Source organism: Hesperophylax consimilis, chromosome 6, assembly GCF_061612785.1.
Source record: "Hesperophylax consimilis isolate HC1 chromosome 6, BYU_Hcon_1.0, whole genome shotgun sequence".
Lineage (NCBI taxonomy): Eukaryota > Metazoa > Arthropoda > Insecta > Trichoptera > Limnephilidae > Hesperophylax > Hesperophylax consimilis.
In genome coordinates, this window is record NC_142841.1 from 20,328,121 (window position 1) to 20,472,299 (window position 144,179).

Below are 144,179 nucleotides of genomic sequence, written 5' to 3' on the forward strand. Positions count from 1 at the left end.
ACTTTATTATATGTATTTCAAAGTGGTATTCAAACAAAGTTATTTTATCTTAATTATTATAAATAATAAATACTAAAACTACTGACTTAAAACTAGTGACTGACATCTAAGACTTACATCTAGTGACTTACGACTAAGGAAGCAATCTTCCGAACAGGCCTTCCATTGATATGCTTGGTGTAACTATAAGTGACCAGCTCAGGTATGGGGGCTCCATCGAAGCCAGAGTAAAGCTGGCCTCTCAGAAGCTGGGCGTACTGTACAGGGCCCGCAGATACTTTAATAGTACACAACTGCTAACACTGCACAAATCGCAAGTGCGCCCTACTGTCGAATTTGGCAGCCATCTCTGGTCCGGAGCCCCTAAATACCTGAAAAAAACCCTTGACTCTGTGCATAAACGGGCGGTCCGTTTGATAGATTCCCCAATCTTAACAAACGGACTGCAATCTTTAGAGCACAGGCGTCAGGTAGGTATGCTGTCCTTGTTCTATCGGTATTACAATGGAAGATGCTCTGAGGAACTAGCGTCATTGATCCCTTCGGCACCGGTGCGTAGTCGGGATACACGTCAAACGCGTGCCCAACATTTGTACACGGTTGACATTTGTCACATGAGAACGGGTCGCTTCTACGATTCGTTCTTAAGTTCAACAGCTCGGCTGTGGAAAGAACTGCCGGCCTCTGTGTTTCCTCCCTCCTACAACATGGGACTCTTCAAGACCCATGTTCACTCCTTCCTCTCCACAAAAAGACCCTCCACACAGCATCCCCAAAGATGACATAGGCCCTGAGGGAAATTATTTTCCTCAGGGCCTCCTGTGTGGAGTTAATATAAAAAAAGGTCTATAACTACTGTCTTAATGATATACATATTACATTCAAAAAGAAGAAACTTATAGGTATCATACTTACATTTAAAAATACATCGATAAATACTCTTTCTAATTTTACTAGCGCCTGAAGAAGAAGGAAGTTCTGTAATTAATTTTAGAAAACGGTTGCAATGTCTAAGAATATTAAAGAATGATTAAGAAAGGGACGCTTAGATGGTTTGTGAATTTAGAGCGAATAAATTGAGAAAGGAGTATAAGGATGATGTATGGCGAGAATGTGAATGGTACAAGAAGTCAGGGTTGCCCGAGGAAGACATGGCACTATCTGGTGAATCAAATACTTGAGTCGGACCATGTCAAGAGTCAGAATAATAGAATGGTAGGTATGAGAGTTTTAAAAATTGAAACCAGTATGTTTGAAGCAGAGAAAAACCCTCTTGAGCTTCCACATTGAAGAATGTGGAGATAAATTTGTACATCTGGTTCTGCATTTAGAATTTTTAGGTACTTAATTGAAACTTTTTTCTGTGCTTATAATTTGTGTTAATTTGTGTTATTTGTTGTTACAGAACAATAAAATGTCCACTATTTTTTTTTGGTAAACTAATGTTTAAGACAAGATTTTTTATGCATAGCACAAAGGGTAACAATTATTTTTTTAAGCAATAATTATTAGAAAAATAGAAAAATCTCCTGATAAAAGATACATGACGCCAACGGGACTTGAACCCGTGTCCTTTCGATTTCCGGTCGACAACTCTGACCACTGAGCTATGGCGGCTTATCTCTTATTCGCGAAATAGTTCAATATATACTAGTATTTCATTCAACAATTACTGCTTATTACATTTCTTCACCCGAAAACAACCAACTTTATTTTATATGAGAAAGGCATTGTAAGTGCTAACTCTCTCACCAGATGGCGTCGAGACAAATTGTTTGTTTATTATTATTTTGTTATTTGGTTGTTTTCAGGTGAAGAAATGTAATAAGCAGTAATTGTTGAATGAAAGACTAGTATATATTGAATTATTTCGCGGATAAGAGATAAGCCGCCATAGCAGTGGTCAGAGCTGTCGACCGGAAATCGAAAGGACTCGGGTTCAAGTCCCGTTGGCGTCGTGTATCTTTTATCAGGAGATTTTTCAATGTGGATGAGTGTTTCAGGCTAATAATTATTGCTTATAAAAAAAAAAAATGTCCACTTACATATTTAGCAACATTATGTCAGGACATCTACGAAGTGAATCTAGCATAATAAATCTATTTACATAAAGAAGAGTGTCTTTAGCGGCATGGATTTGATTTTTATACAAATCTACTGATTTATTCCAAGATTAATTAATTTTTCCCACTTGACCTTCAAAACAAGAGAAAGGTCTTGTCTACATGAGATTTCAAAAATCACCCTTCCACTTTAATAATAATAATAATATTTGGATGACTTGTATAGCGCCAAAATCACCTCAAGGGCGCTGTACAAATTTATAATACATTTCTACAGTGAACTATGTTATTACTAACTATTTATGGAGATAATATACAGTACAATACTTACCTGGTAGGTCACTTGAGATTAACACTTAATTAACATTAACTAATTGTTTATTAGCGAAATTTAGATACAGGATTTCTGAAATAATCGGAAAATTGGATATAACTGGATTTTCTCTCAGGAATGGTATATTTAATTTAAGGGTATGACAGCTTTAAAGGGTAAGTTTCGGACCCTTTAAGGCAGAGTTCAGCTATTACCTTTAAATTAAAATTTCAATTATTAATTTTATTTTTTATTTTAAATATTTTTCCGTTACGGAATAATCAGTTATAGCCGTTATATATTATAACGTTTCGAAAACACGTGCGGTAGGTAGTGTATTTTGCGATATTTATATTTTGTGACTCGCTTTGCTCTGGGCCTAATTCCGTATACTTCAGATGAAAATCAGAGTAGAACGATTACCGATAAAAACCGGCTATTATTCCCGATTGATATTTTTGGCAATCTATTTATAAGAAAACTGGGCCACCTGATCCACTGATCACACGCCGGAGTCAGTGTAACAAAGAAAATCTTACTGGGTTGGCTATAATATAAATTTCTATGTTTGAGTTGAAGTGCGATCTAATTGTGAAGCGGGGAAGTGAGTGAGATGGGAAAGAAAAAGGTTGTGAAGTAACCTTAGAGTCAGAGAAAAAAATGAGAATAATACTCGTAGATTACATTCCTAGAAAATACAATGATATTATTTGCACCATCTTGCATCTTTTATCAATTTGATGTAATTAATATGTTGCGGTAAACAGAGGTTCCGAAAAAGATTCTAATAATTTCTCTTTCTCCCTTAACCCCCCCCCCCCAGGATCGTGACCCCCTCTTAGGGTCAAACGCCACCATGTAAATGCTATAGCTATAGCTACGCCCTTGCTACTAGGTAACTTTGAAATCAGTTTCTTCGAGTTACAAGCAACACCGTACTTTTATTTCCTTGCCCATGTACGCTATGAACATAAAATATGTCATTGAAGAAGAAGATAATACTAACAAATCTAAACAAAACATGAAACAGAATGAGACACAAAAAATTAAAAAAGGATAACGTCACAATTAGGAATCGAACCCAGAATCTCTGAAATATGTATTTGTGTCATTCTTGCAGGTACTGTACGGACACATGTATGCCACAAACACACAATATGTGTAGTGGAAGGACGAATCCTCAAGGTTTATCCATTTTTCATATGAGGTTAGGTTTCCATTGCTCAGTTGGACATTTCCACAAAATCGATTAATATCATTAACTATCTGTTATTCTTTCACGGAAAAATAATTCATAATGAGTTGATGAGTAATATTTAAAATGGTGGACATTCATGTGATGACACAAGTCGAAGCCCAGACGTCCGAGATAAGGAGTTACTATTAAAAAGATAAGAAACCGATTTTTACCAACGTCATATTCTAAATTGATTGGAAAATATTCGAGTCGCAGTATAAAAAAAGAGGTTAGTTACATTAAAAACCGCGGCTCGTTAAAATTAAAATTAAAGAAATAAACTAAATTTAATCGCATTTGGCTCAAAATTCTACGCATTAATTAATTGAGGAAATTGAAATTTATTGTAATAGATATATTTGAAATATGAGCGAGTCTTATATTATGGTACAATTATTTTTAATTAAACGTAGGCAATTATTCTAAATGTCTTTCCTGGTGATCATGATATAACTGATCAAATTCATATAGGACCATTTTTGATAAAATTACTGAAAAACTTAGATGACGGATTAAAAATTCTTAGTATTCAAAAGCATTTAACACCGTTTAAAAAAAAATAAAGTTACAGATTTCGCATAACTTACTACACCAAAAAAGAAAAATATCGGCATAATTATTCCACTTCTAAAATGTCAGTTACTAAAAATTTACAGTTTACTAGTTAAACTAGAAAAAAAATAGTAAAAATAAGTAAATAGAGTAGTGACAAAGTAGATATCAGGTATGGAGTACCGCACGGAAGTGTCTTGGGTCCCAAACAATTTCTCATCTACATAAATAGTTTAACTGAGATAAATCTTGGAAAAAAAGAGTACACAGTAATCAGTTATGCAGATAACGCGGAGATTTTGTTCAAGGCACAATAATGGGATTTGGTCTTGAAAAATACAGAAAGACGTATGGGCGAAATATATAAATGGCAATAGCAATAATAATTATTTTCTTTTTTAAATAATAAAATAACCAACATGTAACATTTCTAAAACAAAATAGACAACTTTCAGCAAAACAAAAGCTGATCAACCAGATAATCGTTCAGAACTACTTCTTTATCCCTGTACCATACTTATTCAAATAATACATGCTGCGATTCTGCCAAAATTAATATGCAGATATTATTAAATATCTCAGCGTAACTGTTGACCATAAACTAAAATAGTACTCAATATTAATTTCCTCACAAGAATATATAGAAACAATCACTTCAAAAATCATCTTCAAAATAATGAGAAACATAAAAATAAATTGCGAGACGTTAATAAACTATTCATTAGAAAATCATCTATAAAACTGTATAAAAACATCACCTCACCATATATCTACCTTACTCGCAAATAGGGTTGCCATCTCTAAAATTTGGCAACCAGGACAAGAGGCGTGAAAACCCCGGATTTTAAAGCCCATAACCCGGACATATCAACAGGTTTTTTTAAACACAGTCAGTGCAATAAAAACAGTTTAAAATGTCATAAATCACCTTTTTATTTATTTTCATACCTTAAAATTGAATTTTGTCATGATCTTTTATCATGATTTTAAATGTACCTAACAAAACAAAATCTTATTACAGTTTGTTACACATTGTTTTCATAATCAGTTAAACAAAAATTATTAATATACTCTGTCATGAAAACTAAACCTTATTAAAATATTAAACTGAATTAAATATTAAACTGAATTAAACAAAATTGAATTAAATTTTTAAACAAAAATCTTAAAAATACTGAGACCATTTTAGTATTCAGTCTTACAATTTTTGAGGTAACTCTTTTAACTGAATAATAATTATCTTCTCTAAATTTGTATCAGCAGCCATTTACACAACAAAATACCTCTTAACATAATATGAACTAAATTCAGTCTTCTTAAATCTTAAGCAACAAAACTGACCCTTTTTAAAGTTTAGACTTACTGGAATGTAAGTTAAGTACATTATTATTTTTTTAAACATAAAATATCCAAAACGATTCTCATTTATATCACCTTAAGTTTTAATCAACAGCCATATTACCTTAACACGGGCATTAGCCTAGTATGGTTGTAAAAAAAACATAACAATTGTAATTTCAAGAAATCTATGAAATAATAAAAATAAAAATTCTACGTTTATTTACGTAAAAAAAAACAATCATGACTTTAACTACAAAAATGAATAGAAATTATAGCACTTATTATATAGTACATTATTTGATTATTAAAGATTTTTCCTCAGCCTCTTGCTTTTTTACTTTTCAGTTTTTTTTATATTTATCACTCTTTCCGATAGCTTTTAGAATATCTTCCCTTTTTAAAAGGAATTTGTAAAAATCAATGCAGCTGTATTCTTGGAAATTGAATTTAATTTTAATTACTGACGAGATTTTTTCTACGTTTAGTAAATTTCTTTCTTTTGTCCATTGTTGTGAAATTAATGAGAATATTCTCTCCACGTTGGCATTATGAGCCGGAATGCAAAAAAATACTGTGCAATTTTCAGCAATTCCGAATATAAATTCGCATTTGGTGTTTTAAAAAATTGTACCCAAAGTTGATTTGAATTTAAAAGCTTATCTTGTTCAGTTAGGTTTTGACTAAAAGCCTTTAAATTCAACCACTCGTCAAATAATTTTGCGTCGTCAATATCTATGTTTATGTCTTTTAAATAAAGAACAGTGTCTTCAATAAGGGTCCATTCTGTGTTGTTATTAATTTTTGGCAAAAACATCCAGTCAAATTTCTCAAATTGTTTTAACGGTTGCATCCATTCTTCAATGTACGTTTTGATTTCCTTGTAGAAGTCATGCGAGCATTTTATAAACTCTTGTTTCGTGTTTTCATCTTTATATATAATACTCTGAACATTCAACGGCACGAAACTTTCCTTAATTCGGTCATCTAAGCTTTTTGTTATGGATGCAGGTATGCTTCTGGTTTCAAGGACTGAATTGTCACTTTTCTCTAATTTCTGTATTTTTGAGTGAACGGTGTGCATAATTGAATGTATGAGAAATAAGTATGCCTCCGAGAGAGGATTTTTAAAAAACAGGTGGCCTTTCTATGCTTTCAAAATAATCTTTTAATGGACGATAAAGCTTCAGGAATCGCTCGACAGCTGGAAACAGGCTTAGCCAACGCGTCTTGGAATGATACAGAAGCTGTTTATATTCATCCTCAGCTTTTTCACAGAATTCTTTAAGAGCTTCGGTTCGTACTGTATAAGTGGCATAAAAATTATAAATTTTTAAGATGATGGATTCCACGTCTACTGGCAGTAAATCACATCCGTGGTGCACTGCGTTGGGCAGAGCATCCCACACCAACCATGTTTGGGTTTAGATTTTCTTTCAGCTTGTGGAAAACATTGTTGGTTCCATTTCGTTCTATTCCACCGTAGTTTGTACTGCAATTATCTCCAGCAAAAGCAATACATTTAGTCAAGAGGTCATGCTGGCCGGCCCAAGACTTTAAATTTTTAAGCCCGGACTACAAATGAAACCCCGCCCGGACGCTCCCCGGACGCCTTCTAAACTAGGACAAATCCGGGGAAACCCGGACGGATGGCAACCCTACTCGCAAAACACAAGAGCATAAATAAACAAACTATATAGGGTATAGGGTACTTTCAAGTACCCTATATCAAACCAACTTTCGCAAAAGACATCAATCTTCATCAATCAGAAGGCAACGCACATATTCAATATCTATAATACACAAACAAAAACTTACATCAACCCAAACAATTTGAATTGGTCGTTGAAAAGATCTGTAACTTGGTTGTCTGAAAAAAAAAAGAATAAATATTCCAAATATTTTAAATAACTTTCACTACATAATATGGACACACTTCAAGCAATTTATATCTTTTATATTTATATATATGTGTATTTTTATATTTCTTAGATAATAATTATGTTTACTTTGCATACAATTGTATTAAATAATAAAACATAATATATAAGCGTGTATTAATATTTAATATAATATATAAAATGTCCGTTAATTACCTGCCTCAGAACAGGCTTTGTCTAGTGATGCGGGTAAAGAACCCTGTGTTAAAAAATCACAAAAATTAAATGTCCCGATTGCTGGCACTGAAACAGAAATATTATGTCTTTTAGGAATATATAATATCTTATCGTGTTGTTAAGTGACATCATAAGCTTCCATATCACGAAATTGAGAGAAAAATATATCCACATGTACGTTATGTAACATACAAATTAGTTGTTTTTATATGATAAATGAAATTGAAGACATAAAAACAAAATATTATACATTATCTTCGTAGATAGCCAAATACTATTCTACTTCTGGTGGTTCCTCTCCTTTCCAAGATCTGGGTAATTTTCGTCCCGTAGACTGCAGCCTGGAGCAACATTGCAGCGGTCACATGGCATTAGTCTAATAAACCTTACAGTACCCTCCCACTTTATCAACTATAAAAATAGATTATCAAAGCGTCTTAAGTATTAATTTTTAGAGTTTATTTAAGGTTGTTCTCCGGCGTGCTTTTACTTAAGCGAACAGGTATAAGTTAGCCCAGCTGCTCTGCTCCTTCTTAAGACTCTCAGCTTTATGTACATAAACAGCCAGAACGAGCCAAAGTGATGCCAGACTTGAAGAAAATGAACTGTTTGGACTAGAGAAAGGGATCCTGTATGGTGCTGGTTTCTCTGATTACCTGATAGATTTGTCAGTAAAAAAACTTTTAACGCTTTTTTTCTTGCTCGTTGCGTTTTCTTGCTTCGTTGATTTTTTCTCCAGAACTACCGCCATTTCGTTATTTTTACATAAAAAAGTCATAACTCTAGTTCGAACCGTCGCGTCTCCACAATCACACTGAACTCAAACCTTTTTGATTTTTGGTACATGGTTTTTGATTTGTTAGTTTTTATTGTTTTTGTTAGTTTTTTGTTGGTTTTTGTTTTTGTTATATATAAATAAATATATAACAAAAACAAAAACATAACACATTTAAATGTACTCATAAATAACACAACGAAGCTGAAATAGCTTTTTTTCGTGGCTATATGGATTGTGCTACCAGGGATAGATATATTATGTAAAAATATAAAAAAATCATACATTTAAAGATATTTTATGAAGCCCAAAAAGATTCACATCAATAACTTTGTGGGAACCATACAAAATAATCCCAAAAATACCTAATTTTTCAGCTGTCTAAGGTGGGATGATCTCTTAAGTCAGTCACAGATACGGCCACGATGGACACGAGAGCTATGTGGCTTGATACAACGATGCGGCAACAGATTGCTAACTGACCTACGCCACGACTACACACATTTTCGTCTGGGCAGTCTTAGAGAGCACATGTGTTTTTTCTAAAATTTCAATATTTCTGCTTGATAGTTCATCAGATAATGTGGAAGATACTATCAGTATAACATAAGACCACTATTCAAAATTGATACATTGCTTGATATAGCTTAAGCCGCGTTTGTCTGAATAGTCAGGTACTTCTCAACATTAGGTACCCTTCTTCAAAATTAGCGGATGAGCGGGGGAAGAAACGTGGGTATCGTGGACTCGCAACGTCCCTACAGCTTCGCTCGGGCGGCGAATCCATTACAACACACGCGTGTGCCTCTGACATCACATACCCGTAGCGTGTGCGTGGCCCGCTATGTGTTGATATGTATGGCGGTTCATAGTGAAAAAGCTAAAGCCACGTGTGGAACGTAGCCATGCACGGCTATCTGTGGCCGGCTTTACATCTCTCTACCACGTCTTCCAGCAAAGATGATTAATTGAAAACTCGTATTATTTGCCCCCTACGATGTGACCAGGATATTAAAGATGTCTCATTTTTGCGTGAAGTAGACAGGCACCAATATTACCGTGAACAGTAGACTTAATGAAATTAAAATATAAGCACAATGTTTCTAATTTTATCTTATTTCAAATTGATAACAAAATTTCTTCTGAAATCAATCGAAGATTTGTAAGAAGATCGGTATTTAAATACCTACCTACTTCATTACAAAAACCATATATTTTATGTAACAGTAATTTTATTCCTAATAAGTAATAATGCAATATGTATTTAATACAAAAATCAACGATTTTTTAAACCATTTTCAGGCAGGCAGGTATAATAATTTACAAAAATGCGAATAACAATGTCAAAATAAACGCGACGATTTCAAATTTGAAAAAAAGATTCTTCTTTGGACCATAATCAAAGTATGGCTGACTTGTAGAATAAAATGGATGCAGCAGATTTTTGAAAACGGAAACGGAACACACAAACAAATTAACACACGGATGAAATGCCAAACTATCAAATTAAATCAGTTCGCTCAGTTAACAATATAGCAACGATTGATCATTCGATAAAAAAACTCTCTAAAACAACCAACAAAGGTTGTCATATCACACCTAGAAAAACGAAGAAAACTGGGCAGCATAATTCTACTAATGGCTACACAAGATCATCATCATAAAGGCATTCCTAGATTCAAATAATACCCTTACTTTTTAAGATGAACTTCGTTTGTCGCTTGCAACGAGACTATTTAATTATTTTTATTAGATGTTTCGTTTCTGACATTTAGGTATACAACACTATGTACCATGTTTATCGAAATTTGTAGACTTGCTTTTTGGTCGAGCAAGCGTTAAAGCTTATTAAAAATATTCAACGCTTCTCTTATAATGATGCAATATTATTTCTAAGCAACGAATCCAAGAGCCGTTTAAAACCACTCTCATAATCATCACATGTTATTTTTCGTATTTCTGTGTATGTGTAGGTAAATTTGATAAAATTTATTTTCATATATACATAATTATAATATCTCTGACCCCGAAATATGTTCAGTGCTCTGTGATCCAAATTTGACCGAAAAAGGTAAAAAAGTTATCTTGTTTTTCATGTTCAAGATATACTGAATTAAAGTGGAGTGCCAAATATTAAGGCAATCTTCCCACCACGTGCCCGGAAGTTATCAATGGTCAATGATATAACAAACATTTTGATTAAAAAATTATCTCAAAACTTAATAAAATTTTTCAGAATGTTCAGTGAAAATCTTCTATTTGGTAAGTAGAAAACACATGTTTGTGTAATAATTTTTTCGTGTATGACATATTAAATATTGATTATGTGGATACCATTTTGAAAGGTTTTTCAAAAAGTAAAAATAACACCATAATGTCTTCAATGATTGTTAGGTTTACACAAAGATATTAGAAGAACGAGATATGCTATGTTGTCCGTCGGACCGTAGGCGGAGTACTACCTAATTAGGGTACTTTGAACGGTATCGGGACGTGTACGCACAGAAATCTGTTCTATGTATTAGTGCGGCTACCTTAGCGTAAGCGAAGGTGTGCAGTAGTATTGGTGAACAAAACCGGCGACACTCGGCAAAACAATTCCACACAGTACGAACTGCTCATAGCACATCTCGTTCTTCTAATATCTTTGGGTTTACACATAACTTTTTGAACGTTTCAATAGAAACTTATTGATGGAACACAAAAATAGTTTTAATCACAGACATAGGAATTAATAGACGAGAAGATAATGGCGAGGGGTAAAATCAACTGTTGAAGAACGAAGGGGGTGAAGCTGACTGTGATTCGTCAATAAATCAATCTGACAGTAAATAGGCATCTCGCATTATAATATCACCATTTACTTCTTAAAAGTAACACCTGTTTTTGAATGAATAGACATTTTTACATAGGAGCGCAAATTACTCGCCACGTTATGAACAAATTTGCGAAGTCCAAATTCGGCAAAAAAATTCGGTTCTATTTTCAGAGTCGAATATTTCGTTTAAGTATTTAGTTAAGACACTTTTATAAATGTTCATAATTTACTTCCCAGCAACCAACCAGCTTTGTGTTTCACGTCCAGACGTGTCTCGATGTGATAGTATAATTATGTTTCTACAACTGATCCATATTATACGATGTGAATATGCTTAAAATAAAGTAAAATAATGCTTATATATATATGGAATGTAATACGACAATTGGGTTTATTCTCTTTTTCACATCCATTTTTACAAGTTTTCATAGCACAAGTCAACATTTTGCCGTGTTATTTCGTAAAATGAACCGATGATGCCTCGACCATAGTTCGCACAAGAATGATGACGTCACGTTTTCAAATTTCACTTGAGGCCATACGCGAGCACAGCCGGCTCCAATGGAACCGGTATGGGGAGTGGGGATAATACGCTTTTAATCACTTAGGGCAGGTCTACTAATATTCATATGTCTATGGTTTTAATGCAGCACGGGATAATACTACTAAAAATCACATATGCGCGCACAGCGGCGCCCCACCGTGTTTTATTTTGTATCTACACACCAAACGCAAAGCTTTAACTGTGCAGTAAGGTTGTAGCTTAGTGACATTCGTCAATCTTCTATGGCATTATGTCTTTTTTCTATCATCCAAGATATTACCCAAGAATACTCAACTTTTTAAATGATTTCCAGACGTTTGATGATTTCAACATATTCATAGAATATAATAGAATTCGCTTCATACGTGTAAACCATAAAAATATCTTAGAATTGATTTATCCATGAAATCATCAAAAAAAATTCTTAATCTTTTCCTTACCTGTAAATTATCATAAAATTTTTATTGCGAATAAAATTCGTTCATAAAAAAGGTAGTAAATTATAAAATTTCAACCAGGCGTACCATGGAGAATCTGCTTGCTTAAATTATTATATTTATGTAATAAATAAATAGATCGGCATCAGCCAGTGACCTCTAATGTTTTAAAACTATTTTCTTAACAGTCCACAATATAAAAGTATACCTTTATCAATTATTATTAAACAAATTCATCTGGACAGTTGGAGAGAGGTGAGCGCCATTAGCCTCCCTCCCCTAATCTCTATGATGAATGTATTTATTTAGATATACTTCCGGGCAGATAGTGTTAAAGCCTAGATGTAATGCGTTGTCAGACTGACTATTACGTTTCATATTATCACCTGGGATGTCCAACTTACATTGGCCAAAATCAACAGCTCAGAATATCCAGTAAAACTTTTAAAAATTAGTAAAAGTCCCGTGGATTTATTTATTTTTAAATTATCTTTAATTTGTCGAGTTGACGCCAGATTTTATTATTCAGCTTTTGATAAACTGCTAATTTTATAGGTGCTTGTTATGCAGAGAAAAGTGATTAATTTTTTTTATGTTTTTCAACAAACCGAATTATTTCAAATCTTTTATCTGCTTTAACGGTGCAAAGGTAAGGATAATCAATCGCAAATATTTTTTGTAACGTAACGAAGCGTGGAAGAAAATAAGCAAGAGCAATTGTTAAAAAGCAATAGATTAAAGATAAATAATGTGTACAAGGAAATAAGTTGTTATTTGGTTTTGAAAGACAATGAAGAAAAACAGGAGATAATTGAAATGGAGAAAGTAATTAATTGTGTCAACGAATTTTCTCATAAATTTTGTCCTCGTATTGGAAAAATGGTGACGTAATTTTTGTAAAATTTTTACTTAATTTAACTTAACTTTACCAAAATCGTTACATGGCTTATGATCCAAAACCAAAGCCTACTGACAATTGTATATGTAGGAATACACACAAAAACCATTTAATCAATGAGTAATTTAATTAAATAATTGGTATTGTTTATTGAACCAAATAACCCCTACATTATATTCGCCCTTGGTGCAATCCCACACATCCACAGAGATTAAACACAAATACATACAAGAAATAACGTATTATAATCTAGAAAAATAGAATAATAAACAAGAAGAGAGTGAATCGTAAGAGAAAGTAATCTGTATAAACAAGATATAAATATTTAAAAACAAATAATTTGTTGAGTAATTCTACCTTTTGTACATCGGATTGAAGATTGTTTGGGCCTAATCCAATGTTTTTCGATAATTGATCCTGAAGTCAGACGGGATTCACTGACGAGAACATTTCTGGAGTTGTTGATCCTTTTCCTCATTCCTGCCATCCTCATTCTTAATAGAGTTGTTGATCCTTTTCCTCATTCGTGCCACCCTGATTCTTAACAGAGTTCTTGATCCTTTTCCTCATTCGTGCCACCCTGATTCTTAACAGAGTTGTTGATCCTTTTCCTCATTCGTGCCACCCTGATTCTCAACAGAGTTGTTGATCCTTTTCCTCATTCGTGCCACCCTGATTCTTAACAGAGTTGTTGATCCTTTTCCTCATTCGTGCCACCCTGATTCTTAATAGAGTTGTTGATCCTTTTCCTCATTCCTGCCACCCTGATTCTTAATAGACTTGTTGGTCTTGCCACCCTGTTTTTTTAATAGATGTGTTGATCCTTTTCCTCATTCGTGCCACACTGATTCTTAATAGAGCTGTAAATTCAGGCACTCACCCTTTCGTGAAAATAGAGGAGGTTCTGCATTTCCTGGGAAGTTCAAACATCATGCGGTACGCATTTTTGTATTGCATGCTAAGCTTTTCCATAGTTTATTTTTTAGCCCAGAGCTCGTATGTGTACAACGCGGTAATAAAAAGCTAAAAAGAGCGTCCTTTTCACTTGTGAGCTGCAGAGCCGAAATCTAATGTAGTTAAGTACATAATTTATATCGTCTCATATAAGATGTACTTCTAATGCAGATGACTTGCTTTGATAAAACCGATGATATGCGAAATATTAATTGCATGAAAAGATATTGCATAAATAAATTGTAATCGAAAATCATAACATTAAGCCACATGGTTAATCTAATAATGTTTAGAGTAAGTTTTTGATTATTGTCAGTTGAGTCGTGACACGTGATTGTCTTTAATTCTGCTATATTATTTATAAGTTTAAAACGTGTTAAATTTGTATATTCTACAATCAAGTATTCAAGTAGGCCATACCACCATGATCATCTAACATAATATATGCTTACATGCAAAAGTTACACTGTTATCGGTCAAGATTTTGCAATGCATAGCACAGTGCGGTGATAATAAACATAAAACAATAATAATTCAAAAACAACAACTATGATTATTGGAATAACACCACGGGTCTAATAATTGACGCAGGATCTCAGTGGTGCATTGCAGTCTTCATATTTAATTTTAGTATTAAATATGCGTGTGTATAGGAAATATTATTGATAAATTTCGAAATTAAAAAAAATCTTCGCAGACCTAAATTAAATTCATAAGCATTTTGGTTCAGCTCAAAAGTTAGATAAGCCCTCTTACATAAATTCTGTATATTTTTTAGTTTTTTAAAAATCATATTGGTGTTAACATTATAAAAAATGTCATCGGCAAGACGTTTCTTTATGAAGTTTGCATATTTTCTTAAGAGGAAGCTACAAGCCTAAAATGTATATATTCTTGGTATACCTTATATTGTAGGTAATAGGTATTAAAATCGCTCGACAAAGGGAGTCTAGAAACGTTCGATAAAGCATTTCAAGCAAAAAATGTTTTTTTTATTTATTTTGTAAATAATTTTATAAGAAAGCAAAAAAAGTTAATCAAGTGAAACTGTCACAGATAATCTTAGCTATAGATTAGCTGTACTAAAAAAAATGTTTCCATTACGCGTTCATACATTTCTATTGAAAAAATGTTTTGTTTTGTATTTTATATTTATATTTTTTATGGAGTAATTTATTTTCTTATTTGTATTCTACTCAAGCAAAGCGATAATATAACCTTCAATTTATCTAAATCACATTTTTTGGTATTCATAATGTTCACCAATTCGTTATAAAGATTAGATCAAAATAGTGATTTAGCATTAAGCTTCGCCTTAAAGTTTGTGGGAGTTCATTAAACATTTTAAAACCTTTATAATAAATATTGTTTTGTGTTGATTAATTCACCATGAATTGAAATGATGGACTAAAACACCATTAAATGGTGAAAGTCATAAAAGAAAGACGTTTCTTAAGAATGTTATCATTTGTTTAGATGTAAAGTAGATGACCTTGAAATCCGAAAACTCTGACTTCCATACAGTAGAGATATAATATTACAATCATGCGTGTGAATTATTTCTGTCAATGTGACAATATTGTTATATCACGATCAAAAGTGTTATGACTGTGGAATGTAAATAGTAACTCGGATCTAGCAGAAACTCGAGTACCTGTGCCATATCAAATTTGATTGTTATTTTGTGCCAGCAAGAAAGAAAGATAAAAAATATCTCAAGAAAAATTATTATCCATTAATTATAAATCTTATCTAATCTACGATAACGAACAATGTTAGGAGATAATGTTCCATCAATTGACAATTATTATTTACTTTGCCATTACGTGTTTAGTTGTGTTCTCCCGCATAAATAGCAGCTATTTAAATTGTGAAAATAATCGGCTAACAGTTCGCAGGTGATTCTAAATAATTTAATGTTGTGTTCACTCGTGTAAAACGCACGAAGTAAGGGAGTTTAGTGATATTCGGTGTCTTTTGATGTGATTTTAATGAAGTTCTAGTGATTTGTTTAAAATTTTCGTTCTCTTGCGTGGATACGTAGTGATTAAAAATTTAATCAAAGTGTAATTTAATGCATTCGAACGGTGTTGAAGTGAAACACAATAAAAAATCTAGTGCTTATGAAATCAAAAGAATGTATTGCATCTTACTGCATTAAATATTATTGGGTTATATGCATGTAAGTTCCTCCTGTGTCCAAAGTCTAAGGGGACATAGACATTGTTTTAATATGTGTTGATGCTGAGATTGCGGAAAGATTTTCTTTCATATTTCAGTGGGCGGGTTATTGATGCGGGAGGATCTATCCCACCACCCACTGGACTTCTTTGCAGTTCCATATTCTGAGACAGGAGGCTCCATAGGGGCTGTTCCTGCTCTTGCAAACAGTGTACACGAGATTGTATCTCTGCTTTATCTTGTTTTTTCGTGTCTATCTTTTGCTTCTTCGTCTAATGCAAACACATTTCGTAGTCTTTAGGTATTTATATTTTGCCAGAAATTTTACCCCAGTTTTAATTAGGTCAATACCTGTAAGTAGTTTTAAATAATATACCTTCTAAGAATTACAATACGATAAGAGATAACAACTATAGGTAATAACTATTATGATTATTAACAAAGAAAATTTCCAGAACAATTTTAAAATCAATTTACTTACAATATGATCAATCATGCCGTAATTAAACAAAGACAGGTGATATCACTTTCCCTGTCTTGTTTTCGTATTTGTGAGGTTGCAATTAACAAAACAAGATAATATGAAGATATTGGTATAAATATTCACAATTTTATAGTAAGTTGTGCAAAATAAATGGAAAGTTACATGGCCTAATTGGATTGCAAGTTGAAAGGCAAAATAAATGGCAAGTTATATAGCATAATTGTATGGCATGTGGTACGTCTAAATGAATGGAAAATTATGGAAAGTAATATGCGATATATTATATGGCAAGTAATGTGCGATAATTTAATGAATTTATGGCATAAATGTATGGCAAGTTGAATGATATGTGGAAATGGCAAGGTATGTGGCTAGATTGTAGAACAATTTTTACGGCAACATAAAATTCATTGGCATAATTGTATGGATAGTTATATTGCATAATAATTGTATGGCAAGATAGATGCATAATTGTATAGCAAGTTATATTGCATAATAATTGTATGACAACATAAATGGCAAGTTATATGCATATTAATTGTATGGCAAGTTTCATGGCAACGTGGAAATTTGCCTGGGATTATTGTTTGGCAAGTTAGGTTAGGTTAGGTACGTAAGGGTACGTATACATTTGCGAACCGAAACGCGAACCGTACCACGAATTACGGGAAAGGAACGAAGCAGCTGAAAGCGGCGTTTCGCGCTATTTGCGGTTGCTTCGTTTCTTTCCCATAAGTTGAGGTTAAGTTCGGCAGTTCGGCTCGCGGATGTATTGTATTACAGGAGTTCATTGCAAACACCAATGATGAAAAAAAAGACGATGACATTTCCTAGAAGTCTTTGCTTATCGAATCCGATAAAATATATGAGATTTAATCTTATCTATACATATTTCTTTTTATATTTATAAGCATTCAGTACTGTGGTTTCTGTCTTTTTACGTATGCACTCGTCATAGAATAAAAATAACAATATAATTAGAAAAAATTCCAAAGTCTCGATTCTAAAGAACAAAGATATTTACTTGGAACAGTGGAAAAATGGTGGAACAATATCTACGCGCAGTGATTTCTTGGGTTTTCCACATGCATTCAAATCATTTATACATAGTAAAGAAAACACTACACAAAGCACGCGTAGAACGCGTAAAGACATATTTACGTTTGTAAAGTTGCTGTCGGATAATAATTCTGATAATCCAATCCGACTCATGCTTCACCACATAATATGTGGTTTGTATTTAATTCAATCATTTAAGTATAGTTAATGCGTATCTTGCGGAAATTCTTAACTGAAGTGAAAACTTGTTTCATCGGCATTCACATCAGTTTCGCAGTACTGACAGTACGATTAAACGGAACAGGGAATAGCTAATCGCTGATGAGCACTGAAAGGGAAAACGTTAAAGACATAACTGTAAACAACACATGAGATACATAACATAATGACATAAACATAAACTTTTTATGAGAGCGATTTACAATTTAGAAACTACAGGGTTTTCCAATAAGAGGTGTTATTTTGATATTCAATCGTAAAAGATCAATGGTTTCGTTGCTTGTGTGGCACGTAGCGCCGTTCTGTGAAAAGTAAACGTTGTCAAGATCAATATCATCCAATTCCGGTCATAAAAAATCATTAATCATCTCTCGATAGCGCAATCCATTCACCGTAACTGTTGCTCCAGCCTCATTTTCAAAAAAGTAAGGTCCAATGATTCCGCCGGACCATAAACCGTACCAAACAGTCATACGTTGAGGATAAAAAGGTTTTTCAACAATAACTCTTGGGTTTTCCGAGCCCCATATGCGACAATTTTGCTTTTTGACGAAGCCACCGAGGTGGAAATGGGCCTCATCACTCAAGATGATTTGCATTTGATTCACTCAAGTGAATTTGAATGCGTTGTTGAAGCGTATATCGTTTCATTTTTATTAATGGCGTAGTTTTTACTTGTCAAATGATAAAAAATGACAGCTTCAAAAGTAACATCTACCGAAATAGCGGGCTATTCAAAATAACACCTTTTATTAGAAAACCCTGTACTAGTGGATCCCCCGCAATGCTTCGCTATTGCTAATGTCTTTCTCGAGCGCCTCCGACTTCTTCCACCATTCACTACTGTATATCACAATGTTACTGTTAAAAAACTACTTTACATCGACCACTTTAATTAGACTCCGTATCTCATTAGGGTGCAGAGATATTGCGTTAAGTATTCCTCGGGCGTCCCTGAATACTCCTGATAGCGATATCGGTCGACTACTTTTCGAGATTTGCGAGCACAAGCATACGATTTGAACCAAATTTCATATTTTAAGATAAGAAACCATTAAGAATTTAACTCAACCATTTGGAATGCATTTTATAATAAAAGAAGTTGTTTGTAATTTTGGATTGAAATCTGAAAAAAAAAATTGTTGAAAATTTTTTTTTCTTCTTAGATCTCGACAACTGTGCCACCTGTCGGGTCTAAAAATATCTTATATTTCAAGCTGGAACCAACCATGCACATTCACAAAATTTCATTGTAATCGGTTGGGTTGTTTCGGAGATTAGCTGTACGAACACAATGAAATTTGATTTTATATATTAAAACTAGCGACCCGCCCCGGATTCACACGGGTGCAATGCACTAATGTGGCATCCTAAGAGTCCAATCAACACATGTACTATCCTCAATTTTGACAGTTCTAAAATGTAGGTTTAGTAATAATTTTAAACATAATTTTACTTTAAGTGATGTGTAATATCAATTTTTGTCTTGAATCAGACTATACTGCAAGTAACTACAGAATGTCTTTATGTACAATGTTTACCGCTATTCTTTCATAAGACAGCACAAATAGATTTTGCTTAGAAGTTACACGCGAAAGGGCTACATTCGAATTTAATGTTTCAAAGACCCAATCCTGTCTGATTACGTCTAAAAGGGATCTAAATGATAATCTAGTCTCCTTCAACGGAAGCAATCTACCGAACAGGCCTTCCATTGATATGCTTGGTGTAACTATAAGTGACCAGCTCAGGTATGGGGGCTCCATCGAAGTCAGAGTAAAGCTGGCCTCTCAGAAGCAGGGCGTACTGTACAGGGCCCGCAGATACTTTAATAGTACACAACTGCTGACCCTGTACAAATCGCAAGTGCGCCCTACTGTCGAATTGGCAGCCATCTCTGGTCCGGAGCCCCTAAATTAGGGCTATATATTTACTGAAAAAATAAAAATTTAGTAAATATATTTACCTGAAAAAACCCTTGACTCTGTGCAAAAACGGGCGGTCCGTTTGATAGATTCCCCAATCTTAACAACCGGACTGCAATCTTTAGAGCACAGGCGTCAGGTTGGTATGCTGTCCTTGTTCTATCGGTATTACAATAGAAGATTCTCTGAGGAACTAGCGTCATTGATCCCTTCGGCACCGGTGCGTAGTCGGGATACACGCCAAACGCCCGCCCAACATCTGTACACGGTTGACATTTGTCACATGAGAACGGGTCGCTTCTACGATTCGTTCTTAAGTTCAACAGCTTGGCTGTAGAACGAACTGCCGGCCTCTGTGTTTCCTCCCTCCTACAACATGGGACTCTTCAAGACCCATGTTCACTCCTTCCTCTCCACAAAAAGACCCTCCACACAGCATCCCCAAAGATGACATAGGCCCTGAGGGAAATTATTTTCTTCAGGGCCTCTTGTGTGGAGTTAATATTAAATATATATATATATATATATATATATATATATCCCGCTACATTTGTTGCGTCCGACCCCTAAAAACTCCATAGCATTGCAGCGTCCACCGACTTACAGCGTCCGATATACGGACGCTGCAATGTTTTGACCTCAAAATTGGCCAGAACGATGCTTACCCCATGTAGAATCGTATGGCAAAAATTTTTGTGGAAGCAAAAAATGTCTCAGAATGTCTGGAAACGAATATTGAACGTTTGACATTTTGCCGACAGGTTCGCTCCACGATGTATATATCGAGCAGTGTATGTTTTTATTCATTTCTACGATCTTGCCGCGTCCACGAAGTAATATAATTTTCGATACATAACGACGATCATGCTGCGTCTACGCATTACATCGTTAGTATTGCGTCCTCAAGACCGATTACGAGTAGATATTATTTTATATACATAACGACGGTCGTGCTGCGTCCACGCATTACGTCGATAGTACTGCGTCCCCGTAGCCGCTCATGAGAATATACTATTTTTAACTCATAATGACAATCATGATGCTTCCATGCATCACGTCGATAGTATTGCGTCCCAGTGAACGATCACGAGTAGATATTATTTTGAATATACAACGACGGTCATGCTGCATCCACGCATTACTTTGATAGTATTGCGTCCCCCTGGCCGATCACGTTGAAATATTATTATGAATACATAACGACGGTCTTGCTGCGTCTACGCATTACGTCGATAGTACTGCGTCCTTGTGGCCATTCGGAGTACATTGTTAAATATTATTTGAGCGTTTGGTTGAGTAAATCATCAGATTTGGCAACATTTGGTTAATTTACAACGATGCCGCTTGATACTCAGAACTAAGAATCGTCTTGCGTGGTTTTTAATGCATAAAGATGATTTTGCTGCGTCCACGCATTACTTCGATAGTACTGCGTCCCCATGGCCATTCACGAGTACATTTTTATAAATTATTTGAGCGTTTGGTTGAGTAAATCATCAGATTTGGCAACGTTGGGTTAATTTACAACGATGCCGCTTGACACTAAGAACTAAGAAGCATCCTGCGTAGTTTTGAATGCATAACGACGATCGTGATGCGTTTACGCATTACGTTGGTAGTATTGCGTCCGTTGTTGTTTTTTTAAAAAGAAAAAGCGTTTTTTTTGGGAGCGAAACCCGGTCGGCACAAAGTATAAAAAATAAAAGTGGTGTTTACAAAGTTATTGTTTTATTTTAAATTAAATATTGTTGTCAATTAAACAAACAATTTATAAGTTCCCGAATATTATCTGAATATAAAATAAATCTTATAGAATAAAATAAAAACCTCAAGATATGAATTGAAATCTAGCAAGAATATCGTAACACTAATTGTGAGGATTATTATTAATATATTCATAGAATTATAACTATATATTTTATCACACCTTCATAAATGCAATGAAAACTTTAACTTAAATGAAATCAACAAAAAATCTAAATATAGAAGAATACGTATGTGAAACATACAGCGAATGCACTAAAATCTAGAACAATATAATAAATCTACTAACAATCTTGCACTTAAACATAAGGAGTATAATTTGAAACATGGACGAACTTCTGGTATACCTATGTATTTAACATTATGTCCACAGCCAGATTTTTTAATACTATCCGAGGCACACTCGCATGCAATACATAAAAATATACCAAGTATTCCAAACTACAAACAATAAGTCACAAATTATCACAAAAATAAAAGTAGTGGAATTGTAGTCTATGCTAAAGAAAAATTTACTGATATCAATGTTAACGAAATACCAATATGTAACGCAAACTGTTTGTCAATTAATGAATCTAAATAATTAGCCAATTAATATAATCGCATGTATCGAATACATAGCTCGTTATACCCTTATAGTCCAGTAGGTACCCAAGCGATTCCTTCAGAAACTTGATCAGGGTGCTTAGGCTGTGAACATCTTGGAATAATTATCGATAATAACATCAAATAGAAAAGTCAAATAAACTCCACAGTAGACAGAATGAGAAAACTCATCTTTATGTTTTTTAGACTTAGAAATACTGTATCATTAAAAATACTTAAAGGTATTTATTTTGCACTTGCACATTCTACACTACTAAAATATGAAATCGTGGTTTGCAGGGGGGGGGGGGGTGCGTATAAATCATACCTACGTCCACTTGTGACAATTCAAAAAATATTAATAAAAATCATATTTAAAAAAGCCATATAACTATCCAACAATAAATGTTTTCCAAGGTTTCCCGGTTCCCTTTCTCACAAAAATTTATGACAAAAATACTCGTACATTAAGAACTTCAATTACATAAAGATTTATTTGATAAAAATAATATTCCATAATTAATTTTAAGCTAAATAATTATTTATATTGGAGGACTAACCGTACCACTAGTTCGAACTACAACAGCAAAACATCATTATTTATTTAACGGTATAAAATTATTCAATAAATTACTCCTGGATATATCTGAGGAAAATTCTGACAGTTACAAAAAAAACAATTTAAAATTCTCTAAAACCACCTAATAAATTTTCTTATTTTTATTTTTTTTTATTTATTTTTATTTTTTTTTATTTAGTTACTTTTTAAAATAATTAGGTACATTTTTGTATGGCACATGAAATAAAATATATAAATAAAATTAAAACAGATCATTGAAGTCCTCCTCACTAGGAGATCCTGTGCTGAGGGGGACTATATATGTTAGAATACGTTTTCAGCAACTAAGATGATGTTTTAAATATATTAGTTAGTTCTTCTTCCGATATTTCCATAAGCCAAGATTTGATGTCCTTAATGTAGTTATTTTTCGTTTTCCTTTGTTTGATTTTGAGAGGGAGTTTATTATATAATTTAATTGCTAAAAATTCAGAGTTTCTTTGTCCAAAAGTAGAATTACATTTAGGAATATTTAGCATGTCTGTTTGCTTGGCTCTGGTTTTATGATCGTGAGAGGGGTTTGCCTCTGGTTTATTTTTTAAGTGATGAACTAGAATATTTTTAGCATAGATTTTTTGTAAACTTGGAACATCAAACAGATTAAAAATATCAGTAGTTGGCGTCCTTACGGGGAGCTTTAATATGGTCTTTATGATCCAATTTTGAGTTTTCTTTAGTAGTTTAATATGGTTTGATGATGCTGAGCCCCATCCTATTATTCCATATTCCAGTAGAGAGTGGCATAGCGCATAATATACTCTCTTTAGATCTGTAGTTGACAAGATATTTCGTAATTTTTTGAAGAAATAGATGAGTTTTGTTAGCTTTTTTGAGGTTCCTTCGATGTGTGCATCCCAATGAAGTTTGTCGTCAATTACGATCCCAACATATTTAATTGTTTTAGTTTGGACTATATGCGGGCAAGAACATTGCGGATATTTATTTAGACATTCATGTAATTTGAGTGTATGCTCATTCGTTGGTTGACCTCTGTTGGTTTTAGAGAAAGTTAGATATTTAGTTTTACTCACATTTAATGTAAGGGAGTTTGCTTTTAACCAGTTTTGGAGTACAGTCAGACCTTGCTCCGCTTTTTTATGTGTGCTTGTCCAATTTTGTTCATAGAATATAATGACAGTGTCATCTGCAAAGCTCATTATGTCTCCTTCAATGGGAAGACTCATAAGGTCATTAATATAAATGAGAAATAGTATTGGACCCAATACGCTTCCTTGAGGGACAACGTACTTGATTGATAGTGTTTTGCTACTTTTATTACCAATTTGTACATACTGCTCTCTTCCAGTTAAGTAACTTTTAATTAGATTTAGAGTTGTTTGTGTTATTCCATTTTTTTTTAATTTAAAAAATAGTATTTCATGGTCAATTGTATCAAAAGCTTTTTGAAGGTCAATAAAAACTGCCAAGCATTTTTTACCTTCATCCAGTTTTTTTATAATTGTATTTGTTACTTTAGCTATAGCATCACCAGTACCCAGGTTTTCCCTAAAACCGTATTGTGTCGTTGATAATATTTTATTTTCATCCAAAAATTTAACCATTTGTTTTTTTATTACTTTTTCCAATATTTTCGATAGTGTAGGTAATAGACTAATTGGTCGATAGTTAGATATATCATTTTTGGGACCGCTTTTGTATATTGGAATAATCGTAGCAACTTTAAGACGTGTGGGAAAAATACCTTTTCTTATTGAAAGATTTACAAGGTACGTCAGTGGGTAGATTAGCTCATTTAGTAGATATTTAATTGCTCTGTTTGATATCAGTTCATTTCCCGATGAGGTATTTGTGTTTAGGGAGGCTATGGTATTTCTTATATCTTCACTTGTTATCTTGACTATGTTAAGGGAGTTTTCTTGATTGACATTTTCATTCCATACTGTTTTTTCGGCAGTAAATGAAGATTGTTTGATTTTATTCGCTAAGTTCGAGCCTATATTGCAAAAATAGTTGTTTGCAAAGTTGAGAATTTTTTCTGGATGTTCTGCAAAAGATGTTGGTATCCTGTCAATGTTTAATTCTTTAATGTTTTTAACATTGTGCGAGGCTTTAGCGTTTGTAATTTCGTTTATAATCTGCCAGAATTTCCGGGAATCATAATTACATTCCTCGATTTTCTTTTTATAGAATGCTTCTTTAGCATAACGGATTACATTTTTACAAATGTTACGATATCTTTTGTAGAAGCGATGTAAATGGATATCATAGGGGTGGTTTCTTACTTTTCTGTGGAGTTCGTCTCTTTTCCTGATTGAGTTGATAATGTTCTGACTAATCCAGGGTTTAATATGAATATTTTTATGAGATATCTTTTTTTCTGTCGTTATGGTGTTTGATAGAATAATGTTCTGAGTAAAGTCAATAAAATAATTCCAAGCAGCATCAGTATCATCATTGCCAAGAAGGTTTGACCAGTCAGCAATTTGTAGCTCGATTTTAACGTTTTCCCAGTTTGTTTCAGACTTTGCTATGACAGATTTCTTTTTTTGATTTATAGATGTATTTTTATTATTAATAGATAGAAGTATTGTGTAGTGATCAGTCAGTGTAGAAGGGTAAATAATGGTTTGAGTTAATTTATCAGTTTTACTAAAAATATGATCAATGCATGATTTGCTTTCATTCCATACTCGTGTAGGTTCATCAACCAGGCTTTTAAAACCATGGTGAGCTAGTGTATGTATGTAATCATATTTTTTTGGATTTCCATTTTCCAGGATATCAATATTTATATCTCCGATAATAAAAACATTCTTAGTATTTTTGAGTAAGTTAAGCTCAAAATGTAAGGAGTTTAAGAATGGCTCCAGATTTTTTGTAGAAGGTGATCTATATATTGCGAGAACTGTTATATCCTTACCAATTGATATCCTTAGACAGTTTGCGTTATTAATATTGATCTCTTTGACTTCAACTTCAGTGTCTTCTTTAATGTATGCAATAACACCATCACTCTTTGTATTATTCATTAGTGTGGAGTAAGAGACATATTTATCAATTTGTAGAGGGTAGTGTTTATCAGTTAACCAACATTCAGTAAGTATAATTATGTCCCAGGTTAAATTTAAACTTTTAATTAATATTTGTAGCTCGTCAAAGTTTTTGTTTATGCTTCTAATATTTTGATGCAGTATGTTAAAATTTTTGTTCATTGTTGATAGGTTAGGTAAGTTTGCTCTTTTTGCATTAGGTTCCGTGGTTAATGTAGTGTCAGCCATTTTTAATTTTTGTTATATTTGTTATTTTGAGCCATTTTATTTATATGATGTTTTTCAAATCGTCTATATGTTTAACGTAAATTATTTTTTCGTTTGCATTTCTTCTTGCCATTATTTTTCCCTCTTTGTGCCAGACGTATGCATAGTTTTTTTCTTTTGAGATTTGTTTGGTTTTCCAAAGAAGTTCCTTATGGTAAGGGCTCAGTTCTTCAGCTATGTATATTGTTTCAGTTGAAATATCTTTGATCGCAGCATAATTGATGTTTTTTCTATTTGCAATAAGCTTGTCTCTGGTCAATTTATCTGAAAATTGCACTAGTATTTTAGGTGGTGCATTGATTCGCCTATCAGGTATCCTTTTTACCTCTATAATTTCGCTGTATTTTAGGTCCACTCCTGCCGCCACTGCCACTTTTTTAACCACTTCAATTTGCTGTTCCCCATTTTTTTGTGGAATGCCAGCTATTTCAATATAATTAGAGCGGGTTTTGTACTCCATATCTGAAATTTTTATTTCTAATTGTTTAATTATAGTATTTTTCTCCTGGTGCTCTTTTTTTAGGTTTATAAATTCATTTTCAATTTTTTTGTTTTGAAGGATTGTTAACTCTAGTTTTTTAATCAAATCATCGTATTGACTGCTCATAAACTCCATGCTTTTTTGGGTGTCCTGTTGTTGCTTTTCAATTTTTGAAATAATTTCTTTTTTTATAGCATCTAGTTTTTTTTCGAAAATCAGTGTAATTTTTTCTATGCTGAATTTTTCTTCAGGTTCAATGTTAGCACCCTGTTTGTTTATTGTTTTAAATTATTTATTTATTTATTTTATTTCAGGGAAATCAACAGTTTACAATGTGGTTCATTTATACACGTGTAATTTACCTAACTGAGAAACCAATTGCAGATTTCCGCAATATTCTATTCTATTATGTATGTAAAAATTTAAAAACTATACTTACAAGAACTAAAAAATATTAAATTTATCGAAGAAAGCAAACACTTAGTGGCTTGACATTATACAAAATGAAACAAATACTTTGTTTTAAACCACTTTATTTTTATTTATATTTCGTCGACCGGTTTGGATTGAACCCAAATATTGTATAAAATAAATATAAAGTGGTTTAAAACATAGTATTGTTTCATTTTGTAAAAAATATAACGTTATTCAAGAGGGAGATTATTATAACATGAGATTATTTTAACTGGAGATTATTATAACAGGAGATTATTAAAACAGAAGATTATTATAACGTACCACTACATAATATATGTCATTACATAATATAATAACATTTTATGCAGTTTGGTACACGTTTGATACATTTTTAATATAGTTTTTATATTTATTTTGGTTACATTGAAAATAGAATCAGAGAGAATGTTATTATACATATGTTGAACATATTCTTCTAAGACAAGCATTTTTATTTTACTAGATTACATGAGCGTGTGTGCCGTGTAGGTACTTTCAAATCAATTCTGCTTAATAATATCCACATATTATGTTTCTGCTTATCATTCCTTGGTATTATTTATAACTAACCTGTTTTTATTACTTTTATTGTATTTTCTTGTAAGGCTATTAATAGTTTTTGTAATAATATTTGCAATATAAATATGTAAAAATATATTATTGTCCTCTCCTAAGCACAAGCATCTTATTTATCAGAAAAGTGATTTAAATATTATTTAATATTATGTTGTAAATATTGTAACACTAAAGATGTTAAGAAATAAAAATAAAAATATATTTTTATTTTGAACTTAATGGTATTAATAAGTTCTCATTAATTAAAATATTGCAATATGAGGTTGAACTAATTAAGTTAAATATAAAAACAGATATTATTATATTGAATACGTAACGACAGAAGTTCTGCGTCGATGGTATTGTATCCTCGTGACCAATCACGAGTAGATATTATTTTGTATACATAACGACGGCCGTGCTGCGTCCACGCATTTCGTCGATAGTATTGCGTCCCCATGGCCGTTGGTGAATTTGTACATTTTTATGTATTGTTTGAGTCCTTGGTGAAGCAAAACCCCCGATTTGGCAACATTCAGTTCATTTACAACGTTGCCACTTAGCACTCAGAACTAAAAAGCGCCTTGCGCTGGTGGACATTTTTGTAAGATGGTTTACAGTGGACGGTAAATTGATATCCCGACCTAAAAATGTCCGACCGCCCTCTGCAATGGAGCGAACTGGCGCGTTATGAAATGATACATTTTTACTAAGGATATTGTTGTAAAAAAAATTGTCGCACGCCTGCGCCCAGTAGGTACGTTTGTATACAAGTTGCAACAAGATATTCATTCAAACTTCTCACTATCAATAGACAGTTTGTTGTCAGGTCTGGTGTGTTTCTGGATGTCAAAAAAATAAAACATTAATATATATACATATATTTTTTATATACCGCACAAGAGTCTCAACCGCTCCCGTCTGGAACAGCGAGACTGGCATCCCCAATCTGAGTACTAGGGTGAAGGTATTGGGGAGGGGAAGAAGATGAGGAAGAGAAATGTAGAAAAGTACCTGGCTCTTTATATCTGGTCACCAAACACGGCAAAAGCTTGGAAATAACGTTTCCATTCGGAATGGTGGTCACACACCAGGGTGATACTGAGAGTATATTTCACTCTGGAACGTGCTGCAAACACACTTTATATTATGTTTAATGTATTAATTGTGAAATAACACAAACAAATAAAAATTTATTTGCGCACGCCGGGTTTGACCGTCAGATTACTTAGAGAGTCTTATCTCTCAACCACAGATGCTGTAATTAATTAATTAATTCACTATGAACGTAAAAACTTCACTAGAAAAGTAAGAAATATTTTGTGTTGTTTATTTATTTGTTAATTTATTTATTACACCTAATAGACGTTTACATTCTAGTTTAATAGTTGAGTATCGCAGTTATTATAAATTCTTCAAAATTAAAACAATAGAGAAAACAAAATACAAGGAAAAAAAGTAAAATGTTACAACAAAAGCGTATAATAAAATAAGATACATTGGTAAAAATGATAAGAAGTCTCACATAAGTAGATATTCAAAATAAAGAAAAGATGCAAAAATTATAGATGTCTATTTGTCTCGATATATAAAAGAATTAAAATAAACAATATTTATATTGATTATTTTTAAGGTGAAATATATCTCCCATATCAGAATAAGTCATGTAATCCTAAGGGGTTTAATAATATAAGGGGCATAACAACGGCCTAAATTTACCTTTTGAAACTCTCAAAACAAATCCAAGAGTCTTAAGGGCCTTATATACGGAAGACGTAAAAATTAAATCGACCTTCAAAACGCCATGTAACAAACAAATAATATACACTCGGACGCAAGAATATATTATTCAGTATGGACGTTAAACCTTTATTAGAATAGTCAGAAATATACGGCAGACGTAACAATTAAATTAGAGTGAACGGACGTGAAACCTATATTAAAAGGAACTTTCAATATACAAAAAATATACACCCGGACGTGAGTATGTACGTGACGCTAGAAATGTATGAGAGTGTAATAAACATCAAAACCTGCATTATTATGAATATTAAAAAAATATGATATTAGCGATTATCGTGAGTAAAACATAGTGCAATATTCACAAAAACAATCTAAAAAAAAGAACTAGAAGTGCTGGACGCCCAAAGACGGATTTACGCACGGACGCAATAAATGTTGTGGGACCTATATATATATATATATATATATATATATATATATATATATAGGTCCCACAACATTTATTGCGTCCGTGCGTAAATCCGTCTTTGGGCGTCCAGCACTTCTAGTTCTTTTTTTTAGATTGTTTTTGTGAATATTGCACTATGTTTTACTCACGATAATCGCTAATATCACATTTTTTTAATATTCATAATAATGCAGGTTTTGATGTTTATTACACTCTCATACATTTCTAGCGTCACGTACATACTCACGTCCGGGTGTATATTTTTTGTATATTGAAGGTTCCTTTTAATATAGGTTTCACGTCCGTTCACTCTAATTTAATTGTTACGTCTGCCGTATATTGCTGACTATTCTAATAAAGGTCTCACGTCCATACTGAATAATATATTCTTGCGTCCGAGTGTATATTATTTGTTTGTTACATGGCGTTTTGAAGGTCGATTTAATTTTTACGTCTTCCGTATATACGGCCCTTAAGACTCTTGGATTTGTTTTGAGAGTTTCAAAAGGTAAATTTAGGCCGTTGTTATGCCCCTTATATTATTAAACCCCTTAGGATTACATGACTTATTCTGATATGGGAGATATATTTCACCTTAAAAATAATCAATATAAATATTGTTTATTTTAATTCTTTTATATATCGAGACAAATAGACATCTATAATTTTTGAAATCTTTTCTTTATTTTGAATATCTACTTATGTGAGACTTCTTATCATTTTTACCAATGTATCTTATTTTATTATACGCTTTTGTTGTAACATTTTACTTTTTTTCATTCTATTTTGTTTTAATTTTGAAGAATTTATAACTGCGATACTCAACTATTAAACTAGAATGTAAACGTCTATTAGGTGTAATAAATAAATTAACAAATAAATAAACAACACAAAATATTTCTTACTTTTCTAGTGAAGTTTTCACGTTCATAGTGAATTAATTAATTAATTACAGCATCTGTGGTTGAGAGATAAGACTCTCGACTCGCAATCCGAAGCCCGTAATCTGACGGTCAAACCCGGCGTGCGCAAATAAATTTTTATTTGTTTGTGTTATTTCACAATTAATACATTAAACATAGTATAAAGTGTGTTTGCAGCACGTTCCAGAGTGAAATATACTCTCAGTATCGCCCTGGTGTGTGACCACCATTCCGAATGGAAACGTTATTTCCAAGCTTTTGCCGTGTTTGGTGACCAGATATAAATAGCCAGGTACTTTTCTACATTTCTCTTCCTCATCTTCTTCCCCTCCCCAATACCTTCACCCTAGTACTCAGATTGGGGATGCCACAGTCTCGCTGTTCCAGACGGGAGCGGTTGAGACTCTTGTGCGGTATATAAAAAATATATGTATATATATTTATGTTTTATTTTTTTGACATCCAGAAACACACCAGACCTGACAACAAACTGTCTATTGATAGTGAGAAGTTTGAATGAATATCTTGTTGCACCTTGTATACAAACGTACCTACTGGGCGCAGGCGTGCGACAATTTTTTTTACAACGATATCCTTAGTAAAAATGTATCATTTCATAACGCGCCAGTTCGCTCCATTGCAGAGGGCGGTCAGACATTTTTAGGTCGGGATATCAATTTACCGTCCACTGTAAACCATCTTACAAAAATGTCCACCCGCGCAAGGCGCTTTTTAGTTCTGAGTGCTAAGTGGCAACGTTGTAAATGAACTGAATGTTGCCAAATCTGGGGTTTTGCTTCACCAAGGACTCAAACAATACATAAAAATGTACAAATTCGCCAACGGCCATGGGGACGCAATACTATCGACGAAATGCGTGGACGCAGCACGGCCGTCGTTATGTGTACAAAATAATATCTACTCGTGATTGGTCACGAGGATACAATACCATCGACGCAGAACTTCTGTCGTTACGTATTCAATATAATAATATCTGTTTTTATATTTAACTTAATTAGTTCAACCTCAAATTGCAATATTTTAATTAATGAGTTAAACTTATTAATACCATTAAGTTCAAAATAAATATTTTTTTTATTTTTATTTCTTAACATCTTTAGTGTTACAATATTTACAACATAATATTAAATAATATTTAAATCACTTTTCTGATAAGTAAGAAGCTTGTGCTTAGGAGAGGACAACAATATATTTTTACATATTTATATTGCAAATATTATTACAAAAACTATTAATAGCCTTACAAGAAAATACAATAAAAGTAATAAAAACAGGTTAGTTATAAATAATACCAAGGAATGATAAGCAGAAACATAATATGTGGAGTTTATTAAGCAGAATTGATTTGAAAGTACCTACACGGCACACACGCTCATGTAATCTAGTAAAATAAAAATGCTTGTCTTAGAAGAATATGTTCAACATATGTATAATAACATTCTCTCTGATTATATTTTCAATGTAACCAAAATAAATATAAAAACTATATTAAAAATGTATTAAACGTGTACCAAACTGCATAAAATGTTATTATATTATGTAATGACATATATTATGTAGTATTACGTTATAATAATCTTCTGTTTTAATAATCTCCTCCTGCTATAATAATCTCCAGTTAAAATAATCTCATGTTATAATAATCTCCCTCTTGAATAACGTTATATTTTTTACAAAATGAAACAATACTATGTTTTAAACCACTTTATATTTATTTTATACAATATTTGGGTTCAATCCAAACCGGTCGACGAAATATAAATAAAAATAAAGTGGTTTAAAACAAAGTATTTGTTTCATTTTGTATAATGTCAAGCCACTAAGTGTTTGCTTTCTTCGAAAAATTTAATATTTTTTAGTTCTTGTAAGTATAGTTTTTAAATTTTTACATACATAATAGAATAGAATATTGCGGAAATCTGCAATTGGTTTCTCAGTTAGGTAAATTACACGTGTATAAATGAACCACATTGTAAACTGTTGATTTCCCTGAAATAAAATAAATAAATAAATAATTTAAAACAATAAGAAAATTTATTAGGTGGTATTAGAGAATTTTAAATTGTTTTTTTTGTAACTGTCATAATTTTCCTCAGATATATCCAGGAGTAATTTATTGAATAATTTTATACCGTTAAATAAATAATGATGTTTTGCTGTTGTAGTTCGAACTAGTGGTACGGTTAGTCCTCCAATATAAATAATTATTTAGCTTAAAATTAATTATGGAATATTATTTTTATCAAATAAATCTTTATGTAATTGAAGTTTTTAATGTACGAGTATTTTGTCATAAATTTTTGTGAGAAGGGGAACCGGGAAACCTTGGAAAACATTTATTGTTGGATAGTTATGTGGCTTTTTTAAATATGATTTTTATTAATATTTTTTGAATTGTCACAAGTGGACGTAGGTATGATTTATACGCACCCCTCCCCCGCAAACAACGATTTCATATTTTAGTAGTGTAGAATGTGCAAGTGCAAAATAAATACCTTTAAGTATTTTTAATGATACAGTATTTCTAAGTCTAAAAAACATAAAGATGAGTTTTCTCATTCTGTCTACTGTGGAGTTTATTTGACTTTTCCATTTGATGTTATTATCGATAATTATTCCAAGATGTTCACAGCCTAAGCACCCTGATCAAGTTTCTGAAGGAATCGCTTGGGTACCTACTGGACTATAAGGGTATAACGAGCTTTGTATTCGATACATGCGATTATATTAATTGGCTAATTATTTAGATTCATTAATTGACAAACAGTTTGCGTTACATATTGGTATTTCGTTAACATTGATATCAGTAAATTTTTCTTTAGCATAGACTACAATTCCACTACTTTTATTTTTGTGATAATTTGTGACATATTGTTTGTAGTTTGGAATACTTGGTATATTTTTATGTATTGCATGCGAGTGTGCCTCGGATAGTATTAAAAAATCTGGTTGTGGACATAATGTTAACCAGAAGTTCGTCCATGTTTCAAATTATACTCCTTATGTTTAAGTGCAAGATTGTTAGTAGATTTATTATATTGTTCTAGATTTTAGTGCATTCGCTGTATGTTTCACATACGTTTTCTTCTATATTTTGATTTTTTGTTGATTTCATTTAAGTTAAAGTTTTCATTGCATTTATGAATATATTTTATGTGTGATAAAATATATAGTTATAATTCTATGAATATATTAATAATAATCCTCACAATTTGTGTTACGATATTCTTGCTAGATTTCAATTCATATCTTGAGGTTTTTATTTTATTCTATAAGATTTATTTTATATTCAGATAATATTCGGGAACCTATAAATTGTTTGTTTAATTGACAACAATATTTAATTTTAAATAAAACAATAACTTTGTAAACACCACTTTTATTTTTTATACTTTGTGCCGACCGGGTTTCGCTCCCAAAAAAAACGCTTTTTCTTTAAAAAAAAACAACAACGGACGCAATACTACCAACGTAATGCGTAAACGCATCACGATCGTCGTTATGCATTAAAAACTACGCAGGATGCTTCTTAGTTCTTAGTGTCAAGCGGCATCGTTGTAAATTAACCCAACGTTGCCAAATCTGATGATTTACTCAACCAAACGCTCAAATAATTTATAAAAATGTACTCGTGAATGGCCATGGGGACGCAGTACTATCGAAGTAATGCGTGGACGCAGCAAAATCGTCGTTATGCATTAAAAACCACGCAAGACAATTCTTAGTTCTGAGTATCAAGCGGCATCGTTGTAAATTAACCAAATGTTGCCAAATCTGATGATTTACTCAACCAAACGCTCAAATAATATTTAACAATGTACTCCGAATGGCCACGAGGACGCAGCACTATCGACGTAATGCGTAGACGCAGCAAGACCGTCGTTATGTATTCATAATAATATTTCAACGTGATCGGCCAGGGGGACGCAATACTATCAAAGTAATGCGTGGATGCAGCATGACCGTCGTTGTATATTCAAAATAATATCTACTCGTGATCGTTCACTGGGACGCAATACTATCGACGTGATGCATGGAAGCATCATGATTGTCATTATGAGTTAAAAATAGTATATTCTCATGAGCGGCTACGGGGACGCAGTACTATCGACGTAATGCGTGGACGCAGCACGACCGTCGTTATGTATATAAAATAATATCTACTCGTAATCGGTCTTGAGGACGCAATACTAACGATGTAATGCGTAGACGCAGCATGATCGTCGTTATGTATCGAAAATTATATTACTTCGTGGACGCGGCAAGATCGTAGAAATGAATAAAAACATACACTGCTCGATATATACATCGTGTAGCGAACCTGTCGGCAAAATGTCAAACGTTCAATATTCGTTTCCAGACATTCTGAGACATTTTTTGCTTCCACAAAAATTTTTGCCATACGATTCTACATGGGGTAAGCATCATTCTGGCCAATTTTGAGGTCAAAACATTGCAGCGTCCGTATATCGGACGCTGTAAGTCGGTGGACGCTGCAATGCTATGGAGTTTTTAGGGGTCGGACGCAACAAATGTAGCGGGATATATATATATATATATATACATATATATATAGTTGTCCATGTGAAAAACACTCAACGCTCAAATCTAAACCTGCAACATTGAGTGTTTGAGCCCTGTGACTGTGAGTTTTACCGGAAATTACCAAATATATGAGCCTCTTTTATGAGGTATAGGAGTTTTTGTACTTATAAATGGAATACTCTATTCACTATATAGTATCTGTCTTGTGGAGTTAAATTTATGTTTATATTTTCCTTGTTTTCTGTCCAGTTTACATGTTGCAGATATAAAGAGATCAGGTTTACCATAATGTCAGGCATAATTCATAGGGTCTTGGTCAATATCGATGCCCACCCGTGAACGATGAAGGTAGTATAACCAATTGTCCAATGTCGCTGCTGTGTTTATTCGACCGTAAAGCATCCTAAAGATGAACGTAATTTTCTGCTTTCAATTTATGCATAAGCTAATAATAATAATATGCATTAGCTAATCGCTATGATTCAATTTTTGCATACCGATCGACCAAATATTGGTTCTTTAACATCGTATATTTAAGTACGGGTTAAAATTATTATGTGTACGATAGAAATAGTAGTTCATGCATGAAACCATTTTACAAAGAGGTGCTCCACTAATCGGGTAAACTCGAGAAACATTAATGGCGTATCCGTCTTCTCTCCGACATAGCACTAAAGGATGCTGTAAGCTGTCATAAGATCTGTGCAACTCTGAGGTTTTTTGAAAATTGTCGTCACGGATGCGCAATACAATATCTCTTTTTATCAATTTGCTGTCCAGCTATCAATACTGCTACTTCACTTCTGGATGGGGCATTATGATGGTAGATGTGTTCTTCGAAAGGTACTTTATTTGTGGATTTTATTTATGGATTTCGACATTGAAGTCGGGTATGCCTGGTGGAATGTTCTCAATAGTAATAGTTTTGAAAGAATACATCTAGTTGCTATGGGAATGTAACGAATTTTGAAGAGATCTTACCAAACCATTATCAATTGTTTGTGCGACACTGTTTGTTACTTGTGTTTCTGGATCGGAGATAAAATAGATTTGCAGAAATTTATGATCATCGGGCTGATATGGAAACAAACTCCCTGCTAAATGATAAGCTTGCCCCCGAATTTTAAATGAAGATACTCTTCAAAGATATTATAATGAATATATTCTATTATCTTTGGTATTCTTAAAAGAGGACATTTGAAACGCGTTGTTATATCGGCGTAAATTGCGCATGCATTGTTTGGATTTAGAATGATCACCCGTCAGAAGAGAGTTTTGTGGTTCGGGTGGAGGAAGAATTTCCTCTAATTTTACTTTTACCTGTAAGCAACACATACCTTCAGATTCATCCTTCCATTTCAGAGCAGAGCAATGTCCACAGACAACAGACATTGAGACTATTGAAACTACACGATCATTCTTGTATTTATTTATTTTTCTTTCATTGGCAATTTTTCTTTATACAAATTGTGTTCAATTAAAGAATCGTGATTCTCTAGCTCTCCGGGATCTATGCATATCCCGATCTATACTAAGGCGAGTCTCACGTTCAACAGAAGATTTTCTATCTCTTCATGAAGTACTTTTTCTACTATATGACAGCCGGATATCCCTTTCATCTTCATTTTCTTCACTGAGACACAACAAACGCATTCTTTTTGCATTTCTACGACCTATATTCAAACTACTACGTTTTCAAGACATAATTTAACAATGAAACTGTGATCAGGAAAATAAACGACTCGTTAACAAAAGAACTTATTCACAAAATAACAACGCTAAAATAAGAATAACTTGTGTTTCATTTTTGAAACCCAAATAATATTCGCAGTAAACAACCCGACACGGAGAGCTCCGATATACTTGTTATCGCGACAAAGAACTCGCCGCGGCGCGGCGGCTTTTGTGCGTGCGCCAAATAGTTATGTTGCTAGTGATTTTTCAAATTGCGATATCTTCTAAGATATTGATTTAAATAATATTTTGTGAAGGGAATTTTAATAAACATTAAATGTGAAATATAACTAACACATTACATTGGATGAGAATAATATTTTATTCGTCGAAATAGCGTCGCAAATAACACATAATATATGTAAAAGATAAAAATGATTACTGTGTGGTATCCTTAGGAGAAAGACATAATACACGGTGTCCGGAAACTCGTAGTACAAGCGGGAAACTGGAGAATCTACACCACATGGGGAACCCAAATAAACATAAAGTTTTTTGATTTGAGCATTTTCACAAAAAAAAAAAAAAACAAAAAAAAAATTTTTTCGGCTATTTTAGGGTTAAAGTTTTTTCTGGTGTTTAGGGTTGAACAACAGATGTTTGAACCCTGCAGAGCAGAAATATTTTATGATTACACCGGATTAAATGAAGGGTGATTTCAAAATAATGCTTCAAATCCGAGTTTCTTCATTTGTTTTACTTTCAAATAGTTTTAATTAGTTGGGTACTTTGATCTTCAGTAATAATTTATAAGAATTTGATTTAAAAAAAATTTAAAAAAAAAAAAAAAAAAATCAACTTCTAACTCGATTTAGGTACTCGATAACGAAAGCTCAAATCAAAAAAAAAATATACTACAATATCGACTCCAAATGTGATGTAGATTCACCAGTTTCCCGCTTGTGCTACGAGTTTCCGGACACCCTGTATATACCAACGCGGAATTTTATGTAGGCTTTTTCAAGATATACAATTCTGTAGTACTATTTCGTAGTATTATTTTGTTGTATCTTCTAAAGTTTAGCGAGCGTTAGCAATGTAAGCGCCCGACAAAATATTTTTTTGATTTGATTACAAAACGTTGACTTTTCTATACTTTTTAAAAATATAATATGCATGTATTATATACATAAACATTGGAAAAAATTAGATAAACGATATTGAAAACCGCATTAAAATCTGTTGCGTAGTTTAGGAGAATTAAGCGCGCAAAAAGACAGACACGAAAAGCGACTTTATTTTATACTACGAGTATTTAGAGATGAGTAATTAGTGGGTGCTGTATGGAATTGTACGGCGAGAGATATGGGGATATACGCCATCCCCATATTTACTATGAGGTGATATATCTCGTTTGTGGCTAGCTTAAGAGGAACGACTGCACAGACTTTATTATGCAAAACATAATTTTTTATACCAATTTAACAATCTGCAAAATATTTTTTTAATCAAAAGGTATAGCAAATATCCAGTACGAATATGAGCTATTTTATTTATTTTCGTTTTAATTAACTAACTAACCATCACGCCGTTTCCCCGCAGGGGTAGGCAGAGAGGACGGACCGCCAAACAACTCGGTCTTGGCACACACTTCTTGCCTCATTCACATTCGTACATCGTCTCATACATACTCTTCTATTATTCTGACTCTTGACATGGCCCGACTCAAGTATCTGATTCACTTGATCGTGCCATGTCTTCCTCGGGCATCCCCGATATCAACAACCATTCGAATTTGCATCATATATCCTCCTTACACTCTTTTCTTCGCTCAATCGCTCTATATGCCCAAACCATCTAAGCGTAGCTTTCTTAATCTTACTCATTACGCTTACATCAGCCTTGCACTCTTTGCGGATCTCCACATTCCACACACGATCATACATGGTTTTACCACACATACGCCTTAGGGATCTCATTTCAACAGCATTCAATCTACTTTCATCCTTTCTCTGCCAATTCCATGCCTCGCTTCCATACATCAGGGTAGGTACCAGCACTCCATTGTGGACTGCTAACTTCGCTTCTTTGGTCATTTTTTTACTAGCGCCAACTGCGTTCAGTCCTCCAATAATGGAGTTACCTTCATTTACCCTTCTTTCAATATCTCTGTCAGTCTTCCCATCTCTCATAAACATACTTCCTAAATAAACAAACTCATCCACCTGCTCCAAGTATTCCTCATTCACAGCTATATTGCACACTGTTTTCGTACTCTCTCTTTCAAACACCATTACTTTAGACTTACTTACATTCATCATTAACTCATTCTTCATGCATACTTCTTACATCTTAGACACGAGAGACTGTAGATCATCCATATTATTTTTTGTATTTAAATCGTAATAATATAAATAATATCATTGAAGAAGATAATACTAATGATTCTCAGCGAAACATGAAATAGAACAAGACACAGAAAAATTAAAAAAAGGAAATATTCTCACGTGAAAATCGAACCTCTGACCTCTGTCTTACCAAGACAACACCTCGGCCGTTGGAAAGAGCAGGAATTGAGCAGGTATCAATAACAACCCTTACGTAGATGGCGATAAGGTTTAAATTCCACTAACACCATCCGCCTGTTTTGATTTATGCAAGAAAAAAACATGGCCAAAAAGTGCCTTTTATTTTATTTTGTCAGGCACAAATATATATTTTTTTCAATCATTTTTTTTAATAACTTAATTTACCACATTATACAATAAAATCATAACCGAAAATGGGTTCGTAAGTAGGAGATTTTGAACATTAAAGCAGTTTTCATAGGCCTTTACATTATTTTTTTCTGAGCTTATAAATAAAAAGACTTATCTAAAAAATACTCGATTAAGGCCAAGATGTATTCTACTCGCAGTATTTAATTAAAGCATCTGAAATATTTCTAGGCCACCAAATTTTCAAACCAAAAACACATGATTTTGAATTACTACGTATGGCATCGCCTTGACTAATTTTTCTCATATTTTGAATGCGATCTTTTTGAATGATTACAAAATTTAACGAATTTATTTGAAACCCAGATAGTTTCTAAGATAAATCTATCCGATTTTTAGTTTTATGGGACACCTATAAATGTTATGTTGGTTGAGGCGCTGTCCCGGTCCCTGTTTTTCGTTTTAGAAAAACAGTTACATTTTTAATTTTCTGTGTCTTGTTCTGTTTCATGTTTCGTTTAGATTTATCAGTATTATCTTCTTCTTAATGATATATTCCATTGATGAGTATAACCTTCAAAAGTTCTTAAAAAATTTATTCCAAAAAATTTTAATATATAAATTTAAAAAAACAACCGTTGCGATAATTGCCAAATTTAATATTTGCGAGATGAAATGTTCATTACGCAAGCTCAATTTGTTACATCATTATTATTTTTTTAAAATTAATAATAATATGTTTAATTTATACAGATAAGCGCCGCGTGCGTCACGAGAACAGATCATAATTCTAGAATGATTATCGAATTATTAAAACTATTGTTTGAACACGTAATAATAATATTTATATTGAATTGAAAAAACAACAAAAATAATAATTTTTTTAAACAAGTAGTTATTGAAAAAAAAAAATTAAAAATTGCATAGTCAAAATTTCGCTTTTGTTTAAGTCTTGGCTTTCGGGAAGTGACCTTTTGTATTGATCCCATCACCAAAGTTTATCACATTTCTTATTTTGTCTTAATGAAAACGATGATTTGCTTCTAATATCTCTCAATGATGAAACCTGCGGATATTTAAAAAAATATTTTTTGTAATGTGGTCGCTCTCAAAACAACAACACATTTTAACAGTTTTTATATTTCTCAACTCATTTAGGACTGCTATAATGGAAACTGAAAAAGTTTGTTTCTAAATCAAAAAAAATAATAATTAATATTAATGTTTTGTATAACGAAATAGAATTTAAGTTTTTGTGAAATTTTATCTTATCGATTGAACAATACTAAGATTGCTTCTGATATCATAAGATTTACCAATTAAAATGAATAATCATTAATTTCCATTACTAATAAGTACTAAGTACGTAAATAAATACATACATTTGTCGAAAGAAAGGTCATTATCGCATGCTAATTATTTTCTTAAACTTTCTCCATGCAGGTAGGTAGAAGGTACCATCACATTGAAAAGATCAGTGAAAATTAGTCATGTAATTAAACAAGGCTTGTTTGAATATTAAAGTGAATTTAAGAACTTAAAAACAGATGAAATTTATTTATTTATTTTGTAAGAAACAAACAGCTTTTACATAATATAGAGTGATAGATATAAATATATAAGTTAACTGAAGTCAAGCCACGGAAGTTTCTTATGCTAAAGTTCATTGGAAATTAAGTTTTAATATCTTAAAGTTAATTTGGTGTTAAGGGAAGGGGAGAGGAAGAGGAAAATAGGAAGAGGATAGGAGATGCTCCCGATACATTCCATACTCTCATATTAATAATAGATCGTACGCATTACTTCATATCGATATTTCTTTAGGTTATTACCAAAAATTTCATGCTGTAAAATTTTGTATTATATTGTGCACATATACGAGGAATTTTGGAATTTTTTCGAATGTTTGTTCTACACGAGGGTAGATAAAATCAATCAGATTGTCGGGTTGATCTAGACGGAATATGAAGATTTATTAAATTGGTAAGTTTAAGGAAATGCCGAATGGTTGAGTTAAAACAGGTATAAATCAGTCTTAATTATGTAAATGTCACACTAGTACGCACGGACAAGGAAATTATATTGTGTAATAATAATTATACTGGTTCTACGACGAATCGGAAATTTTGAATCAAGGACTTTTCTTCGTGGTTTTAATAAAGCTTTTACATTAATCAAAATAATTATAATAAGTACCTACCCACTCTTTGTTTACTTTTTATTATGTATTCCTTTAAAGCTGTTAAACAAATGCTGTATAATTTAAGCTAGCATTACTCGAAGGCTCTACCTACTCCCATTATATATCATGTTGGCTTGGCCTTTTTCATCATATCAAATATATAATATGCGTGGTGAAATAGGCCATGCCCACATATTATATCATATATTATGAGAGTTTAGCATACGTGTGAGACTAGCATTATTGTTTAATCTAACTATGCAATCAGATAATATATGATTGTGTCTAAGAAGCAAAACTCATGTTGTGGGATTATATTTAATGCACTTAGAACGAATGCATTCAGTGGCAAAAGTTTAAACTAGATTCAGTTTAATTTGCAAATTTAATTGTTGCAACAATACCCGAATTTGGCATTAGCTTGGTTGTGGTCAACCAAGCCAGCAGTTGAAGAGAAGTTAATGCAAATATATAATTATGTGCACCGGGAAACAATTGAAATGAAAACTTGATAAGGTAAGCTGGTAAACTAAGAAAATTCCCAGCACAGCTTAATTCTGAAACTCTTTTTCCATTATGCGTTTTAGAGCTTTACAATAAACAATTTCGTTGTAAATAAAACAGCTACACATATAAGGCAATTATTAAAAAAAATATTATTGATACTATTCTGATAAATTTATTTTTCTCTTAAATTATGAGTTATCTTTTTTCTGTACCAATAACCTTATCATTTCATTGCGAATAATATGAATTGTAAAATCCAGTAGGTAACTAAAGTAGGTTTAGAAAATAAAATTGGTCGATAAGTTTATCTTAAAAGTAATAAAAATGCCATTGAGTTTTGGCGAGTCATCTTAACTATAAAGCTGACACGATGTTTGTGCGTCAAATTTCAAAATCCCGAATATTGCACTTAATACTTAAATTCGTACAGCTTTTTTTACATTTTTTAAATTTGATTTACGCCCTCAAGAATTTTATATTATCTACGTGTTAATTACATTAAAGAAGTATGTAAAAAATAAATAAAAAAAAGTAAGAGAGGAACAAATGAATCAATATTATTGAACATTTAAAATTTTGTTTAACTCATTTAAAAAAAATCGAAAAAAGAACATGAGATTGGTAGGTAGTACAGCTAATAAGAATTTTCGCCAAAGTTTTTACATTGCGTTTTTGATTTGTCCCACGATTTGTATTTGTTTTTTTATAGTTATGTATTGTAGAATATTGGAAAGATTATATTATTTAATTCTTTCAGACATTAGCGATAAATTAAATACTATGGTAGTTAGTACCAAAAATTATAAAAACATGTACAAATTGTGGCGAAAATGCCCAAACCACAAAAACCAACAGTAAAAAAAGAAGTTAAAACGACACAGAAAGTAAAGATTTTTCTATAGGAATGGAACTTTACGTCTCATCACATTATTTCCATTAGGAGCTTTGAAATTCTCATTTATATTTAAAAACTAAAAGAATCCATGATCATTGTTTTTTCCATTTGCCCATATTAAATTATCATTAAGATAATAAATTTGAAATGTTATTGAATTCTGTTGAGAGACAATTAATTGTTCGATTATTTGATTAATCTGACAAAAAAATTAGTCCTTGCATCCAGTAATTGAGTCAATATTTTCGCAGATATATGAATAAGGGAATATGAAATAATATTACAAGTGCATGCCGGATCGAAACCGGGTAGTAAAACTACAAGATAAACACATAATTTCGAATGCCATTTACGTTGATGTGGGATTCTGAAACTAATACACCTTTTTATTGATAAAGGATTCTAAAATTAATACATTTTAAGTTTATAAGGGATTCTGAAACTAACACTCTTTATTTTTTTTTTTTCGGAATAACATTATTGAGTAAAACCTCAAATTAACTCAATAATTAACACTCTTTACGTTGATAAGGGATTCTGAAACTAATACTCTTTACGTTGATAAGGGATTCTGAAACTAATACACTTTACGTTGATAAAGGATTCTGAAACTAATACAATTTACGTTGATAAGGGATTCTGAAACTAATACTCTTTACGTTGATAAGGGATTCTGAAACTAATACTCTTTACGTTGATAAGGGATTCTGAAACTAACACACTTTACGTTGATAAGGGATTCTGAAACTAATACTTTTTAAGTTGATAAGGGATTCTGAAACTTATAACTTTACGTTGATAAGGGATTCTGAAACTAATACACTTTACGTTGATAGGGGATTCTGAAACTAATACACTCTTTTATTGCTGGAAAACCTGTGTAATTAAACTTGTTAATTTAGTTGAAAGGTTGTGGTTTATTTTAACCCATCCCATACAGAATGCTATTTATGTAGATTGATAAGGGTTTCTGAAATCACAAATCACGGGTGAATCCGGGTATCAAAACTAGTCATATAAGTAGTTTAAAGGTTGTGTTTTATTTTGACCTTTGAAATATATTTTACACGCTATTTACGTTGATAGTTCGGTCAATATTCCCACTGCAATCAGCGATTTCCCAAAGGGTCAAAGATCACCGACAAACATGTGTAGAAAATATAATTATTTTATAACAGTATTAATTAATATTATCTGCTTTTGCCTTTTTACTGAGAGATTCACGAGGTCATTTGACAGCCTTGTTCATGTTAGTGCAGCTACACAGCTTTCCGTAATTTCATGAATCTCCGTCACAACGCAAAAAATAGAAACCAGTAAAAAAAGACGTCATATTTTCGTAGAAAAATGAACAAAAAATATTTTTGTTGATATTTGAATATGCGCAGCAAAAAAATATAAAGAAAGGAATTTGAAAGCTTTGTGGGCTTTTATTTTATTAATCAATCTATAAATGATGACTTAAAATGACTTGTTATATTGTTTTCTTATTATTATACGATTGATTTTAGGAGATAATATTATAATAAACAATTGGATATATCAGTGAACTGTGAAAGTGTGTTAAAACTGTGAACAATTAAAGTTAAATGTGTAACGTGATAATGGACTCTAGTTGAAAGATGGAACGAGCTTTATATCTGTTGGTCATCGTACTTTTAGCTGGAAAGGTAAGAACCTTTTCAAATCCATTGAAAATATTATTTAACCATCATATAAATATAACCTTCACTGAAAAATGTACCACCACTAATTTACTTTCACTCTCATTCTTTCCAACATGAAATTTATTTATTGAAAAATATGTTTTTGTACCTACAACATTTAAATTAAACGTTTTAAAAAATGTACATGAAAAAATTGTATTAAAAACAAAAATTTCCTCGGCCAAGAATCGAACACTGGTCAACTCTGTTTGGACGGAAAATATGCTGAACATTACACCATCAACTATCGTAAGAACGCTATCTAAGTTTTGAAATGGGTATTTCAGCAATTTTGTTGAACTACAACACTCTTGATCTCAATAGCTTAAATTAGCAGAGATAATAATTTTCACTGACTTGCTACTTCTATATAAAATTCTAAATGATACATTCGATAGTCATGAGCAGGCATTAAAGCTTTCGGATTCCACTACGTAATACTAGAAATGTGGATTTATATCAGTACAAAAATTCTGGGACTAACTACCATTATTTGTACCTACTTCTCATCGTCCAGAATGGAAGGAAATAATTATGCTAAGTCAGTGGATATCTTCAATTTATCACTCAATAAATACAAAAGATTGCTGCTGGAGCAGTAAAGACACGTTTAAAAAGAAAGAAACTATATAATTTTTATTATTCCTTTGTAAACGCCCCACAAAGGGCGTTAATAATTAAATCGACAAATAAACGGGGGCACGAATTCACTATAATACGTAGGTACTGAAAATAAGAATTACATGTTTTAGGATTTTAAAATGTTACGTAATACATTAATTAACAACCAAAGTTTTAATTGCAATAGGAAACAAATCTTTCCATACTGGAATACCCCGAGTAATTGTCAAATTATATGTGTTTTTATATGTAAGATGTTAAGGGGATATACTTGACATTACCATAACCAGTATTCCTGACATTAAAAAATGATAATTAAGTTTAGGTCTCCGGTGATATTTTTGTTGATTTTCTTAGTTTTTTTTAAAACTTAAAACAGAAAAAAATCACAGACATTTAGGGTCTGATGAGGGGTTGGGACGAGTTTTTACTCGCCTGAGTGACCAGTAATGACACGTGGAAGATTTTTTGTTGTTATTTGGTTGTGATGAACAAAAATTTTAAAATAGAAACATAAAAAAAGTCACCGGAGACAAAATTTTTTACTAAAAATACTGTCCGAAATCACTTGTTAAAGAAATTCAAGTACATTCCTTCAGGTTAACTTTTCCTTTTGTTAAGTTATGCTTTACAATATTAACTAACTAACTAACTAACTAACCATCACGCTGTTTCCCCGCAGGGGTAGGCAGAGAGGACGGACCGCCAAACAACTCGGTCTTGGCACACACTCCTTGCCTCATTCACATTCATACATCGTCTCATACATACTCTTCTATTATTCTGACTCTTGACATGGCCCGACTCTAGTATCTGATTCACTTGATCGTGCCATGTCTTCCTCGGGCGTCCCCGACTTCTGCTACCATTCACATTTGCATCATATATCCTCCTTACACTCCTATCTTCGCTCATTCGCTCTACATGCCCAAACCATCTAAGCGTCCCTTTCTTAATCTTACTCATTACGCTTACATCAGCCTTGCACTCTTTGCGGATCTCCACATTCCTCACACGATCAAACATGGTTTTACTTTCATCCTTTCTTTGCCAGTTCCATGCCTCACTTCCATACATCAAGGTAGGTACCAGCACTCCGTTGTGGACTGCTAACTTCGCTTCTTTGGACAATTTTTTGTTAGCGCCAACTGCGTTCAGTCCTCCATTAACGGAATTACCTGCATTTACCCTTCTTTCAATATCTCTGTCAGCCTTCCCATCTCTCGTAAACATACTTCCTAAATACACAAACTCATCCACCTGCTCCAAGTATTCCTCATTCACAATTATATTGCACACTGTTTTCGTACTCTCTCTTTCAAACACCATTACTTTAGACTTACTTACATTCATCATTAACTCATTCTTCATGCATACTTCGTTCATCCTAGACACGAGAGACTGTAGATGTTCTATACTATTAGCAATCAGCACCGCATCATCAGCATACAACAGGCAACATACTTTCAAATTATTCAAATTCGCACCCAATCCCACCTCTTTCAATTCTTGCATACAATTATCCATGTATAGATTGAATATCCACGGTGACATTACGCAGCCTTGTTTAAAACCTTTTGTGATATCAAACCACCCCGTAAAACCACCGTTCACTCTAACACATGCAACGCTTCCCTCATACAGAGACGCAATTGCCTGAGTCAGATTTGTATTCACTCCATACTTGGATACGAATTATTTGTTGTAAATACTCGATTCTTTTAAGAGAGTCATACAAATACAATATTAAATTGAATCATCGGTACAATATTGTATTTGTATGCCTCTCTTGAAAGAATCGCGTGTTTATACGGATAAAACTATTTATTCAGATTCATATTGCGTACGAAGGGCGCAAATAAATAATTACTTTTAATATTGTAAAGAATAACTTGCAAAAAGTGTATTTTAATAAAATATTAAATTAACTCCATCTATGAACTCGTAGATTGTATGTATAAACTGTATGCATTAATTTCTCAAGTCAAGTAAATTTGTAAGTATAGTGAAATAAATAATATAAATTTGTATGCGATTTTTTTATGTTTCTTGGGCATAAACTTCGTAACAATGTTTCGATATTTTGGTTTTTTGGGGAGTTTTATTGTGTAATGTACACCACTACTTGTTACTTATTTTAAGTTAATTGAAAACGATTATGAATGGCATGGTCGAATCGTGTCGAAAACGGAAGCGAATAATAAAAAAGTAAAAAGTATGCATTATGAAATAAAACTTTAAAAAATTGAAATAAGAATAGTTGACAGCAAAGCAATATAAAAAAAATGTAAGGAATATTATAAAATTCAATGTAAAGAAACTTTACAAATCTAGAAATTTACAAGATATATGGAAAAAAAAGTATTTGCTGAATATAATTGACTTCGTTTAATAAAATCCTGGTACTCCTGGAATATTTTATCTATTATAAATGCTCTCTATATTATCAATGCTTTCATATAATGTTGTATGTTGGTGTTCTTATCACAAGACTACCCTAGAGCCTATAAATGTTGAACAAAAAATAATTTTAAAAATAATGGCTGTGAAAAGCTTTTTTGTGTTCTTCACGGTTATAGTGAAAGTAAAATGATGTCAGTAAGACAGTTGTACATAATACAGGATCTCTTTAAAATTTTCAACAACATTGATACTGCCATAAGATTGCAACAAGTGCGCAATACTAGATTGGTATCTTCTTTAATGTATCAGCCGGTGAATAATATAACTTCCTTTGTCAAAACAGTATTTCTTATAAGGCTTCGTTGCTTTATAATGTACTCAGTGAAAATATGAAAAAAAAGTTCGTTTAATTTATTTAAGAAAATGCTAAATATTCCATACTGGCTAAGAGTGGCTGATTTTGGATTACCCATATCATAGCTTCTGTTATAAATCACCTTAGAAACCGTATATTCGATGTAATCCACTATGTATGTATTATGTACGTTACTTATTTGATTGATTATAACGATAATTTCGACAAAGGAATTCCCTAGTGGGGAAAAAAAACTATTTAAGAAATGATGCAATCTACAACGAGTTATGCCAATAATACTTCACTCTTCAAAAAAAACATTTTTTTGCCACGAAGTTACTAGTTAAATATTTTTATTATCAAAGGAAAATTAATATTAAATTTGTGTATTAAATTGTATCCAATTCTCAACGAAAAACAATGTTATCATTAAGCTTATCAGTTTGAGAGGAAATATCGGACTTGGAGAAGAATGACAATGCCAATTAAAAATTAAAGCACGAATGTGATGTTATTTGATTCATTTGATAATTAATTAAGCATTTGCACCTAATTTGAAGCTAATATTGAAATCCGATTGATGTATGCAAAATTTCCGCAGACGCAAAATCTCGTGTTCCATCTTGGAGATCGAAACTATAATAGCATTTTTATACTAATTTCGGTTGTGGGTCTCTCTGAAATTATAACTCTAGTACACTAAACACGGATTTGTTTTTTTTTTGAAAGTCATGTTCCAAATTGGAACTCAAGTGTCAAAAAAGAATTCGAACTAGCGATAAAGTACCTACATACAATACAATGTTTTTTTTACCAGAAAAATATTTTAATTCTATATTTGAAATTTTTATTTCTTTAGTTTAAATTTATTAGGGTTAATCTTGATGAACAGGGTATGTTATTATGTAACCGTCATATCATGCTGCCTGGTTGCAAATAATAGATTACCGTTGGAATTTCCATATCATTGAATGGCGTCCAATAAAAAAAAACAAAGGTCATACACATATGAATTCAGCTGAAGAATCAAAGTTGACTACCAGCTTCAGGAGGTCTAGCACAGACGATCGATAAAGCCATATGTCAATACGATAATGACTAAATTCGTGATCTATGGTGAGTTAACGACATACCCTAACACGGTCAACGATTCCGACAAAGAAAGCCAGCCACATCTCCTTGGTTATCAGTTCAATTTGGGTGACTGTCGATATACGCAACTTTTTTAATAATATCGTTTTTATGCAAAATTACTGCTTTATTAATGAATAGAGGCATATTAACGAAGCCCTTCCGAATGAAAGACTTCATTTATGCGATCGATTAAATCCGTTGGAACTTGGAGAACTGCAATGCAGACACTTGCTTCATATATCTCGTATTATGGCTAAAGATCTCATTGACCAATTAACTAACTTTAATAAAGACCTCATTAACTAATGAACTCGCCTTTAATGCCAAAAAGTAAATACTGACTGCCAATACACATTTAGGTAAGTATTTCAATTCAAAATCCCATCGTGTTAATATTTTTACGTAAATATATGACTTTTGATGATTCGTAATGACAAAATAAGTCTAGTGTTACCAGTATATATCAATAACTTTACAATATCGGACCGATAGACGGAACTACCAACGAATTTATAGGGATTTAGCTAGCATTGTTGAACTATGGATACGCGGGAAATACTGGCAGCTGGGAAATGAATTGACGTCAGACGGCTACGAAAAAGTAAAAAAATACTAATACATTGACAATGTCGAATTTGAATAATAACTTTAATATGTACTGGCAGTCCACATGTACTTTTTGACACTAAAAAGGTTAATTACTTGATGGGGTCTGTAGTTATGGCCAACAACTTTTGTTCCCCCAAGTTGGAACGGAATCAATTGATTGCGTTTCGATTGTCCATGGATTGTGTATACAATTTATTTCAACTTAAGGGATTTGTTAGTTTACCTCCATTCATTAATTAGCCAGCCATTAACGACATTATCCAAAACGTCGTGCACATTGACAGCTTATCCAACACCTCGGAGGCCTCGCTAAAAGTAGCGGCTTTTAACTACCGACTGTCGGAATCATACTTTGACCGTGCTCTCGAACATCGCTAATTGACCATAGATGACGGATTTCGTCAATATCGTATTGGCATTAGGATTTACGCATTGGTATAAAAGCATCGGTAGTTACGCTTATCGATCCGACATTGTGAATTTATTGATTTCACTGTGCTAGACCCCCTGATGGGTGAGTGGAGGGACACCTATTTTCAAAGGAATTAGAAATACAGGGTTTTCCAATAAGAGGTGTTATTTTGATATTCAATCGTCAAAGATCAATGATTTCGTTGTTTATGGCACGTAGCGCCGTTTTGTTGAAATTAAACGTTGTCTAGATCAATACCATCCAATTCCGGCTATAAAAAAATCATTAATCATCTCTCGATAGCGCAATCCATTCACCGTAACTGTTGCTCCAGCCTCATTGTCGAAAAAGTAAGGTCTAATGACTCCACCGGACCATAAACCGCACCAAACAGTCACACGTTGAGGATAGAGAGGCTTTTCAACAATAACTCTTGGGTTTTCCGAGCAGCAGATGCGACAATTTTGCTTGTTGACGAAGCCACCGAGGTGGAAATGGGCCTCATCACTCAAGATGATTTGCATTTGATGCACTCAAGTGAATTTTAATAATTTCAATGCGTTGATGAAACGAGTGTAGTTCCGTTTTTATCAATGACGTAGTTTCTACTTGTCAAATATTAAAAAATGACAGCTTCAAAAGTAACATCTACCGAAATAGCGGGCTATTTTAAATAACACCTCTTATTGGAAAATCCTGTATAATATATAAAATATAATATTTAAAATTTATCGAGGCCCACACAGAATTTCCCCTTTCTGAGTTAAAATTTTAAGAAAAGCAAATTTCTAATACGACATTGTCCCTCGGAGACAGAAGAAAAGTCAAAAAATGTCACACATTATAATAAAAATAGCATATATTTATCCAAGATACGATCTAGATTGCTTTTTAGTTCGAGTTGAATCTTGCGATCATGCATAAAGATAGCAGTCAATACAAATGTGCGGTGAGAAAATGAAGTTAATGTCGGTAGTTCTTATTGGAAATATGATACAGTTAAATATTACCGAAGGAAATATGGACCCATCAACTCAGTTGGTAGAGCAGAGCCACGGCAAGGCAATTCTTTTTCTGATTTTCTGTTTGAAATTTTCGTTTAAGAATCGGTAATGTTATCTTCAATAATTGAATATTACATGCTTTGTTGACAAATTAGATAGAATATCAGAAATTTATCTTTCAAATGAACGCCGTTAATAAACTTGAAAAATAATGAAATCCGTAAAAAACTAAAACAAAATAAGTAGACATTTAAATAAAGAAAGATTAATTGATTAATAATAAAATAATTTTCTGATTGTAGGTGGGTACCTACCTAATTGTCAGAATTATTCTTCAAACAATCAGTTCCAATTTTGAAAACGGCACATTCAACGTAAACTGGAGTGCATTGAACGTGAATAATTTCTCACAGGAGTAACGCAGATCACAGCAAACCGAAATAATAATGTTTGATTGTACAGGGTGCAGCAAAACAGACAGTTAAGTTCAGAGTGCAGTTTTGAAGGGCTGGTATATCCCATATGGTGAGGGTAGGAACCTAGGAGCGGTCTCATTGTGTCGGGAGAGTCGTGCTGTTTTCAGTCGTTACTATGGTTTGGTCCGGCCAACACCGGGGCCTTGCCGTCCGCCGGATTCTGGAAGAAATCGTCGCTATATCCGTCGAGATATGCCAAAAGGGGCTGAAAACAACAGAAATCGCCTTCATCAATTTATCGCGCTGGGGGTTATCATCTTTCTGATGTCATCTTCGGGGCTTGATGCATCACACGGCACGATTTACCGAATAACATAAAATAAACCCCATTTCTGTAAGTTGCGCCGTTTTTTTAAACAGCCCTTCATAACTACAATGTCTGTTTTTGCAGTCTGTTTTGCGGCACCCTGTATTATCTGACCTAAAGATAGTAGATACGGTTATCTCGAAACTACTTGGCGTTTTTACTATAAATAAAGCGATTTACAAAAGGTCAGTGTTTCATTAATATTATATATTATTATTATTACATATGCAACGTGCAGTAGGTACTGCAATATAACATTGAACTAATGGAAAATCACGTGGTGAAGCACTGCATATATATATATATGTATAATATTTTTTTAAGGCAAGTGAATAATGAACATCTTTGATTATGTATAATCCATCGCATTCGAAATAGATTCGTTTATGAATTCTAATTTACAATGTCAGCGCTACAACATTCATAGATCTGTGCGCGGTGAATTTAAATGGTTTCGCGAGATTTTCACCAATTGATTGCGTGGCTCTTACACTCGAGATGAAATTGGGATCGTTGACGGAGCAGTAATATTTATTAAATTATGTTACAAATGTAACATAGTAGAGTGAGTGGATTATTGCAGTACCTCTGTACCGATATTACAAATAAGACAAATTTTAAAGTAAAATGCAATGCTGGAGATTCCGGTTAAGAGCCGCCTCATCTCTGACCCTCAGATTCCTACCGACCCCTCTTTTCTTATTTCTTCCCAGAACTCCCTCTCCTCCCTTTTTTGAAAAAGACCTTAAACATAACATCTTCAAAAATGATACAGACACAGAACGAAACTATTTTCCAAAGGACCTCACTTACGTGGAGTAAATGTAAAATAAAAAAAATGTAGATTAGGATTGAAAGAATTATTATTGTATTTACTCATGGATATTTTGCTGTGTTGTGTTAGAAAATGTAAATATTGACAAGCTCGTTTACTTTAATGCACCCGAGACCATCGCATTAATTAGTATATTACCGTAGCTTGGATCTTGATAAAAAACTGTTCAGGAGAAAGTCGTCGTTATCAGGTTTGGGGGTTGTGATTTAAGTGATGACCTCAGAATGTAGAATGATAAAATTCACTGTCATCTACAATTTATACTTCACGAGGAGAATTTATTAGAACCGCAAGGAAACCATTGTTATCTGGCTAGGTATTCTTGGGGTTATTAAATCATCCTCTTGATAAGTGTTGCCAATTTATTAAAAATCTCCTCAAATTATTGGTGATTCGGTTAAAAAAGGAATTGCTGGCCGGTTCCTCATAAGCTTTCAGGAAATTCCTTTTATATCGGAACACGTGTTCATGCACCCGCATTTGCACCTTGATAATATACTATATTAAATATTGGGATTTTTATGGACACGTGTTCTGACATCACGATAATACATTCGTTTCTTACTAAAAGTTTATTAGGTAGCCTTTCAATTCATTCGTTAAGGTCCCGCAATCCAGTTTTTAACCGGATTACGAATAGTTTGAAGAGATTCTAAGTAAATTAGCGATATTAAATATTTTGTTTTCTCAGTCCACTATTCAAAAGGAAAGTATTATTTTCGATTAACGATTTAACAATTTATTTATTTATGAAGCCCGATACGAGAACTATTTACCCGAATACTATACACAAATTTTGGCTATAGATATCGGATAAGTTAGCCGAGTTTCTAAGCATTGCGAATCTGCCAGTCAGCAAAGCGGTATAATATATCCTATATGTATTTAAAACTACTATCAAAGTTTCTTTGTTAAAGCCTCCTGTGCTTTATAGCTCAAATCATCATAATTTCTATCATGCGGGTCCTAGGTCCCCGTTTTTTTTTTAACATTACCATTAAGAATCAAAACTTCGCATTTCGGTATACTTAGTGACTAGATCTGAATATCCAGTTCTCATCCCTTTGGCGACAAGCAGTTAGAAGTATGAGTATTTTTGTTATTATAAGCCGACACTACTGCAAGTTTGTTTTTCAGATTCACACATTTGAAACAGACGATTGGGATCCAGCATGGGACGTTCCATTATGGGACGATTATGAATTGGATCTGGAGCTAAATGAGGACAATTACCCATGTGAGGTAATAACATTTATATTTGTGAAACAGAATATTTGAAATAAAATGTCATTGTCTACGTTTTACCCAGATGCAACTAAATTGCCAAAAATGTTACACATTATACCAGATTTTTTTAAAATCGAAAAACCATCGATTACCAAGACATCAAAAAATTATTGAAAAGCTAATAGAGGAATCACAGGAGAGCCGAGTTATTGCCAAATAATAATAACACATTATTTTGCAGAAATTTTGCAAAGCAACACTGAAGGAATAGTATTATAAAGTGTCAAAACCGGTATTATTTGTCTCTATTTACTTTTACCTATAACCTGACCTCTATAATGAAAATCTATACTCGCAATTTTAATACATTTTAGATAAGGTAAAGATAGTAGTGTAGTGTTTATTTTGGATGGATATGAAAAAAAAAACTGAGGGTCGGTTCCTACAGATTTAATATTACAAGTTTTATCAATTTCGATATTCTATGGATGAGCGATTTGATAAAATATCTATATATAGTCAATGCTCCAGTTAATAAGAAAATTTTAAATAAACCCGATAAAGACTATTCAATGGTTAACGTACCAAAGATTATCTTTATATGGACAGATGAGACCCTTGTATAGAAATTTTGTACTCGTATTACTTTGTAACAGTTAAATAATCAATATATGTTTTTACCAAAGTATTAGTGGGTACCTTCTTGTAAATTCCTACCTTGACTTCGAGCTTATGTGTATATCCCTGATTGTTCCCCTTTTTGTTTATTATTGATTGTTCTACTTAACCTACTTTTTATCTATTTTTGTACTGTTTTATATGTGAAACTTATAATTTTGATATCAATATACCAATGTAGTTTTGGTGATTTATATTATATGTAATGTTGTTCTAGTCTCTATATTATTTTATGTTACTGATACATGTTTTACTAATATTGATTTATATTCAGTTTATCAGTGTGCTGTTATACCATGCTTTACATTTTTTGTATAATTTTCGATAGCTCACTAAATATATTCTGTTTTTAAAATCCATGTAAAAGCGCAGAAGGGCGTAAAACCAAATAAAATAAAATGTTAAATTGTACTTATTAATTCCTACCTATATAATGTAAATTCCTCTCATCCTTCAATGAGTTTTGTACATCATCGGAATTGCATCGAAAAGCAAAAAAAAATTAAGTACAACATTACAAGAAGAAATAAAAAAAATAAATGTAAACAAAAGAATCACGGAAAGGCAGAGCCTGTTCAATAGGGTGGAGTGACATTGCAAAAATCAAATCTCGGTATTGTAATAGCTGCCAAAAGATGCTTCATGTCATTCATGTTCTCGTAAAAATACTTTAAAAAATCTAAACTTATGTCTTCATTCAACAACCTAGCGATTTCGTAACGTAAAAAACGTAAATTTAGCCTTTTTTTCCCAAAATCTGAGTACAGTTTCAAAAATATAAAATAATATCCATTACTTTCAATTGCATTTACCTAATTGAACATTACATGTTTTATAAAAAAAAACACTGCATAAATTGCTCTTAAACTAGTGAGTTTGTGAGCGCTGTGGAGGTGGGGGGGATAATTTCGCTCCTATTGTTTCGTCGCAGAAACTAGATGCGACTTGCATCTAGTTTCGTTTCGGCTACCGCTGACCGTAGACGTGTTAGAATCCTTGTCCGATTAAATTTTAACACATATAATTGTTGTGAAAATGAATGCAAATTACACGAGAAGCAAAATTTTATGTCCAATATTCGGGGCACCAACTGAAATGAACTCTCAAGTGTTACCTACTGTCTCAGAAGTGATTAAACATTATTTGTTCTTACGATATGAGCGTAATCTTAACTCTACAAAAAAACCGTCAGTATTCGAAATAAAAAGTGTTATATCTGCAATTGTTGAAGGAATTTGGAAGCGCGCTTCTATTCCCATTGTTTCACACAATCGAGTGATGAAACTGATCCAAGATCATTATAACGAATACTTAAAACTTAAAAATTGGCCAAAAAAAGTGTGCATTATTATGTTAAGTTAAATTCTTATAAAATCAAAATGAATAAACTTTTCGATATTGCTTCATGCAAATGTAACAATCTGAATATGTGTTCCTGCGAAAAGACGCGCAAGGTACCCACCAAAGAACAAGCATTCCTTGAAAACCAAAGATCCTCGAGAAAAATGATGCTGGGAGCAATAGACACCGACACAACAAAAAAATTACATCGGAAAATGAGGATGCAAGCTCGTTTATCTGAACTTGCTTCGAAGGTCAGCTCATCTACAGCATCAGCGACAAAACCACGTCAACCCTTTTTTGATGAAAACCAATCATTTTCTTCACATTCTTCGCAACCTCCAGAAAATTCCCGTATGATGTTAAAACTCCCCACTTTGGCCAGAATCTGCGATCAGTATGGTTTGTCAGACAGGTCGGCATCAGCTGTTGCAAGTGCTACATTACAAGATTTTGGCATAGTAACCGAAGACGACTCTAAAATGGTGATTGATAGGAGCAAACTCAGACGAGCTAGACAAACGTGTCGCACTTCTTTAATAAAAACATGGCAGATGTCGTCAGAGTCAACAAAAAATCGAGGTCTATATTTCGATGGAAGGAAGGATAAAACACTGTCTCAGGAAAAAAAGGGGATAGATATCATCGGAGAACGATTTCAGAAGAACATTATTCCATTTTATCTGAGCCGGGGTCTCAATATGTTGGACATGTTACACCATCATCAGGAACTGGCAAAAACATCGCAAAGAGCATGTTACACCATTTAAAAATGAACGGTTTTAATTTGAATGATTTATCAGCAATTGGATGTGATGGGACTGCTGTCAATACAGGCAAAAGAAATGGAACTATTAGATTAATGGAATTGGAATTAGGTCATCCGTTACAATGGTTTATCTGTCAGCTGCATGCAAACGAACTTCCCCTTCGCCACTTGTTTCAACACTTAGATGGTGCTACAACAGGACCTAAAGGGTTTTCAGGACCTATTGGAAAACTTCTTTCAAGCAGCTCTGAAAACACCGTTATAAATTATTCACCAATACACTTTGAGATGCACAAACTCAACGCAGAGGAATTGAAAAATTTGAGCACGGACCAAAAATACTTGTACGAAATATGTTTTGCAGTTACAACAGGTCACTGCCCACCAAATTTAGCAAACCGTCATCCAGGTAGTATTTGTCACTCACGCTGGTTGACGACAGCAAACTCAATACTTCGATTATATATAAGAACAACTAACCCTTCTACTAATATGTTGTTAAAGCATATGCTCCGACATGGTTTGAGATAAAGAGGCACCCGTCGTGTAAAGATGGGGCATTACATGACTATAATAAAACTCACCCGATATTTGAGCACCGATCTACGAGATATAATTAATCCAGTAATTCAAAGAAACGCCTATTTTTGCCACCCGGAAAATCTGCTACTATCCATGATAATGGATGACAACCTTATTGTAAGAGAATTGGGTTTGAGACAAATATTAAAGGCGCGAGATAGATGTCCGAGTCCATCTGTTGTTAGAGACTTTATTATTCCAACAATAAACTTTTCAGCAAGTAAATATTACGATATTATCAACTGGCAGGAATGCGAAGTTACACTGCCACCGATACTATCCGAAATCAGTAATGATGGCCTAGTCAAAATGATAAATAATTTCGGTGAAGAAAAGGACAGTATTGAATTTCCCAGATTTCCCTGCCACACTCAAGCAGTCAAGAGGTGCATCAAATTAGTTACCCAGGCATCGTTGTCTACAGTTGGGCCTGAAGCAAGAGATGGATTCATTCGGGCGACAATAAAATCTAGGCATATAATGCCCGAATTTCACACCAAATCTCATTTCAAAACACGATAAATATTATAAAACTTCGATAATGTTTAAAAAAATTCTCTTTGTTAAAGTATTTTATTTAATAAAAAAACATGTTTCTCAAAAACACGAAAAAAACAATAAAAATCAATAATCCTCTTCAAAAAACCAAAAATAGACCCCGCCTTGAAACTATGGTAATTTTATTTTTATTTTCAGATGTGTTATGCACCTTATAAGCTATAAAACCCCTAATAAAATTGTATTTTTGCTATGAATATCGCTTGTTTATAATGCTTGGCAGAGTTTTCAGCGACTTTTTTCATACAATTTTTTTCTAAATATAAATGTGCTGGTTGTTGAATAAAGGAATGTTTCGATCGAGTTGATTTTTTTAGACGAAAGAGGTGTTATATAGAGGCAACTTTTTTTTGCTATTACAGTACTGGCATCTTTAAAAAAAAAAGTCCCATACAACGTCACTCCACCCTACTGTTCATGGGTGTTATAATAATTTTTAACATATTTCCACGATTTAAAATTTTAAAATTATACATAATATACCTATATTAAGTATTACAGACTTTTTTTGCTTGGTAAAATGATATAAAAATGAGTTATAAACTATATAAAATATAAATAAAAAGAAAAGATATTAAATTTTTTCAAGGAGTAAATAGGGCTGTATAAATACTATGTTGTTTTTGTTTGAAAATTTGATCTCTTAGTATTATAGAAGATTTAATAGAATGTTGCGGGTAGAACACATCTTGGCCATTTGAAATAAGCTCTCATTTATAAGCTCTGAAAAAATAAATTATCAGGTCAATACAAATTTCATTAATTATGCAAAATCCCCTTCCCACGAACTCTTTTTCGGATATGGTTTTATTGCATAATGTGGCTAATTAAATTCTTTACTTAATGATCCAAAAACATTTTAAGGCGATGCACTACGTCGTGTGATATAATAAATTGAGCCGCTATCAATAAAAACCCTTATGTAGATGGCGATAAGGTTTAAATTCCCGCTTAACACCATCCGCCTGTTTTGATTTATGCAAGAAAAAAACATGGCCAAAAAGTGCCTTTAATTTTATTTTGTGGATGTTCAGGCATAAATATTTAATTTTTTTCGATCATTTTATAAATAACTTAATTTGCCACATTATACAATAAAATCATAACCGAAAATGGGTTCGTAAGTAGGAGTTTTTGAACTTTAAAGCAGTTTTCATAGGCCTTTCCATTATTTTTTTCTGGGCTTATAAAAACATTAATCTAAAAAATACTCGATTATTTCGGCCAAGATGTATTCTACTCATCTGAACCATTTCTAGGCGACCATATTTTCAAACTAAAAACACATGATTTTGCATTACTACGTAGTGCATCGCCTTAAGATGTATTATGGCAATGATTTTTTTGGATAAATCGAAACAGGCGGCTGGTTTTAAGCGAAAATTTCTATCGCTATCTACGTAAAGACTGCGTGATTTTAGACTTATAAGAAAAATATATCTGTTTCAGTGATTTTTGACCAAGATTAGAATTTTTTTTATAAGATGAATGTTTTGATAGTCTTTATACATACACATTTTTGTATTTTAATTTCTTTTGTAGATCGACGAAATGTTGGTTTTCAACCCAAAATGCAACTACCGGGGAGAGGTGTATCCGCAGGTCATCTATCAGTGGCATGTGAATACCGGGTGTTTCATCTACTTGCAGCCCAATCTGATGAACGTTTCCTTTCCTCGGCCCAATATTACCACGTGCATTTATGACAACAGAGGCCCGGTGCCCTGTTTCCTTATTGTAAGTAAATACCTTCCTTACATATCAAGGAGATTAAATATACAAATTTAAGTGTAATCCTCTCCGTAATATTTAATCGTTGAAAATAATACTAAAAACTTACTCTCAACGAAAATATCAAAACAAATCACACCATGGCCTTGACATGCAAGAAATATTATTTCTTTGAAATATGAAACAACGTCCAATAGACCGTTCCGTCCCAGACCAACACAGTAGCGTGCCATGACCGGACCAGCAACCAATCTACGGCAAGAATATTTTGCCGGTGGCGATACGCTCCGTGCATAGAACCCTGTCGATCCGTTGCAGTAGCATAATAGTGCGTGCAGTTTCTTTTCGTGCCTGATACGTTCATAGCTCGGTCATGGTATGCTCCGGTTATGCGGGCAAGCTATGACCGTGCTATGAACGTATATCAGGCACGAAAAGCTCATTACTCATGCTCACTGCAACGGATACCAATTGAACTTAATTGAGACCTAACTAAATTCTGTATTTGCTATCGATCTCGTATACTTCAGTTTAAAAATTACCCTTGATTATTTTTACATATTTTTTATACTCTGCCATCTTTCGAATGATTGTAAAATGCTTTCCAAAAATATGTGCAATCTAGATGTGGTATCGTATATTTACTAATAATACCTATCTGATTTTTATTTCTATGGTTAATCTTTTGACTGATCTACAAGTCGAGGATAATATTAAATTATTATAATACATTCGTCGTAATATTTTGTACGTACACTGTTGTATATAGTCGCAAAAATAAAAATAAAACAAAATTCTCAATAATTGGGATTGACTCATTATTGTCGTATTTTTATTAAGAGTTGTTAATATTATTTTCACTGATTAAATGATATTTTTATTAATCTCCTATACATTAATTATCGGAGTTAACAATCGATATAACTTACGTATGTCGATGGAGTTACCCTAGATTCCAAATCTTCGTCGAATGAACTACCTACGTCGAATTACAAGGATTATCGTATTTAACAAAAAAATCATTTACCCTTTCATTTTCGTTTTTAAAAGAAAAACAAACATTCTCGACCAACGAACAAACTGAAGATATTTGAATAACTCCCATCATTATAAGATATCAATGTTGCTTGTGCAATGATGTAGGACTAAACTTGAAGAGGAATTGAACTCACGACGCTGACGTGTGAACTCAGTCAACATTTGTCAACTTAACAACTAACCGGTCAAAATTAAAAACATAGTGTAATATTCAGAATTCAGAATGCTGTTCACATTTTTTACTCCAAGTAAGCTCAGAATTTACTGTTTAAAGTCTATCAGGTACCTACCTACGCATTCCTACAAAATGTATGTTACTTTGTAATATTTTATATATACTTTTGCTTTATAAATTTAGACCAATCGTACGACAGGTGAATCGAAATGTCACCAGTTGGATGTCAGGAATTCCGAAGCCATAAAACTGATCCGAAAAGCAGTTTTATCTGATGCCATAGTTCAGAGGTGGATCCGGTGCACGGAAGCTGCCAGAAGCTGTTGCATTGATGTTTTGGCTAATTCAACTGCAGGTAATCATTTTTTATAAAACAATGTGTGTTTATCACAGTAGAAAATAAGAATGGGGAAAAGGAGGCCCTTACCTTGTGAACGATGTTTGTTTCATTTGGAAGTGGGGAGGATAATTATTATTAGTTTATAAATGTGCGCCGTTGTTTCCACGAGCTGTTTTGTGATCACCACACGGCAATATTTAATGTTTTTAACTTGGAGATGATAATTTACACACTTGTTATAAGGAGCGAAAATAACAAGCACTTTCAACGACGAAAATTCGAACATAAAAAACAAACCACACAGTCTCCTTATTTTAAATCTTTATTCTAAGATAAAACCTTTAGGAATGGAACAGAACAAGGGAAAATGCATTTTGGGTAGGAACTACAATGTGGGTTAATGATAAACAAATAAGGTTTGAATTTTTTGTGGAACTATTTAAGGATGATAAAAATTAACAATCTAATCTAACCCAACCTAAACTAGCCTAAAACCTAACCTAACCTAGCCATTTATTCCATATTGTTATGTTTTGTGACTGTTCTGTTTTATCCGGTTATAATATATGTTAAACTTACCACTAATACTTTTCCAATATTTTATTTTGTTTGTGTTCATTTATACATAATATAATCCTTTTCCAATATTTTATTTCGTACATTGTGTTTATTTGTATATTATATAATCATTTTTCAATGTTTTATTTTGTATATTGTGGTCATTTGTACATAATATAATCCTTTTTCAATATTTGATTTTGCGTATTGCGTTCGTTTTTTATGTAAAAATACGAATAATTGACACATTGAAAATAATTACATTATGGCTTCCAAAATTCGTACTAAAACGTTTGGAATTTTCATAATTTTGATAGTTGTTTTAAAAAAATTTAACTTCATTTCATATATTCAGCATTATTATCTCAAAAACCGACCTTTCAGACTAACTAATTTCCAACTCAATAAATAGTTAATTGTTAAAAAAACATCCATTACAGAATATAAATGAATAATTTATAGCTAAGCTTCATTAGGTCTTGTGTCTATGAATGTTTTATTATATACCATAGAAATACATCAATGTTATTTACCAACGACAATAAAACAAAATTTTGTTACCATAATGAAAAAAATGGCCATTCTTTATAGGCTTTATCATTTTTTTAAATGTGAAACCGCAAGAGCCCTAATCGCCAGGAGCCAGTGAGACTGATGCATCCCCAATTAGGGTATGTTGTGAGTTTGAAGGTAGTAGGGGGGAGGAGATGAGGAAGAGAAAGGTGGGGAAGTCCTTGTCAATTCAAATCTGGTCACCAAACGCGGCCAAAGCCATTTCAAGCAACGCTTCAATTCTGAATGTTGGTCTTCACCAGGCCGATACTGAGAGTATCTTCCACTCTTATTTATTATTTTAAATGAGTTAATTGTAAAATAACATAATTAATCAAATAAAATTTACTTGCGCACGCCGGGATTTTAATCTGTGAGAGCCTTACTGGTTGAACTGGTTCGGGTTGGTTGGTATAAGTTGTAACCCGCCCATAATACCCATTAATTATTATGCACTGCGAAAAATTAATTATTTAAAAAAAAGTGTATTAATGAATAATTGTGACGTCCAGCGAAATAAAGAAACATGCTCTATAGCAGTGCTCCGCAACCTTTTCTCACCTACGACACACCAAATTTCTTCCTAGAATTCCGCGGCACACCAAAAGCTAAAATATATAGGTATTAAATTGATACACAAATTTTACAATAATTTTTTTGTTTTTTATTTGAAAAGTATACATACATACATATAACTATAACATATTTATTTTTACGCAATCTTAATAATTATTATAAAATAATAATAAATTAATGACCGATTAATTGTTAAATTAACCTGCGCTTGTTTCAATGAACACAAAAGTTTTATATTCGGCTCGATTTTTGACAGCGCAACCCGAAGTTCTTGGTCAAGACCTTTTTTATTTTTAATTAATACAAGCGTTGAAAAACTTTGCTCACATAAATATGGCGTTGAAAATGGAAGCAGTGTTAAGAATGCTTTGACGGAAATGCGATGATATTCTTTTTTAACGTAAATCTAGAAAACATCTAATGGATCTTTGGAGAAGTGAATTTTTAATGTCATGTAATTATTTAAATCTGTAAATTCCTCTCGAATTTGCAGAGGCAGTGCTTCCATAAAATTTATTACATTGGTTGCAAAAGGATTTCGAATCCAATCGTATTGTTCCGTATTAATGGAATAAAAATATTTATCAAATTTCGGCTGAAGCAGACTTAAATGTTGTTGGGCCAGATCCACAGTTAATTGTTTTTTTTTCAATTGTACTATGGTTGGTCCTTTGGTACATTTCCAAACATCCTTTTTGTAACTCTTTCTGCCAAAGTTCGTTATTAAGTTCTTTCAAATGCTCTAATATATCAGCCATGTATGCAAGTTTGGCTATCCAGTAATTATCATCGAGGTGCTGATATAGTTTAGGCATATTTTGATTTAAAAGAAACTCACACACCTCGTGAAGAAACTCAAGCAATCTAGCCAAAACTTTGCCTCGGGATTGCCAACGAATTTCAGTACAAAACAATAAGGATTCATATTCGGCTCCCATTTCTGCACAGAGTATTCCAAAGATTCGTGAGTTTAGGGCTCTTGATTTAATTATGTTTACGATTTTAATGCATTCATTCATCTTGTTCAAAAGTTCCACCGGTAAATTTTTGACCATCAATGCTTCTCGATGTATGCAGCAGTGTGTAAATTGTAACGTTGGATTTTTTTGTTTTACACAAGAGACAAAATCCTTTTTACTACCCGTCATTGCTGCAGCGCCATCCGTACAAACAGCAATGCAATTGCTCCATTTAATATTATAAATTTTGAAGAAATCATCGGTTACTTGAAAAAATTCTTCACCGGTAGTTCGCTCTGGAACCTCCTTACAAAATAAATAATGTTCTTTAATAAAGTCCTCGTCAACGAAACGTACAATAGCTATCAACTCTGCTTTATTTTTAATATCGGTTGTTTCGTTGATCTGAAGCGCAAATTTTTCAGCCAATAACAGTTTTCTAATCAGTGTTTCTAATATATCGTGAATACCTCTTTTAACAGTATCGGCAGACAATGAAAAATAGACAATATTATGAAAAATATTTTGTCATTGTGTATTAAATACATAATGAAATATTGTAAAATGTCAAATATATTGAATTTGACCGCGGCACACCTGTGTCCGGCTCACGGCACACCAGTGTGCCACGGCACACCGGTTGCGGAGCACTGCTCTATAGTGTCGGTAACGAAGCGAAACAAATGAAAATGGTAAAAAGAAGGATTACGTCCATAGATGGCAGTACACTGTATATTTATGCACAGAATTTAAATGTAGCGCAAGACATCAGTTAGTAGTTGATGTCAATACCATTTCCTTTAGCGAAAGCACAAGCGGACGTTTAGGTAACGTACAGAACCCGGAAAGGTTAACACCATGTGCTTCAAAGCTCTAGTGAGGTAAAACTAAAAAGAATTGCTTCCTAGAAATTCCGGTTTATCGTTCGAGTCTTGCTTGTGTGCTTTTCCTGCTTCATCAGATTTTCGCTTTATAATAATTTTATAATATACCTACACAATAATTTCGGTTGTTGATGACTGAGTAATTAATGTGCGTAATGCGTAAGATTATTCAAGTTCAATGAACTTTATTGAAAAGTCTTGGATACCAAAATTATTTTATGGACTAATTCCTTATACGTAATGCTTATTTATTTTATTCGAATAATGAATGAATAGAGTGAAAATAACATGTTACTGAGACAACGCGCGTGCTTTCAGTGAACTTGGTCCAGTGGACATACTTTGTTGTTGTTATAAACACTTTTCAGCTTCACAAATCCCACAATTAAAATATTTCGTGATATTTCACAGGTATACGCTCGTACATTTTTAATTATAGCTAGGAAGCATTTAACGTATGTGATGTCCCATAATAATGTTTTTGTGACTTATTTCAGAAGAAGAATCCTGCCCGGCTGTTTGGGACGCCTGGAGTTGTTTCGAATCGGAAAAAGCAGGAGAAGTCGCCAAAAAAGTTTGTCCAGAGTTCGCCTACTCAAATACTGGACCTGATTGCTACCGTAAGCGTGATGCTAACATTTACTTACTTTTAGTCATTGAACAGATATTACACATACTTATTTAGGTCACCTCAAGTGTCGCTACGTTTGGTGACTTAGAAGGGGTGCCCGAGTTCATTAGGTGAGGTGTGTTCAGGTCTTGGCGGCGGATGCGCCTGGAACGGAAGATACCTGTTTGGGGAGACTCTTTGATCCTTCTAGCTGGTCTCTCTTGACTAATCGTCTTGCACCCCAGGGGGAGGGATGGATCCATACGCCAGTTACTGGACACACTGAACCCTAGATTCATACCCAACCCTCATACATTTTTCTTCTTAGAACGTCCTCCCCTCAAAAAGACACCTACACAGCATCCCCAAAGATAAAACTCATTTGTGGAGTTAATGTAAAAAAAACCTTAAAATAGAAATGCCATCATACTGACTTTGTACCTCTAGACTAATTTCACGAAACACGAACAGAGTATCTAGCACGGTCGATCGATAAAGGATTTGTCAATAACGTCGATAACTTACCATCGTTCCCGAGCACGACTGAGAATCGCTAACGTACAAACAACAGTTCACGTCGAATAAATTAAGAACACTTAATCGTCATGAACTGTTGTTGATTCATTGGTGAACTGCAATTATGCTTGGAAACGATTTCAAGTTACCGATATTATCGAAAAAATCTTTATCGATTGACCGTGCTATATAGCCATTTCGCATTTTTGTGTTCTTCTTTATTTTATGTGTTTAGTCAAAACGTTTTATGAGTGCTAATCATCATCATTTAATTTCTAAAAGATACCTACAGGTCCAATGCACTGAAATATTTGGAATTATCATTTGGATTTCCAGTACACGTTTTAGATTGGCCGATTGTAACGAATTTCGCCTAGGGGGTCCAGAATTTAAACTTTAAATTGTCAACATTAATTACTTATATAAATATTATGGTCGAATTCCACTAACATGCCTGCAATCGATTAAAATATAGCTAGTTTATAGTCTCCCTAGATAATGTTGTTCACAAGTCGATAATAATGTAATTAATTAAAAGCCAAATGAAAAACACGCTTTGTGATAAGACCACTTTTATTGAGTTGATAAATGACAGCCAACCTCTTTTTAAAATTATAATTTTTGTATATTTTCGATACCAATTAAATATCTACTAAAATTAAAAAACAAACATAGTGATGATAACGATTAGAATAAAATAATTCGTGGTTTAATCATAGTTTATCAGTCTAAGCATCGATGTAGTGAAATATACCTTTATATTTAGTTATTTTGTCTCTTTTGAATAACTCAGTAAATATTAATTTGCAGGCATCGTAAATTAAATGAATATTTTTTGTACTTTAAAATTTTTTTAATATCTTTTTGATATGATTCCTGATGTCTTACAGGTAAAGCAAAAATATTTATTAGGTCCTGTTTTGTGCGTTAATCATGTTATTAAAAAACATTAAACATCAAAATGTAGATCTCAAATTAAAACTAGAAAAAAAAATTAGATCATGAAATTGCGAATTTCATTCATGCGGGCAGGGGTAAAGATATTTCTCAAGCTACTCTTTAGAGGCATACTCTTAATGAACCCACACTCTACACATTTAGTTCATGCGGGCAGGGTTAAAGATATTTCTCAAGCTCCTCTTTAGAGGCACACTCTTAATGAACCCACGCTCTACACATTTAGTTCTTGCGGGCAGGGGTAAAGATATTTCTCAAGCTACTCTTTAGAGGCACACTCTTAATGAACCCACGCTCTACACATTTAGTTCTTGCGGGCAGGGGTAAAGATATTTCTCAAGCTCCTCTTTAGAGGCACACTCTTAATGAACCCACGCTCTACACATTTAGTTCTTGCGGGCAGGGGTAAAGATATTTCTCAAGCTCCTCTTTAGAGGCACACTCTTAATGAACCCACGCTCTACACATTTAGTTCTTGCGGGCAGGGGTAAAGATATTTCTCAAGCTACTCTTTAGAGGCACACTCTTAATGAACCCACGCTCTACACATTTAGTTCTTGCGGGCAGGGTAAAGATATTTCTCAAGCTCCTCTTTAGAGGCACTCTCTTAATGAATCCACGCTCTACACATTTAGTTCTCGCGGGCAGGGGTAAAGATAATTCTCAAGCTCCTTTTTCGTTTCGTTTTTTGGTTTCCGCCTTCGTGTATTCGTTTTAGTGTCGCATTCGGTACTCTATACATCCGACTTGCTACGTTAAGACCAACTTGGTTTTGAGGCAAGGGTCGCAATTAGGGCTGCCACCTCCCCGGGTTCGACCCGGAGTCTACGGGTTTGCACGGTGCATGTCCGGGCTACGGGTTTAACATTGATATCTCCGGGTCAGACCGGGCGGTGGCAGAGAAACGACAGACGACCATCACGGCGTGACTGTCTGACTGAGTGAATGCATAGTGAATTTAACGGTGCCAAAATATTGAGAAACATAATGTTTTTGAGGCCTTCTGATCAGGAACAATTAAAAAAAGAAACCAACGAGGTTTACAGGAGAACTCTTGAATATATACAGAAATATTATGATTTTGAGGATTCTGTATTCAAAATCTTTTCCAAATTCGATCTAACAAGTGCAGCAAGTTACGAAGATACTGTGGAAGCTTTCAAATCACTTGGTTTGAAAAATGTCGCCGAAGATAAACTTTATGACGAGACCCAAAAATTAAACCAATTATTTCCTCAGTTCGTACAATCTAGTGATTCAACATTGCTTGTTGATTTACGATTGGATTTTTCGACTTTTCTTTAATGAGAAATTTGTGGACAGACGAGCGGAAACAGCTTGTTAGTAGGCACGGTGAAGATAATTTTGAAGATTAATTAAAATATAATTTTCCAAGAATTTTTGAAATTTTTGATGAAACCTGAGCAATAAAAGATGCTTTAACAATCCTTTCAGAATGAAAAATATAGTTTAAAGTGTCAAGCTGGTCCAAGTCAGCTTAGCACTAGCTAACTCATTTATATTTAAAAAAAACATTCCCAATGGTAATTTACCATTAAATTTTGCCTTAATTAAATAATTCATACTAAAAAAGTTTTATTTTAATAAAAAAAACTATATTTCTAAAATCTCCGGGTCTATTGTTTTTGAAAGGTGGCAGCCCTAGTCGCAATGCCAGGTGCATGCTGGTTTCATTCCACTTGTGATAGTACACGCGAAAATAGCTATTATGGCGATCCAAAAAATAATGCTCGCAAACAAAATAATGAATAATATTAATTTTGTATCCGGAGCACCTACGACACACTAATATATGAGACGTGACACGCCAATGGATGCCACCCATGTCACGAAGACGCTGAAAATAGAGAAGCAGGAGGAAACGGGGTATTGCTTGCTTTTTGACATGTCCTTGGCTTTTAAAAACGCTTTTTTACGCAGCCAGCAATTTGCGCGCCATTGTAAAAAGGACTAGTAACCGTAAGATGAATTTCCTGATAAATCACTGGCAGTGCAGGGGGACCGTCACGCATTTTCCATTTCCCGTCCATCCATCCTTTGCTATCGGTGATTATTAGTGATTATTGTTTTCATTGTTCTAAAGATTTTCAACCTATTTAATATAATGTAGGTATTTATAGTGTCCGGAAACATTTGGATAACAATACGATTTTGTGGTATAACTAACTAAATAACTAACCATCACGCCGTTTCCCCGCAGGGGGAGGCAGAGAGGACGGACCGCCAAACAACTCGGTCTTAGCACACACTCCTTGCCTCATTCACATTCATACATCGTCTCATACATACTCTTCTATTGTTCTGATTCTTGACATGGCCCGACTCAAGTATCTGATTCACTTGGTCGTGCCATGTCTTCCTCGGGCGTCCCCGACTTCTGCTACCATTCACATTTGCATCGTATATTCTCCTTACACTCCTTTCTTCACTCGTTCGCTCTACATGCCCAAACCATCTAAGCGTCCCTTTCTTGATCTTACTCATTACGCTTACATTAGCCTTGCACTCTTTGCGGATATCCACATTCCTCACACAATCAAACATGGTTTTACCACGCATACGCCTCAGGGATCTCATTTCAACAGCATTCAATCAAATTTCATCCTTTCTTTGCCAGTTCCATGCCTCACTTCCATACATCAGGGTAGGTACCAGCACTCCATTGTGGACTGCTAACTTCGCTACTTTGGACAATTTTTTGTTAGCGCCAACTGCGTTCAGTCCTCCATTAATGGAGTTACCTGCATTTACTCTTCTTTCAATATCTCTGTCAGCCTTCCCATCTCTCGTAAACATGCTTCCTAAATAAACAAACTCATCCACCTGCTCCAAGTATTCCTCATTCACAGCTATATTTTTTTAATCTCCTTGTTTTTCTAGTAAAGTCCGAAGATGGAAATTTTTTGGTCAAAAGTTTTCAATGCGTTACTATCAGCTGTTTACTGTCTTTTAATATGTACCGAAGCGCAGTATTTTTTGACATTTTAGTTTCCAAAAAAAGGAACTACCACTAGTCTCCGGATTACGTATAATGTTATGCTGATGATATGTTTCAGACTATAGCGAAAAGACATGTTACCAAAACGCCACGTGGAACCAAACGACCAACTACTCCACGTGCAGCATCATATCCCGGCTGCAGACGCGCGCCAAGGTGCACATTGCGTGTCTGGCCACCGCCATCGGGCTGGGCTTGCCTGCCGTGATCGTGCTTCTGTGTTATAAGAGGCTGCGGGCACGAAGACTGGCGCTGCACCGGAATCTACTCATCGCAATCCTGCTTAGGAACATGCTGGTCATCATCACCAAGATTGTGGTAAGTTCTTTCTTAGTTGTTTCCTCATTGTTGAGGGTCGAGACCCCCACTCCAATTTCCCTGGTGCACAAGGCTCTCCACTCCTCGGAGTGCCAAGGACTCCGATGCAGTAATATTGGTTCAGTCCTCGGTGATCGTCCTCTGCTTCTCCTAGCTTCCACTTTGCCAGTGACTAGTTATAGCAAGTACGGTGGTTCATAGTCCGGTATGAAGGACGTTCGACTAGCAGTCTGTCGGATCGGGTTCGATTCTTAGAGTTACCAACTTAATCCCTTTTCAACAAAAGTTGTCTGTACCATTACTTTTTATTGAATTCCGCACAAGACGGACAGGAGCAGAACAACCGTTCACAGTTGATGTTGGCATGAGAACGGGTGGTTTCTTCGACTTGTTTTTTGTCTAAGTCGGCTCGTATGTGGAACAAGCTACTGATATCTGATTTTCCTCCTTCATGTAGACTTTGCATCCAAAAAAGTATGTTTTATATTTTTTCTTATTAAATGAATCAAAACAAAATTTTCTTTGAATTCATAAGATTTTTAAGTAGGTACTTCAATACCTACCTCCTTAATTGTAATACATATAATATGAAATGTAATACATGTAACATTTTTTTCCTTTCAAATTAGGAACTATACAATTATAAGCCCAGCTTGATTGATTGCAAAATAAAGTGGATGCATCAGATTTTCGAAACCGGATTCAAAACGCACAAGCTAATTTATAGATAGACGAATTGCCAAACGGTCGAATTAAAACAGCACTTCGCTACGCTCACTCAAAATTACTAACTGCTATCCGATTAAAGACTTGCCCCTAACTAGTCCCTTACTGCCCAGTGATGTGGGAACAGACTATATCACCTGGGTATCTAGCACGGTCGATCGATAAAGGTTTTTATCGATAATGTCGATAACTTGTCATCGTTCCCTAGCTTGACTTCAGATCGCTAACAAACAAACAACGGTTCACATCGACTAAGTGCTCTTTAATTTATTTCAACGTCTACTGCTGTTTGTTTGTTAGTCATACTGGGGAACGATGACAAGTTATAGACATTCGATCTACCGTGCTAAATATGATGTAGATGGTTTTGGAACGGGTTGGTACATATCACATGATATAATCGTGCTAGCAATAGGTTCTTGTCATCTTTATTTTTTACACCAAATGAGCTCAGACCTTGTAACAACCTGAATTTTAAAATTTTGAGATACGCTTTACGTCCATGGTAAAATAAATTTTTGTGCAATTTTAAAATATTTATATTTGAAGTAAGATGAATTCTATGTTTTACTCAAAGATCAAAGTTATGAATCGCAAAAAAATTGAAAGAGAAGATATAATATGCTACCCTTACATAAATAAAATATTATTCCTTTGTATTTCTTTATTCAAAACGATTTTTAGCTAGCTTATAATTACCATACAGACATAAGGTTTTCATGGTAATTATGTGTGTAAAAAAAATCAATGTAGTTACGAATTCTACAAATTAAGTCATCGAATTATGTTTTTCCACTTCAGATTGTTCTGGACGAGCTCTCCCCGAGAGATCCAGACAAATATGTTCCAACGAACATGTCCCTCAACGAGCCGCCCTGTAAAGTATTGGCCAGTCTGGAGAAGTTGGCTTCCAGCGCTGCCTTCACCTGTATGCTGGTAGACGGTATCTTCCTACATCGTTCCATCGTTGCCGTTTTCAAGAGGGAACTGAATCATAAAATTGTTTACTCAGTTGCTATTGGTAATTTAATAATCATAAAATGAGTTAACGAAATGATTGGTACTTCTGCAAGGAATATGTGTCTAATAATCGAGTTTTAAACCCCTAGTTACAATATGTCTTAATTAAATTAACAATTCAGCCACTTCAATCCGAAACGCCATCATTTCTGCCAACAGTCGTGCATCTTGGATACTGAGCATGTACTGAGTTAGTTTAGAGTGGCTGAAGAACTAATGGAAGAATGCTTGCCTCTGATTGGTTCACACGCTGAAAAACTCTCTCCGTCTTAATCATAATAGATAATGCGGAAGGAGAAGAATAGGTTAATAGAAAAAGTTACACTTAAGAACGCGCATGCGCCCTGCGTATACCGGCCGTAATACCGCAGTTTTATTGGCTGACAGATTTTTAAACCCCCGACCCCCAGGATTAGGAACGTATTACTATGGTATTAAGACGGAGTTCGCGGACTTTGTTAACAATATGTTTGGACGCGCAGTGAAAATGTTAAAAAAGTAGTAATACCCTTTGGCAGCACTATCAGAAGAATATTTATATTGCAAATGCGGAAAGCATAATCAAATCAATGACACCGCAAATGTCATTTGAAGAAACTTGAAGTTATCAACTAAACGCGGAATGCAAAAATGACCGTGTTTTTGAGGATTGGAACAAAGTGGTGCCAGTCTAAAAAAATGTTGTATGAATATTATTACGAGTAAATACTTCAACTTGAGCAGTATACGGACCTCCTCACCGTATAGCTATAATACATAAAATCTTTATAAGTTAGATTGATAGTGCCTTCTGGCTAACCTGTATAATGATTTGGTGGTTTAAAACTCTAACTCGGAAACTTCAAAAAAGGAGTTAGTACACTACGGTGTCGAACGATCCAAATGTAAAATGATGTTAATTTTCAAAATGAAGATGGATAAAAAAAAAACATGGTAAAAATTTCTGTACTGCTCTTTCTTCTCAATGCCCACAAATTATTCAAATAACTATTTAAAAAACAACCATTTACGTCAGAGGAGGAGATGGTATAAGATGCATTAAAATTATTTTGTTTCGTATAAAAATTCTAAATTTACAATTATAATACTAATGACATTCGCAATGTTTGATTTTGTTAGTACGATGTGACGTTTGCCAGAATGTTCAGCAGTGCTCTTTTCAGTGTTTTTTGCAGTGAATGCCATAGGGTTTAGATACATTCCTTACAAGATTCCTTAGAGATGATGGAGTCAATGAAGAGTGAATAGATCCATTTTGCAAAGAAACACAAAAGCCGGTCAGTTGTTCCATAGCCCAGCAGTTAAGCACAAGAATTAGATAAATACGAGTAGCAAATCCATCAGGCGGGATCTTAAAAGACCACACTTGAACTACTAATTTGCCATTATTTGAGGAACCGAAGTCCCATAAGTCTTCCAGCCAAGACATAGAAGTAAAAGGAGAACAAATAAAATAATCTTCCTTGAGAGGACATCTCGCATAATCGACAACTCTTCCTAATACTGAATTATTACTTTTGCTAATAGCATTAAATCGTTGACTCTTCTTTCAGCTCTGACTGTAATTCCGGTGGTAATATGGATTTTCCTGATGAGTTACATGAACAACGACCATTGCTGGATAGTTTACTCAGTTTCTGGTATCCAGTGGACTCTGGATGGCCCCAGGATCGGCATGCTTGTGGTGAACACCATCCTTCTCATAGACATCCTGAGAATACTGCTGACAAAACTAAAGAGAAAGGAAAGCTCTAATCAGCTGTAAGTATCTATGGACATTTTGTTATCATTAATATCTTGGGTTCAGACACTCGTTTTAATTTCACAAACGTCAACCGTGTACAAATGTTCATATAATTATTTTAGAATTTTGAACAAAATGATTATTTAATTTTTTATCGAAATTGAATAATTTAATCCAGTCAATGATGTTTTAAGACACCTACCAGATAACAAATTCATTCAATCACAAGAAATTTAATTCCCCTAAAGACATAAAGACGTATCTTAAATTTTAATAATTATCATAAAATGATAATTCTACGGCATTTCAACATGAATCAAATAATTCGTGGGTCGGAGAGTGAAGACAGAATAACTTGTGGTTCTGTCAATCCTTCCTTACCTCACAATCGATGTAGAAAAACTAAAAAAAATATTTATTTTCGGTATAACTTTATTGAGTAAAACCTCAAATTATAATATTTAATTATAGAAGACAATATTCGCGATTTCTAAACGAAAATCTGAAACAGAAAAATCAGAAAAGGATACGGTCACATCTAGGACTCGAACCCAGGACCCTTGTCTTTCCGGGACACCGCTCTACCAACTGAGCTAATGGGACCCTATCCCCCTCGGTCACTTTTAACTGTATCATACTTCGAATAAGAACTACCAAGATAGTCTTCATTTTTTCACCGCACATTTTTATTGGCAACTATCTTTGTGTATGATCGCAAGATTCAACCCGAACTAAATGCAATCTAGACAGCGTCTTTTTAGATAAACCTATCTTATTTTTTTATTTTTAATGTGCGACATCTATTGACTTTTCTGCAAGTCTAGAATGAATATTTATTTTTCGGAATAACTTTATTGAGTAAAACCTCAAATTATAATATTTTATTATAGAAGAAAATATTAGCGATTTCTAAACGAAAATCTGAAACAGAAAAATCAGAAAAGGATACGGTCATATCTAGGACCCGAACCCAGGACCCTTGTCTTTCCGGGACACCGCTCTACCAACTGAGCTAATGGGACCCGTTTCGAGTCCTAGATGTGACCGTATCCTTTTCTGATTTTTCTGTTTCAGATTTTCGTTTAGAAATCGCTAATATTGTCTTCTATAATTAAATAAAAAAATATATTGTTTTACTAGAAATCCAGATTCTTATATACAGAAACCTTGTTCATTTCTCACCTTCCATGGTAAAATATAGGTATTTTGATGATAGATTTAAATATTTTCCGCTCTTTTCTTACTTAAATGTTTTCACACCATATATTCCGTATTAAGAAATTAAAACAACTATATAAATAAGTGTGTATTCTATGAGTACGAAATAAATGCAAGCTACGGGAGTTAGTTCACCACTATACTGTACCAATAAACTGTCAATCACCGCTACTCGTCATGTAGCATCATATATTATAAGTATGATTATATAAAATAAAAATGATTAAAAAACGCATCTCGATGGGCGTAAATTTAAATTTACGTTGGAACACAAATTTATCGTACATACTAAAATTTCTACCCAAAAAACGCATTTCTGACGATATTTAATTCTTATTTATTTTATATTTCATTAAATTAACACAGTAGGTAAGGCAATATTGTTTTTTAATAATTACAAATAACTTGCAAAAAGTTCAAAATTTTCCTCTAAAATCATGCAAATCACGGTCGAATTCGGGTCCAGACATGGTCCCCTCAAGATCACTTAAAAATGTGTTCATGTTCTAGCTTTTTCTATTACGATAATTTTCAATTTATCTTTATCGACCGGTTGCTTTTCCGAATTTTGTAAAAGAAGCTTTACAACAAACATTTAAAAAAAAGAGATACAAGTCAAATATAAAACCATAGACCCATGCGTTGTTTTACTCAATAAATTATGCACCAAATTAAACCACATATAACATCGTATCAACATGGTTTTATGCCAGGTAGATCTACAAAATCTAAGTTATTTCTTTACGAAAAAATTATTTCAATGCTCTTCAAAGGTTCACCAACTTAATCCGATGCCAAGTCTTTGATGCTGTTTCTCATCGCATCTTAATGGAAAAGTTAAAACGTTTGGGAATATTTGGTTACTTTTACGAACGGCTTAGAAGTTATTTTTCAAATAGGAAACTATTTGTATAAATTACTTCCACATCTTCTTATACTTTTTTTTTGCCTTAAGTTGGGTCCCTCAAGGTTCCCACATAGGAGCAATTCTATTTCTAATATGATGATCTAAATATATCAAATCGATCTAAAATTCTTCAGATAGTTTGCCTCTGCAATTGAATTTAATAAACTTTATAAATGGTGCCTCGTAAACAAATTAAACCTAAATATACACAAATGCCAAAAGATTAGTTTTCACTGATCAAAACCCTTCTTATACTTCGAATATCAATTAATAATTTCAATCTTAAAAGCGTCCATAAATTCAACAATCTTAGTGTTATCTTTGACTCAAAATTTTGCTTTTTGAATCATATCACAACTATTACCACTAAAAGATTAAAATTGCTTGGATTTATTCTTAAAATCGCAAAAGGCTTTAATAACCCTGAAACCATACAATTATTATCTGGTTAGATATCAGGTATGATATAATGCATGCATTTGGTCACCTGATTTTAAATCTCACAGCTTAAAAATTATGGAAATTCAATAAATTTTTAAGCTTTATTAATTTCAAAATTGGTATTCCCATAAATGAAATCAATTATGTGAATTTACGAAGTAAACTCAATTTATCGAAATTATCCGAAATGCGAAAAATATTTGATGCTGTTTCAAGATTGGACTGACCTGACGCTATAAATTTGTTGTTATTCCATTTACCTCCGAAGCATACTAGATGGGACATATTGTTTCACAGCAATAACTTTGTGATCAATTCTGTCATAGAAAAGAAAGGATTCAAGGCTTGGCAGTGACATGTCGCTGATATTTTAGTTTTAAATTTTGTTACATTTAGTTAATCAGCACTTTTAAGTAAATGTAAATAACGATTTATCAGATAAAGTATTCATATTATATTTTTATGGTTCTTCAGTTGGCGTGTTATTAACATTACAAGTGTCCTGTATTTCATGCTTTATTTTTAATTTTTATTTATTTATGTTGTAATGCTTGTGTTTTTAATTTACCGTTGGTTAAAATTATTTTTGTATTTAATTTATAATTGTATAAGCTAAACAGGGGTTAATAAATAAGTAGATTGAATTATTTATTGGCCTATATTTCACAATTTAAAAACGTTTAAGTTATTGTTGTTTTTAATTTAATTTATAATCTTACTTGTTTACTAATTTTTATCGGTGTTCCTGGGGTATATCTTTGGAAGATAGATATATACCATCACTTTTTTAGTAAATGGTGCAAGATTGTGTGATCTTACAAATGACATCTAACATAATATTCATGTTTTTTTCTCTGATAATCTTTTCAATGGTGACCGGTTAGTGACTGAGTAGAAAAAATGTCTCTTTTTAGGAGCACAACGAAGGCTACCCTGTTCCTTATGCCCCTATTCGGAGTCCAATTCCTGTTGACGGCCTGGAGACCAAAAACCACATCCTGCGACTGGGAGCAAGGATATTACTTCTTCACGTACGTCATGGACGGACTGCAAGGGGTCATGGTGGCTTTCCTGTACTGCTATCTGAACAAAGAGGTAGGAAACTAAGTTATTAGTGTTATTACTTGCCGTAGAAATGACAACCAATATCGAGTTTTATATATCGATGCACAGACAGTGTAATGATCGAGGGATTGGGTTACCTTTGTGTCCTTTATAGTACAATAATGATAATGTTTTCAATATTTATCTCTATATTGTGGCACTCTTCGTCAGATCTCTTATTTAGAAATGTATCGATTATTATTACTGGTGATATTTGCTTAAAGCGCCATCTGTTATCAAATGATTGAAAAATTATTAAAATGTCTTTGCAACTTTGCATTACACTCCAATATTTTTCGATGAAAAATATATTTCCATTATAATGCCGCTCAATATTGAATAATTACAGAGACATTAATATAATTTAATATTGTCAGTGCTGCTAGGACTGTGTGTTGTACCGTTGATTTTTATGTTAGACTCAATTTAGGTGTCTATTTTTTAGATAAATTTTATACTTAACATACTCTACTGTTTAACTTTTGAATATGTTTCTATTTAGAATATTTAAAGGAAGTCTTATAATTCGTATTTTGATTTTAGGTCCACATGCTAATAAAGGCAACATACAAAAAGACCGAGACGGTTGTGTCAACAAGATTTAGATCAGAAGCGAGGACTCGACGGCCAACTACCACGATTTTCGGAAAAAGGGAAACTTTTAGCACTATTGTCGATAACAAGCCAGAAGATGAAAATGAAAATGATGATCAAACACCACCAGTCCCAAGATTTTCAATAATGGATAGGAGAATCAGTGAAGCAGTAATTCAGAGAAGAGACTCTTTGCATCCAACTTCTTTGCCTATCGACGAGATAGACACTGCTAACTCTCTAACTATCTTAAACAATTCATATTCTCCGAGTGAGGACGGATTCGTCAGCCTAAATTTTGAATATGATGAAGCAACACCGCAAGAAACTTCCCAACACAGTGTTGGTCTGAATCTCGAGATTCCACCTTACTCTGCCACTAGGAGACTGACAAAAGAAATCCGAGAGGTCAGTTTTGAACCACAAAAAACAGGAGAGTACGATGTCTGGTCAGTTAATGCGGCCTACGAAGAAGATGTTCCAAAGATATCCATAATCGATGTTGATGCTGCCAAAATAACAGTTTTTCCGGAGATTCACGCCACTAAAAATCTAGTGGAACTACGTCCTAGCGACAACATTATGGATCAAGACTGTTCTGCAAGATCAACAGTATTTTTAAGTCCATTTATATACGACCAGAACGATAGTATTACTTCACAAACACATCTCGCAGGAAACGATTTAAATAATAACTACAATGCTGATTTAGATGTCCCAAAATCAGACGAAACTCCGATACAGAAGACAAAAGAATTCAACCCATTTGAGGGAATAGTTGTTCCTGGGGATTTCAACGAATCAAACGACTATGAAAAGGTCGACGGTGATCCACCAACCTTTTTGAACTTTGCTTTGTCAAATGATATCGTCGAAAATCTGGATCCTTTGGGAATTTATAAAGAAAGTTTAACAAAGAATTCTACTCCAAAATTGGCGGAGCATGGGAAATCTGATGATTGGGAAGATGTGTATATTGACCCAGAAAAACTGTGCCCAAATCGACCCAGTGATGAAAAAACAATATTTGTAGATAAATGAAAAAAATTTATGGTCTGTAATTTTTTTGGGGGTAAGAATAATTTAAGAGATAGCAGGTGTTCTGTGTGCATGATAGACATCCAATGTACATTGTCATTTGATTGTAAACTTGATTGTCACTCTGCAGACAACACTAATATCATCCAAAATTTGATTTATTCTTTATTTCAGGAAATCGACCATTTTTATTTTTGTTGATTGATTTTGCCTAAAACATTAAGAATTGCAGAGTCACAAATTCCAATTAAGTAAATAATCACTAGGATTATGCGTGACTTCCACAGAAGAAACATGTTTATCATATTAATAAATCTTGAGTTTCCAGTATAATTCTGAAAAAAAAATTTCTGTAAAATCTTTGATATTTTCTTAAATATTTATTTTAAGGGATTGTAATTTCAGAAGGTCGGGCCGTTGAAGTATTCAATATAGATTATATAAATAAACGTAACGAAATTATTTACATACGCATAATATGAAAATGAAAAACGTGAAGAAAAAACTCTATTGTGTCCCACAAAATCACAAAATGCTTTCAATGAAACAAAAAAATACTTTTTGTCAATAAATGGATTGTAGATTATTACGCGTATATTAAGATGTGATATTTTTTAAATTAGGTTTGTGGGGTAATTCCTTTATTCAATCTGCATATTGTAAATATCTTTTAACGCAGACCGTACGTATTTGATACAATATATTTAAACAGTATTGTGCAACTAGTTTAAGTATTTTTTAGTGGAGTAATATTAAACATAATTAGGCACGGAGGTATTATTTTAGTGTTAGGTTTTAGTAAATAATGATTTATCAATTAAGAGTACGTTGGTACATTATATTACAGTGTTTAAAAATAAGTTTGTTATATTTTGTATATACTTATTTTCATGTTATTTAAAGTTTTCAGATTCACTAATACATTACATAACACTTGTAAATAGTCAAGTGGTTAACGTTAGGTAGGTAATGCAGCTACAAGTAAGATAAATGTGCCGTTTTGTTTGCTGGTCGCTAGTGGCCGTTTTAACCTGTCGCGCGCTGCTGTAACCGATAGGCACGATGTCGGAAGAAATAACTTAAAAATATTTATCTGAATGTAAATAGATATTCTGGGGAAAGTACTAATGAAACCATACACTATTTTTGTAAAAATATAAATTTACAAAATATCTGGTAAATTTTACAAAAACCAAGTAAGTATTTGCAAAAATGGAATCAGTTGGCGCACGGCCAGAATTTGGCATCGTCTCACAACGAGTTAATGGTTCAGTAAAGATCCTTTTTTAAATCTGAAATCGTCGTGGTTATTTTTGAAGTAGGGAGGCATGCATTTAGGTACTTACTTACAAATCTTCTGATTTCAGAGGAAATTTTGGAGTTGATCTAAAACAAGAGAAAAATATATATTTTTTTAACTCGTTTTATAATACTAATAGTTCACAGAACTACTACTAAAAATACATCATTGGACATCAAAAAGATATCTACATATTTAACCCTAAATATGCTCAAAAATCCTTCGGGTACGTGCTGTTACATCCTACATATACAAGACAGTTAAAATAATTTTCATTATATTGGCCTGTAATACAAATAGTTATTGTTTGTCATTTATTTATCAATAAAAATAATTGTGTTAGAAATTTAAACCAACAGTTTTAGGATAGCTTCGGAAGAAGCACAACACCTGGTTGAGGAACTGGATGCGAAAACAATTTAAAAGCTCATAAGGTGTTTTTGCTCACGTTGCCTTTTTGATAACCGCAACCCCTTCTTTACTGCTATGTAAATATTTTTTCTATGGGTTTTAAACAAACCGAGTTACATGCTAAACTGTGAACACTAATTACAAGTGAATACTACGTACATATTTAAAAAAACTTTGAACGCGTTTTACTCAATACGACCATTTTGATCATAAGTTGTTATTTCATCCAGCTCCTTTATTGGAAAAAAAACAATAATTGTATATTGTACTATGTAACCGTTTTTGTTGTTGTTCAATAAAATTATTTTTTCACAGTTAAAAAATAAATTTTTAAAAATATTTTTCCGCGTTTCTTTTACAGAAAACCAAACAATAATAAAAATAGATTTATTGCAAAAATATAATAATATCCATGTAGACCATCACAATATAATTTGTAAACAATGTACACTGTTTAGTGAAACAACTTTGGGACTATTCCATATCCTAAGGTTCTATCTAATATTGGCATCTCTCTTTTTTCCTCTCTTTCCCTCGAAGTCGTAGTCGTAGTCGTAGTGGGTAACTACTACAAAAAAGAAGAACAAATAAGTACCCACTCGGCAGTGAGATGATAAATGTTACACATTCGTATTCTCGTCGTTGTTTTGTGCAAGTTATCAGCCATTGAATTGGGTAAATTACATCTCAAAATTCAATGTCGTCGTGTGGTAAAATTAAAAGTAGTCATGTTGTGGAAATAAAACAATAATTGTATTTATGAGAACATATGTTATTTTTGGGTATGCTGTGTGAAGGGTTCTTTTAAGGGAGAGAGAAAGGGAGGAGAGGAAGTTCTGGGAAGGAAAAGGAATGAGGGGTGCATAGGAATCTAGAGATCAGTGTGTGCAGAAGTCACGAGACCAGTTGGAGAGGTCAAAGGGTCTCCCCACATCAGCCTCTCCCGATCTGGCACGCCACGCAGCTGGTGGGCAGCCGCATCCTGAACACACCTCACCCGATAAACTCCGGCACCCCTGTTAGATCACCGAACGTAGCCAACCACTAACCACGGTGACTTACGGCTGAAATGTTGGTTATCCAATAAATGGCTCCCGGGGCAGCGGTACACAAATCCGCTTTCAAAAGTCGCTACCAACATATGTAGTGATCTTTACAGCAGTAAGGTAAAACTAACCGTTGGGCTAAATCAAGGCTGCCCAATATTTTTAACAGTTGGGCGAAATTGACGATTTAAAAATCACTGGCGGGTCACTGAATACTGACGGGTCCTATTTCCATAGGGGGGGGGGTTCATATGTGATTCCCCACAACAATTTTGGGGGGGGGGGGTGGCTACAAGATTCCATTTCGGATGCAAAAAATTTAAATAACTTGTCTCTGAAGTAGCGACCAGTCGCCTTTTAGATTTTTTCGTCGCTGATTCTCGTTCTGAGTAGCCTAAATAGCGATAAATCGCCTTCGTTGGCAACACTGGTGACCGCGCGCAAGCTGCATTGTTTGTTTTACCGCGGGCCCGCGACACTTTTTCAAATTGGCGGGTTTTTTGAAAATGGTTCACGCGGGCCACTTGTAATTCCTTCGCGGGCCACAATGTGGCCCGAGGGCCTGGGGTTTGTGCAGCTTTGGGCTAAATGATCTTCAGAATGGACTGCAATAATTGTTGTCGAAATTTGAAGATCATTTTGTTTTTTTTTTTAAAGCGGAGACGGTTTACACGTAGTTCGTCCTTTAAAAACAACCCTTTAGTAAAGTTCACTAGGGTTGTTATTGGGTATGTGGCTATGTCTTCTGGTTATGCTGTATGTATCCCCAGGTATCTGAGCCTAGTTCCCACCGGGGCAGAACATTAGCGCCGTAGGTGAATTGGAGAATTGGAGTCTCTTCATCCTCTTCACATTTCCTGCATCTATTGGTGTTTTCCACTCCCAATATCTGCATGTGTCTCCTGAGATGTCCCATTAGTAGTCTTACCAGTTCCCTCGGCGAGTTTCTGTCCATATCGAGTAGTTTCTTGGTTCTCGATCGGGTTAAATGATCTTCAAATCTCGATAACAATTATTGCTGTCCATTTTTTAAATACCTTTGTCCCTTAACCGCCACTTGGCCGTAAACATAAGGTGTTACTTTGGAACACCCAAATGATTATAAATTTTATATTTGTATCATGCTTTGATTAGTAATTGGGCGTTTATTTTATAAAAAAAAACAAGTTCAGCCCAAAAAATAACCGCATCTAATAACTACACATATTTAGGAGGTACTGCTGCGCGAACCTTTTCATACTAAACATATTTTTACCAAACTGAATGTTTGTTTTTTTTTTTAATCAAAAAGTATAGCAATTATTTTCATTTTTTTTAAATTATAAAACAAAGGATATCAAAGAAATTGATTTTCATGTTTTTGGAGGCAACTTTGGCAATTATTTGTGAGTTAAAGGTAATTATTAAAAAAAAATAAACCGTATCTCTTTCTCTTCCCTACTTCCTTCAGCCTCACAATTCACTGGTTCCAGACAGTCGGGAGCAGTTGAGACAATGTAACATTTTATATATGTTGGGATTGAGCGCAGCAGTTTGATTCAAAATAATATGTCAACATACGAAACGATTCTTTTGAACGAAAATCTACCTAATTACGGAAAAAAATATGTTATTTGTTTGAAATGTTTTTGTCAAAATATTTTTTGTGAAAGTGTTTTCAAGAAATTAGCACTCCGCTTGCAAGCTTCTTGCTGTAACTCGGCGGGTACAAATTCCTACTGCGTAAAATAATATATCGTGAAAACTATTTAAGAATGAACAGCATAAAAACATATTTTAGGTAGGTACACTCGTAAAAAACATACCAATTTTCTTTTTTTGCTCGTCTTTGCTTAGAAAGTTAAACAATTTAGTTAATGTGGGAATTTAGCGACGAGAATCGTCAACATTTGATTGAACCTAACTTTATCACCACAAAGTATACCAAATATCGTCAAATTCCTATCAATTTCACATATGTAATTGTTTTGTAGCTAATTCGGTACATTCGTTTTATTATCAAAAATTTAAAGCAATTTTTTATTTTCATCTCATTAAAATCTTTTTTATTTGCCACGTGTCATTTTGTATCATCACTCTCGCTTTCCACGTTATGTTATGTATAATGTACCACACATTGTACATAATATGCATCTACTTCAAATTTAATAATCATATGGGAGCAAATAGAAAAATTACATCTAGGGTATTGGTTTAATTTAGTAATTACAATACCATTTAATATTGTATCATGAAATATGAAAATATTGGAGTGATTTTTAGCAATCTATTAAACATACAATGGTATACCATCTCCATGGTAAAGCTGTAAGAACAATGGCTTTGGTAACAAGTTTTTTTCTCTTTGTCCCATATATCAAAGAAGACATTTCGGCCTGTGTTTTGCCAGCATGCAGAACTAACCTTAAGAAAATGTACCCAATCTCCCTTCATATTACAACACACGGTGTAATAATATCGACATTCTTTAAAAACTAACTAATTAAATATCACGTCGTTTTCCGCAGGGGTAGGCAGAGAAGACGGACCGCACAAACTCGGTCTTGACACACACTCCTTGCCTCATTCACATTCATACACCCCCTTCTATTATTCTGACTCTTGAAATGGCCCTACTCAAGTATCTGATTCACTTTTTTAAAGAAAAAAAAGCTGTTTGTTTCTTAAAATAAATAAACAAGTTAAAAAATGTTTTAGTTCATGGTACTTATTTTATAATGCATGTTTTGAACAAATCTCTTAGTTCAATAATTATAATTTTCTTCGAGATTTCAACCGTACCGAAAAACCGTTTTCCCGGTTACAGGAATTGTTCAGCATATCTAGGAGTAGCAGAACTGACGGTTTTAGATGTATTTTTCCATCATCAAAATCAAAGGATTAGCTACCTCATGCAAATTGAAAAAACCTCCGGGATCACCTGTAAGACGACGGGTTTCTGTAGGTTGTTGTAAGACCTTAGATGAAATAAATCAGCTAGAAACACAATAACCGGAACAATTTACATCCGTGTTTAGTTTCCAGTTCTAAACAGCTGGGAACTTCCTAATTGTTTATGCCGCTGCTTCTTCTCCTCCTTCACTAACTTTTCCTTCATAGAATTCCCCAAATTGGGTATGCTATATTTTATTTTAATGTTATTAAAAAATAACAGCTGTTATTATCAACTTTTCGTCGGCCGGGTCTCAATCGGAATCGATCAATCTGAGGCTCCGATCAGCCAAGTGGATTGTTTAGTAACGCCCGATTTGCCGGTTTCCAAAAATTTTTATCGTTCATAATCTTGAGTGGTTCCGCTTTCATAGACAATTAAATTAATATAAACGAGTTACTTGTACTTATTATTACTCTAATACTTGAACCGACATTTTATTTTAATTTTAAGGCGATGCACTACGTCGTGTAATATTTTAAATTGAACCGCTATCAATAACAACCCTTACGTAGATGGCGATAAGGTTTAAATTCCCGCTTAACACCATCCGCCTGTTTTGATTTATACAAGAAAAAAACATGGCCAAAAAGTGCCTTTTATTTTATTTTGTGGATGTTCAGGCATGAATATTAAATTTTTTTTCGATCATTTTATAGATGACGTTATTTTCCACATTATACAATAAAATCATAACCGAAAATGGGTTTGTAAGTGGGAGATTTTGAACTTTAAAGCAGTTTTCATAGGTCTTCCAAATTATTTTTTTCTGGGCTTATAAAAAGACTTATCTAAAAAAAACTCGATTATTTCAAAGGACAAGATGTATTCTACTCGCAGTATTTAATTAAAGTATCTAAAACATTTCTAAGCGATCAAATTTTCAATCCAAAAACACATGATTTTGCATTACTACGTATGGCATCGCCTTAACAAATGTATGTTATAATATTAAAAATAAAGCCTTAGCTGACTTTTACTGGAAACAATTTTTTTAATTATAATGTGAACACTGCGCAAGAGTTGGTGAGGTGAAAGAGGTGATAGGGGGAGAGAGGCCCAACTGTTCCCAACCGTCTGCAGCGGACTCAGCACTATTAATACAACGACGTGTATTGGAGGTGAGACACTTCAATATATTATTTCAGTATTTGAGTACCTCATACAAACTCATTCGTATATCGTGTCCTTCCCAACACTAGTGTGAACAGAATGATGTTTGACATTTCACTCTGTTAATAATTTAAAATAATAACACACAATTAATTTAATAACACACAATGATAATAATTAGGAAGTGTTTATATCTCTTATAAGAAAGTATTATGAAAGTACGTAGATAAGTAATATCCGTGTTTGATTAATACATTTACGGGATTCCAAAATTTTGGTGACGGTTTGCCTACATAGAATCTACTCTAGTGGACCCCCATTTACACATCATGCACCCCAGATTTTTTTTTTCATTGACGTGAACCACCTGCAGGTTCAAGTCGACCCGTGAGGGTTAATGTAGAAAACTTTGGGAATGACTGCTCTAGCTTGATCGGAGAGTTGCGTTGGAAAGAGCGTAGTTGTGCATTTCAGAAGTGTTGAGCTAACATTTCGGTTTGTTGCTCAGTAGGATTGGGCACAATGGCTGTTAATGTATAAACGGTCAGTCTTAAATGAGTTCCAACATATATTTCAAAATTAAAAACACAAATAAATAAAAAAGGCACACGTCCGTACTAGATATTTGGTGTACATTTTCTTTAAAAATATTTTTTCAGTTTCATTAGATATTTTAGTCTCAAAAGCATATTTAAGATTTGTATGAAAAGGCCGCGCAGCCCAATGGCAACCTATTAAGATCCTTGACAAATAATTAAAATAAATGTGTATCGTGTATTTATTACAAAATACATAAATATTCCACATTATATTAGCAGCACGTCCCAGTGCTGAAATGGCAGTAGTCATGTTTAGTGAGATATGAACAGCCCAATATTCTTCCCTTCCGCATTCCTTTCCCCGATTGGAGATTCCATGGTTAAGCTGACTCCGGGCACTACTGTTTGGGAGTCTTGTGCTAAAAAACTACATAAATTGTTTACATGAATACAACCAAGAAACAGCTTTATTTAATTACAGATTAAATACAAATATACACTGTAATAAATATAATAGACACTGGACTGTATAACATAACACATATGTTGGAACCCATTTAAATATCGAGGTGCCGAACTTGACGAACACTTAAAATTTGTTTTTCAGTAAGGTACAAAAGGACTGAACAAACATCTGAAAGTAATATTGTTATTTGCATTGCCCTCCATACATTTATTTATTTATTAGTTTCGTGTTTTCGTGTTCCATTTAAGATTTTATTTCTTTCATTTAAATTTAAAAAGTGGTGGATTAATTTGGCTTTAAATGTATTGAAGTTTAAATTAAATATGTCAGGGACATCACTTAGTTCATTGCCCAACCTATGTATTATTTCTAACACAGAATTCGTAGCGAAGTTATTGTTGTAGAATAAAATATTCCGTCTAGTACATTTTAGAGGTATATGTAAAGATAGAAAATTTATAGTGTCAGGGCAATATGTAGAGATGGAAGAAGATACCCACCAAAGGCAATAATTAATTGTAGTTTTAAACATTGAAGAAGAAGGGATTACTAATAAATCTACGCGAAAACTAATAAACAGTACAAGACAAAACATTGAAATGGTCGCAACTGGGAATCAACCCAGGATCTCTGTCCTGATAATTCAGAGAACCGGGTTCGATTCCCAGTTGCGACCGTTAGCTTTTTATTTTCTGTGTCTTGTTCTGTTTCATGTGTCGTATAAATGTATTAGTATTATCTTCTTCGATGATTAATATTACGTTGGTAGATATAACCTCCAAGAGTTATTCCAGTAAGATTGAATTAAATAATTGTTTAGTATAAATATTAGCTTCGTGTAAGATCATATTGATGAACTGCTTTTAATTAAGAAGTAAATCAATAGTGTAAAGTACCTCAGTGTTGAGAAGTGAGTTAGTTAAGAGCTTCATAGATGCACTCATAGAGGGCAGTGCAAAGAGCTTGCTTGGAAGTCCGTAAGATGGTAGCTAGTGGCCAGTAGTCGCCAGGGCCAGTGAGAATGCTCCCAGACAAACTTACTGTTCCCAGATATCATTTAGCCAGCTTCTAGTTAGGCGACTATTGAGTCACCATTGTAATACGCGAAGTATATAATAAATCCCTGATTTATAACAAGAACCTATTATTTATAATCTCCTTCCACTACGAGTTGGAGAACTGTTTGTGGGAACACAACACTTAGTTACTTTATTTGTAACGATTGTAACGTTGTCGAAAACATTTATTTTATTTGTAATGTTAAAAAGTACCCTTCATAGTGACGAATCTAGTCACCTTTGTGTTATTTTTAATAATATATATATTTTTAAATTTAATGAATTATTATGTATCGCAAATACCTTCCATATCGTTATCAGAATCACGTCAATTAGAAACATGCTCAATCATTTTGGAATCAATTATCAATAAATTAATTCCATTGCGATGGCGATCTTGCGTGCAGTGTAAAATAATGACAAGTTAATATTGACTACCTGTTATCTACTACCGTGTTTTGTTTACAAATAGTGATGGGTATTATGGAAGTTTGTTGATAATCAAAACCGGTTGATGATAAAAAAATTGTTGACAATAGAAGTGTGTTTATAATCGAAACGTGTTGGCAATCGAATGAAATGACTCAACGGTTTCAATTTATGTAACCTTAATAATTTTATTTCCGAAATATATTTCAAAATCAAATCGACAATGTAATAAGGTTTATTTGTGTCTTCAACCAGTGCCGCCTGTATATATAAAGCTCAGACCAAATAGAAAAGGAACCGGCGATCTTGTTAAAAAACGTTTTTCTTTTCTCAAGTTATCACTAATAACTAACAACACGAAAAAAGGTGTAATACATTATATAACGGACCAAAGTGAGAAGATCGATCTTTTGAAAAAATTCTATCCCTAATGGCGCGTATACCATTTACGCGTTCGATAAATTATTTTTTCGACGAACCTGGAACCGCGAACCACGATCGAACGTAGGTTTGAGGTTCACAATTTCGGCTTCCAGGTGCATACGGTGATTTTGCACAAAAACTGCGCTATATAAATCATCCAAATATTATTATTATTTAATTTATTATACTATATGTATTTATACTTAAGGTGTCCGCAAGCCCAATAAAAATAATTCTCGGAAAAATGATTGATATTTAAAATAAACAAGTATTTCAATTGACAAAATAATTCATGTTTTTAATTAAATTTATCAGTTATCATGCACATCACTATTTTCAGATATATTCCCTCACGTCTTTCAATGCCAATTGTTTCATAGTCGTGGTCAAGTTCAATGAAAATGAAAAGTAGTTTTATTTGCGCAGCACTGGATGAACTTTGGAAACACGGTCACTTCACGATAATAATAATACCATTTGCGTGACTATAAATTCCGTAGACTTTTTACATGCAATTTGTTAAAGGGCTAAAAACTTTGTCAAATTTAAAAAAATTCTCTGTTTTATTAAGTGACTACCAAAACTGGAATGAAAACATGATATCGTCAGTGACGACTAACACAGTGCTAATGAACATGCAATGCGTTTAATTTTCATCAGTGTGATATTAATCACAGCAGGTGAATAGTTATGTAAGTAATTACTATTACATTTAATGTAGATATCAATTAGAGGTGACTACTTAATTTAATGCAATTTAATAAAAGTATTCAATGTGAAACTGTTAATTGGATAATCAACACCTCTGCCATAGGTCACCCCAAGTTTCTCGCTTCGTTTGGTGACTTAGCAGTGGTGCCCGGATTCATGAGGTGAGGTTTGTGAAGATCTTGGTGGTGGATGCGTCTGCTAACTAACTGCGTGGCTGACGGGACCGGGAAGTGGCTGGTTGATGGAGACCCATTGACCTCTCCAGCCGGACTCTCCCGACCCATCACCTTGTACCGCAGTGGTAGGGATGAGTTCTTACGTCCATCACTCCTAGACATACTGACCGCGACCCCAAGATTCCTATCCAACCTTTACCTTACCAGATCTTAATCTCCTTCCTTTCCCATAAGACCCTTCACACAATGTCCGAGAAGACGTCATTAGGATCTGAAGGAAATTATTTTCTTCAAGGGCTCCCGACCTTTGGTCGATTTCTTTGAAGTAACAATATGCGATGAACTGACAAAAATCCTATGTTGAATACAAAATTAATATCAATATTTTAAGAGTAGCTTTGCATGCAGTCCTTGCAGAAATTTCATATTTTTTCATTACCCTCGACTTGATGTTTCCAAAAAGTCTTCAAGTTAAGTTTTTATTATTTATGAATAAAACAAAAAAAAAATAATTCTCTCATAAAAATAAGGAGTTGATATACATGAATAAAAGTGCATTCAAAAAAGTCAACTTTGTTATTTCTAAGACTCTGAAATAATTGATTAAAGGTAGACGAAACTTAAAAAATTATCTCACATTCAAGCCTGTGACAGACCACGCTATAAGCGCGTTATATTTGCTTGGCTTGTAGTGATTATTTTTTTTAATTAAATTAAATAAATTTTTTTCTTCTTTATTCCAGTTATCGGGGAGGGTGGTGCAATCCCACGAGCTCCATATTATACCTAGAATATATTAAGTAAATATAAAAATATTGTAAGATAATACATTCACAGTAAACGAAAACAAATAATGTGTCACCTACCTCAAAATTTTGTTAGTTAATGACAAGCCGACGAATTAAGCTGCCCGAAGATTTATAAACCTGTTATTCCATTCAGCAAGACACGTAGCAAATAAGGATGACAACCAAGACCTTGGTGTAGGTAGAAGGACATGTGTAGAGACCATCACCCTTTGGTGCCTATAAATAATACATGTAAAGAAACAGCAGGAGGTACAAGGTGTTTGGTCTTGAAATTAAAATATGCTTGCTTCCTACCGAAATATCATTTATCCAGTTTCTACCTTTCTGAAACCATCATCCTGCTGGAAAACTATTTGAAATTTAGAACAATTGCTAGAAAATTGTGCAAGTTCGAGTGCGGTTGTTTTAAAAACAGCAAAAGGATTCAGACTAAATTTGAAGAAAGTTGTTAGTTTTGTTTCTGTTTACAGTCTCATCTGTTAAGTAAAAATATGGAATTTGACTATCTTAAAGTACATAATATCGTTTTAAGCACTCATTCCTTTGTTGTGGTGATAATAACTTCGAAGTGTCTTGGTGGAACTAATCATATTGTGATTAGTTTTGTGTACTCCATCGCAGACACAGTGGCAAGTGATTAGTCATCGCGTGTTATTTCCATCCCTTGTTTTATATTACATAGGACTATCACCCAATTCCAGCAAATACCATTTTATTTTGTCTAAAGTTTTTACAGTCTATTTACAGGTTCATCTGAAAATGTAATTCGTAAGCAGTTTCGAATGCAACACAAAGTATAAAATATATTAATTTTTTAAAAAATATTTTCAACGATTTTCAAATGATAACTTTTGCCATTGGTAAAGCGCCTTTCGTGGTAGCAGGACGCGTCCTAACACGTCCTTTAACCGCTTTGTGTTTTTTTAGTATTTTCAAGGAAAATGAGGCACATCCCTTAAATTACTTTTTAAAATCAATCAATCTACATTTTAACTTAAAAAAATAAACTTAATAACCAGTTATTAGAACTTTTTAATATGTGATTTGAGTGCAGTGTTTTAGTGAATATTCGGAAATTTTGCTCAAAAATATTGGACATTCGAAACGAACGTCGATTGGTAAATGTACCCCAGATGTTTTCAAAGGAATTCTCGGAAACTTGCTAAGCCCAGGGTTTTATTGCGGGCAGAATTCACCACTTCAACAATCACCAGGAACGGGATTACACGGAGATGAATGATGGACTTGCCGAACGTCACAGCAATGCTGCCAGGGTCTCTTATCTATGTGAGGTGTCAGTGTGCTTTATTAGCAGCAGAAACATACCTGGATCCTGTTGGTGGACGCGGTGGACTCTCTCGCTGCAGCAGCTGGTCCAGTTTCTTCACCACCTAGGATTTTTGCTGCAGAGTCTCCATCTTCTATCTTCATCGAACGTCACAGTGGTGCTGCCAAGGTCTGGTATCTGTGAGAGGATAGTGTGTCAGCGCTTTATTAGCAGCAGACACATACCTGGACGGATGACGAACCTCGTGCTGGCACTGTTGGTGGACGCGGTGGACTCTTTCGCTGCAGCAGCTGGTCTAGTTTCTTCACCACCTAGGATACTTGCTGCAGAGTCTCCATCTTCTATCTTCGTGTCACCTATTCCTATACTTCATTTTATTTAACTTATTTTCACTATATGTTTGTAATATTTATTTTTTGTAATACCTGCATCAACTGTAAAGCGCCCCTGAGGTGATATCTCACAAAAGCGGCGCTATACAAATTATCCAATAAATAATAAATAATAATTATAATTGATATCCGATTATTCTATTATCATTATCTAAAAAAACGGAAGCCATCGAATGAAGCTTATTTATTTATTCCTTGAAGGCGTAATAAAACATATATTTTACTAAGCGACCTTGACAAATTTTTATGATAATGAATCAAGTTTTATCCTTAATTTACATGGGTAATATAATATTAATGTTACCTTTGAATTGGTTGCAAAGCTAAGATGTTTTGTTATTAGTAAAAAATATATGACTTCATAAAAAGCCGTATAGTATATTTACAAACAATAAAAAAAAAACAATTAATCCTACATGGTTTCTATGGATTAATATTGTACCACCATTCAATTTTAATAAATCGATATAAGTTTACTAGTAGTTCTGTGAACAGTGGCAGACCTTGCGCCAATGAAGCGTGTATCTAATTCTCTCTTATTAAATAAATCAAAAACGAAATCATCATCATCATCACTTTTGGCTCTACAACCCCTGGTGGGTCTTGGCCTCCTCAAGAGTCTTCCTCCACTCATCTCGGTCCCGCGCCAGCTCTCTCCAGTTTCGAAGCTCCAAGGCAGACAAATCTTTGAGGACGTTGTCGCTCCATCTTAACCTTGGCCTTCCCAGGCTCCTTCTCCCTATCGGTCTTGAGCTCAGCAGGGACTTTGGTTCTTGATGCTCGGTCATTCTCTCCACATGACCTAGCCACCGAAGTCTTCCCAGTTTTATGAACTTTGTGATGTTTAGCTCCTTAAACAGAGTAAATCAAAAACGAAATATCCTCTGAAAAAGAATTGTCGTTGGGATAGTGACATTTCTTTGGAAAATTGTATAAGTCCTTATTCTAAATAAAAAAATTACGTAAAATATTTATGTTTTCCAATTAAGTAGGCGCCTAAAGACAAATCTTATGAATTCAGACGAAATTTGGAAAAGAAAATTAGAAACCTTCTTTTTGGACGCAAGGTCTACTCTTCAGAGAACTAATAATACTAAATTGACTGTATGCTGATTATGGCGTAAGTATAATTAAAATAATTAAATTAATACTACGTCAAGGTGTTCTAGAACAGGTTTGATTGCAGTTCTATTAGTAAAATCAATAAATTACCTTTCATAGATAAAATAAAATTTTATTGTTCAAAAATATTACTGTTTCATTGTCATCTAATAATAGTTTGAATAAGAAAACTAAAGTCTCACTTAATGATTTACTAATGTTTTTTGTATGATTTTATAATCCGTGCTCGTGTACATTTATATGAAATTCAACATGACCAGCTTATGGATGATGTAACCTATTTAAATTAAGTCTTAATTAATTTTATTCAAGCATCCTAGATTTGGGTTGTGTTCAGTATTTGGCAAGCATCTACCGGTATTATTGTACTTTTGTTGATACTTGATGTGAAGTATTGAAGAAACGTTGTCAAAAACAAGGAAAAAACTATACAATTTATTGCAATATTGAATCTTTACCTTACCATAGTCATTTTTGTTTTGGTTCCGTTTAAAATTTGCATTTTTTATATTCATAATCTTATCTGTATATTATCTATATCTTCTCAGCCTTATCTTATCATACTTACATTTCTCTGTTTGTATTACTTCAATCTATTATAATATGATGATCGCTACCTATGACTAGAAAATCTACTGCATCCACATTATTTTCAAGCAAGTAGGTACTTTGAGAAGATGGCTATCTTTGACTGAATTTTTCAATATAATGGTACCTTCTTTCATCAAGATGGTTTTAAAAGAATTTTCATTGAGATAGTGACGTTTGTTTCGAAAAATTATTTATTTCTATATTTGAAACAAAAAAATTACTTGTATTATTATGTACGTTATAATTAAGTAGGAATGTATTAAAGCACCTTCTTACAAATCTTATTATGATTTCAGAAGAAATTTTGGATTTAATTTATTTTTTTGGTTCCATGATAACTCAACACAGTGACAATTCAGCAGACTTTTAAAAAGTGATATAAAGTCATTAGAAACGATGATTTTTTTTTAACCTAACCTAACCTACTTAACCCAGTTAATAAGGTTTTTGTTACATCCCTTTCCATGGCTGTATAAAACTTTTTAAAGATGTGATGAATTATCATTGTGATGATTTATCCGGTCACCACGTTTATGATAGAAAAACCGGATACTAGATTTATATGTATAAATTATTTTTATTTGGTGCCAGTTGCCAGTTACACTGTACAAGAATATAGATTCACAGGTTAAAACATATACCTAGTCCCACAATCGTCCTCTGCCGATTAACCAGATTGAAAACCATTGTGTTTTCAATACCAAGATACCAAGGCTGGAAATAGTGCCAAGCATACCATACAAGATATAGTCAACCGACGATGTCGGATGGTCGTCGTACGCAGTGCGTTGCACTACAGCTCTTCATTCATTCTCCTATATACTACCGCGAGCGACCGATTTACGCGACCGACGTACGTTTGTCACTATTTCCAGCCTTAGACTTTATTACTGAGGATTTTATTATTATAATTTATTCAATTTCCGAAAAAATTTGTATTGTCATTGATCATTCGAATGTAAGTATTTTTGTTATTATTTTATGTTATTTTCAAGAGCATCACGGTAAGTTTTTTCGCCAACTTATCACCCAAGGCTTCCGGCGATTAATCCAATAAGTATCGAACAAACCTCTGTCGTATAGTCTGTTCAAACTACTTGTGTCCAGAAGTTTGCCCCAGAGGTTGAACCGTCAAAGGCCGTATCATAATGACATGTAAAACTGTGTACTGGTACATAATTAGCTCATTCTTATGGAAATTAACCTTGTCATAAAACTAAGTATATAATAAAAACATTTCTACAGATCATGCAAAAAATAAAACAAACGGATTTGTTGTTGAAATATTTTTCTTTCAATTTTGAAATGGGTACAATTATAAATGATAGTTCGTAAAATTTTTTTTTTGCAAAACACGATTTTATATGATTTTAATAACATTACGATAAAAAATAATAATAGGCTTAACCAAAGCGACGGCCGACATAGTCCAGTGGTAACGCATTGGACTGCCATTCCGAAGGTCGCGGGTTCGAACCCGGCGTGCGCAAATAAATTTTATTTGATTAATTTGTGTTATTTCACAATTAATTAATTAAAATAATATAATAGTATGTTTGCGGCACGTTCCAGAGTGGAAGATACTACCAGTATCGCCCTGGTGTAAGACCACCATTCAGAATTGAAACGTTGCTCCAAATGGCTTTAGCCGTGTTTAGTGACTAGATCTGAATAGCCAGGTACTTCCCCACCTTCCTCTTTCCCTTCCCCACTTACCTTCAGCCTCACAACATCCCCCAATCGGGGATGCCATAGTCTTACTGGCTCCAGACGGGAGCAGTTGGGACTCTTGTGAGGTATTCACTATAAAAAAAAAAAAATAAAAAATAACCGTGCAACTAACTCGTCGAGGTAATTAGAGGATCAGACGTCACACGACCTTGTTTTAACACACATTCCTGGCATCATACATATTTATACGTACATTGTCTTATAATACACTTTTCAAATATGTATTCCAATTAACTCTTTGTAGGGTAAATATATATATTTTTTAAATATTCATATTTCCAATTGGGAACCTATGTCCCCCCCTACTGACTGTTTAAGGAAATTATCGCAGGTGTCACAGTTGTGCCAAAAAAACATTGGGCAAAATATTGTACAGAAAAAATTATGACTTTCATCCATTATTTTTCAACTTAATTCTTCGTAGATTTAAAAAAAAATAACGAAACTCAGGAGCACGCACTGAAGAGTTCGAATGTGATGATTCTTAACCTCCAATTGGCACAAACGTCCCAACTGACATGTTCTTGTACAAATAAACTTTACTCGCGTTGGTCCGTTATGTTTCATGTTCATAGTGTCTCTCATGAAATATAAACCCCACTTTAGGTGGGTACCCGTTTTTCAAGATTGTCCTATAGATGATTAGGTTAGGTTAGGTTATTTTGTGTAAGCCAAGGTCAAAACGAAAACTAAACTATTCAATGTTTTCTGGAGAGAACCACATTTAAAAAAAAATTAAATATTTATATTTTTATTTATAATATTTTAATTTTACAACATTTTGATATAATATCGTGAAAACCTTTTTCATTACCTTCACATTAATCAGGACTTCGAAATCAGAACTTGAAAATACCTCATAAAACTTTCGGATATTATTTAGTATGTCTGTAAAGTATTAAATAATATATGTAACGCGCACCCAATATGCGAATAAGCCATTCCGTAGACAAGACAAGTTGACTGGGTTCAACCAAACAGCAGCTGATATGGCCAGGCGACACCTCGAGCCATACAAATACCTGCCCACCTCTAGAATGATAATTGTAAGTACTATACTACTGTCGTGTCTACCTCACTGCCTACTACCTGCCTCACTCTGCGGCCTAGGTCAAGTTTACCTGACTTATCTCATTCACATATCACCTATTGGAGTGGCAGCACTTTGCTACTACTTGCAAAAGGGGTGACTTTGATAAAGTTAAAAGTTATTATTTTACCACAAAGACCATAATTTTTCAGTGAAAATATTCAGTTACGTAAATTTCAGTGTTAAAACTATATTTTTCTACGTTTTAAAAAATACTATACGGAGGGTTGCTTTTGTTTAAATTGACAAGGTAAACTTTTTGATCCTACAATGTATATTTTAATCCTTCAACAATTGAATATATTTTGATCACTCAATACTTTAATATATTTTGATCCTTCAAGAATTTGCAATATTTTGATCCTTTAATAATTTAATATATTTTGACCCTTTCCCATACTATACAGTATTTTGATCCTTCAATGATTTACTATAGTTTGATCTTTTAAAAATATACTAAATTTTTTATTACTAAATTAACTATTGACCCTTCAATAGTTTAAATTATTTACATCCTCCAATAATTGACTTTATTTTGATCCTTGAATAATTTGCTTTATTTTGATCCTTACTTGATTTAAAATATTTTGATTTAAGAATTTACTTTTTTTTTAGGGATTTAATTCAAAGTTATTTGATTTGTATGTGTGAAAAAATAAAAGGTCCTCGTGGTATTTAATTATTTCACAAATTTAAACACACTTCTATTATAGGGGTTGTGTTGTTTCATGAAATTTTTTTTCTAAAAATACATCACAGATGATTTTTCTGAAAATGAGGAAATGCTTGCAATTTTTTTTTGCTTTTTGTATTGATAAAAAAATTTGACGTGATATCAAAAAGAGCAAGGAGATTAGGTTAATCAGGAAAATAACTAGACATACATATTTGTAGAACTAAAAATATATTAACTTTTAAGAAATATGACTATTTCTGCTTTTGGAGTTTTGGGATCAAATTGACGATAAGAATTTATTATTTTAAAATTTTCATTGATTTTTTTTTCATGTTAAACATTGCAGATTCCGTTGAAGATTATCAACACGTTGTATATCATTTCTATTTTAGCCATTATTATTTGTCGTGGTGACGTATTGACGTAGTTAACATATTCAAATTGCTTATTATAATAACTAACAGTATCAACATTTTGCATTGGCATTGAATTTCATAAAAAAATAGTAAAAAATATTTTTTAAATAAATTAAATCGCATTTTATTGAAAGCAGCATTTTTTTTAATTCAAAATTAGGTAAATAGAGCTTCATAACGTGAGATAATCAAATTGAAATGTTTAGCACAGAAGTGTTAAAAACAAAGAAATTAGTATGATCATTTGAAGGCTGTTTTATTAAGTATAAATTTAAAAATACAAAAAAAGTTATAAATTCTTCGCAATCCAATATTTAATAAATTGATTATACAAACAGTTTTAAAGAAGCGTGTTGCATGAACTAACCAAACAAGTAATCATAATATATTATAATTTGCGCACATATGTGAAAAATCACGGGATAGTCTTAATTCTTGAAATGTCAATTTCAATTTTAAAAATGATAGTTAAAATTATTTTCTGAAAACCGATATTGATAATCGGTATTTTTGATAATTAATCGATTTTGGCTTCGGTTAGTAAAAATCAATGGCATAATACGAAAGAAAACTATTTATTAATCAATAATTATAAATCGAATATATATCTACACAATCTTGCTAAACATCACACCGTTACACCCAGCAGTGCACACAAAGTCAATGTCAAAGCACACACTCTTAGCTACATTCACGTACATACATCGTCTCATACCTACTCTACTGTTATGTTACCTTACTCAAGAATTTAATTAACTTGATAGTTCCATATCTTTCTCGGGCATTACGGGCTACTATGTCATATTATATTCTCCCTACATACGCTTCTTTCTTTATGCATCGGCTCTACATGCTAAAACCATCTGAGAGTCCCTTTCCTAATCTTATCCATTTTTATCATGTTCATATATGGTTCTACCACTCTGAAAAATCTCGTTTCTACAGCATTCAGCCTACTTCGATCCTTCTTCTGCCAGTTCCATGCTTCACCGCTATACATCAGGATTGGTATCAGGCCTCCATTGTAGACTGTTAGCATTGCTGCTTTGGAAATATATAATGTCACACAGTGGAGAAACTTAACGTGAAATCACTACTTTCAATTAATCTTTACTATGAATCGGTTTACGTTATGACTAACAAAAAAAGCATTGTATAAATTGATGCTTTTTTCATTTTTTTGCTGAGTGGAATTAAGATAAAATTTTCAACTATTTTATACTTAAAATATTAGTGTATAAACTACTAAAAATATATATTTTGGAACTCATATAAGAAACATCTTAAAAATACTGCTTTTTTGTTAAGATATCTGTGAAAGTTTGCTTGATTACCTTTTTTTTCTTTCTTATAGAATTATTTACAAAATAAATAAAAATCACTTTTTCGCTAAAATCGACCGTTTCTGGATACCATATAAAAAAGCGAGTTTTATGCCCATTATTTATTTTCATGGTGATATATGGCGCATTAAATCTTGCATTCCTCTTAACGTGCTTACCCTTTTTTGCAATGTTAGTCACTGAAAAAGACTTTTGTCGGTGTGTTATCTGTTGACCATAAGGTTTAGAATATAGTAATACTTGCATTTTAAAAAACTGTGTAAGTAAAGTGATACAAATGCTTGTTGTGGACACATATTAGGTTCGAAGTGGAGTACCTGCAGCAATCACCAGTCCAGTGCTGCATCTAGTCCAAGGTTAACTCACCTGCAACAGGCTGTATCTGTAATGAAGGTGAGTAAATTATTCTACTTATTAATGCATTTGTGGCGTTCGTAAGAAAAGGGATAAAAGTTAATAAAAATAACAGCGGAAAAATAAAAGTTGAAATTTCATACTTTAATTTTAATTTAATTTTATGTGCAATTTTTTTTATTTGTATTTTAGAAACAAAACAGTCCTTGCATAGGTTTTAATCATGTTTCATGGTTAGCATGTTTCCTTGAAATTTCTTATGGTATATAAGTGTTTTATTACGTTTTTTTTGTAACAAATACATGTAATGATATCCCAACTGAGATCTCCCGTGCTGAAGATTTCATTTATATATGATTATAAATTTAGCAGTGTGGACAATGTAAATTAATTAAAAATATAAATATTGAGTACAGTTTTTTTTACGAAATAATTATCAATATATTTATTGGTGTTATTTTGTTTAGTTGATTGGTTTCAGTTTCAGTCTATTTGGTGTCAGTATATTATCTCTTTCTGATCTCGCTATGTTTTGTGTACAGATTTTTATTCGATATTTACATGTTCAAATATTGTTGTGAGTTTTGAATGAGAGTGGGATTTTGTTATAATTTGTGGTAGGTTCATTGACTAATTACCCTATATCTTTCTTTGATAAGTAATAGGTAAAAATATTCATTTGTCATAACCGTACAAAAATAAAATGTAGGTAGGTATTTAAATTTGTTTTCTTTTGCGGGTCGTAGCTATGAGGGTTGAATTAATAAAAAAAAAAGTTTTTGCCATTTATCGTTGTATGAAAAAAGTTTGAAGAGAGAAGAAGTATTTTTTTTGTTAAAAATCTTGTTTCGTTTTGTTTGAAATCTTAATAAAAGTTTTGAAAAAATGTTTGAAATCTTAGTTAAAAATACATTTTCGTTTTATTTAAATTATATTATTTTAAAGTGACGAGCACTGTTTATAAATTATGATTGTTATGGGCCAGTAGGTTCACAAAATTTGACCAATACATCAAAATTCAAAGATAATTTTCTAGTTCCGTGAAAATTCTATTCAAGTTCTGTTATTATTTTAGTTCTGTGAAACAACTGACTGAGAAAAATTAGTAATGCTGATTAATTGAAAATCTTTTCCAATTATTAGTCATCCTGTTAAAAACGTAACTGCAAGCCGCTTCCTGATAAAGTATTGGTAAATATTAGAACACGTGTTCATCCAACTGCGTTGTTCTTAATAATATATCGTGACGAAATGCAAAAAACGACTTTTATTAACCCGGGTTCGGATATCGTAACAAAATATTGATATATTACTTAAAGTTTATCAGGATACCTATCAATACATTCGTTAATGACCTAAAATCCGATTTTTAACAGGAATACGAATAATTTGAAGAGATTTTTAATAAATTAGAAATATTTTTTAACAGGAAGTTTTCTCCGTCTAAACGAGTACTAACATAACCTGAAAAGAACTTGAAAATGAACTCTGAAAATATGATCGATTGTTAAAATTCCGTGAAACAACCTGTCTTTAATAAATAATGTCCAACATGTTTTTATCGAGTTGTTTCTAGGACAATGTTATTAAATTTATATATTATTATAATAATACAATCATAATAACAATGCAAATATGATTATAACAAATGAATAATACCAATGGTGAGGCCGTAACTATTATATTCATAGATCTCACCGAGAGTAATCTTGTGATCAAAAAGGTAATAGTTATTATCATAAAATACATATTATTGACAAGAACAAGCTATGCAAATAAATAAATATCTAGGTACATATTGGCTTATCTAACTAGAATTGTTGTCTCGCAGAGTTGCTTTTTAACTAAGCAAAATTTTTAAAAATTGTTTTTTTTTTCATTTGTAACACTTATTTTTTTCTCTTAATTGTTCATGCAGGTACCAAGAATTTTTTTTATAAAGTTTAATACGGAGCAGCCTCAAATCCGTTGAACATCAAAAGTTGTTCAATGATCACTCCTTAACAATAAAAAAAGAAATGGTTTCGCATTTCACTGACTTCATTCATTTTTCCTCACGCTCTGTACAATACTGGCATGTGGAATATTTGTGCATTTTAAGCGATGTAAGAAGAGTTATTGTCTATGTCTAATCGGTGCATACATTTTTTAGATTTATTTTGAGATCACAAAAATTTATATATAAATTACATCATGTACCTACTATAGAGAGAATTTTTCCAACATAGTTTTAAAATAATATTAAATAAGTTATAACTCATATTACTTATTTATATAAAGAAGTGTGTCAGTGGATGGAAGCGTGAATTTGATTTTTATACAAATCTACAGTTTTATTCCGACGTTGATGAAATTTCGCACGCTTTAGCTTCAAAACAAGAGAAAAGAGAGTGTTTACATGAGATTTCGAAAAACCACCTCCTCACATTTTCCCAACCCTTTTAGCAGAATTTTGATACTTGATGAAATTTCGCACTCTTGACGTTCCATTTCTATGTGAAAGCCCAAAGGGATGTTAACAAGAAAATATACATAATAATATTAATCAAAATAATAGGAAAATAATTACTGTCTACACCCGATTTCGAAAAACTCTGCTTAAAGCCGTAGTAACGCCGGGGGCTTCAGATGGTTTTAAAATAAAATTAAGACGATTCTTCATAATACCTATAACAAAATAATATTAAAACAGTACATTTTGTCTACTTGCTTCCTTGAATGGAATTATTTCGGTAAATTATAAAAATAAAGTTAGGTGCAGCAGTTTGCTGGGAATTAAAAAAAAATCCGTTACGTCACTTGTAAAAATAGTCAAAAAGCTTCCTTAAAGTCGCACAGGAACAAAAACCAATCGCAAAAAATGATCAAAATAAATCATATCTAATAATGACGGCTAGATTTAAATTTATTATTGTTCTGATTTACAATAATCGACAGGTGATAAACTCGATTAGTATTTGTAATGCACATTGAGTATGTCGTAGGTTAATTGTGTCTTTTGTTCGTAAACTTCCTTTAAATCCGTTGTTTACTATGCTTTATATAAGTAATCGTGTATTTACATCAATTGAATCTTATTATAACACTACTCATATTTATTTATTGACGCCCTATTGGGCTTTTAATGCTTTTTCTTTTTTATATATGGATTTAATAATTGTAGGATTTGTGAAACTGAAAATATTTAAAAAGGCTGTTTTTTGGTATTTTACCTATCGAAAAACTTAAAATGTTACCATATCTGGACAGCCAATGACAATATAAAAATACAAGACACGGTATATTCGTACTAATCGAACAAAAAATGCAGCATAGCTCACACAAAGAATATGTACCTACACGAACGAGCTGCAAATGTGTACTGGACCTAGTTCAATGGAATCACATGCGTTGTATCAATAATAATTTGAAAATTCATATAAGCATTTTAACATAAATATACGCATTACGAAAAGAATAATTATTAATTCATAAAACAACTTTAAAATCTACTTAAAACCTTAGAATGGTTGTTTCAGAGAATTTGAACAATTCATCAAATTTCCAAGTTAATTTTCAAGTTCAGTGAAGGTTCAATTCAGGTTCGGTTACTATTTCAGTTTTGTGAAACAACTGGCTAATAGTGATATATTGTGTATATTTGTTCAAAAAGGGTGGGCATATTTTAAAACCAATGGTTTCTTGGTCAGGATCAACGTTTTTTTTTTTTTTTTTTAAAAAAGAAAGACAAACATTCCCGGGTCACGGATAACCCAACAATGTTTGAAAATCTCCTACTACCACCACAGAAAGCCAAAAAAACATGTCAATCCTTTATGATTAAATAGTGGTGAATACAAAGTATTTTATTTTCATATTATTAAAATGACGCCGCAAAGTGATTTTGCAATTTTTGAAGATTTTGGGCAATAAAACACGAATAACATTTTTTTAAATTTTTCAATCGTCATTATTTATACATCGAATATTTTTTTCATTTGGTTTTTATAACGTCCGGAAAATAATACTTATTTATGATCGTCTTGTCTTCAGAGTAGGCAGAGAGGGTAGATCGCCACACAACTCTGTCTCGGCGTTCACCCCTGGCTTCATTCACATTCTTGTGTCGTCTCATACACACTCTTCTGTTCTATATTCTCTTGAAATGACTGACTCATGTTTTTTATTTGATTCACTCAATCGTGCCATGTTTTTCCCGAGCTTCCCCTAATTCTTAGATCCTTAAATTCTTAATGTTGATTAAAATCGTAAGTTTTAAAGTGCAATTTTCCCAAAAATTCAACCGAGAAATAATTGTTTTATTTGTATTACTTCTAATGTGACACTAACATAAAAATTTTATGGTTTTTTGTCAAAGTAAACAATAAAACGCGTCAATGTTATATCCTGTCCAATGAAAAAAATCTATTTTTACTTGAATAAGACCTCTTCTAGACTATAAATATTAAGAGCTTCTTGATGTTTCTATGTTTAAGAAAATTAATTAATTAACGTTTTATTTTTGTAACATTAATCGGTATTTTACCTAAATTGACTAAAAATATTAATTTAGCAATCAAATAAGCATATGTATTGATTTTTCCTTTCAATTTTCATAACACTAAGGATTTATTAACAACAACAATAAACAAGAATTTCCTTACGACTTTTTTAAAGGGGACCTTGCAAGTAAAATACGAGAAATGAATATTATAATTTTGTATCGTACATGTATTCCGTAAAATATGCTTCTATTTGTAATTTAAATAAAGCAATGTTTGTTGAATACAGCATTATAATGTAATATGCTTAATGTTATAGACCAGTTATAAAAATCGTAGTCATAATATCAAGAAATGCTGAACTCAGCACGGGCAAAGCAGTGAGGCCAACATTACTGGAAAACTTTGAAATGTAAAAAATATTGTAGTAAATAAAAAAAATAAAAATAAAATATATATATATATATATATTTATATAATCTACGACAATATATCAATACTAGAAACTTATGGTAGTCGGAAAATTACAATTGCATCATCAATGGAGAGATTTTTGAATCAGGAGGCATATTTGATCATCGCGAATATTTGGATAATTATTTCTACCCTTATCAACGTTTCCACTCAGAACTGTGAAGCTGTTTTCAGATATTTGCAAAGAGAAAAAAAATGTTAATAAATTTCTCAACGATTATAATAGCTTCGTGTTATTTATATTCTAAAATATATTAGTATCGATCGTTATATATAACACGATTTAACATCGTCAAATATTCAAAATTTTTGAACTTGAATTTTTTTTCATACAGTTTTGGGATTGGCGTATCATTGTTATAAGCTATTAAGAGTAGATATCTCAAGGTCACCATGTTTATATGTTGTTTTTTTGGCTCCCAACATATGTATACAGTTTCTTTTAAAGGTATATATTTGTATTGTATTGATATCAAACACAGACTAAAACCGAATCTACTAAACTGAACTATACAAAAAAACACTATTTTAATTATTTTAAAATTATTTAAAAAATAAAAATTATACTACATGATATATGTTTATAATTAAATTCATATGTTACTTTGTTGTAATATTAATTTTTTATAATTAAATTATAATATGTAAATGACATCCTCAGCACGGAAGATCCCAGTGAGGATATCATTATCTCTATATGTTACTAAGAAAAGAAGACAATAAATCATCATTATTATTATTGTTTAAATGCAACAAATATGAAAAACTATTAGAAAAAAAAATTATTAAGTTTCAACTCATAAAATTTGGTTAAGTCATCTACAGTACCAAAGACATTTAATTCAACAATACAATGCCATACATAATAAATATAATCCGGAATTGAGGAATCCGGAAATTTGTAAGTAAATACTTGATTATTAATAGACTTAAATTTTGCAATAATTTAAACAGGCAAACATCGTGAACACTTTGCATAATTACCTACCTACTACCTGTTTTCTTAATCGAAGTACCAGTAGGTGTAAGTAGTAAGCGTCCACAAATAGATGTTTATTTATATGCGCAGGCGGCCAGCAGAGGAACTAACGAACAGGGTTTCCTTGGTAACCTTTTGCTTGGATCATTTACATGGACAAACATTGCGGTAATAGATGATATAATAATACAGTATTATTATATAAATTTTAATTAATTCACGTGGTACACACGTGATGAGGCGATTACAATTCTGCTCAAAGGTAATTAAATGAATTTTAAAAAGGTGTCCTACACGGAAAGGAAAGAAAATTACTATTCTAAAGAGTATAGTTACTGTGATAATTTAAATAAGATGAAGTTGTACGTTTTGGTATATCTCAGTTTTGTGTTATTTGATTGTACAATAACGTTTGCTTTTTTATTAACTTTTTGATCAAATTTATTATAATATTTTCGGATTATTAATTTGGTTAAGTATTTTTTCAATGTGAATTTTGATAGCGATTATATTTCTATCAGCCTATTGCACGCATTATATACGGGGTAAAATTCGGTTTATGGGAGTCACTCGAATAACCGAAATTGAACTTGATTTAGACTAATTTAGGGCTGGGGAATCCGAATCTGTAAGAATTAGGGGTCGGCACTATTAACTGAGTTATAGGGTTTTGAAATTTCGTACGCGATATATAGGAACCATGGTTTATTTATCAATTATGACATAAGAAAATCAAATTAGTGACGATTTATTAGTCTCACATTTCAGAAGTGCCAACCAAAAAATAAAAAGTGTTGCCATATTATAATAATATTTTTTTACAAAATAGGTTAGGTTTTTAGTTTGGGTTAGAGTAGGCAGAAGAACATGGGAAAAAGGTATTAGAATTAAATCACAAACCAGTCTATACAAACCTAGCGTAGCCCACAAACTATTTGAAAACTGGGATGTAACTCTAAAGGGGACGCGAGCAGGCGTTATTAAAGGGGCAATTTTTTGTAACAGGAAATAACATGGAAAAAAGGTATTAGAATCAAATCACAAACCAGTCTATACAAACCTAGCGTAGCCCACAAACTACTTGAAAACTGGGATATAACTCTAAAGGGGACGCGAGTGGGCGTTATTAAAGGGTCATTTTTTTGTTATAGAAAATCACAGTTAGGTTAGGTCATATATATATAAATTTAATATTTACAAGATTTTAAATAATAAACTACAAATCTGGCAAATGATATTTAATTTTCTGAATTTTCCATGCATTGATATTATTATTATATGGCAACACTTTTTATTTTTTGGTTGGCACTTCTGAAATGTGAGACTAATAAATAGTCACTAATTTGATTTTCTTATGTCATAATTGATAAATAAACCATGGTTCCTATGTATCGCGTACGAAATTTCAAAACCCTATAACTCAGTTAATAGTGCCGACCCCCACCTAATTCTTACAGATTCGGATTCCCCAGCCCTAAATTAGTCTAAATCAAGTTCAATTTCGGTTATTCGAGTGACTCCCATAAACCGATTTTTTTCCTATATACGTATGCTGTATATTTACGTAATTATTAAATACTACCCGTAGCACAGTAACCTTCAAAATTTTCGTAGCGAAGCCGTATTTACTGTATTTGTTGCACTTGCATTAGCTGTACTTGTTTTGCTGTACCTGGATAAGCTAAATTTGTTATGGACCTAGAAATCGCAGTTCCAAAACTCGACCCAAAATAAAAATTAGGCAAATAAGTTGAGGCAAATAGCAAATGAGTTGCATTGACCAGTAAAGTTTAGATCGTAGGTTGGCTATGTTTTTTTTAATGATGGTAGATAGATTATATAAAAATATAAAACCTTACATGCAGTTGTGCAAATTGAACATAAAACGAGATTTCAAACTGCCTCCATCCGTCTGGATCCAGTGACACTATGGCAACAGAAAAGGAGTTGGGAAGAGAAAGGTGGGGATATACATAAGAACTCAGGTCTGGTCAACAAACACAACAATAGCCATTGCAAGCAATGTTTCGTGGTGTCTCAAAAGTCTCAACGGTCTAAAAATCCAATACAAAGGCGAAAAATTTTCGATCACACAAAAAATCTAAGCAAAAGTGTTTTGTTTCACTTCAAAACAATTATTATACACCAACTTATCAACGGCTTGCATATCAATTATTTTATAAAAATATTTTGTTTTGACAAAGCAATTCTGCATAATTTTTCAAGTTTAACATAAAAATTAGGTTGGTTACAATGAATATTATCTGTCTGCGAATAAACCAGTTTACCAGGCTTACGTGCAATTTTTCATCAATGCGTTCGATTTATTACAAGTGTTTTTTCTTAAATATCTCTACATAGTTCAGATGTTTTTTTAAAACGCAGTTCTTAAATTAGAAGTTTTCACGTTTAGCATAAGAATTATGTTGGTAGCAATGAATAGTAGTATGTTTTCGAATAAACCAGTTTAAAAAACTTAATGATTATTTATTATTCCATTAATTTTTAACGTAAAAATTGGCGTTTATTTAAATATCGCTAGTTCAGATGTAATTTTATGGACAGTTGTACCTATTTGTTTGAATGTTTGACCAAAACAGACCAAGCAAATGTTTTGCTACACGCATCAAATTGCAGTACTAAGTGAAGATAACGCATGATTTAATAATATAGTCAACCTGCTTGGGGACTTTTTAAAGATTCCATAAATGTTTACAGTAAGTAAAAGATTGAATTCTTACTTTATGTCGGTATTAAAATATTATAAGAAGTGATGTATGGTAATAAGTTGAGTATTTAAGCGATAGATGGCGCTAGTCATAAAGCTTACTCCAGAGTCCGTCAGATGTCGCTAGAGTGTAACAGATGCTTGTGAGGTTATAGTGACAGGGAACAAGCTTCTCGAACCAGAGAATTACCAACCCTCGGGTAATGAACAGTATAGCTAAATCCAGACCTATTTATTGTAACGTAAATAAACACAATTATAAGTAGAACCTTTTACTTTTTAAAAAGAGTTCCCAACCCTTAAATATGCTAAGTAAGACAGATATAACATTAAATAAATTAATTTATAACGAATTACTTTGTATTAACCACTGTTTTAATAATTAATATAAATAAGAACATGCAGTATTGCGTATTCTACTTATTTTTTAACGGTTATAATAATAATGATAGTAAAAATGTCCATAACTCAAATTGTTTAAAAAAAGTATCGTTGACCTAAAAATTATATTCATGACGCCAGAGTTAACCTGAAAAGTATTTTGCCGCTCTAGGGTTTTCTGCCCCATGGTAAGTAGTTCGGAAAAACGGAAAAATATACCTAGACGGAAAGTAAAAAAGTTATTTTTAAAAGTGTCATTTATATTGCTTTCCTTAAAAAAAAAATTTCCAAAATGGTGTAATCGGTTGTTGATTTTCATCAAAAATACTTAATTCAGTTGTGTTTCTGGCTAGCGAAACTTAATTTCAATAAACTCTAGAACTCGGATTTGCTTTGAATTTAAGTGATCCATTTTCAAAACTGTTTATAGAATTCAGACAAACGATAAAGTACCTACCTATAATATAATATTTTTACAGAAAATTATAATTAAGATTTGTCGAGAATTCAGGCTATCCCGTGATTTTTTTTTCACGGGTTTGTACCAGTGTAGAAATAAGTATGTTTCTCTTTTATAAATTTTTTAATTGTTTTCAAAATTAAAAAAAAAATCTCGTGAGAAGACCAGATTCAATTTTCTTGATATTTTCGACCTTGACCATTAATTCTGCTTATGCAAATATTCTGCAACCTTCAATCCCTTGAAATGTTCTTGCCCTCGGAGCAAATAAAAACTCTCAGCCCTCTACATTCCACACAGGTTGACGACCGGTAAAGGTTACAAAAATTCGGACATATTAAACCAGTAATTTGTACTAGTAAGTTAATCGCGATGATGTATTTTGCTAATTTTTTGTTAACTGTTTTTTTTAATGAGCCCAGTGATTTAATTTAATATATTATACTTTTTGATGTAGCTATCATTTTTTGGTTAACCATTATAAGTATTCGAAACAATGTAATTTTTAACAACTGTCTGTTTTTATTAACGCTGACCGGTTTCGGAATAACCGAAAGGCAATATATATCCTAATGATATTACAAAATCGTGGGTGAAGGCGGATTTAAAAAGATTGTCTTCACAAAATGATAAATTAATTTTATAACACATACATCAGTTCTGATTTCGAACATATATCATACGGACGCACAAGAAAATGATATTGTTTAGTTTAATCATCTTCAGCATTACTAAAAACGTGGTGAATTTTTTTTTCAATTACCGACCATGTATGTAAAAACCTTACTAATATAGAAAGTGTAATAACACAAGTTAAATGGAAATATATTAAATTATACCAATATATTAGTAAATAGACCACTTTATGAACAAAATCACAATTTTTGAAAATATAACAGAAGCTTTTGAAAAAACTGTCAAACTTAATTACAAAACACATCTCAGCACGAAAAATAAATAGCATGCGCATGCGTGATGTCATTGTTAGAAGCGAAAGGCAATTTTGCCGGATTTAAAAAAAAGTTTAAGGTTTTTTTTTAGTACCAACTCGAATAACAACTTTTACAGTCTGTATACAATGTGTAACAAAAACAATGTTTAACGGTTTGAAAATAATTTTTAGGAAGGCTGTTAATCTTTATGATGTTAAAAATAATTATTATAAGGGCAATGAAATTCCGATTCAATAACTACATAAAAAAAATATAATTAATCGGAAATCAAATAGTACTCTCCATAATCCATCAATTAATCGAAGCAATATCACACCGCCTAACAGATCACAAAAATACGATTAGTCATTTATAAATATTTATAATTGTTCTAAAAGAAAGATGAGATATCAACATTGTTTTCACCCGTTTGAATGCTAAACAATTTAGTTTTTGGACAAGCATTTATTTTAGAAAAGAATTTATTCTAAGAGAAGATGCTGACAAGAAACCTCTGCCTCTAGAAACCAACTGTACTTGTGCCTAAAATAAATGTCGTACAACAAAAAATTACATGCTTGCCAATATGTGTTTTTGAAATTTGTAAAATATTTTTTTTGGTAAAGGACCAACATGTCATTAAAAGAGAAGCATTTTCTTCAGCCTAAATGATTCATTCGGTTGTTAATTTGTTATCTACTAAGGAAACAAACTTGTGGTCTGGTTAAATTTATGTGGGGGTTACTGACAAAAGCTGGTAGGTAACTACCAAAAACTTGTTTTTGGGTAAACGCAATTTTAAAGTGTGATATTCATTCTGAAATTAAGATTACGGGTAAAATGTTCAAATTTATTATTTAAATGCCATTACAAATAAGATATTTATCTTGAGAATAATATATACAATTATAGTTTTTAAGCCGAAAGTCACGCACTTGTAAGCTTTTGTCTGTCAACAAGCTTTACTATGTTTTGGCTGAATAAATAGAATTTAATTTGAACCATATTAAATCTATACATTTACAATCATTTTGCTGTACCACTTCTAACGTGTCATCGTAGTAATTGACAAAATAATGGTAAGTGATGTTACTTGATTTTGGCTGTAATGTGACATTTAGTTATATGGCTCCACATTTATTCCAGACATAGCTTTAGATAATATTATACTACCACCAGAGATGTGCTTTATTTCAAATACATCCATTTCAAATGGAAATGCAAAATGGGTATTTTCCATTTTGCATTTTAAATGCTTTTCTAAAAACCACTTTGGATTTTGCATTTAAAATGCTTTTCTCAATGCATTTTCTATTTTAAATGCTTGTTTGCAACATTCTTCCTACTATCTCCATTCATCTTTTTTTCATAAGCCCCAAATATCAGTCGGTCCTCAACCTCGCTATGAGAGATAATTTACATTTGTCAAGTTGCTCCCTGGTAGAAGCCTTGGCAATTGAGTGATACCATTACAAAAAATACTGATTCTTGCTTGCAGTGTAAATAAAATATTGTAAACCAGACAAAGCATACTAATATGTCAAGAATTTAAGCATTAAAATGAATCATCAACATAAAAAAGTTTTTTTTTCAACTTTGAGGATTTAAAAAAAAAAATCGCAAGTTGCGCCACACTACGAATACGAAGTATGTCAAAAAAATACAAATAAATAGTAGTATATCTGTGTGTCAGGATAAAATGGTCAATCTTATGATTCCAGAGATAGCCTCATTTTTAATGTCAGTGCCATACATTTTTTTCTTTAAAAAATGATGACTCCTTCATTTGTACACGCAATTGCTTCATACGAAATTTTATAGCATAGATAGTAATGATCAGCAGAATCCATTTCTAGCCAAAAAAATACCATTGAAAATTCAAGTCTCAATGTCTATGAAAGGCGATTTTCAGCCCACTGTGTGACGCTGTAATATTAAATGTTAGATAACAGTTTCTATGTTTTTACGTTGGCAACATTAGTCCCGCGTAAATTTTTTGTGGTTTCGTAATCTGTAGTCGTGGTGTTTTTGGATTTACCATCATGTAATATATTTGTTCTACATTGATGTCCATTATTAAATGACAAAATTGTTTAAAAATTCTATAATTATTTTAATGGTTTGATCTGCAAAACCATTTTGCATTTTGAAAATAGGTATTTTGCATTTGAAATGCTTTTCTAAAAACCATTTTGCATTTTCAAATGGAAAAGTTTTAACCCATTTCCATTTCACATTTAAAATGGTTTTGGTTACACATTTTGCACATCTCTGACTACCACTAAAACCATTGCTAGATTCAAATACCTTAAGCGTGAAGATATCCGCTTTTAGCAGTAAACCCCTTCTAGCATAACCCTGAATAAATCCAGGGTGTCTATCGGTGCTTACTTATTTCATGTTTTGAAGTTTTAACGCATTTTAATTTAATTTTATTTTTGACTCGGTAGAATGTCTGCAAATTGGTTTCTATAATAACGGCCCTTTTTTATCATAAACTAGTTGATACCCGCAATGCTTCGCTTTTGCTAATGTCTTACTCGGGCGCCTCCGATTTCTTCCACCATTCACTACTGTATATCACAATGTTAAAACTACACAAAAACTACATTTTACATCAAACGTAACTCTTTACGTATATCAGTAGAGCACTGTCACGGAAAGACAAGGGTCCTGGGTTCGAGTCCCAGATGTGACCGTTTCCTTTTCTGATTTTTCTGTTTCAGATTTTCGTTTAGAAATCACTAATATTGTCTTCAATATTTAAACAAACATTGAAACTTTCAGCGATATCGGTGGACTGCTTTTCGAGTTTTGCGACCACAAACACATGCAGGCTGAATTTTTATATTTTTAGAGAAAACCATTTGGAATTTAACTCAAACATTTGAAATTCATTTGATAATGCGAGATGTTGTCCTGACACAGACCGCCTTCTACGCAGGGAAGTAAAAATTTATGGTTGTATGTATTTTTTAATGAAAAATCAGAAGAAAAAAAAATTTGTTGAAATTTCGTTAAGAATTATTTTTAGATCTCGACAACAGCGCGACCTATAGGGTCCAAAACTATCCTTTATTTCAAGCTGGAATCAGCCATACATAATTAATTAAAATCGGTTTGGCGGTAGATTAGCGTGTACGAACCCAGTGGCATGTGATTTGTCTATATCAAGATAATCCTGTTTAATTAATCATAAATGCAATGATTTTTTTTAGTTGAGAATGCGATGGCAGTGAAATTGGAGGTCGCCCCGGCTTAGGTTATTTTTTAGTAATTGTAATGCATAATTAATCTTTAATTTATGAGGTTTATACATTAAAACATTTGTTTTACTCATCTGAGGGGTACACCGACTAAAGTCGAAAATTTTTATTTATTTATTTATTGATCGAATCTAGTCCATAACCGATTAAAAATATAAAACATTACCGTGGAGGGCATACTTTGACAAAGTCAGACAATGAGACGTAATTATACGTAAATGAGCTTTTTGTAATACCGGTGTTGCAGACGGGATAGGGAGAACATATTATTTGAAAGGCGTAAATAAATTGGTTGTTGTTTAATTGACCTTCAAATAAAAGCCACATTTATATTATATTTGATCTCGAGATTTAAAGAATTTATTCTCATAGACGCTGCATTGAATGGAATGTTGAATTAGCAAACCAAATGAGAAACAAATAAAACATATGTTAATTTATAATTACAATTTAATGATAGCTCAAATTTAATCGGTTCACATAACTTAAAGAAAATAGAAATATGAGAAAACAGTTTCTAAGAAAACCTTGGTACCGTGGGAAGGGGTTTATATAGGGCTTGTAATTAGCTGTAATTTACGGGGCCTTCACAAACCGTAAATTGTGTTCAGGAAATGGGAGATTGAAACGAGTGTCTACACAATTGATTTAGTTTATTCGTGAGGACGAATATTATAATTTATGCAGAACGCGGTGACGGTGGCAGAAAGAGTGGTAGTACTGGCGGTTGAATCGAACGCTAAAACAGGATTGAAGATTCATCTTCTCATGCTCGCTTGCGTGAAGCAGCGGGATTAATTAATTAATTAATAAGGAAATACAAGTAATTCAAAATAGAGCCGTACGTAATATATATAATCTACCATGGGATACACATGTCAAAGATATATACTCACAGACACAAATACTTCCTTTTACAGTCCTGCCAAAGTATAACATCACAACTGCCATTCTACAAATAATTCAACACTCCTCACACACCAACACTAAACCAGTCTTTAATTCTGACATACACCAGCACAAAACACGATCACAAAATCAAATACATTTATCGTCATCTACTTACACGACCAAATTTGGAATTAACTCCTTACAATACATTGCACATAAACAATATAACGCATTACCTAGTAATTTAAAACATCCGGCAACGAACAAAAAAACATTGGCAAAAGCTCTTAAAAGCTATTTTCTTAGCAGTTTCATTAATGACTAACACAATCTTTCTCTGGAACTCCATAATAACATCTGCGTTTATTTATTTTAATGTATTTTATTTATTTGCCTTGTCCTTTCTAATGTTGTCTTTCCCGAAATGAGTCTTATAAACTCATTGGGAATAATACATTATTACTTTGTTATCATTTTGTAATGTATTATCTTGTAATAAAATGAAGAAAAAAAATCGTGTTAGTATTGCCACATGTGGGGGGAAATAAAGTAGTCCCACAGTACTATTATTATTTTTATAAAAAAATATATCTTATAACTTTTTGGTTTAGTGATAAACTAATATTTAAAAGATTCACATCATTTGTGCTAAGCATAAAATCCTTGTTTTATTAACATTAGTAGGTATATTATTCAAAATATTTCACCAATAATAGATATAATATGTCTCGACGCCACCTAGTGCGAGATTCAACATTAACAAAGCTTTTCCTACAGCATTAAAGTTGGTTGTTTTCAGGTGGAAAAATGTAATAAAAAATAATTGTTATAGTGATTTGTTTTTAGGGTATTATGCCGTGTTGCGGTATCTCCTTCTTTAGCCAACGTTTCGGACAGTATTGCAAAAACGTTGGATAAAGAAAGAGATAACGCAACACGGCATAATACCCCAAAAACAAATCACTATAATACTTTTGGCCGTGAAAATTTTAAATCGTACTAAAATAATTGTTGAATGATTTATTTTTTACATTAACACAGGAGGCCCTGAGAAAAATAATTTCCCTCAGGAACTATGTCATCTCAGGGGAGCTGTGTGGAGGGTCTTTTTAAGTAAAAGAAGAAGAGGAAGTTCTGAGAAGGAAACATATAACATATATGAGGGGTGAGTAGGAATCTAGAGTTCAGCGTGTCCAGGAGTGACGGACGAATGATCGATCCCTCCCAATGCGGCGCAAGGTGATGGGTCAAGAGAGATCAGCTGGAGGGGTCAAAGGGTCTGCCCAAACCAGCCACTCCCGATTCGGTACCCCACGCAGCTGGTGGGCAGGCGCATCCTGTACACTTCACCCGATGAACCCGGGTACCCTTGGTAAATCACCAAACGTGGCGTCACACCACTTGGGATGACCTATGGTAGAGGTGTTGGTAATCCAATAAAAGGTTCCTGGGGCAGCGGTACCCGCCTCCCAAATTTAATGATATTAGTACAAATTTAATTATTTGGCTGGTTTGGAATAAGCCGACGTAGCTTAATGGTTAGAGCAACTAAATATGGTCAGAAAGCTGCGGGTTCAATTCCCGTCGGCGGAATTTATTCTTTCTCGGGAGATTTTTTTACTTTGTATGGGTGTTTCAGGCGAATAATTATTGTTTATAGTAATTTGAAATGTTTGTTTTTGTTTTTAGAACTCAAATAAACTATTTTTTATTAATCAAATAATATTACATGTAAACAAAAAACTTAAAATAGTAAAACGTTTTTAATTTCTGTTTCTACTGTAACTGATATTACTTAGGTATCTGTGGTATTTTCTATCTACACAGAAGGGAAAAATCAATTGTGACTGGATTCGAAGTAGGTTTTATTGAAGATTGGTATTGGCAGTTTGCAGCAGTTCTAAAGACCGGCTCGATGGCTCAGTGCTTCAGATGGGTAACCCGGATCGCAGCATACGATAAAGATTCCACGTAACTTCATCCAGACAAGATCCGGATTACCCATATGAAGGACTGAGCCATCTAGCCGATCTTTAGAACTGCGGTATTGGCAGTTTACAGCAGTTCTAAAGACCGGCTCGATGGCTCAGTGATTCGGGTAACCCGGATCGCAGCATACGATAAAGATTCCACGTAACTTCATCCAGACAAGATCCGGGTTACCCATCTGAAGGACTGAGCCATCTAGCCGGTCTTTAGAACTGGGGTATTGGCAGTTTACAGCAGTTCTAAAGACCGGCTCGATGACTCAGTGCTTCAGATGGGTAACCCGGATTGCAGCATACGATAAAGATTCCACGTAACTTCATCCAGACAAGATCCGGGTTACCCATCTGAAGGACTGAGCCATCTAGCCGGTCTTTAGAACTGCGGTATTGGCAGTTTACAGCAGTTCTAAAGACCGGCTCGATGGCTCAGTGCTTCAGATGGGTAACCCGGATCGCAGCATACGATAAAGATTCCACGTAACTTCATCCATACAAGATCCGGGTTACCCATCTGAAGGACTGAGCCATCTAGCCGGTCTTTAGAACTGCGGTATTGGCAGTTTACAGCAGTTCTAAAGACCGGCTCGATGGCTCAGTGCTTCAGATGGGTAACCCGGATCGCAGCATACGATAAAGATTCCACGTAACTTCATCCATACAAGATCCGGGTTACCCATCTGAAGGACTGAGCCATCTAGCCGGTCTTTAGAACTGCGGTATTGGCAGTTTACAGCAGTTCTAAAGACCGGGTCGATGGCTCAGTGCTTCAGATGGGTAACCCGGATCGCAGCATACGATAAAGATTCCACGTAACTTCATCCAGAAAAGCCATACAACAACATACATCTCACGTGAGACATAAACAATAGCAAATAAATTACCATTAAATGGGCAAAATAAAGTACACGAAATCATTGAAATTCGTGAGCGTAAATATAATCGAAAATTTTCATTAGTTTTCAAATATTGCTTGATACTTGTTCGTACTTGTTTTTCTCATGCGTCGCACGCCTCTCGGAGTATGGACGAAGTCATTGATATTCGTTACCTACATCTGCATTGATTTAACAAAAAACATAATAATATGTTATCAAACAAGAATAATTGTGTGAGGATTTCAAATTACGCGAATATTCCGGTTATCTGACCTTGGTGACGATTTCCTGACACACGCTCAATAAATTTGATACCGGCTTTACATATTTGCTGTTCATCTAATCAACGTGCATTCTATGCTAATCTGAATATTTTCGAATTACATTCACGTTTTTCCGAATCACTTTGCATTCACATTAGGGCATAAATCGTGGGTCGGGTGTAAAGTGAGCGTGTTCAGAAAACAAGGAAATTGTTTTTTTTATCATTCAATCAGAATTTTAATTTCAATATGTCTATCACTTTGTACAACCAGAAAATGTGTTTGTAAAAAATATTTCTTTAAGTTATTAATAATTATTGTTTAGTTTTGAGTACAAATTGTAAAAAACTCTAGTTCCAATCAGAAAAGTGGCGAAAAAAACTGTGAAAGAATTATTTGATTATTGAAGACAATATAAAAACCTTTGCCAACCTTTTCAACCCTTGCCTTGCCGAGGCACCGCTCTACCAACTGAGCTAATGGGACCCTATTTCCTTCGGTCGTATTTAACTGTATCATACTTTGAATAAGAACTACCTAAATAACTATCTTTTAGTCCTAGATGTGATCTATCTTTTTCTGATTTTTCTGTATCAGATTTTCTTTTAGGAATCGCTAATGCCAACTTATTCAATAATTAAATATTACAATTTGAGATTTTACTCACTAAGTCATTAAAAAAAAATGGAAAATTGGAATTTGCTTAAATTGCTGTAAAATGTCTTCCGCAATAGGTGAACTCCAAACATCGAAGATGTTATATATTCTTTGAACAATATAAACATGTTTAGTTGAAATTCAAAAAAAGTATATAATATCTCCTTGTATCTTGGAGATATGTACTGTACGTGTACATTGCATAATTTTTTTTCTTTTTTTTTTGCTTGCGAATTGCTTGCGATTTATGTTATTTTAAGCACTGTGATTTCGGAATACATTCATTCTGGAAGTTTTTTTGTGACAAATAATGCATACCTACTAATATCGAAATGGATTATTAATTGAAAAATTCTATTAATAATTATCTTGTTGTGTCATAACTGTCATGGTTGTCTGACAAATTTATTTATTAATTCTTAAAAAACATGACATATTACAGTGATCTTTGGCTGTCCAACTAGGAGATTAACCTGTTTAAGGACAGTCAGAAATAGGCAGAGTTATTATATGCAATTCTTGTTTTGTCTAGTGTATTGATTTTTACTTAATTATTGCACTTTATAAATAATTTGAAAAGTTTTCTTGTTTGATATAAGAAGTTGCTAACTATATATTTTAAATAATATAAACGTAGAGAATAGACTAAAAGATTATTCAAATATGATAATTCAAAAATAGCAATATAGTAAAAAAATTATTGACATGTGAGTTTATCAAATTGAAATTTTACTTTTTATTTAGATGAAATTAATAATCTAGAGAATCAAAAATAGATAAAAGAAAGAAAGGAGATTAAGAGAAAATAGAGAATAAAAATAAGCAAAAAAAAATACAAATAATGAATTAAAAAATATGCAAAAAGAAAAGTATATGTATATATAAATATTAAAAAAATAGAAGCATGTAAGCTTTTCAACCATTCCGTGAAATCTTACTTTTGATTTGGTGAAATTAATGCGCCAGAGAATCAAAAATATATCAAAAAGAAAAGAAATTGAAAGGAAGAGTAGAAATAGATAGAAGATTAAAAAATAAATTAATATTAAAAAAAAACATGTCTGCTTTTTCTCCATTCCATGAAATTTTGTTTTGATTTTGTTGAATTAATGCTCTAGACCTAGAGAATCAATATATATAAAAATAAAAATTTAAAAGAGAGTTGAGAAACTAAAACAAAGAAAAATAAAATAAAAAGATGTAAAGAAAGGTTATAAACAGATTTTGAATTTACAATGGTAAACACATAAATTTACTGTAATACATATATATATATATATAAAATAAAATACAGGTAGTTCGAAAACGAAATTTAAGAAAAGCAAGTTTAATGACTGTCAATTAGTATATTTTCGCATTCAGCTATCCCCAAGATCAGAAGCCAATTATTTACCAGATTTCGGAGAATGAAAGCACTCTTTGATTTCCATGCATCGGGAATAAGATTAAGCAATTTAGGGCCTAAGTACGAGAATTGTCTTTGAACTAAGGATGAAGAAGTGGTGGGAGGAACAACTGGGTTCCTCTTTACATTTCTAGTATCGTGATAATGGAGTACGGAAGTTTTTTTAATTTTTTTATATTAACTCCACACAGGAGGCCCTGAAGGAAATAATTTCCCTCAGGGCCTATGTCATCTTTGGGGATGCTGTGTGGAGGGTCTTGGTGGAAGTGTATTGGTGTCGCGTTCTTTGGGTATGTAATATAATTTTCCTCATGTATAATTAATTGCCTTACATCAAGAACACGAAACTCTTCGAACAATGAATCACTGGGGTATCTGAACGGTTTTTTAAGTATAACTTTAAGAAGTGATTTCTGAGCTTTTGCTAAGGGATCAAGTTTTAGTACAACCGCCCCAACCTAATGAAGCATATTCTAATAAGGAATTACACATGGCAAAGTAAATTCTTTTCATGTCTTTAATGCAGAGAATATTTCTAATAGCCCTGGAAAGATGTGTAAGTTTCCTGACTTTTGAGGAAGTTAAGTCTATATGTTTATCCCACCTCAGAAATGTGTCTATGATAATTCCTAGATATTTAGTACTGTCCACACATTCTAAGGTACTACATTTACATACATTTATGGCATTGCAATGGTGTACAAAAATGTTATGCATCTCTTTAGGTTGACCCGCTTGAGTTGCACTGAAGCAGATGAATTTAGTTTTATCCGAGTTTAGGTGAGGAGATTGCTGTCTAGCCACTTTTTAACTTTGTTAATGCCAATTTCTGCTTTACTGTGAGTTTTTTCCCAGGTTTTTCCTTCAAATAATAATACTGTATCATCTGCAAAAGTAATAATATGGTCTGCAAAGGAACTATTATATAACTCATTTATATAAACACTAAACAAAAGTGGTCCTAGAGTACTTCCTTGAGGTTCACCGAATTTTATATTTGCTGGATCGCTTAGAGTACCGTTAATTTCCACTCTTTGGCTCCTATTTTCTAGGTAGCTGACCAACCATTTTAAAAGTTGCACCTGGATACCGATTTTCTGTAGTTTACTCAGCAGAATTTTGTGTGAAATAGTGTCAAATGCTTTGGGTAGATCCAAGAAGAGTGCAATGCATTTAATACCTTTGTCTAGATTATTAGAGATGATTTTTGTCAAATTGGCAATGGCATTTTCAGTGCTGAAACCATTGCGAAAGCCATATTATCTGCTAGAAAGGATGTTGTTATTTTCAAGATAATGACTGATACGGTTATTCACAATTTTTTCAATAATTTTAGATACAGAATTTAGCAAGGAAACAGGTCGGTAATTTAGTATTTGTGATTTGTCCCTATTTTTGTGAAGTAATATAACTATTGAGTGTTTTAAATGATTAGGGAATTTACCCGCTTTAAAGCTTAGATTAGAAATGAATGCGATGGGTATGGCTATGTATGATTTAATGATTTTTAGCAGATTTGATGAAATCTTATCTGGACCACACGCTTTTGAAGATTTAAGGTCGTCAATTATCTTCATGACTTCATTTGGTGATGTTTGGATTAATTCTATTTTGTGACTGAGATTAGGGATAGATAAATTGGCTAGATCGGTTTCTGTTGAAATACATTTATCGAGATTTTGTTTCGCAAGTGTATCTCCCACAGATGTGAAATAATTATTGGCATAATTTGCCATGTTTTTGGGACTTGAGAGTTTGAGTTGTTGATGTATAGAGATTTAATTTCTGAAGATTTGTTAATTTTAGGTTTGGTTATTTGACGAAACGATTTCCAAAACAGTTTTGGAGAACAGTTGTTTTTGTAAATGAGTTTTTTATAAAAAGTTTCTTTCGCTGATTTAATTAAATTCTTACACAAATTCCTATACTTGTCGAGTTTCTTGTCTACAAGAGAGATCATTGCAGACTTAAACGTATCCAGTTCATTTATAAGTAATTCCACTGTTAATAGTTGACTAGCACCATCTATGTTTGATTTAGATGAGTTTACATTGGTGACTGATTGGGCGGTGGTAGATTTCTGTGAGTTGGAATATTGTTTTGATTGTAATTGAATAGGTGGCAGTTCTTGATTGCATTCACTCAAAGTATTTCCAACACTTTTCATTTCATTCACTTTTTGGGGTTTAGAGCATTTTTTGCATCTCCGATTTTGTATATTTTGTTGACTTTTGCCTCTGCGAAAATTTTCTCCTATACCAGCACACATTATGTGGTAGCCATTATCACAAATCGAACACGATATAAAGTCCGAAGGAACCTCAATGTTGATTTCACAGGCAGTGCATTTCGTGACCATTTTAAAAGTTGATGAGCGCGAGTTCACATAAAAAATATACACTTTTTCCTTGAATGTGCACGCCTTCGTAATTCTTTAGTTCCTATTGTGAATGATTCCTTGAAAACTATAATCTTTTGGTCACTGTGTCACAGATTATTAAAATTGTGTTACAATTCCCAGGCACAAATCTACTTTGAGAGATAAAAAACACACTTTTTGGGAAAAATAATTACGCTGGCCTTGTGCGCAATCTCCGTTTTATAATAATTGACCACTTTTAGTTAATTATCTACTGGTAGTTTTGTTTATTCTTTGAAAAATTATGAAATTTGGGAATTACGGAGAAAAAATAGTATGGATGATTTATTGAAATAATTTATTAAAAATATGAGTCTATTCAGTACATATCGAAACACGTGTTTATGAAGGTGTTATTTTCCTGATAAATATAATGACGAAATGCTACAATATCAGTATTTTTATGAACACGTGTTCCGCCGTCAAATTTTCTTGGGAAATCTGTTAATTCATTCGTTAAACGACTACAGAACCGTTTTTAACAGGAGTACGAAAATTTCGATCAGATTTTTAAAAAATTAACATTATTTTACATCAGTTAGTTTTCTCCGTGTACCGATAGGTCCCATGTTCAAAGTAAATAAAACTTTTGCGTAAAATGCCGTATTAAAAGATAATACTTTACGATTAATAAATTCTGATAATGTTAAATAAATATTACGAATAATGATATTTGCACATGACATTCGATTTTAAGCATAGTCTACATGTTAAAAATATAACCACTATCGAAATACGAACAAAATTTGACCTTTAGTTTGAAACAGGAATGAATTTTTTATTAAAGTTAAACTTACGGTAACAAGACAAGGATTTTATGCAAAGCATTTTTTCAATTATTATTTGTGTTTCAGGCTGATAATTATTGCTTATAATAATTTGTTATTATTTTGTGTCTTGTAAACATAAGTTCATCTCTAAAAAAATTACAATATTTTACAATTCAAAATATATCACCATTAAATGAAAATATAATATATCTCGACGACACCAGCCTGGTAAGCCAATTAGTATTTAACAATATCTATCCTACAAACATAAAGTTGGTTGTTGTTAGGTGAAAAAATCAAAAAGGAATAATTGTTGAATGAAATACGAGTATTTATTTAATTATTTGGCGGTTAAAAATAAGCCAACTTAGCACAGTGGTTCCGTGCACCTGACCGGCAAAGAGAAGGTGTTTCAATTCCCGTCGGCTGCATTTTTCAATTATTTATATTTGTTTCAGGTTAACAATTATTGCTTATAAGATATTTTATTATAGGGTAACTAAAGGAATAGGATCATAGCAGAATTGTACTCATTTCGTGGGTAATTATGTAATTATTATTACGGAAATCGCCCCATTAATAATATATATGCTTAATTATTTATGCATGTTTTTTTATTTATTGCAGGTTGAAATGTACAGGGTTCAATGGCTTCTGACGGTCACCCTGTTTATATCAGGAGGCTGCGATGGTCAACTGATCCAACAAAATCCTTTCTTTCACTTTTTGAGAGACTTGACCTCCACAATCGTCGGCAGGAGCACGGGCGAACCGAGACTTCTACAGGAAGCCGTGCGAAATAATGTAAGTAAGTATTAATGCGCCAATAATTGAATTCAATAAAATGCGAAACGATAAAGGTATAATTTAAGATTCTCTAGACAACAGCCTCGAAGTCTAAATGATCAGGGCAGATGTACCTACAATGATTATGAACCCTGATATAGGTGCTACATCTGTCCTGATGTTTGAATCTTGTTTTCTTTACACTAACCCCACGCAGGAGCCCTGAAGACAATAATTTCTCTCAGGGCCTATGTTACCTTTGGGGATGCTTTGTAGAAAGTCTTTTTAAGGAAAGGAAGGATATGAAGTTGTGGGAAGGAAAAATATATGACGGGTGGGTAGGAATCTAGGGTTCAGTGTGTCCAGGAGTGACGGACGAATGAATTGCTAATTAATTATATATCTTTCTGTTTTTCTTGTTAAAAACGGGACTACAGGCCTTTAACGAATGAATTGCCAGATTTCCTAACAAAGTATCATTAAAACGCGAATGTGTTATGAGGACGGTGGAACACATGTACTAATATTGTCGTATTTCGTCATTATATTTATAAGCAATAGAACACCTGCATGAACGCAGTTTCCGGTATACTCTGAATAAACCATTATTTTACCAGGAAATGAATTGCCATGTCGTTTTTAACATGATTTCAATACATCAGCCGTAACTTTTATCTCCGTGTACTTTGTCAAAATTGTGGGTGACATTTTCAAAATTGTGACTGATGAATTCTGTGAATTGAGAAGTGTTGAAAATTATCAAATTCCGAAAAGCATCTTTTCAGATTCAGACAAGCCATAAAGTACCAAATCTGTAATATATCCTTTCAGATTCAGACAAGCGATAAAGTACAAAATCTATAATATATTCTTTCAAATCCAGACAAACGATAAAGTACCAAATTTATAATATGTCCTTTCAGATCCAGACAAGCGCTAAAGTACATAATCTATAATATATTCTTTCAGATCCAGACAAGCGCTAAAGTACATAATCTATAATATATTCTTTCAGATCCAGACAAGCGCTAAAGTACATAATCTATAATATGTCCTTTCAGATCCAGACAAGCGCTAAAGTACCAAATCTATAATATATTCAAATATTTAAATATTGAAGACAATATTAGTGATTTCTAAACGAAAATCTGAAACAGAAAAATCAGAAAAGGAAATGAGCACTGTCACGGAAAGACAAGGGTCCGATTATTTTTATACTGTATTTGAAATGTGGACTATTTTTACTTAAAAAAACAAAATTTCGGAGTTTTTATCTTTGCAAATTAAGTTATAATTCACAATTTTCATGGGTAACTACATGGTTTTCCAATTAGAGTTGTTATTTTGATATTCAAAGAAAAATTCCATTTTTGAATACGAATGATCTAATGTTTATTTCATTATAAAGAGGAAAGTATGCCGTTAATAGTGAAAAATAACATCAGTCAAATGATCACCACGCCCACGCCTACAGGACTATTTCCTTTTCATGAAATTTTCCATAACCAAATCGCAAAGTGGCTGCCTTATGTCCTCGATAGCCTCACAAATTCCATCTTTGAGGTCTTGAATCGAAGCTGGGCTGTTGGCGTAGACCTTCTCTTTCACGTGGCCCCAAAGGAAGAAGTCGCAAGGTGTTAAATCACAAGATCTCGGTGGCCAATTGTGATCACCTCTTCGAGAGATAACGCGGTCCGGAAACTTTCCCGTAAAAGATCAATGGTTTAGTTGCTTGTGTGGCACGTAGCGCCATCTTGTTGAAAGTAAACGCTGTCCAGATCAATACCATCCAATTCCGGCCATAAAAAATATTATTCTTCTCTCGATAGCTCTTTGGTTATCAAAATACCACCTCTTATTGAAAAACCCTGTACTAGATTAAAATATAAAGAATCATTTTAGAAAAAAAACATAAATTTTATCAAGGACAAGTTTTTTTAAATTAGAAGAAGAAAACTGTATTCATTTCACACTTTTATTGTCAGTGTTGAGAGTCGTAACCTTTGTTCACGGCCATTAAGAGATTTATTGCAATAATATGTGATTTGAAACAATTGTACTTCTTTATATAATACGATATTAAGAACATAATGACAAATCATAAAAATACACCATTTTGATAATAACACAAAACAACTTCACAGTATATCATAAAACCTGTGCAAAAAAGTACAGATGACTTTCGACACACTCAAGACGGTTTATTACAATAAGGTCGAAAGGCATGGAACTGGCAGAGGAAGGATTGAAGTCGACTGAATGCTGTAGAAAATAGATCCCTGAGGCGTATGCGTGCTAAAACCATGTATGAGCGTGTGAGAAATGTGCACGGAGAAAACTAAATGATATGAAATATTGTTAATTTATTAAAAATGGGACTGGAGGCCCATAACGAATTATTTGACAAATTTCATAACAAACTATTGGTAGAGCACAAATATGTTATAAACTAGTCGGAACACGCGTTCTTTAAAATAATAATACTTTCACATCTCGTTCATTATATATATTCTGACAAGGGCACCTGCGTGAAAATGTGTTCAGATATATTCTGAATGACTAACATTTTATTGGGAATCGATCACGCAGTCACACTTTTAATAATATCTTGATAAAAAAAGCAAAACACATTTTTCTCCGTGTATCTGCATGGAGAAAAATTAGATTTTTTTTTGTTTTGAAATCAGTTCCCAAGATTCTTAATTCAAAGTTTTCCAAAATAACAGAAAATTCAAGATAAGATCCCCGAGTCAACCGACTTCCCTTGTGGCTTTATCGGAAAAAATGAAGCCGTCAAAAGCAAGAAGCGGAAAAGCCGATTCGAGCAGGTCTCCAACGAGCTTGATATCAGCCAGCTTCCCAGAGCCAGATCTGAAGTCAGGCCGACGTCAGTTCACCGCCTGAGGCCGGGAGACTTTGATATCATAGCGGCAATGGGAGATTCCTTGACAGCGGGAAATGGTGCTGCTGCTTCAAACATTCTTCACGTTGTAGCGGAGAATAGAGGGATTTCGTGGTCTATTGGTAAGTCAGATATAAATTATTTACAAAATTTTATTGCGATTAAAATTAATTAGCCATGAATACTGAACAATAATTTTGGTACTATTTTGACTTGAATAAGTAAAATGACTTGATGAAAACTTGGTGAAAAATTTATATAACTCATTGACAAACGTATACATAAAAAAAATTATTTATAGAAACTGACATTTAACAGCCATAAAATATTTCATGGAGATATAGGTATGTAGGTTGTTTATACTGCCAAATATATCTGTTCTATAAACTTGAAATGTTTCGAATTTCTGAATTTTTCCAAGGTATTTTAAATGAGGCTTATATTTCTTCTTATTGAAGATGTCGTAAAACAAATAACTTTTTAAAGAAGATAAAATTACCCTTTAGATTTTTGTATTCGAAGTATACTTTAATATTTATAAGTTGGAATATTTTAATTTCAAACATGAAAAAAACTTTTAAATTTTTACTCCAAACCTTTTATTTAGGAAATCGGTAAGAAAACTGCCACTTCACTTTTTATCTCGTTTACACAAAAAAAAAATAAAGAAATAATTTCCAATCCCAATGTTTGCGCAATATAAGCGATGATTTGTTGAAAGTGTATTTACCTACAAGCATATGGCATTTATTTTTTATTAAAAACAATTTTTTCATTTACCCGAGTGAGCGCCGGGCCCTAGCTAACCCAAGACCACACCTGTCATAATTGTTTATTTTAATTTAATTTTACCTATTTTATTTGTAAATCATATCAAAGTATTAGTATTTATACATGCAGGGGACATGTGGGGTTACACCAACCTCCCCATGTCCTGGAATTAAAAAAAACTTATTTACATAAAAATACATATTTGTCACAATCATAATTGTCTTACAAAAGAAGAAATTTAACTTGTCAAATTACGACATCCCCTGTGGGGCCTTCAGTGATCTAAGGGGGAGTGGACTCTTCCATCGTGGGGCCTTCAGGGAACCAAGGGGTATTGGAGAGGCAATATGACACCTGGTAATAATTTGTTTTGGAACCAGAAGACATAGCGTATCTGTCGACAACATTATAAAAGGGACCGGGTGACTGTTAAAAGAGTGGGGTGAAATGGAGATTGACACAATGACACAATGACACAAGACACAATTACACAAGGCACAATTACACAAGACACAATGCCACAAGACCCAATGACACAAGACACATTTACACAAGGCACAATTACACAAGACACAATGACACAAGACACAAGGCACAATGACACAAGACACAATGGCACAAGACACAATGACACAAGACACAATGACACAAGACACAATGGGCCTATGGCCCAAGTGCTCACCGTAACTATTTGTAAACCGTCTCCGCTCTATAATAAACATAAATAAATAAGTAGTCCGATATGATAAGTACCCAATTCCAATAACCAGTTCCACTTTTTAAAATTATAAAGTTCATTGAACTTGAATAATATTAAGCATTACTCAGGAATATTTCACATTACTTACCCATGCACCAACTTCCAAATAATAAAATTATTATGTTTAATTACATATTCAAAATTTCATATAAGTGTAAGAAGTATTAAGGATTATGGACACGGGAAGGAAGAATATAGGTATAATGTTCCAACCGTACAAAGATTAACGCAATGTTATATATTTCTTCCAGATTCTCCTATATAATTTTCCTCTTGTAATATTTTAACTTACCTACTTAGTAGTGGGTACCCTAGTAAGGTCACATTCTTGCATTTTTGCTAAGACAGTGAACGACGAATAATTCGACTCGCAAGTATGTACGCGCCATTAAAGTAAGCGTGTTAATTTATTTATTATTACGATTTTAATCAAATCACAAGTAATCGAGGAGCAAACGGAATCGAAGTGTGCATGAACCCAGTGTAGTCTTATGGAAAAGATTACCATATATTGAAACTCGGATATTCAGTACAACTCACAACAATTTGATTATCCTGATGATGAATCATAGCTGAATCATACTATTAATGGATATATTAGTAAACGTGCCGACTCAACAGTTTCAACACTGAGTAAACATTCTTTAAAATTACGGCGATAGTCCACTATGATAATTTGGTCATTGACTCTAAATTACTTAGCCTGTGTTTGACATTCTTACCAAAAAATAGTCATTTCACAGTCGTATTTTTTCACAAAGGAGATTCCTTCCAAACAATCTTTCCATTGCACATTCCTCTTCTTCTTCATGAGCCACCTAGCGTCCAGCTTTGGACGTTGCACGTACAAATTCGATAGAATTATAAGAATCAAGCTAGAGTATGCCAATTTTGTATGGACTCTGCACATAACCAAATACATAAATATGCCGGAACAAATCTAAAAAAATATATATATCTATATCCGGACGCATGGAACTTATCCGAGGTTCATGCACCATATGGCCTTACTTGAGACAACGAATAGTTTTAGCCTAGAAACCAGATTTTTAATATAGTGCACAATACTATTTATATCCCCTTCATCTTGAAATGCTATGGCGTACACGTTCCTGAAATCTCAGCCGTAGTCGTTACCATGACTTGTCCAAGATACCACACAGAAGAAAAGATTTTCTAGCACAGCACAGCATGATAAGAGGAATGTTCCTATTGAACGAAGTTTCCAAAATAGTAGATATATTTAATTATTCTTTAAATAACCCAATATTCCTAGTTACGTATCGTCCCAAATGTTAAGAATGTTTCACTAAGAAATATTTTATTGTAAATGGATGATAATTAATCCGTCACACAATAATTTAATTTTTTGAACAGTTTTGTTCCATCTAATCATGCAGTTTTCTCCAGATCTCACCCAATCTAATCCTTAAGTAACCTCTCCTCCTCTTTCCCAACAAGGACCGCCATGTAAGAAGGTATCTTATTTTTATCGTGTATTTTTCAGGAGGTCAAGGAACCTGGAGAGAGTACCTGACCCTGCCCAACATCCTGAAGGTGTACAACCCCGACCTGATCGGGTTCTCATTGAGCGACGCCTATGGTTATCACAGAGCCAGCCAGTTTAACGTGGCCGAGCTGGGCGCCATGTCCAGAGATATCCCCTATATGGCCAAGGTGCTGGTGACTAGAATGACCAAAGATCCAAGAGTCAATCTCAAAAAGGATTGGAAGGTGAGCATATGACGACCTAGAAGTTTTTCAGTCACTTAAAAATTGGATAATTTAAAGTAGTGAACTTTGTCTAGTTTTATCGTTTTATTCGTTACTATTCGCTTTTGTACGTGTTCCAATACTCACGACGGATAAAACGTTGCAAACTCTTGGTTGTGATGCGGTAGTACACAAATTCCAGACATATAATGGTGCGCAATTTTCATGTCGACTTTATTTTTAAAACTATCTATAACGCTGAACTGGTGCTTTATATTCGGTTGTTTGAGTCTACGTCAGATTTTTTGATCATTGGTATCAAATCGTCGATCAGAACCATTTAAATTTTTTATACTGGAAAGGTCTTCGTTAACCGCTGATTCTTCACCCGCTTTTTTTTAACAAAATCATTTGTTAAGCGTTAAGTTAAAGACACACTGGGCTCACGTACGCAACGTATGCAATGCTAATATCCAGGCCGACTTGCACACTAGTCCCATGCACGCAACGCAAATTTAAAACGTAAGAGATTTTACGTTACAGATCACTCCGTAACGTCTTACTAAATCTAGTTATTTTTTTAGTTGTTTTTAACAATAAAACGAGCAATTAATGTCAATAAACGCCAAACGTCGAAACAAAAATAACCTTAAACGCCAAATCAACTCCGCCACTTTTCTTTCACATGTCTCACGCCGATCTGGACAGTGCATTGCACGAGGAGCATATGATTGCGTTGTGTGTGTATGTGCAAGTTTGTTTCTAAAGCATCTATTCTGATGATGGACACTGCAATACTGTGCGAAACGTTGGCTAAAGAAGGAGGTAGCTCAAAAACAAATCACTATAAAAGGATTGTAAGTTCTTAAGATCTCTGCGTTGCGTACGTGGGTTAGTGTCTCATCACCTGTTCATGCTGTAAAGCGTGAAATACATTTTTAGTTTTAACCAGAAAAAGATGTCTCCGGACTTCAAAATTGCATGTACATAGGTACTTTCATTTATACAAATAAGTTTAAAAAACGCTAATAGAAGCCTGACGGGTACGTCCTGCTACACTGTATATAATAATAATATGACTCGAGCTAGGCTTTGAATCGGCTATTTAAATAATTATAAAATTTAATTGTTTCAGCTGGTAACACTGATGGTTGGACCTAATGATTTCTGCTTGGATGTTTGCTATCAAAAATCACCGCAGAAAATTCCTTCTAAGCATCGAAAAGAACTGATGGAAGCACTACTTATACTAAAAAACAACCTGCCGAGGACGTTCGTGAACTTAGTTCCAGCACCGGGTATATATTAACTATTTTATATTGTTAATAGTGTCAACGAATTTATAAATCAATAAAATCATACTACAAATGAGGAGAGTCTTAGAAAAATTGAATACAAATGAACCAATTATGTTCAAATTATACGTATTTGTTATGGATTATTTCAAATGAAATTATTCGCCATTATGCCGCCAGTAGGGAAACTACTCCAGCGGCCGGTAAAGGAGGGATTGACATTTTCAAGGAACCCTAGAGTGCGTGATATTTTGCTATGGAGGCCTTGCGGAATTTACCCGAAACATAAGATTTGAATTCGACCAATCAGAGGGCCGAAACCGTCCAGACGCTGGCGTAGTAATAATTTTTATATACAATCGATTACTAATACAGAGTATCTCTGCTTGGTAGCCAGGTTTTCAGCATATATCTGAATCTCTTAGGTAATTCTCCATTTTTTTATATTGCTTGGTAACATGTAAAATATTTTGGGCACGTTGTATTCCAGGGTTCGCTGTACGTATTCATTGTTATATTTTGGTACAAGCATTCCTTCATTTTTTGTGAACCTAGTATTGTGTTTATGTTCCACTTTTCTCTTATATTCGGAGTCAGATATATGTTGAATCAATATTTTGTTCCATAATATGGCCTGTACCGGCAAGACAGTCAAGTTCCGATATAACAATGATATGTTTCGCCTCTGTGAAAATATTTTTCTTGGAACTAGTTATTGTTAGTTATAATTAACTTACTAAAAAACCTCTTCAAATTATTCGTATTCCTGTTAAAAACGGGACTGCAGGCCTTTAACGAATGAAGTACCAGATTTCCTAATAAACTCTCAGTAAAACACGAATGTGTTATGACGATAATAACAGGAAAAACGAATCTGCATGAATACGTGTTCCGATATATTCTGATGGTTTATTAGTAAATGGCCTGCTATCACCTTTTTAACAGGACTAACTTAAATGACCTTTCGTGAGAGTGCAGATAGCTAGATTGAGTGTATTGGATGTTCGCACTTCATTTCACTCTGCAATGGCGAGGGATCAGGGAGAATCTAAAGTTGCTTGAAATGGCTTTGTCTATTTCGTAGTAAACAGACCTTCCTCATCTCCATCTTCTTTCTGCCTAACATCCTATAAATGAATACGGTTGTCGTTATTATTGAAATCAACAATTTTAAGTTATTAATTATTTTCAATGACCTAAGATTCCTACAATTATTGGCTGAACGCTTGCAAAAAAATAGTTTTGATCTCATTTTTGACAATAAGTGTTACCCTATATATTATTTTCAAGTCATTTAAATCAGTATTTTTATAATGTTTCAGATGTAGAAGTATTGAAGAGATTCAAAGGAAAGCCTTCCAGGTGTCACCTTACCCACCTGGTGGAATGCCCGTGCCTCTTCGGGGAACCAATGAAGCATAAGTATAGGGAGACGACGAACATTATCAAACGATGGCAACAGATAGACATAGACGTAAGGCACTTTTTTTCTGAAACCATTTACATAATATATTATGTTATTTACTGTTAGAAATAAAGACCTTAAAAATATCTTTCAAAAATTCTATATATTGATCAGGGGCAGTGGCGACTCGTGACTTTTGGGTTACTAGAGTGCTAATATTACAAAAAATGGCTTAATTGATGTTGTTGTAGCTGAAAACAATATATTTTTTTTTTTTTAAATTGATTTTTTGTATGAAGATTTTCAGGAATTCCGTGCGGCGCACGGCCATACTGAAATTTCCTGAAAATCTTCATACAAAAAATCGTTTTTGAAAAAAAAATAAAAAATCGTTTTCAGCTATATCAACATCAGAAATGCCATTTTTAATAATATAAGCTCTCTAGTACTACCAAAAGTCACGAGCCGCCACTGATCAGGGGTTTCCGGTTACCTGATTATTTTAGCTGAAAATTTAATGTGCACGACAAATATAACCAGGTCTCAATTTTCCAAATGTACTTTATTTCGTTCAAAAGGTTTCTTGAAAAGTTATTGATCCAGCTGAAAAACTGTATTGGCGCCGCAAAAATAATCAGATTAATTTGAGTAAAAAGGAAGTATAATACTTTCCTAAAAGGGTTCCCGTAAATTGAATTATTTTAGCTTCACAGTTATAAGCAATGACCAAAAATATATTCACTGTGATCCAGTATTCGTAAATTTCATATATAGGTTTCTGAAAACCTAATTACATCGTTTTTCCGAAAATTTCATATTAGGTCAAAGCGTTTTCGGAAACCTGATTATATTTGTCAGTTTTTTGGAAATTTCATATTTTGTTTACGAATTTTCGGAATCCTGATTATGCATAAATACATCTTCTTTTATTAAATTTATTTTTATTAGAAAAATGTGTTTGAATTGAGATTAATTTGAGTGGTCGTTTACTTATTTACAGATTGAAAACGCTCCAGAACTAAACGATAAAGATGATTTCGCAGTAGTTGTCCAGCCATTTGATCTCGATATCGTATTCCCCGATGGACCCGACGGACAAACGGATTTCTCCTTCTTATCAGAGGACTGCTTTCATTTCAGTCAAAAGGCGTATTCATGGAGTAAGGCACACCTTTTATTACTGATTTCCTTACAAGGAAGAAAAAAATATATGTTTTCTAACGCTACCTTTACGGGAATTTTCTTGCTAAAATCCTTTTGACATAAGTTACTGATATTCGAATGGGCACCAGATTAAATATAACCCCAGTGGCTTTGTTATGAGCGGCATTCATGTCTTCAGGGAAGGTTAGAAGGTTTAGAAAGTTCATGTTACTCTCCGAAGATATTTATAGAAATAAATCAATTTGATGACCACCACACAAAATACTGATATAATGATTCAAATAAAAAAACAAAACTAAATTAAATCAGGAACATTCGTAACTCATCAATTTTAAGAATGTATCTTGTGTGAACATTTATACAGTGACGCCTAATGACTGCAATATGAGTAACATTTAAGCTCGGGAAATGAGTAGGTAGTAAAATCAGGCGTTGAATCCAACGAAACTTTTTGCCACAAACGTTATTGTGTTAATTTTTACATTGCAGTAATATTGCAGCAGGATATAAATTTAACATCTTTATTCTAAAAATAATATATTAGTAAAAACAATTGAGTATTATTACATTATGTCACGCCATTTGTATTCTGAAAATAAATTAAAAGTCTTTGGGCTCCATTGTTCATTCTTTTTAAATTCATCGATGTACAGATTTAAATTTACACAGAAAACATACATTCTGCCATGTGTTTAATTATTTGTTAAAAAATAATTTAACTAGCAGTTCTGTGAACAGTAGACCTCATATCCAACAACGAATGTTTCTAATAAAAACAAAATTTAGTCTGAAATCATTAGATTTGTAAGTAGCCACTTAGATACCTACCTAATTAATTATAAACCTTTTATATTATGTTCAGTAATATTTTTATTTAAAATAAGGGATTACACAATTTTTCCAAAGTCACGTCGCAATCTCAATGACAATTCTGTTTTCAAACTTTCTTCAGGCTTCCCGATAAATTGTAGGTAAATTCGTAATAATACCGAAACACGTGTTCATCCGCCCGCGATGGTCTTAACAATTTATCAGGACGAAGTGGAAAAACGTGAAAACTTTTATGAACACGTGTTTGGACATCGTGACAAAAAAATGGTTTTTTACTTAAAATTTTATAGGATACCTATCAATTAATTCATGAATGGCCTACAATTGCGTTTTTAGCAAGAATACGAATAATTTGTAGAGAGTTTTAATAAATTATTAATATTTTTTATCTGGAAGTTTTCTCCTTGTAGATGTACCATAGTATTGATTATTCCGATTTAACAGCTCGTATCTGACATCCAAGTTCACATGAACTCTGGCGGGATAAACATGTAGTATCTAACATGACCACCACCTTGAACAGGGAAAACCAACACACAAACAAATGTACAGACAGATGAAATACCGTGCGGTCGAGTTAAGTCATGACTTTGATATGCTCAATCATTAAATATTAAATATTAATTAAGAACAATTTTTGTTTCAGCTGCTAACGCTCTGTGGAACAATATGCTTCAACCTCCCGGGAAGAAACAACGGAATTGGGAGAAAGCTTTCAAAAATTTCCTTTGTCCAACTTTAGAATTTCCATATATTTACACACAAAAAAACAACAAAGGATTGAATAACACAACTTCGCGTTCAAATTTATCACAAAATGAAAGCGTGATGAGATAAATAAATTATATTCATACAGCAAGTTTTAAAGTATTTCATTTCGAAACAATCTTAAAGTTTCTATTAGGGGCCTCAGCACGGGTAAGCACCCAGTGAGGTTCACATTACCAAATAATATTTATTTATCTAATGTATCAATAAAATATAAAATTCAATAATAAGAATTAATCAAAATTCAAAAAGGATTAGGGTGTGTCCGAGAATCGAACTCAAAGCCTTCGACTTGCCGACAATACGCCATACCGATTGTGCTACCCTTTCACAGATGTTTTTATAAATCACGTATTTCTTGCCAACCATGTTACAATTTATCTTGCGTAAAAGCATTTGGATAGAATGTACCAATTTTTTTATGCATATTGTTTGAACATTATTCACATTGTTTCAGTAATTAAAAAAAATGTATATAAATATTAAGCTTTATAAAGTATGTCATAAGGAGCATTATATCCACTGTATTTTAATTTAATTTTAATCACAAAAAAACTATTTATTTAAGTACCTGATTACTAACTTTTCTACCTGGTTTCGCCAAGTAAATTAATTTTTCACTCAGTAGAGATGTGAATCGTATATAAATACATAGTTAATTCACAAATTTATTGTTATTTTTTTCACTTTATTTGTGTTCTCCATAAAACGATGAGCAGCACCTGTAAATTGATGAGCACATTACAAATTTGAGATACATGTAAGTACAAAAGGTCATTGGGTCCTTTCACTACTTTGTGACATTCGTCAAAACATGAAAACACTGAACTGTGAGTAAGTGACATTGAAAACTCGTTGTATGTATGTTCTCCGTATTGCAATTCCAATAGTAAATGATATCGCATTACGAAGAACAAATCCATGCATTCTGTTGGCGCGTGAGACGATGTCAGGTGTTGTGGATTTGAAAGAAAGTTTTGCTTAAAAATCACCCCGTTTGCCATGTATATTGTGTATCGTATAGATATTTTAGACATTCATTATGAATATTTTTATTTATTTATTTTTTTAATTTTTTTATTTAATATTGAAAAATTTTTTTTTTTACATAGATAAGTATACAGGATATAAACAAGATATAAAACAATAGAAATTAAAGTAGCCTTTCCTCACCATAAAGAGACAATGCTCTTGTGTTTGGTGAGGGAATTCTAGTTCAATTATATATATGTTAGTATTAAGGTAAATAAATTATTAAGAAACAACACAAGATTTAAACAATATTACTTCTAGATGTAAGTAGTGAACGTATTTTGGACTTATAATAGTTTAAGGTAATTTTTTTAATTTAAGGTGAAATTCCTGAATATTTTCGATATTTTTTAAATTTAATGGAAGGTTATTAAAATAAATTATGCCTAGATGAAGATAGGTATTTTGAATGAGCTTAGTGTTGAATTTTGGAATTTGAATAGTTTTCTGGTATCTTGCTGATGTATTGAATTGCAAGTTATGAGTATTTGACTGTATTTCTTTGTAAATTTGAAGTATTTAATATGTTTGGTACATTTTGTCTCTATAGAACTATTTTTCGACTGCCGTTACAAGGGCACGATCGTAAGTTTAAAATACATCTGTAATCAATAATTGTATGCTTAATGAAGGAATATATATTTATGTATATATATGAAGAGATGACCGCAAAGGTCAAATTATATGGGAATATATAAATCTGAAGGATTTTGTTCAATCTTCAATACGGTGCCAAACGACCGGACCTCTCACCATAAGACAGAATACAAGTAAAATTGTGATTACAATGATAAAGAGCTTAAGCGCCTCCATCTTTATTAATACTGGTATATTTGTAGTAAAGTAGCAGTGATTAGTACTAAACCCTGCTAAACGTGGTGTAAAAGTCCGAAAACTGGTATCTTTCTGTCAGTTCATTTTCTACAGCACGGCCTTTATTAAGAAGGTCGTGGTTTTAATCGTTTACCGCCTTCAATATTCATACTATCCAACATATTATTTTAAAAAACAATATTCTGGTTTTTTACAGATTGTTCACAATTATTCAAAACAATCTAATAATAATAGTAAAAAGACATAATATAAATTAACATGGTACACATATAAAGGAAAAATATTTGAATTAAAGTAAAGAAAAGAAGAAGATTTAAAAATATTGTCAGAACGAAACAATGAATGTTATTATTACACTAGCGCAGACCCGTCAAAAATCACGGGATAGTATGAATTCTTGAAAAAATAGTTCCAACTTTGAAAATGAAAATAAAATTTATTTTTTGTTTAAAATATATTAGAGGTAAGTATTTTAACGTTTTTTTGCATTCTTTACACAATCATTTCCAATTTTAAAAATGACAGTTTATTTCAAAACAAATCTAAGTTCCAGAGTTCACTGAACCAGAGTTAAACCAAAACCTCCTAGATCACAAGGCCGTGACACTGAATCAAATCAGTTTCCTAACTTGTATGGAAACCTCCAAAAAATGTATTTTTATTTATTTTTTTTTAATTAAGTTAAACACTTTAAGATGTTTTAATAAATAAGAATAAAAAAAATTGAGAAAAAAATGATACTATTTTTTTTGTAAAATCCCATACAAGGAGGCTGCTTTGAATGAGTGTTCCGGCCTTGTGATCTAGGAGGTTTTGGTTAAACAGGACATACGAAAATACGAACCACTGAAAAAAGAATATTTGATGCTGGTACGCTTAACATCTAAATTACCGCAATATCATTATTACATGTGTTCAGTTGATAGTGGACGATAACGTTTGGGCGTCGACGAGTTGTAGATCAAGATATCCCAGTCAGTCATTCCCAATTATTGGGATTGGAAATAATAACATGTCCAATTTTGTATAAAACAATAATATCGTGGTCGTACGACAAATCGGTTTTGCTCATAGACATTATGGTTTTGCTAGATTCGTGCTCATTGGTCAAAGGGACTTTCAGGTGATTTTATTTGACTGTATCTTTAAATAGTTATAAGATTCATATCAGACGTGGGTTTAAACCTAAAAAAATTATGAACCCTTGTTGTAGAGGGATATTGGGTATAAACCATTGACATTCTTGGGTCACATTGGTCGAACTTTTAGGCAACTCTTAGTACAAAGATACCGTGGTATTTAATTAAACCTGAGTTGCCGCGACCCTTGTATAATTTCTTTTATTAGTTACACGTTTTTACTAACAATCGACGGAGGTCAATCCTTGCATATAATAGGTACTACATACTTTGAGTATAGTGAATTCTTGTCAACGATTTAAAAACGTATTGCATTTTTCACTGCCCCAAAGAAACCATTTTCTCAGTGATACACTTGTATTGACCTCTAATACAAATTGCTAGTTGACCTACATTGTGTAATTATAAACTACTTTCATAATTTATTACATTTGATATTATCAGCAACCAATTAATAGCGGAGTTGTCCAAATCATCTGGTTTCCACACAGGAGTCGCGAGTTTAATCATCTGCTTGCTAAGTGCTCCTCTATTACCCAACCAACGTTTTCTACTAATAAAGCGGATTTGAAATCTTGTAAGGTTATTTGTGGCATTGGAATATTTATTTTGTTAAAACAAAATTTTAGATTTAAATCAGTAAAATATATTAATATTTTTTATTTGTCGATGACACAGGTGATGATTTTAGAAACATTGTTTGGGCCGCATTGAATGCTGTTCTGGGGCATGTGGCCTTTGTGCTAAAGGTTGGCAACAATTGCTGAAGATTGAAGCGAACAATAACTAAGAAAAAAACTGTTTTTTTACGATGAAGTTTCATGTGTTGTTCATGAGATTGATGACGATTTTAATACAAAACAATCTCAAACAAGAGTTCAGCGTTCCTAAACAAATTATATGCAATTACAATAAAATTAAATAAAAAACTAATGCCATTTACTTATAATAAATACGCTACAGCGTCATTAAATATTTAGGTATGTATATAATATTAAATTCACACTTAAAATCAATACTTCGCACCGTGAATCAATTATACGCTAGTTTGTACGTCAGGCAACACAGTGAGTGACATATTATTATGTAGGTATTTATTCAGAGGGGCGTATCGCGATTTTATTTCAAATCGTTGCAATTTAATATAAAATAGCTGAAAACATATTTTAGGGCATAACCTAGTTAAAGGATCGGTAGGTTAAATGGCTGGTGCAGAAACTCTGATAAACCGCACGCTGAAATTATTATCTAAATCTAAATGTGCTTATCCTGTCACAAGAATGCCTCACTGCTTGAAAAGAAATGCACTTTGCACTTATGCAAAGATTATTGGATTTTCTAAATAACACAATATAAAGCATTAATGAATATAAAAAGAAGCCCCACTAATGATGCTTCCCCTCATTGCTTCAGTAGTGTCCAGATTGCACGGAAAAAAATGAGTAGTGCTGGTTTTTATAAAATTCTGTAAAAAACGGGATAGCATGCCGTTTTCAAATAAACTTATAATATATTGGAATACTTGTTCATGCACCTGCGTGTGTCCTCATAGTACACAATGATAAAATGCGAAAATATTTAAAAAAAAACGTGTTACGAAATCGCGTTTTGCTGATGGTTTATTAGTAAACTTGTCAATTCATTCATTAAAGGTCTGCAGTCCTGTTTTTAACTGGAATACGAATAATTTGAAGTGATTCTTAATAAATTAGCAATATTTGGTAAAAGTAAGTTTTCTCCGTGTGACCTTATTTCCACTTAAATTGTCGAAACGAACTTTTCGTCTAAAAAAATATTTAAACATTTGTGAAATCACAAAAATTACACTAAGGAGGTATTTCACCATCAATTTGGGAGACGGGTTTGGGTACCGCCGCCCCGGATAACATTTATTGGAATATCAATATCTCTGCCATGGTAATACCCCAAATAGTTCGCTACGTTTGGTGATTTAGCAGGGTTTCCCGGGGTGTGTTCAGTATGCGCCTTCCCATCGTGCGTGGTTTTTAAGATCGGGAGACTTGGGGAGACTCTTTGACCTATCCAACTGGTCTCTCGAGGGATATATTAACATGTTCTTCACTCCTGGATACACTGATCCCTAGATTCCTACCCAACCCTGAAACATTCTCAAATAATAACTCTAAATAAGCCAAGTTTGGGCCGCCATTGACAAGGCTAAAAGGAACCAACATCGGGAATTTGCTAAGATTGTAAGAATAGAAGATATCCAATATTACATTTATTCAGAGATGTGCAAAATGGGTACCCAAAACCATTTGAAATGCAAAATGGAAATGGGTCAAAACTTTTCCATTTGAAAATGCAAAATGGTTTTTAGAAAAGCATTTCAAATGCAAAATGCAAAATACCTATTTTCAAAATGCAAAATGGTTTCTCAGGTCAAACAATTAAAATAATTATAGAAATTTTAAACAATTTTGTATTTAATAATGGACATCAATGTAAAACAAACATATTACCTGATGGTAAATCAAAAAATGCCACGACCACGGATTATGAACAACAAAAAATTTGCTCGGGACAAATGTTGCCAACATACAGCGTCATGGCCCCATTTTCAGTATTTGTTGTAATGGTATCACTCAATTGCCAGGGCTCTTACCAGGGAGCAACTTGACAAATGGAAATTATCTCTCATAGCGAGGTGAGGACCGACTGATATTTGGGGCTTAGAAAAAAAGATGAGAGGAGATAGTAGGAAGTATGTTGCAAAAAAGCATTTAAAATGGAAAATGCATTGAGAAAAGCATTTAAAATGCAAAATGCAAAATGGCTTTTAGAAAAGCATTAAAAATGCAAAATGGAAAATACCCATTTTGCATTTCCATTTGAAATGGATTTATTTGAAATAAAGCACATCTCTGCATTTATTCTAACAACTTATAGAACAAGAGAACTCTATTTAAACATTATTAGTTATATCTCTGGGGGTGAGCGTCAATACGAAGTACTGAGCGCACAGACGGAATTTATATTACATTAAGTGTGACATTGGTGTGATGACATAAAATTATCTGACCTGACTTAACGTGCGAAGGGCGCCAAACTACGCATAAAGCGTTGTTAAAATTAGAAAACGGTGCAATTCGATGACCAGAGTAATAATTCTACAAGCTGATGGCGTCATCGCTGCCCGTAAGATTGTCGACTGGAGTGCTCGCTCGTATCTCCCCTGTAGTCAAGACGTCCTCAGCTGGCTGCCCGAATAGTACTGAAGTTGGTGCTCACGCAATTCTGTCTGGAGCTCTCTCTAGAAGTTGCCATAAAGCATGCGTCACATAAACAACTGATAGGTCTTGAAAGTTGTTAGTAATTTGGTAGCGGAGCAAAATTGAACTGCTACAACCCTTATACCCTTTCCTTTCTCAGAACTTCATCTCCTTCATTTCCTTAAGAAAGGCTCTGCCACCCGAAGTCATGCATGGTTGCCATATTTTTTTTCCGGTCATTAATGAGCTCAGAGATTAAAGTCCTTTGGCAAAATTTTGAAATGGGACAATCACAAAAATCACCGATCACAATATAATCACTTATATTTATTTACGTCTTATAATATAATATAATACGTAAATAAATTATTTTGGATTAGCTTATTAAGTACCTACCACTGAACAGACAATCTCTGGAAGTGTCGATAAAGAAAAAAATGTTTTCGCTGACTTACGAAAGACTTTTAGACCCCAGATAGGCCTAAATAAATTAAATTGTCTTTTCAAGAAATAATTACTTTATACATACGATCAATTTTATCAAAAGTAAGATAAAATGAGGTGATTTTGGCACACGGACCCGACCACTGCTCGCACTCTTACGAACTGCCTAAAACGTATATTTTAAAAAGTTAGTCAATTTGTCATAAGTGCGGATACTAGGTTTCAAGGCCACCTAGGTTACTTAATGTTTAATTTGAAGGTAAAAAAGGTCTCAAAATTTGAATAAACGCCCAATGGTTGGTACATCAAATGTTTATAACAAATTAATGTCAATAAAACTGAAATTTTGAATGGGATTCAAGTGATTTAAAATATTTTTTGTTTATTAAACACACCACGACCTTCGATAATAATAGTACACGAATAGCTGAAAACTAGAAAAAATCACAATAATTATTGTATGAGGGTTGTTCGGAAAGTAACTGCCGTTTGACTGTGAATAAAAAAGCCGGCCTAGATTCATATATTCGTGCCCCTTAAAACTATAGATTTCCGCCATTTTTAAACAAAGCCGCTATTTAAATTCAAGCACTTATTAGAAAAGTTTCACCGATTAGAAAATTTCTCCTTTTAAGGCATAAACTAGTAAAAGGATTGGCAGGTAAAATGACCGGTGCTGGTACCCAGAAAAACCACCCGCCTCAATAATATCCAAATACGCGTAGACTGTCACCAGAAGGTCAGGCCTAATGCCTAGCAAGTCTGCAACAATACACATATGATTAAAAATATTACAAATTTAAAAAAAAAAATGGCATGGATTCAAATATACGTGCCTCTTAAAACTATAGGTTTCCACCATATTTCAACATTGCCGCCATTTAAATTTGAGCACTTATCATAGAGTTTTATCAATTTGCAAACTCCTTCTGCGAGTTTTTTGCCGTCTGGAAATGTGGCCAACCTGTGAGAGCATTTTGAAGATTATCATTACTATCGAAGTGCTGGTCTCCAAGCACCCTACTTCTTCAGGATGGAGCTGTCCGGCCTGTGTGGAGAAACCTGTGACATGTTGGTACATTCCTAAGTAGTTTTTAGCAGAAGGAATTTGCGAATTGGCGAAACGAGTGCTTGAATTCAAAGGCGACCATTTCTAAAAATAGTGGAAAGCTATAATAATTTGTTTTATCTAAGCTGGTTTTTGATTTACAGCCAAACGGTAGTTACTTCCGAACCGCCCTCGTATTATTTTTTGTGGGTTTATTTTAAGGTAAAGCCCAGTGACATATTAGTTAAAATGTACATACTAAATATCAGCATACATAAATCAAGGATAGACTAAACAAGTCCACTGGGTTCATCGTCACACCTGATGTGGTTAGGGCCAGATACGGATTGGAGAAGTTGTGAAGTTATATAATTACGCTATTTTGTTATGATGCGTGGTATGTTTATTCCTATTCTGTGAAAACTACTCTTTTTTATATACATCTAATTGATTTTTGTTGTTTGTTTTTCAGGTGTTATGCCGTGTTGCGCTAACTCCTTCTTTAGCCGACGTTTCGGACAGCGTTGCAGTGTCCATCATCAGGGCAGATCCGGTAGATCCGAAGATGTGTCACACATCTTCGGATCTACCGGATCTGCCCTGATGATGGACACTGCAACGCTGTCCGAAACGTCGGCTAAAGAAGGAGTTAGCGCAACACGGCATAACACCCCAAAAACAAACAACAAAAATGCTTTTGGCCGTGAGAATCTAAAAAAAAAACTTACATCTAATTGAATTTCACTTTTTTTTTTCGGTAATGAATGAATGAAAATCTTGGAAGCAGAGATTAACCTACTTTCTGAAACTCTTGAAACTCGGCGGATAGATTCGCTGTCGATGACAATGCCTTCTATCAGCTTGGCGTCAATCACGTACCTACACGCGGAACATATACACATTTCTCTAAAATCGAATGACGTTACAGCAGTTAATATACGAAATAAACATCGGTCCTATTCGACCGGCATTTGGCGAGGTTTTTACACGAGGTTGATCGTCTCCAGTTCCTGGGTGGGATTTATTCAATCCTCAGTCTAAGTTTTCAAAAAAAGAAAAGAAAGAAAGACATTTTGTTTTTTTACTGGTAGATTTTTGAATACCTACATATATTTGAATTTTTATTTCGTTTTCGTGAACGAATGCAAATCTTGGAAGTCAAAATTAACATACTTCCAGACATGCGATCGAGCTGAAACTCGGCGGATAGATTCGCTGTCGATGACAATGCATTTTATCAATTGGTGGCACTCACGAACACAAATAATTGTCTGAAATTCACTACTAGACGGCCGAAGAGATGTCACGAAAATTGAAAAT

At 33.1% G+C, this 144,179-nt stretch overlaps 2 protein-coding genes across 4 annotated transcripts; both read left to right on the top strand.

The window, feature by feature from the left end:
- The first annotated feature begins 16,199 nt into the window (after positions 1–16,199).
- Positions 16,200–81,366, top strand: LOC149423048 (uncharacterized). Of its 3 annotated transcripts, XM_089632828.1 has the most exons (11): positions 16,200–16,228; positions 44,819–44,977; positions 54,307–54,411; positions 59,867–60,061; positions 61,452–61,623; positions 65,635–65,757; positions 70,298–70,557; positions 72,085–72,304; positions 73,857–74,064; positions 77,528–77,708; positions 78,261–81,366. In XM_089632828.1, the coding sequence occupies exons 2-11, from the start codon at positions 44,930–44,932 to the stop codon at positions 79,350–79,352; spliced, it is 2,604 nt and encodes an 867-aa protein (XP_089488954.1). In that variant the 5' UTR covers positions 16,200–16,228; positions 44,819–44,929; the 3' UTR covers positions 79,353–81,366. The 3 variants fall into 3 exon arrangements, with proteins under 3 accessions (XP_089488954.1, XP_089488953.1, XP_089488955.1); XM_089632827.1 differs by lacking the exon at positions 16,200–16,228 and having other exon boundaries at positions 44,556–44,977; XM_089632829.1 differs by lacking the exon at positions 16,200–16,228 and having other exon boundaries at positions 44,963–44,977; positions 54,307–54,406.
- A 15,674-nt stretch (positions 81,367–97,040) lies between these two features.
- LOC149423049 (phospholipase B1, membrane-associated-like) lies at positions 97,041–135,691 on the top strand. The gene is made up of 9 exons (XM_089632830.1): positions 97,041–97,226; positions 99,713–99,804; positions 123,362–123,538; positions 126,247–126,544; positions 129,461–129,687; positions 130,802–130,964; positions 132,284–132,435; positions 133,367–133,526; positions 135,008–135,691. The coding sequence occupies exons 2-9, from the start codon at positions 99,799–99,801 to the stop codon at positions 135,196–135,198; spliced, it is 1,374 nt and encodes a 457-aa protein (XP_089488956.1). The 5' UTR covers positions 97,041–97,226; positions 99,713–99,798; the 3' UTR covers positions 135,199–135,691.
- The last annotated feature ends 8,488 nt before the right edge of the window (positions 135,692–144,179 follow it).

What these genes read in the sequence shown, in the direction of transcription:
- LOC149423049 (XM_089632830.1), top strand. An exon ending in AGGGATTTCGTGGTCTATTG is followed by an intron (nt 126,545 to 129,460) that starts GTAAGTCAGATA and finishes TGTATTTTTCAG; the next exon opens with GAGGTCAAGGAACCTGGAGA. An exon ending in TCAAAAGGCGTATTCATGGA is followed by an intron (nt 133,527 to 135,007) that starts GTAAGGCACACC and finishes TTTTTGTTTCAG; the next exon opens with CTGCTAACGCTCTGTGGAAC.
- LOC149423048 (XM_089632828.1), top strand. Translation starts at nt 44,930, where the DNA reads ATGGAACGAGCTTTATATCTGTTGGTCATCGTACTTTTAGCTGGAAAG. An exon ending in TTTGGCTAATTCAACTGCAG is followed by an intron (nt 61,624 to 65,634) that starts GTAATCATTTTT and finishes GACTTATTTCAG; the next exon opens with AAGAAGAATCCTGCCCGGCT. An exon ending in TACTGGACCTGATTGCTACC is followed by an intron (nt 65,758 to 70,297) that starts GTAAGCGTGATG and finishes GATATGTTTCAG; the next exon opens with ACTATAGCGAAAAGACATGT.